This window comes from Melozone crissalis, unplaced genomic scaffold, assembly GCF_028551555.1.
Source record: "Melozone crissalis strain CALT ecotype California unplaced genomic scaffold, PUWL_Pcris_2 ptg000104l_1, whole genome shotgun sequence".
NCBI classification, from domain to species: domain Eukaryota; kingdom Metazoa; phylum Chordata; class Aves; order Passeriformes; family Passerellidae; genus Melozone; species Melozone crissalis.
The window spans coordinates 147,389-290,610 of record NW_026535881.1 but is presented as its reverse complement, the minus strand read 5'-3'; positions in this window follow the sequence as shown (position 1 = coordinate 290,610).

Genomic DNA, 143,222 nt, shown 5'->3' with positions numbered 1-143,222 from the left:
GCATTATAAAGGCACCACACTCAAAGATGAGTGTCAGATACCCGACCTGCCAGTAAATACAGCTGCATGTGCCCACAGATCCTACAGATAGCTGACAGACATTAGAAATCTCAGGTCTAAAACCAGAAATGAAGGCTGACCCTGAGCACACATGGAGATGAACAAGCACATACCTACTCTACACACTGTGTATGAAGTATGGGGGACAATTCCAAACAATGTTCTCACCTCGCTGGTAACTGCCAAGCAAACCTCACCAAGTCTACAAAGCAGGAGCTCTGAATGGGACCCAGCCAGGTGTTGGATGGTAAAGAGTCCCTTCTCCTTCAGCTCCCTGGAAGGCAGAAGATTGATTTTTCTTTCCACCAAGGCAGCACCCTCTGAAATGACCAGGCTGGCAGCTCAGTGAACAATGGGAGGTGCTTTTCAAGGAGTGCTTAATGAAATCGTGGAACGCGTTGCCCCAGGATGCTGTGGCTGTCAAAAGCATTCACAAACCCAAGAGGCAAAGAGAGGGGTTTCAGAGTGGCCATTTGAGAAGACAGCCTTTCTGAAATCTCTGGCACATGAGGCCCCTCTGTCACTGCTTCCTAGGAGCTGTGAGACCGGGCCATGCTGCTGTTTGTTGTCACCTCCCTGTACCTGTCCCTGAGACACAGTGCCACCGGGCTGTTATTGGGGCCTTTTCCTTCTTTGCCAGCCCCAGCAGGCATTCAGCAGGGAGAGTCTGCACTGGCTCTCTGGAGCTGAGTTTCCACTCTATGATCTCGGCCTCTCTGTCACCCCCTCCACTCCCCCTCACACATTCCCCAAAAAAGCAGCAGGATGTCTGCTGGGACCCTCTCAGCCTGCAGGAAGGCCAGGTGGGTCCTGGCCTCTCCTGACTCACAGCACAGCTTTCTTTCATCCCAGCATGGAAATATAAAAACTGTACTATCACATCACACAGAGGGCCACGAGCTTTTTATTTTGGCTGCAAGTGTCCACAGGGCATTGGGGAAGAGGAGAAAAAGAGTGTTTTGCAGCAAGCAACCCGGCTACTCAGGCAGGATGGTAGGGAAAGTGTCTGGAAGCTGCTTTTTAGGACTTTGGTTGTTCTGCTGCAGCTTCTGACAGAGCTGATGGGCAGATCCCAGAGCTGTGGAGAGTTCCTGGGAAATTTGTCCTTGGATATGCCTACGAATGCTCTCCCAGCCATGAACTGCCATCTGTGTCCTGTCCATATGTTACTGCCTTGACTGTTGAGTGTCTGAGGTGCCTCTTGAGGCTGCTATGGACCTCCTTCACCAAGGAATGGATTGTGATACAACATCCCTTCCTGCTTCTATTTGGGCACTGACAGAGCCTGGACCACTCTGGCTTGAGCTTGGGCTCTGGCCAAGCAAGATTGCAAATGAGAGCAGCTCATGGTCCTCAGCTCTTCCCTGCTGCTGGGACAGACAGACATGGCCATGGGGACAGAATGGAGCTGCCCCATCTACCAGGGCACTAAGAAGGATGTGAATTTTTCTCTGCCCTGTCACCACCAGTTCTGCCTGGGCTGCATCCTGCAGTGGGCAAAGAGAAATCCAGCATGCCCACTCTGCAGAAGAATGATAGAAGCTGTCAGGTTTTCTGAGTAGGATGAACAGGACTACATACAATGTGCCATCGGCTCCCCCAAACAATTGCTAGAGTCCAGCAGGGAGAAAGCCTGGCCCCCTTGCTGAAAGCAGCCCCCCAGACCCTGTGATGGCTGCTCCATCTTCCCCACAGGGAACACTGTCCCCAGCTGAGCAGGGGCTGCAGGACCAGAGCCTGTGGATGGCCTCCTGCCCAAGGAGTGGGCCGAATTTTTCAAATAACAATGTCATCTGCTGGACCAAAGGTGGCCCTGGCTGCAGCAGAAGCTGGAGGGAATATGCCAGCACCAGAGATGGCTGGTTAAGGAATTCATAGAGCAGCATCCTGCACGCCCTCTGTGCCTATGGTCAAGTTGCCAAAATCTTGGTGCCAGTACTGCAGCTTCTCCTCTGGAGCAGTCTGAATTGCTGCTAGCATAGTCCAGGGTAAAGAAGCTAAAAGGACCTTTGCTTAATCTCCACAGATGTTTTATTCAGCTGTGCAGGGAGATGTTCAGGTCCCAGCACCCACACACAGAGGGTCTCACTTTGTCTCCACGGGGCCTGGGGGCTGACCCTGATCTCGGGGCAGTACAAAGATAAGGGGGCCGATCAGGAATAGGGAAGGTGTGGCTCAGGAACACAGGAACAGACCCAGGAACAGGGGAAGGAGCCAGTGGGGTCTAACAGCTTTTTGAGGGAAACTTCTTGTGTCTCCCTTGACCAGGGAATGCCCCCCCCCCGCCAGGGTCTCCACAATTCCCCATGTATTATATTATTAGGAAAGCTTCTCTGAAGGATCAACTGAATCAACACAAAATGACAAAAACAATCAAAAGCACTCATAAGACAATTGTTCAAAATGGAAACAATTCTGAGTTCCCAATGTGCCAACAGATTTCTTGGAGTGTCTTAGATCTGGCAGGAGGGATGCAGGGTTTTCTTAGCACAGTTTATCAGGAAACTGAGTCACACATACTGAACCTCTGGTCCATGGCCTCCTCACTGCCCTCGTGCAGCAAGGAGGCCCAGAGGCTGCTGTGCTCTGCTCCTGTCAGGGATGAACACAGCGGCGCTGTGGCCAGTGCCAGCTCCAGCTCCAGCAGCTCACAAGAGGAGACTCCTTCCAGAAGCTCTGCTGGCTCCAGTGTGGCAGACCAGCAGAGCCCACTGGAAGCCACCCTCCATTGCAGCCACCCCCAGCTGCGCCCATCATCACTGCAGAGCAGGAGCTGCCCCAGAGGAGCCGCGGCAGGAGCTCATGGCAGTGGCAGGTCCCTGTGCCCAGGGCAGAGCCACAGAACCTCTGCTCCTGCCTGGGACAGGGGCTGCTCACCCTGGTGTCCCACCGAGAGGAGGGATCCTGGGCCCCAGACTCTGCCCAGCCCTGCAAAAGGCCACCCCGCCAGCAGTGCCAGCAAGGTTCCTGCAGCCATTCAGCCAAATCAGAGGGAAGAAATGTCTCTTTAGCTGACACAATCTCTGCACACAGCTTTCTCCCCCTTCTCCTGGTGCCTTTCCCTGACTCCAGCAAGAGCTGCAGGAAATGCTGTGTGAGCCATGATGATGGAAGAGCTACTGATAAACACACTGGGGTGATGCTTTCAGAGGAGTCATGAATGGAAGACTGACCAACCTTCCAGCCAATGGTGTGCCAAAAGTTTCCATTCTTTAAAAATTGACTGCAATAAATTAGTAAAAAGAAAGATACAGAAACAAATTAAATCTCCCACAGCTGCTGGCTTTCCTCAGGCCCCATGGTCTATGTATTGCTAGACTCACTTCATTTAGGCAGAATATTAACTGCCCAAACTTGTTGGAGACTGACCACAAGGTCTCATCTGTGGTGAGCAGTCACTAAAATTAGCTCAGCAGAGGCATCTTCAGCTGTTCAAATGTAGCAGAAATACATATTCTCTGCTTCATGGCTGTGTGGCAGCAGCTGCTGGTGTGGGTTTGTCAGCGTTGCTTCATGGATTACTCCTGAGAAGGAATTGTGTGCACAGGCACAGTGTGATGGCTTCGATCTCCTCTAATTACTCCAATCAGATGATGGCCAGAACTTGTAGGCAAAAAGCATCATGATAGAATAATTTACAATATTCTCCAAACTACTCCTGTGCTTTTGATTTTCTTACTGATTAGGTTCAGTGTCTGGCCCCAAGAAATCAGTCCAGAAAGAACAGGCAAACCTCAGCTTGCAAGTTAGTGTGCAAGTCTTTAATCTGCTGTTTTTGCAGCATTTATAAACTGCTTTTCAACATATTTGCAAAAAAATCTCTTAGTTCTTGCTATACCTATCCAGAACCTGACTCTCTCCTTGTTTTATTTTGATTTGAGATCTCAGCATGATTTTTGTCTGGACAGGGAAGTAAGAACCAGCTGCAAATACAGACTACAAGTGTGAATCTATACTGCAGGAACTGAGCTGTAGCTTGGAATTAAAGGCAAGAAGTGATGCCATGGTAAATGTGAACATTTAGTGCTGGCATAGGAGCCTTCTGCAATGCTCCACCAACCCATGGTTCACATTGCTACAAACTCTCTTTCTGATGTTACAAAGAGTGTTGAAGAGCTGACTGTAAGTAAACAAAATAGCCAGAATGGTAATTTTTGTTAATATGGCGAACAATGACCATCTAATAATTCAGAGCTCATAGAAGTGAGTATTCAGATTTCCACTTAGTACATGCTGGCAGTTTTAATTCGAAATCAACAGGTTAATCCAATACAAGTTATCCATAGGAATTAATTTGCTCTAGGATCTACCTAAAAATGCTTCATTGTCTGATAAGTTTAGTAGAAATTTGCAAAGTCAACAGTCCACAGATTTTCATTTCTTGTTTAGTGGCTATTCTGCAGGAAAGCTTTTACAGACGGATCAGTTTGGATGCAATTAAAATGCCAGTACATTTCATCTAGCCATTTTGGTATTAGAACAAAACCATATGACTGCACAGCCTTTTAAAAAATATTTTTAAATAAATTTTCAAATCAACAGTCTGAGTAGGACTCAGAATAAAAACTGTACCAAACTTCAACTCTGTTGGAAGATTCCCTTGTCACGCTGTCAATCAGCTCTACATTCAGAAGATTAAAAGTCCCCATTATGGTGGTTTTAGTATGGTTAGGAATTGGGGAAGGGTCTTCTTCCTTCTCAACTCCATGCTGCAGTGCCTTTGGGATGTGGCCTGCTGGCCGTTGTGTGTGCAGCCCTGGTATTTCTCCATGAGGCAGAAAGTGCAATTGCATTTCCAGCCCAGAGCCCATGAGGAGTGGGGCGTGCAGAGCTGTGCCAGACACAGGCCAGCAGCTGTGCCACCAGAGGGTTTTGGTTCCTGCCCAGGGCAGCTGGTGCATCTCTGCCGTGAGTGCCTCCCCTTCCAGGTGCCCATGGACAGCAGGTGCAGGGTTCTGCAAGGGGCATGGAACAGGGTGGGGATGTCTGCTGGCAACAGAGTGCAGCGGAGAGCAAACAGTCCAGGATGTTCCTGGAGTGTGTGACAGAGAACTCCTGACACAGCTGGTGACTGAGGCAGTGAGGGAAGGCACTGCTGGGCCTGCTGTTTGTGAGGAGAGAAGGGCTGCTGGGTGACAGGAGGGCTGGAGGCGGCCCTGGGCTCAGTGACCACAAAATGCTTGTGTTTGGTTCCCAGAGAAGGAATGAGAGACGTTGGGGAAGTGTTGACCTGCAACAAATTGTGAATTTGTTAAGCTTTACCAGGCAGTGCTTAGTCGTACCTTCCCTCACAGCACACAGGGTAATGTGTGCAAGTGGATATCTTAGCCTTGAGAATAAAGACAGTGGGCCTACTGAGGAGGTAGCTGCAATGCATTCAAGGAGAAGAAGGCTCCTAACCATGGGAGGAGAATTTGAGGAACGGGATGTTCACCACATGACCACCAGAGACCCTCAAGAGACCCCTACTCTAAATGTCAGTAATTGTGGGGAAGTGATTTAAACATGTCAAATACTTTGTGAGAATGTTTAGCTTGCGAGTTTGAGCAAAGTAATGAATAAAAGTAATGAAAGTAATGTCTTAGTTCCATGGATACTAACACATGGGTGTGCATGTTTCAGGGTAGGGATTCCTCACACACCCAGCACTGAAATAAAGTAATGCCTCTTTTCTCACACTGAGCTGGCAGTGTGGATCGGGCCCTGCTTGGTAACTTTCATTTTGAAGATTTCTGTTGAGCAGGTAAGATTGGTTGAAATGAAATCTTTTCCAGCTGTTTCCCTTTGGTTTACCTGTTTGAGGGTTAAAATTCTGTGCTGCAGGTGTGCTGGGTGTGTGCAGAGCAGTGCAGCCCCAGAAACGCCTTGGCTTGCCCACAAGTTGTCATGCCTTATTGCCAGCTGTGCCCAGCTGTGGCAGGGGAAGGAGCCCGCAGCGCAGTGGGCACCGTGCCCTGCCCAGCCGGGGCTCTCTGGCACAGAGCAGCAGCAGCGCCAGCACCGTTCAACCCGCTCCTGCCTTGGCTTCCCCTGGCACACAGAAGCCTCTGGAAATCAGCACCGCCAGTGGCGTTCCCAGCTTGGAGCAGCTGCTGCTGGCGGGCAGATGCTGCCAGTTCCACTGCTGCCAAAGGGGAAGAAAGAGCACAGGAAGAGATGTACATACACAGCAGCCGTGGGAACATCCTATAAACATGCAGATATATGGGGTGATTTGTTAGGAATTTCTTCAGCTGCTATGCCAATGGTGCTTTCTCTCCTGGTTCTGTACAATGCTTTGGGCCATTTTCTTGGTCTGGTTTCCTTTGCTTGTGTCCCATCTGAGGGCTCAGCTGGGGTACAGGCTGTAGGTGCTTGGGGCACTCTTGGAGTTCCTCTTGGATCCCTGAACAACAGGGTTTGGCCCATGGAGGGAGTTTGTGCTGCTTTGTGTCAGAGGAGAACTTCCGAGGCCATTTTGTGTTTGCTGTAGGAAAGGCTGGTTATTGCTTTGCATAAATTCACAGACTAATATGCTTTGTGATGCTTTGCTTTGTCATACTTTGCTTTGTGATATCAGGGCATGGTTGCCCCATCGTCGTGGTGACATCAGAAGGTTGCCTTGGTGCACGGAAGGCCTTAGTGCCAGAGCAGTCCTAGGGGTTGCTCAGATCAGGAGCATCCTCCTGATTGTGGCATTTGTCCGTGTGTAGCTGCACACTGACAGGAGTCTTGGTTGGAGTAAACTTGAAGCACAGTGCTACAATGATTGAGCAACTTGCTGCTGCAGTTTGCACCATGTATGGCACTGTTTATTCCGCCTACTTCATTACCAGCCTGGCAAGTAAGTAGAGGTTTCAACTCTATTTAGGCTAGGGTGTAACCTAACCTGGCTTTTGCATGTCTTCTTGCTCTTTCTTAGTGGCTGAGTTGATTTTGAAAGAGAAAGAACATTAGGATGCCTCTGGTTTGGTAAAGCTCCTGCCAAGAGGTTCAGCTAAAAGGGGGTGTCTGTAGCCACAGGGGCAGCATTTGCAGGGGAACCTGCAGGGCTTCCGTTCCCTCCACAGGAGAGTCTGTGGCAGCAGAGTCTGTCATTTCCTCAGCTTGCTGGGACAGGCAGGACAACTTCCAAAATGCAGACTGGGAGCCTTCTCAGAAGGCCTTCTAAAGACTTTGTAATTCTCCCCAGAACTCAGGGAAAGCTTCTTTTATTCTAAATTTTGTAATGAAAGGATTTGACTGTCCGTTTTGACCCTTGACTGAGTGCTAAAAGAGCGATTCCCTTTGCAGTGAAGTGCAACTGCCAAAGCAGTGAGTGTCTGCTCCTGAGCCCTGGAGCTGCTGCTGTGCTGTTTCACAATAGAACTGCCAGAGCTCAGGGGGATTTGGGGCAAGCTTTTCTGGGTGACTGTTTTCAGCAACTTAATGGGAATTAGTGCATGCAACTTCTTTTTTGAAAAAAGTACCTGAAAGACAAGAGAACAAAAGCTGCTTTATCTGTTGGACAGAACAGAAGCATTGAGTGTTGAAGAACAATTTGCATTTTCTTGATCATGTTTGTATTCATTTACTGACTAGACAGGCCAAAGTGTAGGCACAACCAAGATTATTGTCCTGATCTCTTGCTGGCTGTGTGAAAGAACTATGTCACGTGGAGGGATGTTGATAAAGAAAAATACTCTCTGTTTGAGCTGACTTCTACTTTTCTGTGGGATTCAGCAGCGCAGGCAGTTTTCTCACAGCACTTGTTCATTTTCCCTTGCCCGCTCCAGATCACATGATCCGTGTATTCAGAGGTGCTGATCCTGAGGTGAGTGAGAAAGGAACATTTCATGTTCCTGGTGTTTAAGAATTGTAGAGGAAGATGTGAGCTTGGCCAGTAGCAATAGACTGTACAGGGCCAGCTAGGAAGGCCAAAAGAAAATCCATATTCACGCCTGTAACAAAAATAATAAAGGCAGAGATAGACATTTTTAAATTTCCTTCTCAGAGTTTGAAGAACTAAAAACCTAGTTTTGAAAAGAGAACGATGATTGCTGATGGCAGATAGGGAAAATTTAATTAAGAGCAATTTCCTGTACAGTTGAATTAGATCATTTTAATTTAAACAGAGTGACTTAAAATCCTATTCCTATCAAACTTTATGGTATCTACTTGGAACATGAGGTGGTAGAAAAGGAAGGCCATCTTGAAACGGTACATGCAGTATCTGAAGTGCAATGGGCACCTTTGTGGCTGGGGAGCTGCGTGGGCCCAAAGGACGCAGGGCTGGCGGCCGTGAGCAGCTGAAGATGAGGCAGCGTGGGGCCAGGGGGCCAAGAAGGCCAAGGGCACGGTGGCTGTGCCAGCAGCAGTGGGGCAGCAGGAGCAGGGCAGGGAGCGTGGCCTGTGCTGGGCAGCGCTGCGGCCACAGCTGGAGTGCTGTGTGCAGCTGTGGGCCCTGGGAAGCAGAAAGTCATGGAGGGGCTGCAGCGTGTGCACAGAAGGACAGGGGAGCTGGGCAAGGGGGGGCAGCACAAGGCCAGGGAGGAGATGCTGAGGGAGCTTTAGCCTGGACAATGGGGGCTCATGAGGGACCTTCAGGCAGACTTCCATAGATCCCTGCCTTAGATCCAATGCTCAGCACAAGGGCTGCTTCCCTGCCAAACATCCCTTCACAGCATCCAAGTGCTTTAGACACTGGAGTAGGTAACACTTTCATATTTTGTTAATTTGTTTGTTTGCTAGAAGGAGAAGCCTTGTGTAATTTTTCCTTCTCCAGGGAGCAAGGGAGATTTTTCTCCATCTTTCCTGCTCTTTTCCAGCACTGGCAGAAATTCTGCTAGAATTTTAGTTTTCAAGGAGGCAGTTCTGGATAATGCAGTATTTTTGCACAAGAACACATAGTTTGGGGCAGGGATGTTGGTGCAGAACAAGCTGTTCTGGTGCCAGACCAGCCAGTAGGGCTTGCCCATCATTTTCAAGTTAACGGCTCCTGTGTCTTTTGGCAGCCCAGGGCATCAGTGTGTGTTGTGTTTGGGAATTGAGCAGGAAATCAATGCCCTTGCATTCCAGATGGCCCTCGGAGTTTAGAGGAGCTGGGAGGGGCTGGGCTGCATTTCTGACTCCAGCCACTTCAGCACCATCAGTGTGGTCAAGGGCAAGAGAAGAACTTGCCCGAGCACAGATGCACAAAGAGTGCAGTTCCCAGTGCAATGCTGTGGGTCTGGTTGCATTCCATAAGGACCCACACACTCCAGATTCCCCAACAGTGAGGGTTACTGAAGCAACAGGAGAGCAAGTTCAGGATGGCTGCTGATCAGGGCACTGCTACCGAGTCCTGATGTGTGTAGCAACAGAATGGACAGAATTGATTCAGGGTGAACCCCACGTGGCGAAAAATGTGCTTTGACTCTATGATTTAGAAGGTTAAACAAATGGTTTCTTAAGCTATGTTATATTACACTAGCACTATTTTAAAACTATACTAAAGAGATACTTTACTAAAAAGCTGCTAAAGAAACACTCGTGACTGTCTCCAGACAGTCACGACACAGCTTTTATCTAATTAGCTAATCAAGCTAAACAATTATCACTAAAATCCAATTAACAAATCACTTTCAGTAAACAATCACTATAACACATTCTTCATGTACTAAACAACAAGAACAGCAAGTAGAGATAATAATTGTTTTCTCTCCTTCTATGATTTTCTCACTACCTTCCCTTAAAAAAAACCTAGGAGAGAGAACTATATCTCTCTCCATTCAAAGAATATAAATACCACAGTACAGTAAAGAGAGATTATAAAAGTGAGATCTGTCTATCTATCTATCTATTTGAATCTTCCTGGCTCTGCTCCAAAGCAGTGGAAGATGCAAATCTCATCTAAAGGCATCCCTTCAGGAGAGGGGTAGAGACAAGTTCCATTGACTGATCCTGAGCAGGCAGAGATGTTTCCCCCTCCAGAGATGGTTGTTTGTTTCCCCTCAGTGCTGTTTTCCTTCTCCAGCTTCTTATGCCCTGAAGCCTTCTTTTTATCCTTTAAATTTTTGCATGTCCTAAGGGAGTGGAACTATCCCATGCTGTAGCTGGGGTCTGGTGACTTTGCTCATACATGCATTACATGACACATGGTTTCCTTCACTGGCATCCCCAGGGCTGTGTAAGTGCATTCGTTAATGGGGCCTTATGAGAAACTCTGTTACTGCTGGTCAGAATTCTCACTTGACAAAAAAGGGAGAAGAAACACCTTGATCCTCCTCCATATACTGAGATGGCCATAGAGGTTCTCTGGCTTCCATCAGAGATCTTTGCACACATCCTCATCTCCTGAATGACCCGGTTTTCTAACAAGAATGTGGATGTCGGGAAGTCACAAAGCTGGTGCAGGCCTGAAGAGAAGGTGAACTCCAGAAGTGTCTCTCACAAGAAGTGAGCTCACCCAGGAAGCCCCTGCAGAGCCAGGATGGAGCTGTGGGACAGGGCAAGGTGTCAGTCACTGCTGAGAGACAAACAGGACATGGCAGAAGCAGAGGGAGGCCCTCACCAGACCCTTGAGAAATGCCACCCCTTCCCTGTCAGCTGCCTGAGAGGCTGTTGGAGCTTCAGTCCCAGATGGCCCCTGAATGTAGGGCCAGGGTCACTTTGGAATCTGTGCCTCCCCTTGGGCAGAGAACGACCCAGGAGAGCAGCAGCACAGTGCTTTGGGAACGTGTGAGCCCAGCAGCCTTTGAGTCTTGACCCACAAAGGGCATATGGGAAGTTGAAACCCATCTTGTCTTGCTTTCTGTGCAGGTGCTTCTAGAGAAAGAGCAGGAGCACACTGCCTTATCTGAGATGCCATGCCAGACTCAGGGAGAGCTGTTCCCTGCCCGAGGGCAGGAAGAGCAGCTCAGGCAGCAGGTGGAAGAGCCACAGGAGAATGGCCAGGTGAGCCTGACTGGCCAGGGGACAGAGGGAAGGGCAGGAAGAGGGGCATAAACCAGAGCTCCTGGGACTGAGGAGGCCAGGAGTCCCACAGGCACTGGAAGGACAGAGCCTTGCAATCTGCAGAGATCAGCACCAGGACAGGAGGTTTGCAATGGAGGGTGATGTGGGTAGGGAAGCAGAAAGAAATGGCTGAATAAATGTGATTTTGAGGCTAAAAGAGGAAAAAAGCTTAGCCTGATGGCAGCTCCCAGTCACTTGCTCTGCTTTTGTGTGTACAGAACATCAATGCAGAGCCACAAGCAGAGCTGCCCGAAGCTCAGAGTGACATCATGGCAGTGAAGAGAAAGAACAAGGAAGACATGGGAAGAATTCAACAGGAGAATCTCCATCAGCAGAGGGGCGATCAACAAAACCAGGTGAATGAAAGAGTGGCAGCCACTCCACTCATGAAATTTTCTCTCCTTTGTTTGTTAGAGAACATGAAGGAACAGCTGGATGCAGAGCTTCAGATAGCTCACAGTATGACCAAGGCAAGGCATAAGCAGCTGGAGGAAGAAATGAAAATCATCAGAGAGAAACTTAATCGCTTCCATCAGTCTCTGCAAAACCTAGTGAGTGAAAGAGGGATGCAGCCACTGCAGTCACCAATCTGGTGGTTTCTGCCCTTCTTGCCTTTCCAGTGCAGAGCAGCAGGGAGTGAGGCCATGCCTCTGAGTGCCATGCTGCTGTAGTGTGTGTATCACAGTCACTCTGAAGGACATTTCCTGGTGTGCTGAATCGCAGCTGCTGCCCTGGACAGTGAAACTTGTCCTTTGGCCTTTTGGCCAGCAGTCATCCAAATTGATTCCTGCTGGCCTGTTCCTGCTCTCCTTTATTCTTGAGGTGTTTTTACAGTGGAACTTGGTGACCCAGATGAAGGATTGAAACAAGCTGTTGTATCTGCTGTCAATCTGTTCTTTGCCTTTCCTCACAGTCGATGACTCCTGGCTGACAGGGACAAGCTGTAGTGTCTGACTGCTTTGTTCTGTTTGACTTGAGGTGCAAGTGTTGACATCTCACCGGGCAGCCTGCGAAGACTTGCAGGGAATGTGTGGCAATGAAGGACCCCAAGCTAGGAGTGAGGGACAGGAACAGTGCCCACCAGAAATGCTCCAGGTCCAGCACATCCTGGGCTCTGAACCTGCTGCCGCAGCAGCATCACCTCGAGGAAACCCTTCTGTGAAACCTGGGAACTCAAGCTCAGGCAGATCCTGGGAACAGGAGATTGAGGAGGAGTACCTGGAGCTGCTGGGTACATCTGGGGTGTTTCTTATCTGAGGGACAGTGTGTTGTGTGCGGGTGTCATCAGAGGTGTACCAAATGCTCCTCCTGAGCTTGGTGTCACAGGGCCATTTAGGACTCCCCAGAGGAAGCGCTGTGCTCCGAGGCAGGGAGAGCGCTCTGGGTGTTCCTGCTGCCTCTGAGGGCACCTGGGACTGGCTTGGGTTTGCCTGAGCTTCCCTCTCTGCTAAAGGCTGAAGCAGGGATTGTTCTTGGATCAGCAGAAGGCTGTGACCTAGCAAATAATCTAGGCAAGTCCTGTGTGCTAGTGGCCAAACTGAACAGAATTTTTAGCTTCCTAAATTCTCCTTAGACTCCTGACTTCCAACCAGTCATCAGAGCAAAAAAACTTCACAGAAATGGACTGGCTTTGGAGTTTTGTCTTTTTGGTTGGGGATTCTTTTTTGGGGGGAGGGGGGGTGGGATTGCTTTTGTGTTGTTCATTTTTGGTGGGGGTTTTTTGTTGTGTTTATCTCCATCCTGAAGGAGCCCTTCTACCCCACGTCTTACTGATGTCATTTTTATGACTGTTACTGTTACCACTACTACATCTGCAGTTTATTTTCATGAGAATGCTATATTTTTGTCAATAAGAGAATGCTATCTTTTTGTCAATAAGAACTACTTTGAAAGAACATCAGGTTACAGGACAAATAGAGAGCACGAGGTATTTTCCATGTGCCCCCAAAGAAAAAACAGAGACTTTGATAACAACCTTTATTTAATCTTCTAGTTTTATGCTTATCAAGATGTGTCCAGGAGACACATCCAAGTGGCATGATCAGATAAAACTGTACTGCAGGCATTTCTCAGGAGAGAGCCTCCAGCTCAGCCATGGTATATCCCTCAGATCCATGGCACTTTTCCATACCTGATTCTCACTCTTTCCCATGACTGTTAGAATCCTACCCATTGGCCCAGGCCCTGCTCTAGGAAAACATATCAAGCCCTTTGTGATTCTGCAGCACAACCCAATGAATCTGCTTCTTGCCCGTAACAGCTGCCAGTGCTGTGCTCTCAGATAAGACCTGGTGGGGCTGAGACCAGAGCCCAGTGAATTCTGTGTCTGCCATCACCTGCTGGGACAAAAAGGGCACTGATCTGCGCCTCAGTGTGGCTGATCTCAAAGCCCATCCTGGTGTGTCCTGAATGGGGGCAACAGCTTATCTGGGGCCCAGGCTCACTCTGGCTTCTTCCCATCAGTGCCTGTCAGTGCTTATGCTGGGGCTTTGCCAGCCTTGTTGTGCTAGCTGCCCTGTCCCTGAGGGCTGGAGGGGCTGCAGAGGCTGGAGCCTTCCTTAGCTGGGAGAGGGGCATCTTGGAGCTCAGCCTGCTCATAAACAGGTCAGGGTCCTGATGCTGAAAGCCCCGTCAGGATCAGTTACAGCTTGAGCTGCTCTGGTTTACAAATGGGAAGGCATTCCTTTGGCAAACTGCTGAAAGGTGGGGAAGATGTCCTCCTCTCCTGGGATTGCAGGTCCCTGTGCTTTGTTTCCTGTCAAGAGAACTCTTCAAAAGACTGTACAAATCAGTCTCTGTGCTGGCCACTTGTGCTGCAGAGCTGTCTGCCTGGTTGTGGTCGTTGTTACCCTGCTGACCACAAAGGGCTCAGAGCCCCAGGCGCTGGGGCTGCCTTTTGTATCTCCTGGAAGCTGGGATCTCTGCTTTAAAGTCAGCATCTTGCATTTTGTTTCCCTCAGGGATAATAGTGAACCCTACTGAAAATCCCCATATGAAATACACGCATCTGAATTATATTGGCAGCGGGTGAGTCCAACAGCAGTTACTCCTGTACAGCCATGGGCCAGGTGTTTTTGGGGTGGAATGTCTATCCAGCGTGAAGTCAGGCCAGCTGCAAAGATATTCACACACTGGGGATAGATTGTCCCATCTCTCAATGCTGCTCAGAATTTGTGAGTGGGCTCAGAAGGCATTGTCAGAGATGCCTTGCTACCGAGGTCTTGCCTGCATCAAGGAACAGGACCTGGACGGTCTCCTTGTCTCTCAAGTGTGGGACAGCTCTGTGTCAATTTCTTTAGCATTTTTTGTATGTCTCAAAATCATACTGGCACACTAATGAAAAGAGAAGAAACTTGCTTGCCTGAAAGAGCAACCTATGCCCTATCAAAGCTGAGAGATAACAGTTCCCAGGAACAATTCTTTCCCCTGGTTTGAAGAAGGAAACACTGTGGTCAGGATAGGAATCACACCGTTTAGACAGTAAAACCCAAGAGGAAAGACTAACCTCCCTTTAGAAGTTGAACCCCAGTGCTTCAGGAACAGGCCCAGTGCCCATGCACTTGAGAGGAAAATGCATCATCTGCCTTCTGGCAGAGCCCTCCTGCATCCTGCAGGTTTTGACACTTCCAGCAGAGATTTCCTGTGTGGGCTGGCTTTCACTGCAAGGTCAAAATGGCTTCTCCTTTCTCTGCTTCTGTTTTGTATCTAGGGGGTATGGAGATGTTTACAGAGCACTCGACACTGCCACAGGAGGAGAGGTAAATGTCAACAGCCCCTGCAGGCTCTGCTGCACTCGAGGGCTTTCCCCTCTGGTGTGAGCTGTGGCTGGAGCTTTGGGCAGAGCTGTGCTGAAAAGGCACAAGAAGCACAGACTGGTGCCAGCCCACAGAACACATTTGGGACTTTGTCCTCCTCAGCTGCCAGAAGGAAGGCACGGAGGGCAGCGGTTCCTTTCAGAGAAGGACGCGCTCAATCGCTCTCCATTGCTAAAACAAAGGTGGTGCCTGCGAGCACCTCACTGCTCTTTGGGGCTACAGCTTCAGAGTCCTGAATTCTCATTTCTGCCTGCCAGCAAATCCAGCTCAAAGTTACTGGTAGTTCCTTGGCCACCTGCAGTGCTGCTCTTGGGAACTGCACGTAGGGAGAGATCTGCAAGGCGTCCCTGAAAGCCCTAAGCCCTGCCCATATCCCAAGATGTATGCACAGAGTATTAAGGCATGGATTACTTCTTCTGAGTGCCAAACAAAGCAGCAGAGAGTGCGGTCAGAGGTTTGTGGGTGATAACTGAGACACTGCTGTTACCAAGTGGTCAAGGCAAAATGTCAGTGCCCCCACGTGTCCTGTAACTGGCTCCCAAGGGAGCAGAGAAATGGGCTGTTGGAATGTCAGTTCCTAATTACTGCAGTGCCTAATCACAAGGCAGTTTGGCACAGCTCAGCTGTGTCGTTGCAAAATCACTCGCTCCACGTGCCTTGTGGTCTCGTGCCACCAACCTCCCAAGTTACTGATTTTCAATGTCATTTTAGGTGGCAATAAAAAAAATAAATCTTCAAGGAGTGAGGAGGAAGGAGCTAACCTTTAATGAAATATTGATCATGAAGAGGTATAGGAGTCCCAATGTTGTGAATTATTTAGACAGGTGAGAGGTCATGGTCTTATCCCATGGATGTGTGTTTACATAAAGCAAACATGAGAGGTTAAAAACCCACTTTGGTTCGTGGCAGCAAGTAAAGCTGTTAATTTTTATTTATTCATATTTCTCTACTCATCTCCAATGGATGAGAAGAGAGTGCATCTTGTCTGCATGAGTCTTCCCTGGCACACCTAGTTTGATAATTACTCCAAAATTATTCAAAACCTGGATCAGCTGTATCTTCCTAACTCAATACCCTCAAAGTTCACTGCCTCCACATTTATTTGGGATTGATTTTTTAAAGTTTCTTAAGTGCAGATGAAGCATCCTAAAGTGGATTACCCTTGGATTGTTGCCCCTCCCTGCCGTTGCTATGCATGCCAGGAAGACTAGGTGCTTATTTCCAGAAACACCATGCCTGACAGGTTTTTTATCTGGGCTGTTTCTAAACTGCACTTTTCATTTGCTGCCCATCTAAGACATCTCCTTTTTCACAGGTGTGTCTTTCTCTCTGAGACTGCACAGATTGCAAACAATGCACAGCCAAGAGGGAATATCTATTCCTTTGATTCTGTCCTGGTGACAAAGGCATCTGGAAATAAGAAACCTGGAAGCAAAAAATCAGTGTAGCCATGCATGTTCATCTCTACCCCCTTGTTTCCTTCTTTCAGCTACCTTCTAGGCGAGGAACTCTTGCTGGTTATAGAGTACATGGATGGAGGTGTCCTGAGCGATATCGTCAGCCAGACCTGCCTGTCTGAAGATGAGACAGCAGCCATCAGTCGGGAGGTCAGCAATCCCAGCTGTGTTTCCAAGGGCTTGGGCAGGATTGTCTGGGAAACAGGGGCTCAGAACAGGAGAGGTTTCCTGTGCCAAGCTTTGTTTCTGTGTTGCTGGTATGCTATGGGCAAGTAAAAGCCTCTCAAGTGAAAGGCCTGCCAGTGCCCCTGCACTCCCTGTACTCAGTGCCAGTACTCTTATCTCCTGCTGTTGTATTCTCGCTCTGTCTCTTGTATTTGTATTTGCTGCTCTCCACCTTGCCTCTCTAAATGTTTGCCTGGAGTCTGTCTTCACTGCATTCCTTGCCTGTAAAAGCAAAGGTGCTGGTGGCAGGATTTGAAACAAACAGCAAAGAAAAAAGAGAGAGACTTGTTTCTCTCAGTCCTCAGCTAAAAAGGATAGGAGTGCAGCCACAATGCTCTTTGCTTCTGAGCACATGCACTGCAGCAGGAGTCATCCTGGCTGGTTGGCAGGGGACAGCCTACAACAGCAGGTGCTGTTGCCCTTTCAAAAGCTGACGTGCCTTTCCTCAGAAAGGTCCTGCTCTGCAAGTTTTGGAGCAGCAAGCTCTTCCTCTCAGTGGCCATTACTGCTCTGCCATTACTCCCCATTCCCCTGGAGAGGGAATCTTTCAGATTCTTTGTTTCCTTTCTTGTGTGATGAAATCACATAACTCATTTTTGCCCTTCTGTTTCTGTTTTCTCGCTCAGTGCCTGCAAGGACTGGATTTTCTTCATTCAAACAATGTGATCCATCGAGACGTGAAGAGTGACAACATCCTTCTCAAAACCGACGGTTCTGTCAAACTGGGTCAGTATATTCTTGGTCAGGTGCAGCGTTCCAGGGATGTGGGTGTGGGGCTGCTTGGAGTGACTGCCAGCTCCCCAAAAATGGTGCTGGTGGCAGTGCAGGGACCCCTGCTGCGAGCTGAGGGCACAGTTGCAACATGCACAGAGGTATAAGGAGCCACAAGCAGTCAAGAGTGGCCTTGCTCTGTGTGTGTCCCTTCCAGAGGGAGGGAGTTAAAAGTCCAAAGTTTCCAAAGAACAAAAGCCACTGCTAGAGGCAGTGCAAAAAAATGGGGGGATTTTTAAAGTCACCAATGCCAGGAGATTCAACAGCACATTTTCAAACTTCCACTGGGGAATTCTTTTGCTTGCTTTCCTAATTGCACAGAATTCAGATAAAACCCGTATTTTGTTTTCTCCTCAGCTGATTTTGGCCTCGCTACTCAGCTCACGACTGAGCAGAGCAGACGGTGCTCGGTAACCGGGACTCCTTGGTGGATGGCGCCTGAAGTAGTGACAGGTCAACCATATGGCCCCAAAGTGGACATATGGTCTTTTGGAATTGTGGGAATTGAAATGATAGAACAAGAACCTCCTTACTTGAGTGAAAGTTCTGGCACGGTAAGGAGCAAATACTCACTGATCCCACTGTCTTTCTCACCTGTCCCATGTCCTGTGTGCCACTGGACAAAATCCCATTGCCATCTGCTGGAACTACTTCCACCAAGGTCCCCTCCTACAAATGTCCCTGCAACACATCAGCATCTGCTGGACTTTTGGTTGCATCAATGGGGGAATTCAAGCCTTACCACATGCAAACAAACTCCAAACAAACAAAGTGTTCTCAGGCAACACTTTCCTTTGGGTTAGTGGTTCCAGTTCTTTTGTCTGTGTAGATGGCCTTAATAACAGGAAAAGAGCATCTTAAGAGTGTTGTTATCTTTCCAGAAATGAAGGAAGGAAACCCAAACCCAAACCCAACAAAGTTTCTAAAACTGTGGTCTTTAGAGAGGAACCTAACCCTGTGTGCAGTTTCTTCTCATTGGGAAACATGGGCATGTGGCTGTAAAGGCCACAGAGTCTCTTCTGCTTCTTGTGCAGTGCTGCTGAAACACTCAGTGACCGTGTTTCCCTCCTAGCCCAAGCAACATTCTGCACGTCACCAAGCCAGAGCCTGGTGATGTAGAGAGCCTGCCAAAACCTCCCAGTGATTCCTGTCACTTTCTGGGATGGGCCTACCATTCATGCATTGACTTGAGTAGCCAAATGAGCAGAGGGTGGCCATAGGGATGGAGCCTCTCCTTCTTCTGACCTAGACAATTTTTCTTTTGCTGCAAAAATGGGAAGCTGAAATTTTCAGACTGCTGAGAGACAGAGCTGCAGGTGGCTCCTGTGTGCCCAAGCAGGCATTTTCATCCCAATACATTTGTGCAGGCATCCTAATGTGTCTGTGTTGAAGAGGAGATTGTAAATGTTTGTTTCCCTACCTGGGTATTAACTGATGGATTTCCTTTCTTTTCTTCCAATTACCATTGTTTTCAAGAACAGCACAAAAAGCCTGATGAGTTTTGTTCTAGGGCACTTGCGCTTAAAGGACCAAAAAGCACTGCAGAGATGCCTTTCATGTACTAACCCATGAAATTAGTTAGTATAGCAAAGTCCCTCTTCCAAAAAGCCTCTCAAGCTGGCATGAATCCTCAGAGATGCAAATGTCCTTTTGCTGATGTAGTTCCCACTAACTAGGTCAGGCAATGAAATCAGCTGCCAAGGCAAGATCTGAGGGATAGTGGAAAAGCTGTGGCTGCATCGGGGTTTGGGTTTTTGGTTGGTAAAGGAAAGTTATCTCTGGGTCTCTGCCAGGGCAGAAACTGCCACTGCAGAACAGAGGTTAAACAAAGGGATCTGGGAGAGTCTCAGAGATGTGAAAGCAGGAGGTGGAGCCTGGTGTCTCCTTTTTCTCCAGGCTACACACCTGATAGCCACAGTAGGGACTCCACAGCTGCGGCAGCCCAAGCTCCTCTCGGCTTTGCTGCGTGACTTCCTGAGCTGCTGCCTGCAGAGAGACGAGGCGCGGCGCTGGTCTGCCAAGGAGCTCCTGCAGGTAAAATGTGAAGGGGCTGCAGGTGAAACAGGCTCTGAGGGATGGGCTCCTCTTCCACTCAGTTCCAAGGCAGCAGATGAGCCCCCTTCCTCCTCACCTCCACTCTTGGTGCTCTTCAAATGAAAATGGTGAGGAATCCTAGACTGGGCTGGGCTGGCAGGCCCTATAAAGGTCCTGTGGTGCAAGTGTCCTGCAATGAGCAGGGACATCTTTAAAGAGATCAGGTTGCTCAGAGCCCTTTGCCACCAGAGCCAGAATGGTTGCAGGGATGGGGCACCTACAAGCTCTTGGGGCAAGCTGTGCCAGGGTTGCACCATACTCCGAGAAACAAGTTATTCCTTAGACCTACTCTGATTAGATGCCCTTTGTGTTTAAAAATATTTGTCCATATCCTATTGTAACTGGCCCTGTTAAAAAAGATGTCCCCCACTTTCTTCAAAGCCACTCTGAAGTCTTGGAAAGTGGCAATAAAGTCTCCCCGGGGCCTGTTCTTCACAAAACTGAATAACTCCAGCTCCCTCTGCATTTCTTGAGAGGAGAGATGCTCTGTCCTCTGACTGTTTCTGTTGCCCTCTTTTGTGATTTGGTGGGGTGTTCAGTTTTATCTAATGGCAAAAGAATTGAAGTAGAGCAATGCAGGGTACAGAGACATGAAATGGTGGTGGAGGAGCCCAAAGAAGCCAGTCCCAGCCTAGGGGTCAGAGATTTGGCTGTGGGCAGGAGGGGCTGTGGGGGGCTCACTGTGAGCCTCTGAGGGGCCCTGGTTTGTGCCCCCCAGCCCACCCTTAGAGGTTTCTGCCATGCAAACAGGGACAGCTGGGAGGGACTTGTCCCAGCCCCATCTGCTGCCTGGCACGCTCAAGCAGACGGGAACTGTGCCAGGGTTACTGCCAGGCTGTGTGGCAGAGAGGGAACTGCAGGGCCCAGTGCCACTGGGCTGGCCCTGCTGGGAAGGAAGGTGCCATCCAGCACACGAGGGGCAGGGCATGGAAAGGTAGACACTGCTCTCTGTCCCTGTGGGAATCAGCACAGTGCCTGTCTTTCAAAGGCAGGGGCCTGTGTGAGTCATTGGAGTTTCCTGAAAGGAAGAAAACCCAGGGACAGAAAGCGCCATTTCTAGAGCACTGGCAGGGCAAAAATCCCAGCATGATGAATACATCACAATAAACAGATGAGTGGGATTCTGGGCCAGGTTTGCCTGTGATGGCAAGGTCTTGCACACTGGAGATGACTGGGGAGCAGATGGTCCCATTGCTCCTCTTTCTGGGTCTTTCCAGGAACTTGATGTATCCTGATTGAGTCCCTGAAGCAATGAGCTTGGAAAGTAATGGTTCACTGTTCTTTGTTGTATTTTTTTTTCCGGTGGACAGCATCCATTTGTAACTTCAGCCAAGCCACCATTCATCCTGGCACAACTCATCAACTCAGTGAAGAAGACGAATAACCCTAACTCTAAACCCTAACCCTAAACCCTAACCCTAACCTTAAATGCTAACCCAAACCCAAACCCTAACCCTGTCCCTATCTGTAACCCTTACCCTAACCCCAACCCTAAGTCTAAGCCTAGGCCTAAACCTAAACCTAAGCCTAAGCCTAAGCCTAAGCCTAAGCCTAACCCTAACCCTAGGAGACGAGAACATAGCAATCATGTCAAGATGTAATCTCTGTTACCAATTTAGAGTAGGATTGTAGAGTAGGGCTGCTGAACAGATTTGTAGCATAGAATTACAGATTAGAGTTGAAATTAATAAAGTTTCTGAAACATCAACTCATTTGGAAGATTCTCCTCCTTCTGACCCCTTCAGAAAATTCAACATTTCCTTCTGAATTACCAATTGTTTTTTATGGGTGCTAAGTCACACATATGGCTTCTTTTGTATGGTTTCATAAGTGAGGAGGGCTCCTCTTCATTCATCCTCTCCAGACCACACTGCCTTTGGAATATGACCCACTGGCTGGTTATGGCACAGCTGTGATATTTCTAGTTGAGGCAGTAAGGGCAATGGCATTTGAAGGCAAAACCAAAGGAAGAATGAGGCAGCCCAAACATCTTGTGCAGATGCAGGCCTTCAGCTGTGACTGCAGAGCATTGGGGTTGCTGCCACTTGGATTTGTATCCCTAGGTGCAATGTCTTTGGCTGGAGGAGAGCCTTGCTCAAGTGAGAAAGCAGAAAGATCAGAGAGGGTGCTCGGGAAGGTCTCCTGTGGTGCAGAGCTGTCAGCGCCTGTGAGGTGAGAGCGGGCCCGGCCTTGCCCGGGCTGGAGCCCCAGCAGAGCCCCGGCAGAGGCCGGAGCAGCCTGAGCCCCGGCAGAGGCAGGCTGGAAGGAGGCCCTTGGAGCTGCAAGAGGCAGCAGCCGGGCCCTGGGTGCCTCTTGCTGGGAGCGGGCGAATCCTCCGCTCTCAGAGCCCAGGTGGCAGCTGGCTGCTGCCGAGGGGAAGCGCAGCCGTGCTGGGCACAGCCCGGCCTGGAGGCATTGGCTGTCTGGAGTGTGCCCAGGAGCAGGGAAAGGCCAAGGGCAGCCGCGGGCTGCTGGGCTGGCTGAGGATTCCTCCTCTTCTGCCGGCTGCCCTGCAACTCCTGGCAAAGGCCAGCAGTGTGTGCAGCACTCTGGGCACCGGGGCAGGGAGCCGGGCTGCTCGGCAGGCTGGAGCACAGGGCAGCTCCTTCAGGCCGGCACTTGTGCCAGGGAAGCGAGGCCAGCGTGAGGCAGGGACAGCTTGGCAGGGCACATCTGCAGGAGCCAGCGCCTCACGCAGCTCTGGGAGGAAGCACCTGCAATCCTGCAGTTCTGCACTGAGCCAGAGCAAAGGTGTGAGATGCAGAGTGATTGGCAGAAATATTCAGGCCCACCAGGCCAGCCTGCTTTGTGCTTTGTGGTGCACAGCATGCGCTGTGCAATGCAGCTCTGAGTTGCTGGGAGAGAGGCAGTCGGGGATGTGCCTGAGGTTTGTGCTTGAGGAGTGAACTGATTTGGAAGGGGGCAGAAGGGTTTGAGCAGGCAATTTGTGTTTTCTTCATTAATTTCTGAAACAAAGTCATAATGTGTTGCACACAGGTAGGGTTATTAAAAAAGAAAGGCCTTATAAAATCAGGCCTTGCTATAGTAAATTCCCAGATAGCCTGTTACATCTTCTACGTGCAGCCAGCAAACTTCCCATGGGAACAGTCATGAGTGCAGTTAGCACAACAAGCTATTGTGCTAAGAAAACTTTTTGCATCTGTAATAAACAAGAAATCTCTCCCATGAGCATCCACAAAAAAAAATGTAATCACCTGAGTAAGAGTGAGTCTTAAAAAGAGTGAGTCTTTGCATGTACACACTAATACACCTTCTAAGCAATAAATTGTGTGGCAAGGAAACTACCAGCCAGCTGGACTGAACATGAGATCTGTGAAAACCGTGTAAAAATGAGTTATGTGAATGAAGAATTGGCTTTCCCTGCATGAAGAAACTGAGTCCCAGCTGCTTTATTGACACAGCAATGTGGCTTCACTCAGCAAGAGCACTTGCAGGGTGTATTGATGAAACGCTTGTGTTTGATTCCCAGAATAGGAAGAAGAGGCGTGTAACAAACAGGGCTTAGTCTTTTGAATTCTTTTAGCTTTAACAGGAGTGCTGAAGCCTGTATTCCCCCACTGCAGTGCTTACTGTGTGCAACTGGCGATCTTGGCCTTGAGAATAAGGAGAGTGCCCCTGCTAAGAACATAGCTGGAATGCATTCAAAGGGAAGAAAGTGTTTTTAGGAGGCTCTTGACCACCAAAGGAGAATCTGAGGAATGGGAATATTTCCCAAACAACTGTGTCAGGAACCAGAGACGTGCCCGAAGCCCTGCCATATTTGATCCATGTTTGAGCAGGTTGACAAGACAGTGAAGGAAAGTGTCTTGTTTAACATGGGGGACCTTGACCCTTGAAAGAGAAACAATGTATTGGTCAATCGGTGGGCAGTCAAGCTGTGAAAGGGGAACAATGGAGCCGTCGGTGGCAGGGAGTCATGGAGTCATCCTGAGCCATCATCTCACACGCCAGCCATGTGTGAGCTGGTGCTGTAACTGGGAAAATTCCACATCCTTAGCAGGAGATACAAGGCCTGGTTCTGAGCTGGAAGGGTGAGAAGGATGAGATGCACAGCGTTTTGATCCAGAGGATGTCCTGGAAGTGCACTGCCTAACTGCCCCTGCTGCCGAGCACCACGCTCCATCTCCTTCTCCTGCTCAGCGGATTTTTGGGAATCCAGGGGTTGGTATGTATTATTTGCTACTGCAACTAATGGAATAAAGTTGCTTTGCAAGCTCAGTTGTGTCTTAGGTTCTTTTGTGCATGGATCGCCTCCTGAACCTGTGGCAACGACCAGCAGGGACCTACAGGACACTCCTATTCTCATGTCAGTAAATTCTGAGAAGTGATTGAAATATGTCAATAAATTTGAGGTAATGTTTAGCCTATGAGTTTCAGCAAATTATTGAATATGTCTTAGATCCATGGATACAAAACGGGTAGGTGAGATTGCTGGGTGTGCAGGGCTTAGGGAAGTGATTCCCTATGCACCCACCACTGAAACAAAGTAATGCCTCCTTTCTAGCCCAGAGCTGGCAACAGGGATCAGGCCCTGCTTGGAAACTTTCATTTTGGCAACTTCTGTTAGCAGGTAAGAAAGGTCAAAATGAAACATTTTCCAGCTGGTTTATCCTTTTAGGCACCAAAGCTCTGTGCCACGGGTGGCCTGGGTGTGTGCAGAGCAATGCAGCCCCCACAAAGCCCTTGGTTTCCCCTCAAGTTGCCAGTTTGACTGCTTCCAAAGGGAAAGAAAGGCAGAGATGTACATCCACAGGAGCCCTGGGCTGTGGACCATTTTCTTGGTCTGGTTTCCTTTGCTTGTATCCCATCTGAGTGCTCAGCTGGGGTACAGGCTGTAGGTGCTTGGGGCACTCTTGGAGTTCCTCTTGGATCCCCTGAACAACAGGGTTTGGCCCATGAGGGGAATTTGTGCTGCTTTGTGACAGAGGAAAACTTCCCAGGCTCTTCTGTGTTTGCTGTAGGGAAGGTTGGTTATTGCTTGGCATAAATTCACAGACCAACATGGAGCATTTGCTTTGTGATGTCAGGGCATGGTTGCCACATCGTCATAGTGGCATCAGAAGGTTGCCTTGGTGCACAGAAGGCCTGAGTGTCAGAGCAGCCCTAGTGCTGGCTCAGATTCAGGAGAACTTTCCTGATTGGCACCTTTGTCAGTGGGTAGCTGCCCACTGACAAGAGCATTGTTTCATCTATTTACCTAACTTTCAAAAATAACAATGTTTCACTATCTGGCCAGGGCAGCTTTTGCTGCTTATGGCATTTCTTTTTCCGCGTGTTATGTTACCCACTTTGCACGTAAGTAGAGTTTTCCATTCTACTTAGGTTAGGGTGTATCCTAACCTGGCTTTTCTATGTCTTCCTGCTCTTTCTTGGTGGCTGAGTTTCTGATTTTGTAGGAGAAAGAGCATTAGGATGCCAGTGGTTTGGTAAAGCTCCTGCCAAGAGGTTCAGCTAAAAAGGGGGTGTCTGTAGCCACAGGGGCAGCATTTGCAGGGGAACCTGCAGGGCTTCCGTTCCCTCCGCAGGGGAGTCTGTGGCAGCAGAGTCTGTCATTTCCTGAGGTTGCTGGGACAAGCAAGACAGCTTTGAAAATGCAGACTGGCAGACCTTCTTGGAATGCCTTTTAAAATCTCTGCAGTTATTCCCAGAACTCAGGGAAAGCTTATTTCTTTTTAAATTTTGTCATGAAAGGATTTACCTCTCTAACTTGACCCTTTACCAAGTGCTTAACTAGTGATTCTCTTTGCAAGGAAATGTAAACTCTAAAGCAGTGAGTGTCCGCCACAGCTCAGAGGGGATTTTGAGGAAGCATTTCTGGGCAAGCATTTCCAGCAAATTAAAGAGAATTAGTGCATGCAACTGATTAAAAAAAAAAAAAAAACCAAACAAAAAAAAACCAAAAAAAAGACCTGAAGGAGTGGATTTAAAAAGCCATTTATGTGTTTTCTAGAACAGGAGCATTGAGTGTTAAAGAACAATTTGGATTTTCTTGGTCATGTTTGTATTCATTTACTGGCTAAACAGGTTGAAGTGTAGGCACAAGCAAGAATATTGTCCTGACCCCTTGCTGGCTGTGTGAATGAAAGGTGTCTCCTGGAGGGATGTTACAAAATGGGAAATCTTCTCTGTTTGGGTTGACTTTTCTGTTGGATTCAGCAGCCCAAGCAGTTTTCTGACAGCATCTGGTTCATTTTCCCTTCCCACTACAGGTCACCTGAAGTGTGCATTCAGCAGTGCTGACCCTGAGGTGAGTGAGAAAGGAACATTTCATGTTCCTGGTGCTTAAGAGTTGTAGAGGAAGCTGAGAGCTTGGTCAGTAGCAATAGAGTGTAGAGGGCCAGCAAGGAAGGCTGAAAGAAAATCAGTTTTCACACCTGCAATGAAAATAACAAAGGCATAAGTGGATATTTTAAAATTTCCATCTCAGAGCTTTAAAGAACTACAAATCCAGTTTTGCAGAGAGAACCTTGCTTGCTGACGGCAGATAGGGTGGAATATTTACTTAAGAGCAATTTCCTGTACAGTTGAATTAGACCATTTTGATTTAGTCAGAGTGCCTTACAATTCTATTCTTATCACACTTTATGATATCTACTTAGAAGATGTCGTTGTAGAACAGGAAGACCGTCTTGCAATGGTGCCTGCTGTACCTGAAGTGAAATGGGCACCTTTGTGGCTGGGGAGCTGCGTGGGCCAAAAGGACGCAGGGCTGGCGGCCCTGAGCAGCTGAAGATGAGGCAGCGTGGGGCCAGGGGGCCAAGAAGGCCAAGGGCACGGTGGCTGTGCCGGCAGCAGTGGGGCAGCAGGAGCAGGGCAGTGAGCGTGGCCTGTGCTGGGCAGCGCTGCGGCCACAGCTGGAGTGCTGTGTGCAGCTGTGGGCCCTGGGAAGCAGAAAGTCATGGAGGGGCTGCAGCGCGTGCACAGAAGGACAGGGGAGCTGGGCAAGGGGGGGCAGCACAAGGCCAGGGAGGAGGTGCTGAGGGAGCTTTAGCCTGCACAATGGGGGCTCCTGAGGGACCTTCAGGCAGACTTCCATAGATCCCTGCCTTAGATCCATAGAGCCAATGTTCAGCACAAGGGCTGCTTCCCTGCCAAACATCTCTTCAGTGCATCCAAGTGCTTTAGACACTGGAGTAGGTAACACTTTCATATTTTGTTTATTTGTTTGTTTGCTCGAAGGAGAAGCCTTGTGTAATTTCTCTTTCTCCAGGGAGCTTTTTCTCAGTTTTTGCTGCCCTTTTCCAGCACTGGCAGAAACACATCACTTTCAAGGTTAATGGCTCCCGTGTCTTTTGGCAGCCCAGGGAATCAGTGCGTGTTGTGTTTGGGAATTGAGCAGGAAATCAATGCCCTTGCATTCCAGCTGGTGCTCAGGGATCAGAGGAGCTGGGGTGGACTGGGCTGCATTTCTGATTCCAGCCACTTCAGCACCATCAGTGTGGTCGAGTCCAAGAGAAGAACTTGCCTGAGCACAGATGCACAAAGAGTCCAGTTCCCAGTGCAATGCTCTGAGTGTCTGGTTGCATTCCATAAGGACCTACATGCTCCAGATTCCCCAAGAGTGTGCTTTTTTGAAGCAACAGGAGAGCAATCTCAGGATTGTAGTTGAGTGGGGCACTGGCTACCAAGTTCTGATGTGTGTAGCAACAGAGAGGACAGTAAAGAGAGATTTCAGTAATGAGATCTGTCTGTCCATCTATGTATCTATGCATGTATGTATGTATGTATGTATGTATGTATCTATCTATCTATCTATCTATCTATCTATCTATGTAACATTTACATAATTGAATCTTCCTGGCTCTGGTCCAAGGCAGTTGGAGATGCAAAGCTCACCTAAAGCATCCCTTTCAGGAGAGGATTAGAGGCATGCTCCCTCGACCAATTCTGAGCGGGCAGAGATGTTTCCCCCTTCAGATATGGTGGGTTTTTTTCCATCAGAGTTGTTTTCCTCCTCTGGCCTCTTCTGCCTTCAAGTCCCCAGTTAATTCTTTAAATTTCTGCCTGTCCTAGAGAGGTGCAACAATTCCATGTTTAGGTGGTGTTTGGTGACTCTGGTCACACATGCTTTATGTGACACATGGTTTCCTTCACTGGCATCCCCAGGGCTGCGTAAGTGCATTCGTTCATGGGGCCTTAGGAGAGTCTTCTCTTTCCCTCAGCAGCAGCAGCAGCAGGGAGCAGTGGCAGGGTCAGGACAAGGAGGAGGTGGCTGTCCTGGCCCTTTGCTCCCGGGCCCCAGGCCAGGAGGGCTCTGGCTGCAGCAGGGCGCTCTTCGGGCAGCCCCTGGCAGCCTCTGCACGGAGCACAGCACGCTGCCCCGTCCTGCTTGTGCCACTTTTCTTCAGCAATACCCGAGCTCCTCTTCACAAGGAAAAAACTCCAGCAATCTAAAAAGAGACCATTCAAGTACAGTTCTACCTGCCTTTGCATTGTAGTTCAGGGGATGTATTTTTTGGTCTATCATTTCATGATTTTTATGAAAACATGCATTCATATCTGCACATTTTTGTGGTTTTAATTATTCATATACCTAAACACTGCATTTTAAACTCTTGATTTATTGCAGTTGGTAATTTTCAGGTAGTATATTTTAAAATGCCACAAAACAACACCTTTTGGGTAGTTTTTCTCACTCTTAAAAAAAAAACCCATAACCCATTTTAGTCTCTGTCTCTCCAAATTGGTTCATATCGGCCTATTTTAAATCAGGGCTACAATACTTTTATAGGATTGAGAGAGCTCCAATGAAATGCACACCGGTGATTCCTCTTGTGGAATATCATGGCCCCACCGTAAAGCCTCTATTTACTTTTTTTTTCTCTCATTAGCTCAACTGCAAACACGTTTAGTTGCAAACTTACACAAGATGAGCAAAATCAAAATGATGTGATGGACCTTTGGGAGCTCCTTGCTGATCTTTCTGCTTCTTCAGCTGAGCAAGGCTCTGATCCAGGCAAAGAGATTGCACTTAGTGCTACACAACCATTTGGCTGGAACTCTGCTGATTTCTAGGAACAGCTGGAGGCCTCTCTCTCCCCAGGATGTTTTGGCTGAGCCAAGCTTTGCTGGGTTTTGGCTGCAAATACCATTGCCCTTGCTTTCTTCTATCCACAAGTACCATGGCTGGGCAAAAACTGCCACGTGGGCCATCTTCCAAAGGCACTTTGGTCTGGAGTTTGTGAATGAACGAGAGCCTCATCCACTTCCAAACCACATGAAAAAAATCAGGAAAGAAAACTTCCCATCCTTAACAAACAACTGACAATTCACAAGTGGATCTAGAGCTTCTTTACGCAATGAAAAGGAAGGCAATCTTCCAATGGAGTTGTGCTTTCGGGAGTTTTTCTTCTGACTCCCACTCCCAGCTGGCACTGGAAAAGCCACGTCTCTGCAAGTGTCAGTGTCTTCTGTCTGCCATCAGTTGTTTTGCTGCAACAATCAGAACAGGCATCAGGCTGGAGAGAGGCTCAGCTGATGCTAGGAACAGGAGCTGCCCCAGGGAGAAAAAAGACATGAACTTTTACCTCCCAAACCCATCTCCCCAGAGGCTCAAGCAGGATTCCTCTGGTTCCCAGAAATACAAAGAAATAGGGCTGAGAAGACCCTTTGCAGCTATGTGTTCATGCCCAAGACTTGACTGATGCCATTTGGGTTTTGCCTTTTTTCTTTTCTGTCTTTTCTGTATTCCTTGCACATCAATTTAGAGCTCTGTAGGCTACTCGATTAGTGACTACTTTTCCCAGTCCTTTTCCATGGCCTTTGCCTAAGCAGAAAGACAAACTTCCAGAGCTTCCAGAGCTCCAAGCGCCGGGGGTAGAAGGCCCCAGTGTTATCTTGGTTCTTCCTGGGACAGGGAGGACTCACCATCCCTGCAAGCCTTTGAAAGAAGACTGGAGTGGCACTCGGTGCTGTGCTTTAGTTGAGGTATTTTTTAGGTTGGACTCGATCATCTTGAAAGTCTCTTCCAAGCCAGGGATTCTGTGATTCTGTGACTGAGGCAGCTTTTCCTGCAGCCCTGCAGAGGGCGGCGGGGGCCCTTGGCCAACGATGGGGATCAGGGCTCATGGAAAAGAAGCAAAGGGCTCAAGGCGAAGACTGACAAGGCAGAGCTGCCCCAGCGCGGCCCAGAGTGAGCCTCATGTCCTCCTCCTCACCCTGCGCCCTCTGCACTGCCCTCTGCGGCGCCGGCGGCTCCTCTGGCTGCGGCGCTCCAGGGCGTGCTGGGGGCCGGGCCCCTCGCCTTCGGGAAGCGCCGGAGCCTCGGAGGCGAGCGGCTGCTGCTGTGGCCGGCACGGGAGAGCTGCGGCTGCGGCCCCGGGCGCGGCGAGCTGCCGCTATGGCCGGCTCCTGCCGCGGCTCCTGCCTCGTCTGCGGGCTCTGCTCCTGCCCTGTGCGCACAGACACGGCCGAGGGCTGCCCGGCAGCTCCATCCCGCTCCGCAGCGGGCCCGCCCGGGCTGCTGCTCTCTGCGGCCTCTGCCCGCCGCTGCCGGCCCCGCTGCGCTCCCGCCTGCCTCTGCCGCAGCCGGGCCCACACGGGAGGCAGCACATTGCGGCCGGCTCGGAAAAGCCCTGCCCGCAAACCGCCCGCCACGGCCTCGGCCTCAGGGCACAGGCTGCCGGCGTCCTCGCAGCTGCGAGCCGGCCCGGGCCGCCTGCCGGCATCGGCCACAGCTCCCGCCTGTGTCTCCATGGCCGCGGCTGCTCGGCACAGCGGGCTGAGCACAGCCAGCGCCAGCAGCACCTCCTCACGGGCCCAGGCCCTGGGCGCTCCGAGCCTGCCCTCCCCCGAATCCCAGCCATGAGGGGCTTGGCGTCCCAATGCATCCCCTCGGGACAGCAGAGTCGGCCGCTGAGCTCAGCCCATGGCGACACCACCAAGTGACCAATGGAAAATTCACCAAATCCTCATCAGAGACAAGAGAAAACTCCCATGGTGCCTGACAGCCTGAAGCAACTGCCAATTCCAGATCATTCCATCCATGTATGAAAAGAGGCTTTTGCATTAAAGCAGAAAAGACTTATCGAAAAAGAGGGCAGGAACAAACAACAAAGTTATTTGGACTCATGCTTCTTGTGTCTGTTAGAAAGGCCAAGAAAATGCACTCCTTGCTCTTCTGACACAGCTCTCTCTGTTCATGATGTGGGACAGCGAGTGCTGATGATGTGCAGGAGCTGATGCAAGGGACAGGGACGAGGATGCAGCAGGCACAGTGCCAAGCTGACAGAGGGATGATCTCTGGCAGTGGCACTGAAGGAGAAGAGTTTGCAGGCAGGACAGAAAATGGCTCTTTGTTTCACCTCTTCTTTCAGTGCTGCTAAGAATGTAGCCTGGAGCAAGCTGGGAACACCAGAGCCTGGAGCCCTTTCCAGGCAGGGCTGCATCAGACACAAACCAGCAGGGGACTGAGGAGCCCCTGGGGTGGCAGTGAGCAACCTCGGGCTCTGCTCACTGCTGCTGGCATTTTCTATTGAACCATCTCCAAGGACTTCTGTTGTGCTCTGTATTTCTAAGGGTTTCCCCCTTGTTTTTTTTTTTTGTTGTCTCCTGCACCTTTTTTTCTCCACGTTTTTCTATCCTGTCAGCACAGCCTTTGTCCAGAACTGGCTCTAAAATATCAGCAAAGTAGCTAGGAACAACAATGGGTGGAATCCTGCAGCTCAGGAATTCGTATGCCAGAGCCCTGCCTCTGCCTCATGCTTTGTCAGGACCTCCTTCTCTGTGCAAAACTAGGGATTACTGGAGTTGTTTTGCCGAAGAGCTCCTGAGAAGCAAAGGTTGTGCTAGGTTTCTCAGGAGTGTATCCGTTAAGTTCATTGCCGGCAAACAGAAAGTAAGGCCAAGGTAGCAGAGCAGCTGGGAGCTGGTCACTCTCTGCAAAGGGCTGGTGCAGGATGTGGGAACACCAGGTTCCAGGATGGGCGAGCAGGGTCAATGTGCTCAAGGTGCTGCCAATGAGGTTTGGGTTCACTTAGAGAGCAGTCAGGGCTGATGAGCACTGCAAGATCCAGCTGCAGTCCCCATCCATGTCCCTGTCAGTACTGGCTTTAAGGCGTCTGCAGCCTGGATCCAGAGCGCCCTGGGGTGCTCCTGAGGCTGCCTTTGCACTCAGGGTGAGGATGCCCAGGAGCCCCTGAGGCCGGCAGTGGGGACCAGGGCTGGGCTTGTGGCCTGGCAGGTGTGGCTCTGGGGGCTGTGAAATGCCAGGGCATGGGTCACTGTCACTGCCCTCCACAGCCCTGGCTAGCTCTGTGATGCTCCAGAGACAACGGCAAGAGGGGGGAATTGGCTAGGATAGGGTTTTGCCTGAGCCAGAACCTCTAGGCCAAATGCCAGCAGTTGAGACCCCTGGAGGACCGAGTGAAGGAAGCAAAGGAGGCTCTTCTGCGGTGTAAAGTGCAGCAAATTCATCAGGAGAGGCGGGGGAAGGTCGTGCAGGCAAGAATTCCCAAAGGGAACAGATGTTGAAAAAACCCCCAACATCCCTGTGACCGGATTTTTAAAATCTTTCAAAGCAGGGGGTGGACACCATATAGTAACCAATAAGTGACTCTTGGGGTGCGGTTTTGAGGGCTACAACAAATCAGAACAAGGGGAGGAGAGAGCGTTGGCATAGGGATTGGATCTTAGGGTGAGGGACAGGGAATGTTCTGGAGCAAAGGGTAGGGTTTTGACTGATTGATGGGGCAAAGGGGCCGGGTTGTCTTGACAGGGAAAAATGTGCTGAGGAGGGAGGGGATTCCTCGAGGGACACTTGGGTCGGAGGGCATAACATAGGGGAGAAGCTAACTGTAATAACTCGGGGAACACTTGAACATACCACTATATAACAGAACATTTGACTCAATAAACTAACACACTGCAACACAGAAATTCAGGCTTTCAGCAGCTGAGAGGTGGCAGTGTTAGAACCCGCAGCAGCTAGTGAAAGCCATCTCTCCCCTTCAGGTTCTTGCTATGTGGGAAGGTGCTGCGAGTTGTGGTGGCTGCACTGCCCCTATGCTGGGAGGATGATCTGTACCAGGGCAGAGCAGAAAGCTGCCATGGTGAGCAGAACATGCTCAGAGCATTACAGTTCAAAGAATGGCACTGCCCCTGAAGGGCAAAAAGCTTGAAAGCATAGAATTCTGTGCGGAACCATTGCACGAATTTTCTCTTCTAGAACATGCCCATTTTTGTATGCTGTAGATGAATGCTCTGGGTTTTATAGAGTACATGGGGTTTTTTCTTAAGGTTTTTGGGAGAACTCTCAATTTTATTTCTGTTTGTATTTTTTATCTAGCATGTATACAGTTTTTTATTACTAGTTTTCTTTAATAAATACTTAGGGAAAAAATACCTAAGCATTTTTTAATCCTTTGGGATATTGTGATTAATATTCTTAGAAAGAAAACCTTGTTGACCACATGTGAAAACACAGAGAGAGGGAAAATAGCATAAAAGTCTTTTAGAACAGGGTGTGTAATAAAGACTGCAGACCTGAGTAATTCCTCCAAGTGCAGAATTAGCAAGATATATTACTGTGATAAATAGGTATGATTTGTGCTGATAAAGATTGAAACAGTAATCAATAATGATACAGTAATTAATATTTGAGAATAATAAAATAGTTAAAAGTTGTGATGCCAAGGAGGAGAGGGAGAGGAGGGGCTCCACCTCCCCCAAAATGAGCCTTGCTTGGTCTTATCCTAGGCAAGCTATTACAGCTCCAGAGCTCAGTCTCCAAGGGGACTGGGCGCCAGAAGCCAGCTCGCTCTCAGACCAAGGCCGCGGGACAGCCCTAGCAAGCAGGGAATATTCAGCTCTTAGTGATTAGGCAGCTCTTGTGATTTCAGCATTGCTTGCTAGGTAGCTTTTCCCTTGGCCTAAGGCTCCAGCAGACGGTAGAGAGAGAAGAAGACGCCGGCTGTTCCACAAGTATGGCTTTATTGGAGGGGTTCGTGAAGGGTCTCAGCTCTTCTTCCGAGTTAGTAGGGGTACAGTATGCTACTTTTATACCCTTGGCCCAGATCCAATCCTGACCAATGGCAAAGGTGTTAGAGTGACCATAAGTGACCAATAGTAGGGTTAACAACATATTGCCTTCCATGGCTATAGGCATAAGGTACAAGGCGGATGTCCCTGGAGACAGGAAACTTCTTTGCCGCTGTGTCAGCTTTCTGTTCTCCAAGGGGCCCTGGCTAAAGCTGAGGGGTTTACTACACCCCCCCTTCCCAGCAGATGTTCTCAAGGACCACAGGAAACAAGCTGAAGATACAGTTGCTAAAAATGACCAAGAACCTGGTTGGGTACCAGAAAATGCTAATTATAAGGGATTTATTGCCTTGATATGTAGATGCAGTGATACGTTAGTCTTGGCTTACATTGTGCTGGCTTGATGCGCATGTGTAACCCAAAGGTGAATTAAAAGACAAAGAGGAAGAAGAGAGGTCTTCATCCAAAACGACCCCCAAAGACTTGTGTGAACACCAAACCGAGTGGTGGCGCATGCGTGATAAGGGTGGTAATGAGGGCGGAGATAGAGATATGATGAACCGAAAATGAGAAGAGATGGTATTGACACAGGACATATAAGGGGTGATTTTCATTTGGCAAGCTTGTACGTGAGGTGGCAAGAGTCCCAGAACTCTGCCCTCCGTACCCCGCGGTTATCGTTTGTTTATGCGCTATTATTGGAACCAAATTATCTCTTTTTTTTATCAAATTATATTGTATCAAATTTTAATTTTTTTTTATTTTAACTATTCAATTAAAATTGTTACTACTTTTAATATTGTTTGGCTTTTTTATGATGGGATAATTGAGCAAACGTAACAATTTTGGTGCCGATACCCGGGACTCTTTTAAATCTGGGGAGGCGGATAGCTTCTGGGAAGGAGCTCCCCACCAGACTTTTAAGTGGTCCCAAGGCTAGACCACTCTCCCTTGGGAAAAGAGAGTCTTTTTTACAATAATGCATAAGCAAATTAGTTTTTAAGAGCGCGCAAGAGAGGGTCCCATCAGAGTGCCGGCTTGTAGGAGAGAGAGTACCCATAGAAAACTGCCTTGTGCACGAAGACCCTTGTGAGAAAAGGAGGCTGTGAGTATCATGGGGTTTTGCGTCGGGGGGCGGCTGTATGCATGTGTGAGTGTGTGTGGAGTGTCTGAGATGGGGGCTGGGCAGTCCCGGACCCCCGAAGTGAGTGGGACCTCCCAGTACCGCGTTTTCGTGCTGTCCGAGAGGAGGCCGGCCGGGAAAGGAGGGAAATGAAAGAAAAGTGAATGAGTGGGGACCCCGGGAGGGTTTGACCCAGGGGGAAGGAGGGGATCCCTGGTCCAGGCACCTGTGGGAAGGTCCTTGGGCAGGAGGGATTGACTCAGTGGGGAGACTGAGAGAGTGAATGAAGAGGTTCAATTTCTTTGGATGGGTTGGTAGCAGGCAATTTAGTATGTGATTAGATGGTGAGAGGATGGGGCTAATAGATTGAGAAAGAGGAAAAGATAGGAGTGGAACAAGTAGATTGCAGAGGGAGAGATAGGAGTGGAACAGGTAGATTAAAAAGGCAGTGTGGCAGAGTAGTAAGTGAGGAAGTTGAGCCACGAGGTGAGTGTGGGAAACTAAGACTCTCCTGGTACCGGGAATTTCTTAGTTTGTTGCCGCCAGAAATGGGTCAGGGAACAAGTTCCTTGACCCAGGGGCTGCGAATTGTAGGAAAAATTTGCAGTGGTTTGAGGTATCTGGGAACCGTGAGGGGGGTTCTCGGGGGGGAGCATTCCTCAGGACAGCCCACTGGGGATGATGATACGGTTTTGGGATGAATGAGAATCCCAAAGGAGAAAAAGTAAACAGAAAATAGTTAAGTATTACATGTTTAAATGGACAAAAGAAATGATCCGGAAAGATAATTTATATTGGCCCAAGTTCAGATCATTTGAGGATTGGATTTGCCAGGCTCTAAATATGTATGTGAGTTCAAAAGACCCTGTTAATCAGGAAGAGAGTAAGTATGCTGCCTTTTAGAGTCCTGAGGGGCGACATCAGGCAGAAGCTGGAAAAATTAGAAGACTGGCAGGACAGGTGACTTCAGGAGTTACTGAGAGAAGCACAAAGCGTGTGTGTGAACAGAGATGAGAAAAAGCAGAAAGCAGATGCCAGAATTTTGGTGGTGGCAGTTAGAGAAATGCAGGCAGCTTTGAATACAGAAAAAAAGAAAAAAAAGAAAAAAAATCCGCAGGGAAAAACAAACTGCAGATGTCAGGATCTATTTTTAAGAACACAGGACCTGTGTGTTTTTTCCCGCCACAAGAAAGGGCACTTACGAAATCCTTGCCCTGCCTTGAAGGGTGCAGGACCCACCTGTTTTTACTATTATAAGAAGGAGCACCTACAAAAAAAGTTGCGGGAAGAAACAGCACGATGAGGAAACTTTTCAGGGAGGTCAGGGGCTCTGTTTAATGAAGGGGACAGAAACGCCACCAGAAGAGCCCTTGATAAGTTATATTTTTAGTAAATATAGGAGTTTCTCAGTCGACAGTGACAAAATTACCCCAGGGATGTGAGATAAGTCGTGAGCGAGTTTCAGTAATCGGAATTACGAGAGAAGCTTTCCCTGTTCCTGTAATAAAAGGAGTGCAAATTAAAACAGATGACAAATTTGGAGTAAATGATTTATTGTTGTTATCAGAGGCCAAGAATAATTTGTTAGGCAGAGATCTAATAATAGCCTTAAATTTACAGATAAAACCCTGTGAAGGAAAACTTAAAATTTATTCTTTAACTGAAGAAGATAATCTAGAAATTAATGACACGGGTTGGCATTCAGGTGAAGTGGGAAAAAGTTGAGGGTAAAGGAGTCTGGTCCCCTTAGTCCCTCCTGGTCAGCACAAGCCGTGAATTGTATGCATTACTCTGTGCACTATTAATACTAAAAGGGCAAGAAGGGACTATTTATACAGACTCCAAATATGCTTTTAGTGTAGTACATACTTTTAGAAAAATTTGGAAAGAAAGGGGACTTATAAACACTCAAGGGAAAGGGTTAGTACACGGGGAATTGATAATTCAGATACTTGAAGCTTTAAAAGGCTCAAAGAAAATAGCAGTAGTTCATGTAAAGGAACACCAGAGAGGGAGGGATATTAGGGTCAGAGAAATAATTTGGCCGATGAAGAAGCAAAAAGAGTGACCTTAAGAAAAAGAGATACTGAAATCATGATCTTACAAAAAATAGAAATTCAGCAGGAGACACTTTCCCTTCCGCTAGCAGAACTGGCAACTATAAAGAAATTAGGAGCAACATTTAAGGAGGGAAAGTGAGTTTTTCCTGATGGCAGGATTATGATGCCAAAACCAGTGGCACATTAGATCTTAGATAACTTGCATAGACAGACACACTGGGGAACAAGAGCCTTTTGTGATCACTTTTTAAAATTTTATGGGTGTATAAGGATATTTGAAATTGGAAAGCAAATTACCCAGGGGTGTCTCACCTGTCAAAAAGTAAAAAAGAAAGTGTTAAAAACCCCTCCCTCTGGAGGATGCAAAAGAGCCTACAAGCTATTTGAAAAGATCTAGGTTGATTTTATAGAATTGCCTAAAGTGGGTCGGTGGAAATATTTGTTAGTTATAATAGATGAATTACCTCAGTGGGTTAAAGCATTTCCAGCAGCTCGGGCTACAGTTCAAACTGTAGCTAAAATATTGTTGGAACATGAAATTCCAAGAATGTGATAATATGGTGGGATTTAAGTTGATTTATATTAACCCTGATTTATTAAGAATGAACTAGGCATCCTGGATGGCTGCTAACCGCAATTCCCTTGAGCTCGGAGGCAGAAGAACGCCGGTGGAAAAAGAACAAAAGACTTTCTGAATCAGTGGGAACGGCCTAAAAAGATTGAAGATCTCCTCCAGGGTCATGCACCAGCAACATTATTAGAATTGATTACAAAACTGCAATTCCAGAAACTGCGATTGATAACAGCTGTTGTTGAAAGAGAGCAGAGACAAGTAAAACATTGGGAGTGCAGTAAACATGGTTTAAAGTGTCATCCCTGAATATGTATTGTTTGCACACTTTGCTTTAACTCATGGTGGAAAGTAAGAGAGAAGAAAAGAAGAGACAATTTATTTGCTTGCTTTGCTATGGTTATGTATTTAGCCAGCTAACTATAGAACGTATTGTTAATAATTTTTTTTGGGATACCTTTGAGACTGGGAGATGAGACCCTTCCAGCAGCAATTAGATTAATACAAAACTTAGATCAATTGGTTCTTGCTATATTTGCTATAGCACAAATAAGAGAACGAGCAACTCATAATATTATAGACCAGTGTCTCAAAATTGATAGTTGTGGTGGAGAAGAAGTCTATACACCACATCATAGGTGCATTCCAGGGGCACATTGGCGCCGCGAGTGTGCCTATTGGAGATGGTGACTTAATGCACTCCCCGCCCCTGAAGCACAAAATAATTAGAAAAATCTTCTTGTAGTTGGCACATCCCTGAAATTTTGGAAAATACAGGTTTATGGTATTCCGGCCTAATCTTTTCCCTGTTCTTTTTGTTTTAATTATTGCTTCTTAACCAGCTAGAACTGGGAAACGGCATTTAAAAAGAGACAAGCAAACTCTGTGGGGCTATGGGTACCAAAAATACTAAAAGCACCGGTGACTAGATGCCGGGATATTACCTTTGCTACCAAGAAGACTGGCATCTCGGCCCTTGGCTGCAACCCAAGGGGCCTTGAGAAAGGAAAAATGGTAGATTTCCTGAGGATTATTTTCACTGTGATCATTCTGGTACCCTGGGCAGTTGGCCAAAGCCAGAAAGCCACACTGGACAGAGTTTCAGCAATGAAAAAGCAAACAAGGCAAAAACCAAGTCCCAGCAATTTCAACATTTGTGACTATTGTAATCAACCTGTGTGGATTAAGGACAAGGTGGAATCTGTGTTTGTAACACACCCATATGCTAGTTCTGCCTGCTACAATCGCAGCAGTGTTATAGATGTTTGTATTAAGGAAGGAAAGATGTATTGGGTAGGGAAAAATTTGGGATATAACGGACAAGCTCCTTATCCCCATAGTAATCAGATTGGCCCTCAATATGAAAGGTTTTTTTTGTTTTGAAAGAAATCATAATAAAGATGATCCCAGTATAAGAATAGGGGGCCAGGCACTAAAAGAAAAATTGAAAAAGAAAAAAAAAGAAAAAAAAGAAACAAAGGGGAATAGAAGAAAGAACAAGAGAAAAGAGTCAAGAGAATTAGCTGAATTGTATAAACAGGTAAAACAGTGCTACAAAGATTGGAATTTGCCAGCCTTGAATAAGAACCAGTTTGTCGGATTGATGCAAAGGATTGCTACAGAATTGGAATTATCCAAATGTGAGATTTGTAGAGGTCTAAAAAATGGCTAAAAGATGGCCATGGAAAGGTGAGAGCTTAGCTCCAGAGCAATTTTTAAAGTAGAACCACACCCAAATTTCTGGAACATTGAAGAGACCTGAAGGATGGATTTTAAGCCATCAAGTAATTGGAATCATTTGTATAACTCGAGAAGGAAGGAAATTTAATAAAATAGTAGGGCATACTCCTTGTAAATCCACGTTGGTGGTTAATATGGATAATTGTTCAAAAATTTGGCGACCTGAAAACCCCATTGGATATTGGGGACCAATAAAAGAAATAAATTGTGAATAAGATGAACAGATTAATGTATGCTGGTACAGAAGTCCTGGAACTAACCCCTACCAATCCATCGACAGCCTGAGGTCTGATTGGGAACAACCGGAGAAAACTGATAAGAAATGGAAAGCCCCAGATGGGATATATTAAATTTGTGGGCAACGAGCATACAGTGAGTTATCTCAAAAATGGGGAGGAACTTATACTTTGGGAGTAATACAACCCTCCTTCTTTGTTTTACTGAGATCTAGGAGCAATGTGCTAGGAACTCCACTGTATGAAACCCTGCAGTGGAATAAAGGAGACTTGAATTTAAATTTTCCAACAGCAGGAGGGAATCAAAACTGGGGGGAGGACAAATAGCCTGCAGAACGAATTATAGCATATTATGACCCAGCAACATGAGCTCAGGATGGGTCATGGAGATATAGGACCCCAGTTTATCTGTTGAATCGATTAATAAGGCTCCAAGCAGTAGTAGAGGTGGTGTCAAATCGCACCTCCAATGCTTTAAAAATGTTGGCCAGGCAATATACACGAATGTGGGTGTTTGTGTACCAAAACAGGATCACCCCAGACTATCTGTTAGCAAAAGAAGGAGGAGTTTGTAGGAGATTTAATGAATCTGAGTGCTATGTAGAAATTGATAATTATGGAGAAGCTATCACAGAACTTGCAAAAAAGATTAAAAGAGTAGCTCATGTGCCGGTACAAAAGTGGAATTCAATCTTGAAAACAGATTGGTGGGGTAACCTCTTTAGAAGTGTTTGGAGGAAAATGTTAGAGTTCATGTTGTTATGCTCAATTCTAGGACTTATGTTTCTGCCTTGTATGATTTTGTATTTTATTAGGCTAATTCACTCAGTGATTCAAAAGATGCAAATTTCAACAATGTCTCTAGATTCAGAATCAGCAGAAAAAGTAAAACCAAGATCTATAATGGTATTAAAAGCTAAATCGCCCCCTGTTAAAGACAAAAAGGACTTAAAAAGATTGAAATAGACCAGGACATGCTAACTAAACTTGAAAGTGTGAAAGACTAGAAGCAGTAATAGAAATGCTAGAAAAGTTTGAAGCTGAAAAGAGACAACAAGAAAACCAAAATTCTGAAAAATATAAAAGACATCAGGGCACAGCTTTTTAAATGCACCATGAATCATAATGATCAAAAAGAGAAATGAGAGATTTGTGATAAATAGGTATGATTCGTGCTGATAAAGATTGAAACAGTAATCAATAATGATACAGTAATTAATATTTGAGAATAATAAAATAGTTAAATGCCAAAGAAGAGAGGGAGAGGAGGGGTTCCACCCCCCCCCCCCCCCAGCAGATGTTCTCAAGGACCACAGGAAACAAGCTGAAGATACAGTTGCTAAAAATGACCAAGAACCTGGTTGGGTACCAGAAAATGCTAATTATAAGGGATTTATTGCCTTGATATGTAGATGCAGTGATACGTTAGTCTTGGCTTACATTGTACTGGCTTGATGCGCATGTGTAACCCAAAGGTGAATTAAAAGACAAAGAGGAAGAGGAGAGGTCTTCATCCAAAACGACCCCCAAAGACTTGTGTGAACACCAAACCAAGTGGTAGCGCATGCGTGATAAGGGTGGTAATGAGGGCGGAGATAGAGACATGATGAACCGAAAATGAGAAGAGATGGTATTGACACATGACATATAAGGGGTGATTTTCACTTGGCAAGCTTGTAGGTGAGGTGGCAAGGATCCCAGAACTCTGCCCTCCGTACCCCGTGGTTATCGTTTGCTTATGCGCTATTATTGGAACCAAATTATCTCTTATTTTAATCAAATTATATTGTATCCAATTTTAATTTTTTTTTTATTTTAACTATTCAATTAAAATTGCTACTACTTTTGATATTATTGGGGTTTTTTTATGATGAGATAATTGGACAAACATAACACTTTCCATTTTCATTTCACCTGTGGAAAGCTGTTTCACTTCCCCAGGAATCTTCTCCACACTCCTGTCTGCCCTTTTCAAGAACCTTTCCTGGAGAACAAGGTGCAGCTTCTGTCACAAGATGTGCCCCCAACTGCAGCTTCTCTTGGCTTTCCACACCGTGAGCAGCACGACTTCTGCAGCAAAGCAAGACAAATGTTTGGATTCCTTGACAACTTGTCCTTTCTTTTCTTTGTGGGCTGGGCAGTTGTGCCATTGCTGAGTTTTTCATTGTGCCTGTTCTAACCCAAGAAAACAGGAGGTTTTGTTGGGGACTTGCTGGGGAATGCAAGCCTGATCGAATGCAGAAAGAATTTCCAGGACACTCTGGGAGCTCCCTGGGCTGGGCTCAGGTTCCCGCTGGGACTCTGCAGAGGGCAGGGCTCCAACTGGGATCAGCAGCAGTGCAAAATACCTCTGGGCATCTCCATTTTCTGCTGCTCCGAGGAAGCAATGAAGCCAGCCAACTTCAGTATTTTCGTTCTCCTGGTGGATTTTTTCATTTGATTTGCCACTCCAGAGGCAATTTCTGTGATGGTCTCTGTAGGTTGATTCTATTTCAACAGCACCAGCAGCAGGGCTGTGTTTGAGTGCTGCAAAAGTGGTCTGTGATGCTTTCATTCCCCTCGACTTGGTGCTCAAGGACTTGTGAGCATTTCAGTCTCTGCTAATCATGATGCCTGTGACAAAAACACTGAGTTCACCATCACAAAAGCACAGTGGGCAGCAGTGATTGAAAGAGGCAAGTGCAGTTGTACTGATAAAATTCAGGTGGCAAGCAGAAGAGGGCCAAGAGCAGCCATGATCTCCAATTGCCAAGGCAAAGGGCACCAGCAGCCTCCTGCTGTCAGCTCAGGGTGAGTAAAAGAGCCTTGAAAACAGCGCTGGAGCCCGATCCTTTCTTCCTCTGAGGGCTGGCTCAGGGCAGCACAGGCGGGCCCTGAGCAGTCAGGGCTGTGTGTGGGTGCTGGCTGCTCTGCTCCAGAATTGAGCTGTTAAAAGCCCTTGGGAGCCGAGGCAGGAGCAGGCGGGAAGGGGCCGGCGCTGCTGCTGCTCCTGGCCGGGAGCCCCGGCTGGGCCGGGCCGGTGCCCCCTGCGCTGCAGCTGCTGCTGCTGCCAGAGCCGGGCGGGACTCGGGGACAGGGAACGGACACGGGGGGACAGCAAAGGCCTGGCGGCTGCAGGGATGGTGGCGCTGGGGCCAGCGCCAGCACAGAGCTTCAGCCCGCAGTTAACCCCGAGGGAAATGCTGGGGAAACGCTCCATTTCAGCTTTCTTTGCTTGTTGCTGTAATGAAGGCACTGAAATGAAAGGGGAACAAGCAGGGCCCGACCCCTCCTCTGGGAGGAGCCCCAGGACTGGGCCTGTGAGGGGCCGTGAGGGGCTGTGGGGGGCCGTGAGGGTGTTATGAATCAGAAGCTTGACTAGTCCAATATTCAAGCAGCAATCAATTTATTATTTAATGTGATAAAGTATGAGCAATACAGCGCCAGGTACAGTGGGGGAAGTTTTCCCTCCAACTGCATACCGATAATTGATGGTTACAGGTATTTACAGGGGTACCCATCAGTTTTTTTCAGCAGTTTCTATTTCCAATCTTTTACTCATCAGCAATTTTTATTCCAAATTATTACATCACAATTCTATAAACTATTGTGATTTTAATTTCTCAGGATCTATCTCAAAGGAGAATTCCCAGATAGTGACGGTCCAGTTTCCAAAAGAAGAAAGATTAATTCCATCTGGTGGAGTCCAGCTCCCCAGATATGGGTCCACCTTTTAATTGCAGAGACTCCAAATCTCATAACAGTGATGTCCAGCTTCCCTTTGGTTAAAACCATAAACCCTTGAGGTGATGTTCATCTTCCTTTTTCAAGCTGTTTTTCTCTGCTTCAATAAGGCGTGAGATAAGCATATTTCCTTTATATATATTCCAAAGCTACAGTTTCAATAATACAAGTAATATTCTAAAATTATACTTCAAAAGGTTATTATTGCAGAACTCTTTATGGATTAAATGCAAACAAAAAGCAACATCTATAACACTTTAATTCAAATGCTCCTAAATCAACTAGGGTTAATTTGCAAACAAAAGATAGGTTCAAAAGTCTTTTTCCATGCTTTATTTTCCTCAGTTATTACTAGAATTCACAACTATCCCATTGTCGGTATCCACACATTTCTCATTCACAAGTACACACGTTGCCTGTTTGTACCTGACACGAAACACAGCTTTGCATCTCACAAGGGGTTGTGAGGGGCCGTGAGGGGCTGTGAGGGGCCATGTGGGGCTGTGAGGGACCATGAGCAGCTGTGAGGGGCCCTTGCCCCTCTATGGAGAACTGTCATTCCTGTCCAGGAGCCCATGGCTGAAATGGAATTCCACCCCAAAACTCCCCATATATCCAAGGGTTGCTTTCAGACAAAAGCTGCAAGGACAGACAGGTCTGGCTTGCCTTGGCCTCTGGGGACTGCTTCTCATGTGCCTTCAAAACCCTGGAGTTCTGTGATTTCCTTCCTATAGGAAAGAACTGTCCCCATTGTCCAGGTGCTCCTGGCCTCAAGCACTTGACCACTATACAGGGATGCAGTTTGACAAGAAAGTCTAACAGATATGTATGCTTGGCTGAAAGATTTTTGAATGTAATGTCTGAAGACGAATATAAATGAAAGCAAGTTTTGATATAAAAGAAAAGAATTGATGAGCCAGTCTTTTTGGATAGCTAAGAAGGCAAAGTGTATGTTAGTTAGAAGGGGTTTTTATGACTTAGAGCAAAGGATAAGCCCACCTCAAACAAGAAGATTTTACCAAGCAGAAAGATAGCACAGGCAAACAAGTCAGCAAATTTTGCAAGTAGAAAAAAGGTCTCAGAATTTTCCACTGCAAGAAAACTGGAAAACAACTTTTAGCTTAAACTGTAATGTACTAACTTTTAGTGATTGGAGAATAGTAACATGAATATGGTAATGATAGTAGTTATGATTGGCTATAGGTAAAAGTTAAGGTATAGATTGGTTCTATTGTGTGAAGATGCTCAGCAAAGAAAAGTATATAATGCATTTGTAACCTAAACTAAGGGTCTCCAGGCCTGCAGCTGGAGCTGACAGCTGTAGCACAGCTCTGTCACCCATGACTCTGGACTGCTGTATCACCTTGGATACAATAAACTGCACTTTGAAGAGCCGCCTGGCGTCCCACATCCCTCATTTTGGCTCTCACAAACTGGTGTTGCCCGGAACTGCCAGTGCCCAGATCCAGAAATTTCCTGGTGCTGGTGCAGCCCAAGTGCAGCAATTTGCAGGCAAAAACCCCCAAAATCTGGCAATTTTCCACTGCTGGCTCTGTTGCTGCCCAGACCTGGAGTTTCCCAGCACTGCCATTGCCCAGATGCAGAAATTTCCCAGTGCTGGCAAAGCCCAAGTGCAGCAATTTGCTGGCACAGAAATACAAAACCTGGCAAATACCTGGGGCCAGCACCACCCAGATCTGGTGTTTTCCAGCACTGCTAGTGTCCAAACATGGCATGGCAATTTCCTGATGCTGGCACAGCCCAATTCCAGCAATTTGCTGGCAATGAAAGCCTAAATCAAGCAAATACCTGGATTTAAAAGGTATTTAAAGCAACCCAATCTCATGTTTGCTGACACCGCCAGTGCCCAGATCCGGAATTTTTCAGATGCCTGCACAGCATAATTCCAGCAATTTGCTGGCAGAGAAGGTTCGCATTTGGCAATTTCCCGGTGCCAGCACATTCCCCACCCAGATCTGGTGTGCACTGGCACTGCCAGTGCCCACATCTGGCAATTTCCCGATGCCAGCAAAACCCAAAGGCAGCAATTTTCTGGCAAAGAAAGCCCAAACTTGGCAGCGCCCAGATCTGATGTGTTTGGGTTGGTTTAAAAGAAGGAGACCTCGGCTTAAGGCTGTGGGAAAACCCTCTTTAGGGTGAGCAGGAGCTCCCACCCATAATCCTCTTGTTCAGTTATGCAGATTGTTACTAGAAAGTTCTGAGTTCTCTTTGCTACCATGGGTTACTTTTTGCCGCAAAATTGTGATATTCCTAATCATTCCTTCCTCTTGGATCCTTCCCTCAGATCCCACCTTAACCCTTCCCCATAAATAAATGTATAAATATCCCTGCTAGATCCTGGACCCAGGCTTTTTTCTGCTTCACTCTCTGTACTGTGCACGCCATGCTGTTTGTTGTGTTTGCCTTCAGTAAAGTTCTGTTTCCACACAACCAGATGAAAGCAGTCTCTGTCTGTAAAGTGGCCAGAGCTGGTTCTCAGGGAAACCACTGGTCAACGGACCGGACGAGGACCAGAAGGTTTCACTGGTGTTTGCTGGCACTGCCAGTGCCCCGATCTGGAAATTTCCCTGTTCCAGCACCACCCATGTCCAGCAATTTGCTGGCACAGAAAGCTAAAACCTGTGGCAGCTTCCTGCTGCTGGGTCTGGCACCACCCACATCTTGCGTTTGCTGCACCAGTGCCCAGACTTGGAAATTTCCCGGTGCCAGCAGAGCCCAAATCTGGCAGATTTCTGTCACTGGCAATGACACCACCCAGATCTGGTGTTTGCTGGCAGCGCCAGCACCCAGATCTGAAAACTTCCTGGTGCTGGCACAGCCCAAGTCCAGGGATTTGCTGGCACAGAAAGCTAAAACCTGTGGCAGCTTCCTGCTGCTGGGTCTGGCACCACCCACATCTTGCGTTTGCTGCACCAGTGCCCAGACTTGGAAATTTCCCGGTGCCAGCAGAGCCCAAATCTGGCAGATTTCTGTCACTGGCAATGACACCACGCAGATCTGGTGTTTGCTGGCAGCGCCAGCACCCAGATCTGAAAACTTCCTGGTGCTGGCACAGAAAGCCAAAGTTTGGATATTTCCAGGTTCTGGCACCAGCATCATCCAGCTCTGGTGTTTGCTGGGACCGCCAGTGCCCAGACTTGGAAATTTCCTGATGCCTTCACAGCCCAGGTCTAGCAATTTGGTTTTAGCTAGCTGGGGCAGAGAAGTTCCTCGGACTGTGACTTTCCTTTTTCTTGGAATTGTTTAAACCCGCTCTGGAGGGAAGTCTTTTCCTCAGCTAGTAGGGGGAGGGGCCGCTGGAACTTGCTTTCTAGACTGACCCCTTTTGGAGGTTTCCTCCCAAAATTTGCCTGAAACCAGCACAAACAGTCACAATGAAAACTTCACCAGTGGCACAACTCCCCAGCCCAGCAGGAAAAGAACGGACATGTAAAGTTCTCCTAACATTTGTCCTGCTTTGCTGCAAAAGTCCTGCTGCACACACTGTGCACTGTGGAAAGCTAAGAGAAGCTGCAGCTGGTGGCAAATCTTGTGACAGAGGCTCAACCTTGTTCTCCATGAGAGATTCTTGAGAAGAGCAGACAGCAGATGATTCCTGGAAAACTGAAACAGCTTTCCAGAAGGGAAATGAAAATGAAAGAAACAATCCAAGATGTTTTCCTCTATTTATTTCTATGCTCCTCTTTTCCACGTTGCACTGCTTCTCCATCCCATTCATTCCAAATGCACCTCACCTCTAAAATCTGTGACTTGGCAAGTTTTAGACACTCTAAAATACCATGAGCTACACACAGTTTTCCTTTCCACACAGGAAAGCAACACTGGAGGTGTAAGTGCAGTGCTTGGGTCAGGTAGGAATCCTACCCCAAGGGAAGGTGGCCCGGCAGTGTCTGACCCTCAGCAAGGACAATGCACAGCAGCGAGGAAGGAGATCGCTGTGCCAGTGCGCAGGAGTCAGGGCTCTGCATCCGGGCTCAGCGCTGCAAAGTTCCCGTGTTTGGGCAGACGGAGGGGCTGTCCCCGGGGCGCGCGGGGCTCGAACGTGGGGCTCGTGGGGCGAACGGGGAACGGACACGGGGACGAACGGCCCCGGTGCTTCAGTTGCAGCAGCGGCAGCAGCAGTAGCGGCAGCAGCAGCAAAACAGATAGTTTTGAATAGTCTTTCTCTCTCTCTCTCTTTCTCTTTCTCTCCCTTTCCCGCTGTCGGGCACCCTTCTCTCGGGGTTCCTTGCCCGGCGTCCCTCTTCTCTCCCCGCCTCCCTCTCCCCTGCCGGGCTGGGCCATGCCCCCGGCCCGCCCCCGGCCCCGGGCGGGGCTGCCCCGTGCCCGGCCCCGGCCGTCCCGCCGCGGTCTCGCCTCCGCCTGGCTCTGGCTGTACTGGCGGTGGCGCTGCCGGGCGGGAATCAGTGCTAGGGGCGGGGGCGTCATCGCCGCCCTTTGCCTCCGCCTGGCCCGAGCCCGGCCCCGGACCCGACGCAGGGTCCAGTCCCGAGCCCGGCCCCGGCCCCGGCCCCCGCTCCTCCCGCGGCCCGCGGAGGACACAGGCGGCGCTGCCGCTCCCGCCGCCTCCGCTGCGGCTTCCCCGGCCCGAGCTCCGCCGCTCGGCAGCGCGGCCGCCGGCCCCGAGCCTCCCGTGCCGCGTTCCCGGAAGCGAACGCCTGGGCATGGCCGGCCCGGGGCGGGTGAGGGGCGCTCGGGGGCCGTTGCTGGCCCCGGGCCGAGCGCTGACCGCCGCGTCCCGCCCGCAGGGACGGCGCAGGAGGCCCTGCAGGAGCGGTACAGGCTGGGATCGCTGCTGGGGCGCGGCGGCTTCGGCAGAGTCTTCGCGGCCACGAGGCTCTCGGACGGCGCCCCGGTGAGCGGCGGGGCCGGCGGCGGGCGCAGGAGGAGGGGATGGAGGAGGAGGAGGGCGGAGGGCGGAGGATGGGGCTCGCAGTGCGGGCGGCGAGCTCACCCCGCTGCTGCCCTTGGCTTGCAGGTGGCCATCAAAAGGGTGCCACGGAACCGCGTCCGGCACTGGGGCGAGCTGGTGAGTGAGCGGGGCCAGCAGCCGGGGCTGCTGGCCGGGGATGAGCCGGCGCCCGGCACGGTGGGAGCCGCCAGGACGCTCCAAGGGAGAGCGGGCGTGGGGCCAGCGCAGGGCGCAGAGCATCCCGGCCTGGCTGAGGGCTTCCCCAGGCCTGGCACGGCATCGGCCCCACTGACGGCATCATGCTCCTCCCGCAGCCCGACGGCACCAGCGCACCCCTGGAGATCGTGCTGCTGGCCAGGGTGTCCACTGGCTTCCCCGGTGTGGTCCAGCTGCTGGAGTGGCTCGAGCTCCCCAACTGCATTGTGATGGTGCTGGAGCGGCCAGAGCGGTGTCAGGACCTGCATCATTTCATTCGGGCACGGCGGTTCCTGCCTGAGGAGGTGGCACGGGAGCTGTTCCGCCAGGTGCTGGAGGCCGTGCGGCACTGCACCAGCTGCGGGGTCCTGCACCGCGACATCAAACCAGAGAACATCCTGGTTGACCTGGACACCGGGCAGGCCAAACTCATTGACTTTGACTGTGGCACCTACCTGCAGGACACAGTCTACACTCACTTTGCAGGTGAGCCTGCAGAGGGCTGTGCTCCCGCTGCTGACATCTCATGGCCCAACATTTCCCAGCCCAAGCTGGCTGTGGCAGCAGGGATTCTCCCTTTTGCTGCCAGTCAGGGCACTAAATCTTCAGCTGAGTTGCTTTAGAGCAGGGCTGGGTGGGCAGCCATCTTCCAGCCCTGCTGGCAACCTTTGCCAGCGACTCTGCCCAGGACTAGGGCTGGGCTGGGGCAGCCAGCCCAACCAAAAGCCCCGTGGGTTGGGGTAGCAGAGAGGGAGGGCGGAACCTTTGCCCCAGCCACTTTGGTATGCAGATGACAGGAAGGGCTTGGGCTGCTTCACTCGCCCTGTTTCCCTTGGCTTCATAATATTTTTGGGGAAATGCAGGCAGGGAGGATAAGGGCATGTTTTTTCCCCAGCATGGAGTGGGTTTTTCCTTTGCATGTCATGGTCGGGCCTAGCCAGGCCTGCCCTCTTCCAAAACCAGAGGCTTCTTTTCCAACCCTAACTTTGTGCACAAGTCCCAGATGCTGGCGAGAGGGCAGTGGTCACCCTGAGTGCCCCTGATGCAGCCCCCGCACACCCAGGGATGCTGGGGCCAGGCTCTGGGAGCAGCAGCATCTCCCTGATGAACTCCATCTGTATTCCATAGGAACACTGTCCTACAGCCCCCCGGAATGGAACGACTTTGGCTGGTACCATGGCGAGGCAGCAACAGTCTGGTCCCTGGGCATCCTGCTGCACCAGATGGTCTGCGGGGAGCACCCTTTCAGAAGGGGCCAGAACCTCAGCTGGGGCCAGCTCCCGCTGCCACAAGGGCTCTCTCAAGGTGGATCCTCTTCTCTGGGCACGGGGGGAATCCCAGTACTGAGAGCCAGCAGCGGGCTAGTGGGCATCCCGCTCTGGCAGCTGCTGAGGAGGTGGCACATGTCCTGCTCTCCTCCAAAACAGGGAATTGATGGGAAAGTTTAGGCCCAGCTCTGAGCACATCCAGCATGGCCTGGGCGTGGGAATAGTGGGGCAAAGCAGACAGGAGCCTTCTCTAGCTGACCATCAGTTTCTGCTTTCTCTTCCCAGAGTGCAAAGACCTGATCAGGTGGTGTTTATCCGTGAACTCCTTGGACAGACCCGCACTGGAAGACCTGTTCTGTGATCCTTGGATGTGGGATATTCCTCTGCCATAGAAGAAGGGAGAGAGCCACAGGCACACTTTGATCCAGGGCCCTGGTAAGTTCCTGCTCCAGATATGCCTTGGCAATGAGAAGCAAAGGAACCCAGAGCTTTTTGTGCTGCCTATGTCACTGCACCGGGGTCATGGGATGGGAACACACAGCCCTTGTGCTGGGGCTGAGCTGCTCTGCCCAGCACTGGTGGCTGCCATCCAAGCTGGTTTTGCTTGTCCTGGTTCCCTGACAGCTGGGGCCCTGGGCAGAGCCCTGAGAGCCTGGTCTGCCCCCAGTGAAGGAGAAGGAGCCCCTGGAGAAGCTGTACCGGGTGGGGATGCTGCTGCTGCTGCTGCTGCTGCTGCTGGAGACAGCGAGGGTGACATCAAGGATGACAAGCTCTTCCTCAGCCTGGCCACTGGAGGCTGAAGGTGGTGCACTTTGATTCTGGCACCTTCTTCAAAGCCAAACTCCACAGGGAATTTGCAGATGAGTCCCACCCGGGAAATTCTGCCAGATCTGGGCATAACCCAGCGTGGCGGGGAACCAAAGACTCCCCCTTTGCTGGGGCAGATGCAAGTAATTCTTCAGTGGCTGCCCAGCTGCTTTTGGCAGGGTGGGGTATGGGCTGGGGTGGGTACGAAATGGGAATGGGCTCCTGGCCCTGCCAACAGCCCCCAGCACTCACCGTGCCCCGGGCTGGGGCTGGGGCTGGGGCAGCCAGCCCGACGCAAACAAAGCCTCATGGTGGGAGCAGAGGTGGGACTCCAGAACCTGTGCAGAGCTGCTTTGCTGTGCAGGCAAGGAAGGGCTTGGGCTGCTCCACTGCCCTTGTTTGCTTTGGGGTCACCGTGATTTTGGAGGGCAGTGCAGGGGGGAAGAGAGAAAGTGTGCGTTTCCCACAGCCATGGCTGGGTTTTTCCCTGGCATGCAGGGGTTGGGCCTTCCTCAAGACCCTGACAGAGATAAGACTTTTTACCAATTTTCTTTTTTTCCCATTTTGTCTCTAAATTCTTTTCAATAATGTGTTGTTTGTTATTCCAGAGGAAGCGTTCCAGGTGGTCCAGTGTGGATGGGGAATTGCTTGGGAGCAGCTGTGGTGTGGATGGGCCGTGCCCTTGGAGAAGGCTGAGGCCGTGGTTTGGGAGCAGCTTTTCTTGCAGCCGTGGTTGGCGTGAGGTGGGTCCCTGTGTGCTTGGCAGGATGGGATCAGAGCTTTTGGGAGCTGGCAGCAAGCACAGGAGCATCCTGTTCCGGGCAGCTGCTGAGGGCTGGATGTGCCGTGGCTGGCTGCAGGCTGGGCACATGTGCTGCCCTCCTGCTCTGTGCCTTTGGCAGCAGGGATGGGCAGCTCTGGGCACAGCTCTGGGCACAGCCAGCATGGCCTGGGCACCGCATGCCTTGGCACAAGGGCACAGGAGCCCTCAGCTGACGGGCACTTTCTGCTTTCTCTCCTTGCAGCCAGGCTCTGCGGGTGCTGAGGCTGCTCTGGGCTCTGCCAGGGCTCTGCTGGGCTCAGCCCTGGGCCCAGCTGGGCTGGCTCTGCCCTCACATTGCTCTGACAGCTCTGCATCAGATGAGCCCGTTGCGAGCACAGCGCCTGAGCTTTCTGCTTTGGCCGGTGAGTGAGACTCTGCTGCAGGCCCAGAGATTGCAGCTGGGGACACACATCCAACTGGCAAGGACCCAAACTCTCCACAGTCCCAGCTGAACGCCTGGATCTGTACAGGGTGTTTTGTCTGTCCCATTCTTCCTTCTTGATTGGCTGGAATTGTGCAATTGCACTTTCTTCCTCCTCTAGAAGTGCCACGAGTGGGCCAAAGCTGGCGAGTGGGCGATGTTCCTGAGGTACTGCAGTCTGGAGCTGATGGATGGAGAATTGCCCTTCTGCACTGCCAAACCAGAGCAAAAAGCTGTCAGTGGGACTTCGTGTCTCTAAGAAACTCCTGGCAGTTACAACAGGAATGTGCAGCTCATTTGCAGGGTGAGAAGGAAGGTCATCTTCTAAAGGATTTGGGGTTTGACAGTTTCCATTCCCAGTCCTGCTTGGAGCTGGAAGGGCACAAAGCAATTTCCTCTTGCTTCAACCACAATTTCAAATACCAGTGTTGGTAACAAAGCCGAAAATCTTTTAAGAGGCTGCTGAGGTCAGTAAGATGGATCCATGCCATCAGCACATTTACAATGTAAAGAACTGAGTTCTCTTTTGAAAAAGATCATTTACCTCTTAATGCAAAGAATGTGTCTTTGCATTTATGTTTTTTTTTTTCACTAACATTGTGTTATGTTTTTTCACTAACACTTGGATTTTATTCTTATCTTTTACAATTTACCTAGATTTTTCCTTTTTCCTTTTTTTCCTTCTAAATAGAAAACATGTCCTACAGAAGAAATGTCCTTTGCTCCTGGTTCCCGCGTGGAGCAGCTCCCTTCCTGCTGGCTGAGCTGCTCAGGCAGAGCCCGGCAGCTCCTGGCCCTGCAGGGCTGAGGCTTTTCCCCGTTGCTGGGCACAGACTGATGGAGCAGCACTGCTGAACACGGGCACACAGAGGGAGCAGCAGCAGCTGCCTTTGGCCACCTGAGGCTCCAAGGCTCAAACTCTGAGCAGCCAGGGCTGGAAGAGACTGGCAGGATCTGATCCCTGACTCTGGGCCAGGGCTGCACAAATGACCCCACAGCAGCAGCAGCAGCAGCAGCAGCAGCAGCAGCAGATGGAGCTGACTTTGAGCACATCCCCTGCCCCTCTTCCCTCCCGTGTGCAGCGGTGTCACAGCAGCCTGAGGCACCTGGGAGACCCCAGTGCCAGCAGGGACTGGAGATGGCAGCCCTGGGCTCCTGGAAGCTGTGCAGGGAACGAAGCTTGGCACTCCCTGTCCATGGGGAGCTTCCAGATGGAAAAGGCTGCTGTGCCCACGCAGCTCCAAGGGCACAGAAAGGAGGCTCTGGAGCACTGGATCTGTGCCAGTGCCACAGTCCTGGGCAGCAGCCAGCGAGCCCTGGGGGAACAGAGGGCACAGCAAGAGGGACAGAACCAGGCAAGGGCAGAGACTGGAGAGAGCCAGGCCTGGGAGCAGGAGCAGCTGCTCCATTGCACTCTTGGAGAAAGCTCTTGGCTGGTTCAAAGCGCTGAAAGGCGTGAAGGGCAGAGAGGAGGCCACAGCAAACAATGCTCCTGTTTGCACAGCCTCCCCTCTCCGTGTCCCAGAAAGAATTGCATGGACTGTGTTCTTCTCTCCGAGGCGTCTCGTTCAGCATGAGCAGCTCAGCACCAGGAGCTGAAGGAGCTGAAGCCTCAGGCCACAGGAGCTGGGCAAGAGGAGACTTTCTGAGCAAAGTAATGCTGCTAAAATAGCCCCAGCTGAATGCAGTGGATATTAGCATGGAGCCACAGAATCCTTTCTGTTGGAAAAGCCCTCTGAGCTCACCCAGTGCAGCCACTCAGCCAGCAGTGCCAAGCCCAGCACTAAACCACGTCCCTGAAGTGCCAAGGCCTGGACACCAGCCCTGAGTGAGGCCTGGACAGCGTGCCCTGAGCCAAAGGTGGCCTCTGGATGAACCTTCCAAGCAAAGGTTATCTTTGTATCTGCTCCCTGATGAAATATGCATGGTCATTAGCACTGAGATAGATGTAGCCACTCATTAGTGAAACATGTCTTGACCTTTGTGTATTTAGAAGCCAGACAAGGCCATGAAATCTGACATCTGGCCTTGTTTGGGGCTGTATGGTCAAAGTCAGCTCCCTTGGTTCCTCCTTGAGCCCTGGCCAGGCTTTGGGAGGGACCCAAGAGGAGGATGAAAGCAGATGTTGCCACACTAGCAGTGCTGTCAGTTTGTTCCTTCAGCACTGTCAGAGCTGGGCCCTCTCCCAGCGGGGTTGGAGCCTCACCTGGGGCTGGAGGCACCTGCAGGAATTCCCAGTGCCCAGGAGTGTCTCTGCAGCCCTTGGCTGTGACAACTTCCCCAGCTGCTGTGTGGGTCTGGGGGATGGTAAAGGCTGAGGGTAAATGCTGCTGGATCTTTCTTAATCACTGCTGCAATCTTTGGTGGGGATGGTTGGGTGCATTGCTGAGCTGCTCCTTTTGTGATTCTTTGCTGCTCTGAACTGCAGGAAATGACACTGATTCCTTCAGCTGGAGCCTGTGGCTTTGGTGCTGACCCTGCCCACTGGTAAAACAAAACTGGCACAGTCTGGCCAGATCCCAAAAAAATGTCACTTGTTCAGTGTAAATGTGAGGAATCAGTCCCATCAGAAATTCCCAGCTGGGAAGCCCTTTCCTGGAGTTCCCTGGCTCTGGAGTGGGCTGAGGTTGGAGCCCCGTGGGAGCAGTGGGGCAGTTGGGTAAAAGAGGCTGCACCCCTGGATGTCTTCAAATGCATCCAAAAATTGCACATGGAAAAGGAAAAGACCGTGTGGGTTTGGGCAGACAAAGATGAATTTTTTGAGAGTACATAGGAAACAGCACCTTCAGAAGGAACAATGATTGTTGGAATGCTCCCACATGGAGCAACAGAAGAAGGTTTTAATCTTGAACTGATATGCATTTGTGCAAGTGAAATATCTATATACATAATAATTATATATGTATTTATAGTATAATAAGACCTCAATATATCTATTTATACAAATTTATTTATGTCTGTATCTATCTATATTTCTATATCACTATCTATCTATGAAATTATATAATAACGTGAAATAGTGCTGACAATACTAATTTGGTAGCTTTGGCTGCTCAGGGATGTAACACTAAATACCCTACAGAACAGGACTGGCCAGGACCCTCATGTCAGTGGTCAACTTTTTGAGATTGTATACAATGAAAAAGGGAGAAAGGGAGAAAATTGGCTATTTTTGACGGGTTGCTGATACTGTGGTGCAGGGTGCTTTGTCTGTTCCTGTGAAAAATACAGTGATTTTGCCTGCAGGGTTTTTCATGTACCAGATTATGCACAAGCTGCAGGATTGGGTGCACGGGTGAAGGGGTTGTTAAAAGAGCAGTTGGAAAAATAAGGAGATGGGAACCTTTGTCCATGGAGAACCCATCTCCCAGATGTGCTCCATGCCCTTCACAATGGCCCACTGAGGAAATGGAAACCCCTGGCTGTGCACGGCTGCCCCCAATTTGCAAATCCAACCATGGGCAGTGAGACTTGGACTGCCTGGGAAATTGTTCTGGCTGTGATGGCCCCTGGCAGGGCCAGCCCAGAGGCTGCAGGGCTGGGCCTTCATGCACTGGAATTAATTAGGAGAAATTCAAAGCCAATGACAGCTATCAATTCTGAAACAGGAATTCAGATTCCTCCAGGACACTTTGCTTTGGTAACTGCTCCCTTGGAACTTGGCCTTGCCAAGTGTTCCTGTCATGGCAGGAGGAAATGATGCAGAATATCAAGGAGAAATTACAGTAATTCTGTAAACAATAGTGACCAGGATTGGATTAGTCAACCCTGTGACAGGGTAGTACAATTATTGATACTGCATTTTTAGAAATGATTGTGAAAAAAAGAAGATCCACCTCCAATCACCACTGTTTGTGCAAATAAAGGGTTTGGGTGCAGCAGTCCTAATAATGGAGCCAGAGTGTGGGTCCCGAGGCCAAAAGGCCCTCCCAAGGCAGCTGAAGGAGCAACTCCTGGGAAAGACAACTCTGAGTCCTGAAACCTGGGCAGGAACAATGGGAATGTGTCCCTGCAGCCAAGAATTCTGTGTGAGAACAAGGAGATCTGACAGGATATGGTTTTACACATCCTGCCAGACCAGATCTCCCTGTTTGCCCCAAGGGCCCCTGTGGAAAATGCTCTGATCCACAGGGCTCCATGTGAAGGCTGCTGTGACACTGAGGGACTTGCACAGGAATTCCATCCAGGAGCCTGGGTGCCCCTCAGGGACTGGGACCCAGCCCCTTCCAGCCAGAGGGGAAAGGGCCCCCCCAAGCCTTGTTAGCCACAGACAGCATGGTAAAGCTGAACAGCAAAGGGCCTCGGGGCATTATTCTGGAATTAAAAAGGTGCCAGCTCCATGCAAAAAAAAATTCTTGCTCCTAATTGGAATGAGTTTGAGAAAAAAGAATGAAGAACGGTGTCACAAAAGTACTGCTGATGTCTGTAAGGTGTACCTTGATAGTCAGCCAGAATCTTTGTCTGCCACAAACACCTCTGGTGTTTCACCAAGGGATTGGTCATCAAAATGTAATGATGGGTTATGATGGATTGCTGAGCTTCTTTTGTAATTCATTGCTAATGATGATGTGCTTTGCTGAGCTTATCCTTTTGTAAATCTTTGCAGCTGTGCATGATATAAATGACACAATTCCTTCAGTTGGTGTCTGTGTCTTTGGTAGTGACCCTGCCCACTGGTGAAACAGGGTCCCCTCTTGCCTAAGTGTTACCTGGGAAGGCAAAAGCCCTCCCTCCAAAATTCCCCCCTTCCTCCCTGTTCCCCCCTTCATACCCTGAGCATGATGTTCTCTGGTCTGGGGTACCCCGGGGTCAGTTGGGGTCCCCTGTCCTGGCTGTGTCCCTGCCCAGCTCCCCCACAGCCCCAGCCCCTCCCCAGCGTGGCTGGACGAGGGGCAGGACAGGCCTTGGCTGTGCTGCAGCTCAGCAAGAACAAAACCATCTCTGCGTGCTCAGCGCTGTGCTCAGCACCCGGCCCAGCAGTGTCTCAGTGCCAGGGGCTGTGCCCTCAGTCCCTACCAGGGGTTTCCATGGCAACTGCCAGGCCAGGTGATGTGGGATTTCTGGGCTGTTCAGATGGTCTGGGGAAAAGCCCAAAGATGGCCTTGGGCCCCCGGGTTCGAAAGGACGAGAGGAAGCTTCAGATTTGTTCTTGGTCTTGGTGTTTATTAATTGCTTATCTAAAAGATTTTCTCTTGGCCTGACAGAGTTCTGCTCAGCAGTCAGCCATGGGCACACACTGAAAGCCCCTGGGGCGGTCACCTATCTTTATACCCGGAGTTACGTATACAATATTTATCATTTTTCTCCAATACCCTCTACCCTTATTAACCAGTGTTCCCCTAGTAAGGTCCAATCCCGGAGTGCCAACATCACCACAGAAGATGGAGGTCTAGAGGAAGAAGAAGAAGGAGAAGGGCACGCCCCAATTCCTCCATCTTACTTCTCTAGACCCCCCTGTACAGAAATCTTAAGCCCTGTATCTCACACCCCAATTAACTTGTCCCTTCACCATTCACCCCAGTGAAATCCTCCCGTCCTCATACTGATGTCATCTCCCATGTGGGATCAAAGTCCAGCCACCAGACATTTCTGGCAGCATTCCAGGACTCCCGAGCCCCCCAGGGGGGGTCTTGTTCACCCTGCACCCCAGTTCTGAGAGACTGAGATCCCACATCTCCCCCTTCTGTTTGCACCAAAAGACCCCTTTTTTTTTTTTTGCTTTTATGTGAAAACCCCCCAAAGTCCTTAGTTTCTTTTCATTTCTCTTCTGGGTCGTTTTTCGCAGCCCGAGTCTCGACTTCTGTCTGAGTACTCGTCTCTCTGCTTCTTGGATCAGCATTCTCGTGTTCTCGCGTTCGGAATGGTTTCACGTGCCGCGCTGACACCCACTTCAGACCTCGATCTGTGGAGATACAAGCAAAACCCTTTCCCCAAATGATTAGTTTGAAAGGACCCTCTATTTAACCTGTTTCTGGGTTTCTGATCAAAACCAAAGGATTTTCCCTTAGCTTTGCCTATGTGTTGTTTGAACATTTTTGAGCCTCCCAAAAGATGGGTATTTCGTGACATCAGCTTGCCACAACTGAAGACTTTGCAGCCCCAGCGGATTGATGGCCCCGGTAGAAGAAGGTGGCTGCACAAGCTGACAGTCTGGATAAGCACTAATGATCTCCCTCGCATCTGTAGCACTGTCCTCCTTGGGGGTTATTCTCTTCCTGCATTGCCGCGAGAATTTTGTTGATGTTTTCGTCCTGTTGATGGAGTAATTTCTCGAACATCTTCTCCAATGTCTTGTCCTCTGATTGCCCTTCTGAGCGTCCCTTTAGCTGTTTCTCCCATTCCTCTTTTAGTTCATCCTTTACAATCGCTGCGACGTGCTGAGGCGTCCCCACCTTGCTGCATGCCTCCACCATCTCTGCCAAGGATGGCCGTCCTGGCATGGTGCTAATCACCCGTTGACAATCCGGGTTGGCATTGCCGAAAGCTAAATTCTCCAAGAGAGGCCTCTTCACTTCTTCTGTTGTCACCTGTCGATCCACGGCTTGCGTGAGTCGGTCGATGAATGACATGAATGGTTCTGTGGGACCTTGCCTGATGCAAGAGAACGGGACATCCGGAGCTCCTGTCGGCGTAATTTGCATGATTGCCAATCGCGCTGCTTCTTTGATGTCGCTTAACACTCTCCGTGGAAGCCGCGCTGCTTGTTCCCCTGGATTGTCATCTGGAGGATCCCCTGCTAATTGCCCTTCTGTGAGGTTCGCATTCGGCCCACCTTGGTATCTGTTCCGCCGCGGCGGCCCTCCGGGGCTGCGCGTTTTCCCTCAGCCCGCCTTGCGCGCTCGCCGCCCCCGCGCTGGTATGTGAGTCTATCCCCCGGTTTTTGCGAGTTTCGCCCTCCGCGGGCGTGTCCTCATCCTCACCGGCGCTGCTCGCGCCCGCCGCCGCCGCCGCGTCGCCGCTTTCGCCGCGAGCAGGCCCCCCCCCCGATCCCTTATCTTCCTGCTCCCCCCCTTCTGCTCCTGACTCCTCCACACTCTCTGGAGTTTCAGGACGCCCTTGGGGTTTGTTGCATTTTTTGATCGGGGGTTTTAATATTTTTTCCTGCTCTCTTTTTTCGAGAGCCTTTTCCCCCTGGCCTTTCAAAGCCAGAGCAATTTTTTTCCCGGAGCTCTGCCGCTCCGCCCCCTGCTCTGAGGGTGCCGCAGCTTCTCGCTGCTTCTCCAGTTTTTTAGACTGGACTGCAATACCTTGTAACATGATTCTTGCCGGCGAGAGTAGCTTTAACGCTGTCTCATCTTTTTTTGTTGCTAAAATATATAAATGCCTATTAATCTCTTGCCAAAACCCGACTTCGAACAAAAGATATGTCTCTGCAAGTGGGTAATTGAGCCTTGCCCATAATAACAGCTGTTTTAATTCTTTCTTTGGGATCCCTTCTGTATATAATTCTGCTACACTTTGTAAGGTGGATAAGATTTCCCGTTGTTCTTGGGAGAGTGTTGCCCCCATAATATTATTTTGGCCTTCTTACCGAATTTGTCGCCAGCGTGGTCTGGAGGCCCTTGTTCTCCGTCCAGCAGATTACGAGGGATGGATCAGAGGCGCCTTTCTGGTCCCAGTCCAGGCCGCTCTGCTACGAGCTGTCTTCAGCAGAAGCTGAGAGATGGGATTTCTCAGTGACTGCTGATTTTTGCAGCTTCTCCCGGCCGGTTTTTTCTTTTTCTTCTTTCTTTCTTCAGGCTTCCCTCCTCTGGAGTTATCAGTGCTGTTCTCTTGGCTCTTCAGCTCTTCAGGGCTTTCCCCCCCCCGAAAGGTTTGGTGGGAGATAGCCCGCACAGCGGACGCCAGTTGTGGGATTTCTGGGCTGTTCAGATGGTCTGGGGAAAAGCCCAAAGATGGCCTTGGGCCCCCGGGTTCGAAAGGACGAGAGGAAGCTTCAGATTTGTTCTTGGTCTTGGTGTTTATTAATTGCTTATCTAAAAGATTTTCTCTTGGCCTGACAGAGTTCTGCTCAGCAGTCAGCCATGGGCACACACTGAAAGCCCCTGGGGCGGTCACCTATCTTTATACCCGGAGTTACGTATACAATATTTATCATTTTTCTCCAATACCCTCTACCCTTATTAACCAGTGTTCCCCTAGTAAGGTCCAATCCCGGAGTGCCAACATCACCACAGAAGATGGAGGTCTAGAGGAAGAAGAAGAAGGAGAAGGGCACGCCCCAATTCCTCCATCTTACTTCTCTAGACCCCCCTGTACAGAAATCTTAAGCCCTGTATCTCACACCCCAATTAACTTGTCCCTTCACCATTCACCCCAGTGAAATCCTCCCGTCCTCATACTGATGTCATCTCCCATGTGGGATCAAAGTCCAGCCACCAGACATTTCTGGCAGCATTCCAGGACTCCCGAGCCCCCCAGGGGGGGTCTTGTTCACCCTGCACCCCAGTTCTGAGAGACTGAGATCCCACAAGGTGACCCAGGTGTCCCCCCAGTGCTGGTTGCCATGGAAACAGTGCCCAGCCCTGCCCCTTTCTGTCTGGCTGACCTGGCCTTTGGCCCTGGCAGTGCCGTTGGCTGCTGGTTCCTGGTGCCTGAGCGGCCAGTGCGGCACAGGGCAGGTGGCCATGGCACAGCCCCCAGCAAGGGATCCCCTCTGGCTCTGGGCACTGGCACTAGCCCTGAGCAAGGGGCTAGGGCAGCTTTCCATGGCCACCAACCATCACAAGGGGGCCGGGCATTGGTTGCCATGGCACCAAACCAAGGAACGGGTCCCCGTGGCCGTTGCCATGGCACCTGGTGGCACCAACGAGTGTCACTGCAATTGTACCTGGAACAGCCCTGGCACCGCTTTGTCCCAGGGTTGCCATGGCCGCTGAGGACAGCAACAGCTCTGCAGGCAAGTGGCCATGGAACCTGGCTGCAGAAATGGCTCCTTGGGCTGGTTTCCAAGGAAACCTGAACTGATGGGTGTTTCCATGGCACCCAAACCCAGCAGTGGGGTCATTGCAGTGTCCATGGCAACAGTCCCTTGCAATGGCACCACTGCATGTTGGGATGATGATCCACCCTCACAGCTGGCCCAGGGCAGGTCTGGAGTGCTCCTGGTGGCAGCTTGGGCTTGGCACACACTTGAGGAGGATGTCTGTTTGCAATGGGGAAACTCAGGAGTTTTAGATTGCTTCAAAAATCAAAGAAGGAAAATCCCTCTTTGGCTGTGTGCAGCCAGCTCTTCAAGCAAAGCAGGTTCCAGGTGAGTGAGGAGAGACACAATGGGCTTGGGGAATGTGGAGCAAGTTTGTCTACACTGGCTCAGAGCTCAAGGCACAGCTTCTCTGAGCAGGCCAGGGCTCCTTAGGAGAGTCCCTGGATCAATATCAGTCACTGAATGCTGCAATCACCTCTTGTGTAATAGGAACAGCAATAAAAGACACCCTTTAAAATAGGACTACATATTTCCTGGAAGCTCTTTGAACTATTTCTCCATAACTGTCAAAGGAAACCGTCCTAATGAACTGCACTGGAGCAGAGGGAAATCAAGGCAGAGCCAGGGTTTGTCAGGACTTGCTTGATCCTCATGAGCCTCACTGTGCATTTGGAGCTGAGCCCTTGAACATCAGGGCCTGGGAGGAGATTGCACAAACCTTGCCAGGAGTCAAAGGCAGAAGAAACACCCCAAGTTTCTCCAGGCATTCATGGCTCCCATGAGGTCCCTCTCCAACACAGGCTCCTCATGCACTCCTTGCAGGAGAGAACTGGTGGCCAGGATGGCACAAAAACCTCTCAGACACTCAGTGTGGAAAGGAAAATCCAAAGCACCTTCAGCACCTTGAGTGTCTCAAAGCATTAATGAGCCCCACTGAGTGTCAGTACAAAGCTCTCCAGGGACTAATTAACGCAGATAATTGGGGCCATGATTGGACAAATATCTCCCAGAGTCTATCCAAAGGGAAACACCAAGTACCTTGAAAGAACTGAAGTACCTTGCAGCATTAATGAGCCCCACTGAGTGGTGTTACTGACAAAGCCTCTCTAAGAACTAACTACAACACATAATTGGAGGCCATGACTGCACAAAGCTCTCAGAGACTCCAAAGCAAAAGCAAAACTCCAAGTCCTTTGAAAAACCTGCAGTCCCTGCAGGGAGCATTCAGGAGCCCCCAGGGCCATTGCTGAGCAAGGCTCCCCAGGGACTCCTTCCAGCAGATCCTTGAGGCCATAGGGATGTGGGCTAGGGGGAGATGCTGAGGACAGGACAAGGGGGTGACAGTGCCCAGCCTGGCTGGGGCTGTGCCAGGAGGCCCCAGTGCCTCAGGACAAGTTGTCTCCTCCCAGCCCTTGGTGACACAGACCCTGCTGCTGTGCCCCAGGGCACCAAGACTTGGCTTATCTTTGTCCGTAGCTGCCATCAAGTGCCTGCAGTTCTCTGCTCTGCCTGGGGCCTGGGGACACTTTCCCTGTCGTGTCCCTTACAGGGATCTCTTCAAAGTACAAGAAACTTCAGTGTTTCAATAGAACTGAGTTCTTGAGGGTTCTTGAAGGTTCTGTGACATCCCAGAGCTGGCTGTGACATCACAGAGTAGGGTCTGAGGCCATAGAACACAGTCTGCCATCATAGAGGGTGGCTCTGTGGCAGCAGAGAGTTGGTTGTGACATCACCTGGTGGCTGTGGAACATCATAGAGCAGGCTGTGACATCACAGAACAGATTGTGACATCAGAGGGTGACTTTGTGACATCAGTCTTCTGTGATGTCACAGCACTGCTGTATGACATCGCAAGGTGACATCGAGTTGGCTCTGTGACATCAAAGGGGCAGTGTCACATCACAGAGAAGGCTGTGTGACATAACAGGGGCTCTGTGACATCACAGGGGCAGTGTGACATCACGGGGGCTGTGTGACATCACGGGAGCTGTGTGAGGTCACTGGGAAGGTCACTCTGCCCCGGCTCCCCTCACAGCTCCCCCCAGAGCAGTCCAATCCTGCTCGTGCACAGCAGGGTCCCCTGTCCCCCCGGGTCCCCCTGCCCCTGGCCCCGCAGCCTCCCCAGAGGATGTTCCAAGGGATCGACCCCAGAGCCTGACACGGGGACGGGGGGCCGGGGCCCTGGGAGTGGCACAGGGGGACAGGGACCTCCCGGCAGGGTCCCTGTGTCCCCCAGAGCCAGAGCCTGGGCCAGGGCTCCTTCACCCTGTTACGAATGAGGGCTTGAGAGCGCTGAAAAAATCCCCAGCAAGGGAGCAGCAAAAATCAGATTTAATATTAACCAACAGCAGCACAAAGTTCCTTGGCAAGAGTCGCTCTGCTCCTGACTGGACTCTTCAGGCACACCAGGGAAACAAAGCAACAACAAAACCAAACAGAACCCAGGCAATCAAACCAGAAATTAACTGAGAACTGTCCCTCTGTGTGTGTGTGTGTGACACAAGGACAGCAAGGGCAAGGATAAAAGGAACACGGCCTGAAAGCTTAACAGAGCTCAAACTTAACCAGACATTACTTATACATTAACCTTAACTGATACTTTCAACCTCACAATTTAGCAAAAGAGCAGAGCGTAACAGCATGTAACCTAACTTAAACCTATGACTTCGCAATTTAACAGAGGTTAAATTTAACAACATTTAACAATATTGAACTTAACATAAAACTTATATTAAAGGTAACCACTTAGCAAAAGAAAAACTCTCAGCAGCATTTAATTTAACTTAGGCCTTGTGATTTAACCTTCCTTACAGGCCTGACTGACTCAGCTATCCAAGGCACAACAACCCCTCAGAAAGCAGCATTTCTGCCACATTTCCCCAGCACAGGCACTCGTGTGTGCACACAGACACCAAGAGTCAGTGCAAGGCACCTGTGAGAAATTCCCCTGAGGGCAGGAAATGCTCCCTGTGGATCCTTTGGCATCTCCCCAGTGGGTGAAGGGTTGAGCCTGGAGGAGCTGGGGGATCGGCCCAGGCTCTGTGGTTGTTCAGGATCCTCGAGTGCAGCAAACGGGAGAGTTCCCGGCTGGGAGAGGCCTCGCCCAGAGGGAGTCGCTGGCCCAGGAGAGCTCCAAGGGCTCCTTTTGGAGCGCTGTGTACAGGGCCCCAAGAGAGGGGCTTCAGTCCCAGCAATGGTTCATCCTGGCCGCACTTGGCACCAACAGCTTTCTTTGGCAGTGTGAGAACAGGGATGTTGTGTCACGGAGGGAACAAAAACAGTTCCCAGGGCTGCTCCTACAGAAACCAGGAGCTGGTTGGGCAGCAGCAGTGGCTGGAGCAGTGTTTGTGATGAGCTGCAGAGGAGCTGAGCCCAGGGGCTGTTGGCCAAGGCCGAGGCCCAAGGAGCATTTCTCAGCTGGCAGGGCGGCCTGAGAAGGGGAGGGGGGAATGCAGCAGCACAGGGCCATGGAACCAAGGGACCATTGTGACACTGTGGGGCCCTGTGAGACCAAGGGACCATTGTGACACTGTGAGGCCCTGTGAGACCAAGGGACCATTTTGGCAATGTGATGGCTCATGGTGTCATGGAGACCACTTTGACATTGCTGGGCCTCATGGAACCAAAGGGACTGTACTGACGCTGTGTGACTCCATGGAATGTAGGGATCATCGTGACATTGAGAGGCCGCATCGGACCAAGGGTCCGTTGTGACACCACCGGGCCTCATGGAACCATGGAGACCATTATGACACTTTGTGGTGTCATGGAACCAGGCAGCCATTGTGACACTGTGGGACTCCATGGAACCAAAGGTTCACTGTGACATTGCAAGGCCTCGTGGAACCATGAAAAGACAATTAAGACACTTTACAGCCTCATGGAACCAAAGGGCTATTGTGACACTGAGGGGCCCATGGAATCACAGAGACCATTGTGACACTCAGGGGACTCATGGAGACCATTGTGACACTATGAGGCCCCATGGAATAAGCAAAGCATTGTGAGACTGTGAAGCCTCATGGAACCAGTGAGACCATTGTGACCCTGAGAGGAGCATTGTGATATTGTGGGGCCGCGTGAAACCAAGACCCCTTTGTGACACTGCAGGGCTGCATGGAACCAAAGGTCCATTGTGACACTGCAGGGCCTCCTGCCATCAGTGGTCCATTGTGACACTGGGCAACCAAAGGAGACCATTGTGACACTGCAGGGCTGCATGGAACCAAAGCTCCAGGGTGACACAGAGCGGCCTCCTGTCATCAATGGTCCATTGTGACACTGTGGAGCCAGAGGAGACCATTGTGACACAGCAAAGCCCCAGGGTCCAAAGGTCCATTGAGACATTGCAGACTTCATGGAACAGAGGAGTCACATGACATTGTGGGGCCTGGGGAACCACGGAGACCATTGTGACACTGCAAGGGCTCATGGAATCCTTGGGACCATTGTGACACTGCAAGGGCTCATGGAATCCTTGGGACCATTGTGACACTGCGGGGCCTTATGACACCTGGGGGCCACTGTGACATTTTGGGACCCCATTGAACCTGGGGGCCAGTGACACTGCAGGTCTTCTTGCAATCAAGGGGCCATTGTGACACTGCTGGAACCCATGGAATCAAGTCACCATTATGACACTGCGGGGCCCCATGGATCCAAGGAACCATTGTGACAATATGGAGCCCCATAAAACCAAGGGAAAACAGAACAGGTCTGGCTGCTTTGGCTTCCTATGGACTGCCTGACGGGTCCAAGTGACCTTTGCATGTTGAAGGTCACTTCTCATCTGCTGCTGAAACACTGGGGCTCTGTGCTTTCCTTCCCAATGGAAAAGAACTATCCTTCTGCTCCAGGCACCCATGGCCAGAATTGGGATTTCACCTCCAAAGTTCCTTATATCCAGAGATTGTTCCCATAGGCATATTGCCAGGATAAGTCTAGCTGGCAGTGGTTTCACAAGGGTCACCTCTCATCCGTCCCCAAAACATTGGGAAAGGCTCCATGCTCTCCTTCCCATGGGAAAGAACTGTCCTGCTTCTCCAGGTGCCCATGGTCGAGACTGGGTTTCCACCTGCAAATTCCCTAAATCCAAAATCTGCAATTACTGACAAGTCTAGCTGGCCTTGGCCTACTGCGGCTCTCACCTGCCTTCCAAATCTTGGGGCTCTGTGCTTTCCTTCCTATGGAAAGAACTATCCTTCTCAGCCAGGTGCCCATGGGCACAATTGGGATTTCACCTCCAGCATTGCCTGTTGTGATAGACTGGAGGAGATTGTTGGCTCTAAACATTTTGTATGTGGGGGAGGAAGGGGCAGGTCCAGCCTTGCCCTGCCCTGTAAGCCCAGCCCTGCCCTGCCCTGCGACCTCAATCCCCCCAGGGACCTCCAGTGGGTTTACGGTTTCTACCTGACCTGCGGCACACTGAATCCCCAGCACTGCCATCCCACCCTGGGCACTGGGGCCCTCTTGGCTCTACTCAGTGCTGCTGCTGTACTCGGGGCACCCTAAACCCCGCTAGGGACCCGTGTCCCCGCACTCCAGGGATTGTGTGCGACTCACACTGCCCCGATCCTCCTGGCACCTGGAGCTCCGTTTGGGGTTTGCGTGCTAACTCACAAATTCACCTGCCACCTTTACTCGAGTTTGGTGCACAGGGAAAACACCAGCCAGATATCTGCAAGAGGTCAGGAATTACACAAATTTTTACAGGCAAAGTACAAAAAACCAAGAAACTTTGGAAGAGGATTTCATGCAACATCCAATTACAAAGAAAACACTTATCATAGCAATAACTTCATTAACTTAGTTCATTTGACGTAGAAATCAATGAACACGTAAGCTGTTGAGGTACCCAAAAATGTTCCATATAAAGAGCATTAGAAGGAGAAGAAAGAGAGAGAGACAGACAGAAGCTCTATAGAAAGACACACATATGACTAACAGCTCCTAGGGTTCCAGCGTGTGTGAGACACAAACCCCAGGAGAAGGCAGAGTCCATACCAGGGGCTGACCTTGCACTCCATGTTTTTAAGCCTCCAGGCCTTTGTGGGCCTCCCCCCAGGTGGGATTTCTGATCACACAGGCAATCAGGGCTGGGTTAGCACTGTACCCACTGTGTGACTGATTGACAGCTCATCCCAGGGTGTCTCAGGACATTGATCTCATCCATCCTCTGATAGTGACTATGGTGACACTGGGGAACCTCATGGAACCATGGGTCAGTTGTGACCAGGTGTGTCCAAGGACACCATGGTGACATCAGGGAGTCTCGTGGGAACAAGTGGCCATTGTGATGCTGTGGATCCCCATGGAACCAAGGGAACATGGAACAGGCTGATGCCTTCAGTTTTAGCTGTCATATTTCCAGATTCTCTACTGCATTAGTCTGTAACTCTGGACTTCATACACAGTGTTAGCAAGTTCTCTTCACAGTGTAGTCAGACAAAACAATCCTTTTCCAGCCCCAGAACCGGACACTGTTGCAGCTTCAGGCACAAAAAGTGCAAATAACAGCGAATTGAGGAAAGCAAACCGGGAGGATGGGACTGCATAATCTGAGGCTGTAACTGGACAACTAACCCCAATATTTAAATGGACCAAACCTTATAAAAGTGTGAAAACTCCTGACCAGTCATCCATTTTGAGTGTAGCCTCAACTGGGCTCTTGTCCTGCTCAAGGTGAATCCTTTGAAGGCCTTTTAATAAATCCCAGCAAGAGGAAGAAGCCATGAGAAAGCTGACAACTCTTTGTGAGAACCGAGTTGTGGAGCAGTGAAAAACAACTTGTTTTTCCTGAGAAAGAGCTCTAGGACTGTGGAAAACAACCTACTTTCCCTGAAAAAGAGCTGTAAGACTGTGATAAACACCAGCCACCCGTATAAACTGTATTTTCCCTCTTAGACGGAAAAATGAAAACTATCTCTCACAAACAACTTTTCCTGCACATACACACCAGGGGTTTGAGTGACCAATCAATACTGGGTAACAACTTGTTGCTGACCAACTGGGGATAGACAGGGGATGTTTTTAAAAAACCCTACAAAAAGGCCTATAAAAAGACTGTATAAAAATAGCACAAGATCGATCCTTTCTTTTTGCACCATAAAACATGTCCTGCATCCCTCTATATCGGGCGCTGTTGCAGTGCCGTTTTATTTCATAGCTTTTTGGATGGTCTGTTCCATACCCCCTGTATGTTGTCTTTCCCCAAAGTGGATTATTCCCAGGTTATATCCCTCCCCTTTTACCCTTCAATCATTATAATCCCCACCTTGTAGTCCACTGCCTTCCCTATCCATCCCTGTAAACTCTGCCCCTGTTCTGGACCCTTCCCTGTCAGTCTCCTGTAAACCCCTCCCCTGCAGGTTCCGCCCCTTGGGAATTCCCCTCATGGATGATGCCCCATTGGCCCATGTGACCTGCCCTCTCCACCCCCTTATCCCATTGGTCCCTGAGATGCATTCCCCTCCTTTTGCTCCTCCCTCCCTGATTCCCTATTGGCTCAGCGATCATGCCCACCCACAGTTCTAGTGCTCTATAAAATCCTGAGCACACTGGTGCTTGAGGCTCTTTGGTGCCTGTTCCCTCTGATGAGTAAAGCTTCCTCAGAATCTCACACCAAAGGCCTCCCTCTACTCTTTAGTCTGCTCCCTGACGCTGACACCATTCCAGCTGTGGAGCAGGTGGCTCCAAGGTTCAGCTCTCCCTGTTTCAGCGGAAGCTGTTCCCCACTCATGGCACGCAGCACCCCTGAGCCAGCTGTGTAGTCCATCGCGGTGTCAGTCCGGGGCTCCTGCTGGGCTGAGTCTGCCCTCAGGCAGGGCTCAGCTCCCCCACAGCATTTTGGTGTCACCTGTGAGCCCCGAGGAGAAGACACCTTTGTGCCCTCTGCTCAGAATTTCACTGCCAGGACAGCAGGAATGCAACCCAAACCTGCCTTCAATCTGCTGGGGTGGGCAACTCCTGCACCAGCGGCTTTCCGGCCATTCTGCTGCTCATGGCCAAGACATTTTCCCTGCCCCTCTGCCAGGGGAATGCCCTGTGCCAGTTCTGCTGTGAGGCTTCCTTGGGGCGATGCTGGCACCAGTGGTTCCTTCAGTATTGGAACTGGAGTCAGCGAACATGACTGGTGAGCTCTCAGGATGGCCGGGGACAACTGATCCACCTGGCCCACCCTAAAATTCACCCAAGTCCTGCTGGAGCCGATGGACCCAGCGGCCAAGAACGACCCAAGAGCCAGGTAGAACCACTCACCCTTTTCCAGGACACTGCGGTGGCTCTACCCCACCGTGGCCAGGCATTACAGGTGACCGTGTAGGGCCCCTCACCCAGGAAACCCCAGAGCCCCACAGTGCCCCATAGACAGGTAGACCCAGCAGCCCCATCCCGCCAGGAAACCAAATTTCAAGACCAATAAATAATTTCAACATACTTTTGACATAGGAAGATTTTTTTGGCATTTAAATTCTTTTGAGTAAATCAAGAATTTTGGGGGTGTAATATTCTATTTGCAGGGTTGCCCAACGAAGGCAGGAATGATGCATTTAACTCCATGTTCTCAGAAGGCTAATTTATTACTTTATAATACTATCTTATAATAAAGTATGCTATACTATACTATACTATACTATATTATAATATACTATACTATACTATACTGAAGAACAGAGAAAGGATTCTTAGTGAATGTTCAAAAGATAATAATGAAAACTCGTGACTCTTTCCAGAGTCTCGACACAGCTTGGCCATAATTGGCCAATGAGTCAAAATAACTCACACCAGAATCCAATCAAACAATCACCTGTGGGTAAACAATCTCCAAACACATTCTGCACATGAGCACAACACAGGAAAAGCAAATGAGATAAGAATTGTTTTCCTTTTTCTCTGAGGCTTCTCAGCTTCCCAGGAGAAAAGTCCTGGGCAAAGGGATTTTTTCAGAGAATGTGAATGCCACAGTGTTAGAGATGAGTAATGAGATGGTTGGCTCTCCCAATTAAAGGGTGAACATGATAAGTATGTTAAGAGAAGTTGTACAGATGTATAGTTATGTTACTGCAATGTGTCCCCCCCACCCAGCATTGTTATCTTGGGCTGATATTGGTAGTCCGGGCATTTGGGGAGGGGCAGATTGTTCCTAAGAGGCACGGCCTAGCAACACCTGCCCTCCAATGCAGTTCCATGAAAGCAGTCTACACCAATGGACAGTGACCAAGAGTCAACAGACAGCCTTTGGAAGGAGCTAGGGCTGCCTGTTGCAACAGCAAGGATATAAAAGGGAGAGCAGCCATTGTGTGGATGAGCCAGCCACGTGGTTACCAGCCACCAAGTGGGGGAGGCTCCCAGCGCTGTAACTTTTTCCTTATTTAGTCCTTTTGTTGTAAGTTTTATTAAGTTTTTAATAGACCTTTCAAAATATTGAGAAGTAAATGGTGATTTCTCACGGGGAGAAAAAGTTGTAAAAGAAAGTTTCTTTGAAATTACTTCTTTTTCTTTTAAACCCAGGTCATTCCTACCATGCTGACAGTGAACCACTGCCTTTCTCACCACTTGGACATCCACCCCCCCCATCAACCCACTCCCCCTGGACTCTGCACAACTCCCAACACACCATTTGTCTGGGGGAAGGCACAGACTGTGTAAAGGTAGCAAAGCCCAGACCTGGCCTGACTTCCCTGGACCACTGGAAAGGAGGAAATCCAGTTCCATGGACACACATGGACACAGAGCAAAGCTTTGCTCAAAGGATTTATTGATTCTTGATGATTGATTCTTCAGGGGAAATGGCCCAGGGCTCAAAGAGTTCAGGGGTTTTGTCCAGTGATGATCATCTCCTCATGCCACTGGAGAGGAAAAAGTACACTGGTCCTTCACACCCTAAAAGACAAACCCCAGAACGTGACCTCTGGAGCCCACTGGGACATGGATGGGCTTTGTCTCCAGCCCTGTCCCTGCAGGCACGGCTCACCTAGGCATCAAGAGAGGCAGCCAGGCGCTTCTGTTGCAGGAGAGCCCGCAGCTCTTCAGCCACAGGGGGCTGGGGAAAAGGCAGCGTTAGAGACACAATGGGGGCAGCGGGCTGCACTGGGAGGCAGGGGAGAGCAGGGGGGACTTGGGGAGGGGGCTGTGGCAACAATGGGGTGCAGGAGCTGCTGTGCTGCTGCCCAGAAGCACTGGGCTCCTGGCCAAGAGGCACAGTTGGGGCAGGGGCTGCGTCCTGGCTCATCCAGGGGGTCCTGGGGTGACAGGGGTGGAATGCAGCAGGGCCCTGGGCAAAGGCTTCCCTGGGGAGGAGCCCTGGGGCAGGGCATTGTCTGGGCTGTCAGGAGGGGTGCACTGGGCTGTGCTGGGACACACTGGGATGGCCTGGGCTGTGGTGGCCATGCAATGGGAGGGTCTGGCACCGGCAGAACTCGTGGTACCCACCAGAGGTGTCTCCAGGACTGCGACATTGTCTAAATCCAACTGCAGAGAGACCAGTAGACCTTGCTGGTCACTGGGATGTCCCCGGTGCCAGCAAGGGATGGGGGGACAGCACTGCCCCCCAATTCCCTGAGGGGATGTCCTCCAATGCCAGCAGCCCACTCACCTCCCGCAGATCATCTTGGGTTCCTTCCAGGAGTGCCTGGAAAGGAGAACAAAGGCTGGGTCCGGACTGGAGCTTGTGGGGCTGGGGTGACACACGGGTGCAGGGAGCAGGGTGCAGGCAGAGGGATGGGAATTCAGGGCCTCCAAAAAGATCTGTTTGAGGTGGGGGGAGACCCAAAAACATTGAGAGTCCAAGAGACAGGGCTGGGGGTGTGGAAGGAGCAGCGTGTGAGGTACAGGGGAGGAGAAAGGAATTGAGGTGTAGGGACATGGGAGTGCAAGGGAGGGGTTGGTGGGGACAGGAGAATGAGGACAGGTCAGGACAAAACCAACAGGACTGGGAGATGATGTGGGATTGGGGGGTGAGTCAGGGAATTGTACAAGGGGACCCCTCTGCAGTGGCCAGGAAGAAAGGCGAAGGATTGAGGGGGGACATGAAAGGAAAGGCCTCAGGAATGGTCAGTGGGAGGGCAGCTGGGGACCCTGAATGGGACACAGAGGAGGGACCAAAAGGGTGGGATGGGAGGCCAGAAAGGGCAGGATGTGGGGACAGCGTTTGGCTGGTGCCTTACCTTGGCCTGTGGATGGAGGAGAATGGAGAAGAGCAGGGCCAAGCTGAGTACAGCCACCTTCATCTTCCTCTCGCTCTGGGCAGCGCTGCCTGAGGCTGCAGCAGGTGAGGAGCACCTTTATCCCTGCCGGGACTCCTCCCCGCACCCTCCCTGCCAGCCCCCAGGCCAAAGCCCAGCTTGGCACAGCCCCCAGCCCTGCCCACAAGCCCAGCCCTGGCACAGAGTCCATCCCACCCCACCTGTGGCACAGATCCAGCCCCCTTGCTCGGCATCCCTCCAGCTTCCTGCACGGGGCAGCTGCCCCTGGAAGGGCCCAGGCACCTGGGGGGCCAAGGGGGGCAGGCAGGGAGCCAAAGGCACCTGGGGACCCTGTGGGGACAACCCCCAGTCCAACACAATCCATCCTCCAACAGCCCCCAGTGCCAGATCCCCCATCTCCTGCTGCCCCTCCCCTCCCAGAGCTTTCCCTGGGGGACACCCCAGAGCTGAGCCCGGCCGCAAACCCAACACGTGGGAGAACAAGGGGAACAAGGGACATGTGATCAGATGGCTGATTGGCATCTCAGGCACTGCAGACACTGGGGAGCACTGGGCAATGCTGATCACCTGCAGACAAGGCTGAGGGCTGGGGAATGGCTCAGCAGTGACAATTCCCACATCCACACAACCCGACACCCCTTTCCCCGCAGATGCCAAACCCGACCAAGCTCCATGCCCAGAGCACTGTCCAGAGGAGAATATGCCCTTCCCTGCCCCTCATCCTGTCACACCCGCAGCCACGGAGCCCTTCAGAGCACCTGGGTCATGGCCCTGGCTCTGGGCCCAGGCCAGCACTGGCCCCGAGCAGGATGTGCCCATCCCAGGCACATGGGGAAGTGGGCGCCTGTCCCCAGGCAGCCACTCGGAGCTAATTGGGGTAACAGAGGTGCCCTGTGAGGAGGAGGGGTGTTGGTGCCCTGCCAGCATCTCTGACAAGCCCTGTTTACCCAGGGCCTGAGGCACCAGGAGGACATTCAGACATCTTGGGCTTCCAGGAAGGAAAATCCAGGGTGAAGTGGTTCTGAAGAGCTGTCTATGGCTGTGATTCCTGTTTGACATTCCAGGGCATTAGTGAAGGGTTCTGCACATCTCTTTCCCCAGGGACAATGTGGATCCATCAGAGAAGTCTTATGACTCAGCTGGGAAAACATTTCAGGCCACTGCCCTGACTGTTTGCTCTGGAACTCACCCAAGGAGGCGCAGGGCCCAAGGGGGAAGATTTTCCATGGGGGTTTTGCTGCTTTGTGCCCTTGGAGAAGACACCAGAGTGTCCCTCATGGGGGATTCTTGACTAGATGGACAAGAGCTGTGACATCATTGGTGGGTGGGGTCACCTTGGAGAGAAATTGAGGAAGTGTCTGCAGGGCCCTAAATAGTGAATGAATGGATGAAGGAGATTCTCACTGTCCTGACCCACTATCCAGCAAACCACATCCAAGGGAAGAGGCCTGGTGGAATCAGGGGGAAGCAGACCTTGTTGAGCCTGGTGCACACTGGGCAGTGTGGGGTGATCCCCTGCTGGTGTCCCAGCTCTCAGTGCAATACCACCGCTCTGATGGACTGGATCCTTAAGAAACAAAAGAAGTGATCAAGCTCAGGGGAGGAGGGGATCTGTTCGCACTTCTCTTGTCTGGGAGTTTCTCTCCGAGGGGGGACATTCCATGAGAATTGGGATGCGGTAAAGGACAGGGCTGAGGGCAGCTGCTCCCTCTCTCTCTGGGCTTCGGAGGAGGACGCTGGGAGCTGCTGCTTGGAAAAAGGAATTGGTTGCTGCGGGTGGCCAGAGCAGCTTCCCCAGGCAGGTGCTGTCAGGTGCCTGCAGCACCGAAAGCGTCTCCACTTGGGGCTGCCTTGACAACTCCCCCAGCCCAGCAGACCCTGAGCCCGGATGGTGCAATCAAAGCCTCAGCAGAGGGACGAGAGGACTCCTCGCAGAGCAGATCCAGCTGGGTTTATTAAGGGAAAATCCAAGGGTCCAGGGGAAGTGAGGGTGCAGAGGGAAACAGGAGCAAGCAGGAGCACAACATCTGCTGAAGGGAACCAGAGGCGAAGAGCCAGGAGCAGGACTGGGACCAGGGTATATAACTGGAGGAAGGCAGGAGGGGTCAGGGTACAAATGATCCAATGGAGAAGGGAGCCAGAGCTGGAGATAAGGTGGGGTGCCACAGGATGCACCAATAGGGGAGCAGCAATTTTTTGGAAAAAGAAGACAAAACACAGCAATTTCCAAGTCTGTCACCACCCAGACCTTGTATTTGATGGCACCGCCCATGCCCAGATCTGGACATTTCCCTGTGCCACCACAGCCCAAGTGCAGCAATTTGCTGGCAATGAAAGCCAAACCAGGCAAATACCTGGTGCCTACACCAGCCCAATCTTGTGTTTGCTGACACCACCAGTGCCCAGATCTGGATTTTTTCAGATGCCTGCACAGCATAATTCCAGCAGTTTGCTGGCACAGAAACATTTGACAATTTCTCAGTGTCAGCACATTCCCTTCCAAGATCTGGTGTGCACTGGTGTTGAAGATTGCAATGCAAGATGTTTTCCATTACCATCTGTATGGCAGATTACCTTTGTCAAGTAGGCAGTTTGCTTTATCTCTCTCTTTGAGTGACCACATTCACACCTCCCTCGAGAGGGGACATCTGCTGATAACAGACTATTGAATGTCACTGCATGACTGATAAGAACTATACCATCCCATTGTGAGATGTTCCGCCCAGAGGGAGGAGCCAAGCATTGCTACCCAGATATAATCCAGAGGTTTTTGAGACACCGGCACGGCTTTCTCCACGGGATTCCCCAGAGGAACAGCAGTTGTCTCTTCTCCCACTGGGTTTTCAGAGGAAGAACACATCCTTCTCTACAGATCCCCCCCCGCTCCAGCAGAAGCACATCTGACGCTTCAGGAGGGCGTCAGCCACATTTCCAATTGGACTGCCACCAACACCCTGACCCACAGGGCGTCAGGTTGGGTTCTGACTCTGTCAGTGTTGTTCTAGTGTACTGCATTGTTAATTTTATATTTTTTTTTTCCTATTAAAGAACTGTTATTTCCTGCTCCCATATTTTTGCCTGAGAGCCCCTTAATTTAAAATTGATAGCAATTCGGAGTTGTGGGGAGGGTTTACATTCTCCATTTCAGGGGAAGCTCTTGCCTTCCTTAGCAGGCTCCTGTCTTTCCAAACCAAGACAGATTTTGGCGCCTAACGTGCGGCTGGAGGGCACAGAAACAAAAAAGGAATAACAGTTCTTGAGTAATCTAATTTTTGTGTGTAGCTATAGAAACCTCATTATGCGACGCCATGTGGTCCAGCTGGCCCTGGTTTGGGTGGCACGTGATCATGGCTGTATTTCTCCCATTTATAGGCCCTTATCTAAACATTGGTCCTATAACCAAGGCTGCTGTGTCTGTTATCCGGTTTGTTTTATGGGTGAAAAAGGTGAGGAATTAATGGATTTTTAACTTCCTCTGGAAAGCAGGCATACAGATTCACAGCTATCAAACACTAACAGTATGTTTTTGAGGTTACTTTAATAATGGCACCTGCTATAAGGAAATGACACCAGGTGAAATCTTCTCCCAACCCTTTAGCCATCTCTTTGGGTCCGCCCCACCAATTTTTGAAGGGTTCAGATCCACTCTAAATATTAATGATATCATACAGTGGCTGGTGTTGCTGATAGGCCTGCTCTATTTAGCATTTAGAGAGAAGGGGTGACTAACCTGGATAACCACACTGACACCAACCCCAGAATCTAATACGCCACCAGAGTCTAGGGATGCTGCTGCCCCAGAGCCTGACCCTGCCCCACATCCCACCCCAGATGTGAACTACCCAGATTGGCGGGGGGTCTGGTGAAGGAGATACGTGAGATGGGCCGGATGCTGAAGGAATACACTTCCCCAGCTGGTGAGAAGCCCTTCCTCTGCCTTGAAGAGGGAAAGTCTAATAGTGTGGCAGCAGAACCCACAGATGTTACAACTGTCCAGGTTCCAGCTGAATTGCAAAGGCAGACACAGCCAGCAGCAGTTGCCCCTCTAGAAACAAAGAGATCTAAGACAAAATCAGAGCACCCAGATAAAAGAAGGCCCTCACAACCCACAGGGGAGCCAGAGGTTGCGATCATCACCGAGTCCCTGACGTACAAAAGTCTCTGTAATCTGCGCAAAGACATTGTATGACAGGGACGTGAGGCTTATACAACCTGGCTACTTCGCATCTGAGATCTTATGAGTACAAGCGTCCAGCTGGATGATGGTGAGGCAAGGAATTTGGGACCCTTGACCCACGACTCAGGTATCAATCAGATTGTTGTAAAGGAGCCAGGGTCTCTTTCCCTCTGGGAGTGGCTTTTAATGAGTGTCAGAGAGAGGTTTGTTCACAGGGAGAGAATGCAGGACCAGCACCATAGAATGTGCTGGAAGACCCTTGAGGAAGGGATTCAACAGCTGAGAGAAGTGGCAGTATTGGAGGGACTCTTTGGGAAGGATGGACAGCATGATAATGACCCCAACAAAGTCAGGTGCACAGGGCAAATGTTGTGGAGACTGGCAAACCTGGGACCATCCCAATACACCACCTTTATTGCAACAATTAATGCTGATAACAACCAAGAGACAGTGGGTTCTGTAGCTAACAAGCTTAAGAATTATGAAAGTATGATCAATGGACTGATGCAGGCTCATATCTCTGCTGTGATTAAGGATATCAAAGAGGAGATGAGGGAGGTGGTGAGGGAAGAGGTGAGGAGGAGCAATTCCCACATTGCACCGCTGTGAGTCACAGGCCCCAGAGTCAGAGCCCAACGTTCCCCAGCTAGAGAGACGGGGGGTACACCCCACGGGCTGACCTGTGGTTTTTTCTGCGTGACCTAGGGGAAGACATGGGAAGGTGGGATGGAAAACGCACTTCTGTCCTGGCAGCACGGGTGCGTCAGCTCAAGGAGGGGAACACAAATCAAGGGAACTCCAGTAAAGCGAAGGTAGCCTCAACCTCCCATGACCGAGCTGCTGAGTATGATCTGTCAGATCCCCTGGAAGGTACCTCTACCATGAATACCCAGGGTTAGAGGGATCCTGCCTCCAGCCAGTGAGAGGCACGGGAAAACTGGATTTTCTGGATGGTGTGGATCCGATGGCCGGGCACATCAGAACCACAAAAGTACAATGGTTTAGTTGATACTGGTGCACAGTGTACCCTAATACCATTGGGACATGTGGCGGCAGAACCTATTTCCATTGCCAGGGTGACGGGGGGATCACAGCAATTGACCCTGTTAGAAGCTGAGGTGAGCCTGACTGGGAAAGAGTGGATAAAACATCCTATTGTGACTGGCCCAGAGGCCCCGTGTATTCAGGGCATAGGTTTCCTCCTGAACGGCTATTACAAAGACCAAAGGGACTCAGATGGGCTTTTGGCATAGCTGCTGTGGAGGCAGAAAACACCAAGAAGTTGAACACTTTGCCTAGACTTTCAGAAAACCCGTCTGCAGTAGGACTCCTGAAGGTGGAAGAGCAAAGACCACCAATTGCCACCTAGACAGTGCATCGCCGGCAGTATCAGATGAATCAAGATGCCATGATCCCCATCCACAAAATGATCCGTGAGCTGGAGAGCCAAGGGGTGGTCAGCAAGACCCACTCACCCTTCAACAGCGCCACTTGGCCTGTGCACAAGTCTGACAAAGAATGGAGATTGACAGTGGACTATCGTGGCTTGAATGAAGTGACTCCACCACTGAGCGCTGCTGTGCCGGACATGCTGGAACTCCAGTACAAGCTTGAGTCCAAGGCAGCAAAGTGCTTTGCCACCATTGACATTGCTAACACATTTTTCTCCATTCCTTTGGCAGCAGAATGCAGGCCTCAGTTTGCTTTCACCGTGAGGGGAGTGCAGTATACCTGGAACCGACTGCCCCAGGGGTGGAAGCACAGCCCCACCATCTGCCATGGACTGATCCAGGCTGCACTGGAAAAGGGTGAGGCTCCAGAGCACCTGCAGTACATCGATGACATCATTGTGTGGGGGAACACGGCAATGGAAGTATTTGAGAAAGGAGAGAGGATCATCAGGATTCTGCTAGAAGCCAGCTTTGCTATCAAGAAGAACAAAGTCAAGGGATGGGCCTGAGAGACCCAGTTCCTGGGAGTAAAGTGCCAAGACGGACTGCATCAGATTCCCACTGAGGTCATCAACAAAATCACCGCGATGTCTCCACCAACTAGCAAGATGGAAACACAAGCTTTCCTGGGTGCCATAGGTTTTGGAGAATGCACATTCCTGAATACAGTCAGATTGTGAGCCCTCTTTACCTGCAAGAGGAACGAGTTCCACTGGGGTCCTGAACAGCAACAAGCCTTTGCCCAGATCAAGCAGGAGATCGCTCATGTGATTGCCCTTGGCCCAGTCAGGACAGGAGCAGAGGTGAAGAACGTGCTCTACTCTGCAGCTGGGAACCATGGCTTGTCCTGGAGCCTTTGGCAGAAGGTGCCTGGGGAGACTCGAGGCCAACCACTGGGATTTTGGAGTCAAAGATACAGAGGGTCTGAAGCCAACTCCACTCCCACAGAGAAGGAAATCTTGGCTGCCTATGAAGGAGTCCAGGCTGCCTCAGAGGTGACTGGTACAGAAGCACAACTCCTCCTGGCACCCTGACTACTGGGGCTGGGGTGGATGTTCAAAGGCGAGGTTCCTTCCACCCACCACGCCACTGACACGACATGGAGTAAATGAATTGCTGTTATCACACAGTGCTCCTGTGTTGGAAACCTGAATCGCCCTGGGATTCTGGAAATAATTACAAACTAGCCCAAAGGTGAGAACTTTTGTCTGACTGATGAAGAGGAACAAGGACCAGTGACACGTGCTGAAGAAGCTCCTCCCTAAAACCAACTGCCACAAGAGGAAACACGCTACGCTCTTTTCACTGATGGTTCCTGTCTCATCACAGGCATGAACCAGAAGTGGAAAGCAGCCGTATGGAGCCCCACCCGACAGGTTGCACAAGCTACCAAAGGAGAGGGTGGATCAAGTCAACTTGCAGAACTCAAAGCTCTTCAGCTGGCCCTGGACATTGCTGAGAGAGAGAAATGGCCAAAGCTCTACCTTTATACTGATCCATGGATGGTAGCCAATGCTCTTTGGGGCTGGTTGGAAAGGTGAAAAAAAGCCAACTGGCAGCCTAGGGGAAAACCCATCTGAGCTGCTGATGAGTGGAGAGACGTTGCCGCTCGGTTAGAGAAGCTACCTGTGAAAGTCCACCATGTGGATGCTCATGTTCCCAAGAGTCGGGCTAATGAGGAACACCGAAACAACGAGCAGGTAAATCAGGCAGCAAAGATAGAGGTGTCAAAGATAGACTTAGATTGGCAACATAAGGGGGAGTTGTTCTTAGCTCAATGGGCCCATGATGCCTCAGGTCATCAGGGTAGAGATGCCACCTATATGTGGGCACGAGACCAAGGGGTGGATCTAACCATGGACAGTATTTCTCAGGTTATCCATGACTGAGACGTGTGCTGCCATCAAGCAGGCCAAGCGAGTGAAGCTGCTCTGGTAAGGTGGGCGGTGGTCCAAGTACAAGTATGGGGAGGCCTGGCAGATTGACTCCATCACACTGCCCCAGACACGCCAGGGCAAGCGCTACGTGCTGACCATGATGCAAGCCACCACTGGATGGTTGGAAACCTACCCTGTGCTTCACGCCACTGCATGGAACACCATCCTGGGCCTGGAAAAGCAAATCCTGTTGAGACATGTCACCCCTGAGTGAATTGAGTCAGAAAATGAGACCCATTTCAAGAATGGCCTTATCAATGCTTGGGCCAGGGTACATGGTATTGAATATATCATATTCCTTATCATGCACCAGCTGCCAGGAAAGTTGAACAGTGTAACAGACTACTTCAAACAACCCTGAAGGCACTCGGGGGGGGACTTTTAGAAATTGGGAAATGAACTCAGCAAAAGCCAGCTGGACGGTCAACACCAGAAGCTCCATAAATCAAGCTGGTCCTGCCCAGTCTGAACCCCTGCACACAGTGGATGGAAATAAAGTCCCTGTTGTACACATGAAAGGTATTTTAGGAAGGACTGTTTGGATTGATCCCATCTCAGGCAAAGACAAAACCATCCATGGAATTGTTTTTGCTCAATGACCTGTTTACACATGGTGGGTAATGCAGAAAGATGGAGAAAGCCATTGTGTACAACATGGAGACCTAGTCTTAAGTGAGAACTGTGTGAAATTTTTTTGTTGTTGTTGTTTTTGTTTTTGTTTTTGTTTTTGCTTTTGTTTTTGTTTTTGTGGTGCAGATGGAAATAGAAAAAGGGGTGGATAATGTTGAAGATTGCATGCAAGATGTTTTCCATTAACATCTGTATGGCAGATTACCTTTGTCAAGTAGGCAGTTTGCTTTATCTCTCTCTTTGAGTGACCACATTCACACCTCCCTCGGGAGGGGACATCTGCTGATAACAGACTATTGAATGTCACTGCATGACTAATAAGAACTATAACATCCCATTGTGAGATGTTGCGCCCAGAGCGAGGAGCCAAGCATTGCTACCCAGATATAATCCAGAGGTTTTTGAGACACCGGCATGGCTTTCTCCATGGGATTCCCCAGAGGAACAGCAGTTGTCTCTTCTCCCACTGGGTCTTCAGAGGAAGAACACATCCTTCTCTACAGATCCCCCCTGCTCCAGCAGAACCACAAATGATACTTCAGGAAGTCTGCGGTCACATTTTCAATTGGACTGTCACCAACACTGTGACCCACAGGGCGTCAGGTTGGGTTCTGACTCTGTCAGTGTTGTTCTGGTGTACTGCATTGTTTTATTTCATCCTTTAATTTTTTTCTTTTCCCCCTTAAAGAACTGTTATTTCCTGCTCCCATTTTTTTGCCTGAGAGCCCCTTAATTTAAAATTGATAGCAATTCGGAGGGGTGGGTAGGATTTACATTCTCCATTTCAGGGGAGGCTCCTGCCTTCCTTAGCAGACTCCTGTCTTTCCAAACCAAGTCACCAATGAACTCCTACCAAATTTGGTGAAACAAATTCCTTGGTAAATGCCGCCTGGCTTATTGCTTGAAACCTGGCTCCCCGGTTGCAGACGGGGCAAAGAGCTCCGGAGTGGAGTGACCACCCACTCCGTTCTCGCCGTAAATGTGGCCCCAATTCGATGGCTCAAAATCCGGATTTTGTCCTTAGGGGGGCGGGGGTGGGTGGTCTGGGGGCTGCCAGTACGCCTGTCCAGGGTATCGGTGGGCACTCAGACTCAGATCCTAGCCTCCCACGAGACACTGAACCGTTTGTGCTTGGTGAGGGAAGCGGCAAAAAGGTGAGTGAAGGCACACCAGAGGCATTGCCTCTAGTGCCTGGGGAACACGGAGGGCAGTCACCGGATAACATGGTGAAGGTGACTGTTCCTGACAAAAATCCACCTTGTCCCTGTTGTGTGGTACCCGGGTAAACTCTGTGTTAAGCCTGATTGAACATCTAAAGGAGTCGCACTGGAAAAGGAGGGTTTGCTTTCGGTGTGCCAAGTGTGTAAAGGAAAATATTAACTATCATAGTGTTATTTGTCATTTTGCAAAATGCAGAGGTCCAGAAACTGAAAGGGTTCCAGCTGCAGAGTGGATCTGTGAAGTATGCGTCAGAGACTTCAGAACCAAAATTGGCCTGGGACAACACAAAAGATTGGCACATCCATTGATAAGAAACCAAGAAAGGATCATTGCTTCCCAACTGAAAGAAACATCAAATCCAGGAGCCCACAAAAGATGCTGGACAAAAGAGGAGGAAGAACTGCTGATAAGACTGGAGGCACAGTTCGAGGGAAACAAAAACATTAATAAACCTATCGCCGAACACGTAACAACAGAAACAGCTAAGCAAATTAGTTACAAAAGAAGATTGCTGCCTAGGAAACCAACAGATGGAGCTGACAGAGGAACTGAGGTGAGTCATCACACCAGGAGAGCAGCTGAGGGCATGGGAATGGAACCTGGGTTGAGTCAGCAATCCCAGGCAAGAACCGTGGACAATGGACCTGGGGAGAACCATCCGCCAGGGAGGCCAGCTGCCAGAGAGAAAACAATGGATAAATTAAGACGACGCCCTGATAAGGACAACCACCGCCAGAAACCAGCAGAGGGACGGGCAGCTGCAGGCTCATTACCAAAAGACAGTCAAGGAACGCTTATCAGCTGGAGCAATTAACCACTTCCCCAGAGCATTCAAGCAATTGATGGACGGCCAGGAGATGCTGACAATGATTAATCAGGCAGTGCAGGACTGCTTTGGATGCCTAGAATCAATAAGCCAGATAAGAACTGCTACACGTGGTAAAATGGGAAGGAGACCCAGGAGAAGCAACCAAGAAAGCCATTTCAGAAGTGGATGAAGGACAGAGCGATCAAAAAAGGTAATTACCTTTGCTTTCAGCATTTATTCCATCTTGACAGGGGGAAACTAGCAAAAATTATTTTGGATGACGTAGAGTGTTTGTCCTGGGATATATCATCCAGTGAAATTTACTCCGTATTTAAAGCCAGATGGGAAACACCTGGTACTTTTGCTGGCATCAGGGACTTTGAAATTAATGGGAAGGCAGACAACAGCGCCTTCAGAGACTTAATCACGGCCAAAGAAATTGAAAGATATGTGCAGGAAATGAGCAAGGGCTCAGCTCCAGGTCCAGATAGGGTTACTCTTGGGGACATCAAAAGATGGATCCCAGGTATTCCTGGACGGCTGAGCTCTTCAACTTATGGTTAACATCTGGGGAGATCCCAGACATGGTGAGGGGGTGCAGAACTGTTTTGATTCCCAAATCTACAAAACCGGAACATTTAAAGGACATTAATAACTGGAGGCCTATCACAATCAATTCCATCTTGTTGAGACTATTCTCCAGGATTGTAAAAGCAAGGCTGAGCAAAGCGTGCCCCCTCAACCCAAGGCAAAGAGGCTTTATTAGAGCAGCAGGATGCTCTGAAAACCTGAAACTCCTGCAAACTATACTTCAGACTGCCTAAAGTGAACACAGACCACTGGGTGTTGTATTTGTGGATATCGCCAAGGCTTTTGACACCATAAGCCATCATCACATCATACATGCTTTGCAGCTGAGGGGAGTGGATCCCCACATCATTGGCCTGATGAACAATATGTACAAAGACGTCAATATGTATGTCACCACAAAAATGAACACACACACAGACAAAATCCAGATCCGGGTTGGAGTAAAGCAGGGTGACCCGCTGTCACCCCTTTTATTTAACCTGGCAATGGACCCCCTGTTGTGCAAGCTGGAAGAGAGTGGTAAAGGATTCCACCGAGGACAGAGTAGTATAACAGCAGTGGCATTCGCTGACGATCTGGTCTTGTTGAGCGACTCCTGGGAAAACATGAAAACAAATATCAAGATATTAGAGACCTTCTGCGATTTCACCGTTCTCAAAACACAAGGGGAAAAGTGCCACGGCTTCTACATCAAGCCCACAAAAGACTCTTACACCTTCAATAACTGCGCTGCATGGACCATCAACAGCGCACCCCTGAACATGATCAACCCCAGGGAATATGAGAAATACCTTGGCCTACACTTTGACCCCTGGACTGGGATAGCAAAAGCCAACCTCCCCACAAAACTAGAATTCTGGCTTGAATGAATTGATCAAGCTCCACTTAAACCTCTGCAAATACTTGATATCCTCAAAACATACACCATCCCTCGACTGACCTACCTGGCTGACCATTCACAAATGAAACAGGGGCCCTTGAAGCCCTTGACCAGAAGATCCGAACAGAGGTCAAGGACTGGCTGCAACTACCTCCGTGCACCTGCAGTGCCATCTTGTACTCGAGCACGAAGGACGGCGGTTTGGGCGTCACCAAGTTGGCGGGATTGATCCCCAGTGTACAGGCCCGGAGACTGCACTGGATTGCACAGTCCTCGGATGAAACAATGAAGGAGTTCCTAGAGAAAGATCAAATGGAACAACTGTATAAGAAATTGTGGATTCAAGCTGGAGGGGAAAGCGAGAAGATACCCTCAATTTGGGAAGCACTACTGGCGAATGAACCATCCAACAGTGCAGACACAACCTCGGAGTGGGAAGCACCGACCCTTAAAACTAAATTTCCTAAACCTTGTGATTGACGGAGAAAAGAATTCAAGAAATGGACCAAATTAGTATCCCAAGGCCGTGGAATTAAAAGCTTTGAAGGTGATAAAATTAGTAGTGATTGGCTCCAATACTATAGATGCATTCCTCACAGGAAACTCCTCACTACACTACAACTTAGGGCCAACTTCTACCCCACAAGAGAATTTCTCTCCTGGGGTAGAGAGGAAAATTACATCAAGGCCTGTAGGCACTGTGATGCGGACAACGAAACCTGCGCCCTAATCCTCGGCTACTGCCCAGTGATTCAGGACGCTCGAATCAAGAGGCACAATCATATCTGTGAAAGGCTTATTGAGGAGGCGACGAAGAGGGACTGGGTAATGTTCAAAGAACCACCCATAAGGGAAACCATCAAGAAGCTGTACAAACCAGATCTGATATCTGTTAAGGACGGACGTGCATTCATCGTGAAAGTGACAGTACGATACGAAGCCTCCAGAACATCTCTGGAAGAAGTGGCTGCAGAGAAAGTTAACAAGTGCAAACATTTGGAAACCAAGGTGCAAAGCCTCACCAACGCAAAGGACGTTGTTTCTATGGGCTTTCCCCTTGGAGCGCGGGGGAAATGGTACAAGGGGAACTTTGAACTTTTAGGTACACTTGGCCTCTCCAAATCGAGGCAAGCGATGGTTGCAAAGACTTTATCCACAGAAGCACTCCTATCGTCTGTGGAGATTGTACATATGTTCACCAGTAGGGCCAGAAGATTACACGATTCAGGGTAGTGAATTTTTGCATTTTTTGTACTTTGTAATGTTTTGTAGATTTTTATTGCTGTTTTAATATGTTGATTTTTGTATGCAATTTTTTTTTTGTATCACTTTTACATTTTAATAAACTAGAGAGTAGCTAGGTTCGTAAGGAAGCCACAAGCCAGTTAGGTAGCTCATAGTGAGTAGGGACAAAGACTTTAATTCATAACGCATCAATTACCACCCGATTCAGACCAATTTACTGTATTTGAAACAATTTACCGGATTTGTCCAAGGTGGACGGGCCACCTTTATTTAACCCGGAAAAGGAACATATATTATTTATATGTGTTTGAAAAATAGCCAAATGCCTCGTCATCTAATTAGTGACGTGCATGAATGGATGCACGGATTCCCACTGTCCCTACCTACTATCCAGCGAAACCACAGCAAAGGGAACGGGCTTGGCAGGATCAGCGGGGAAAGAAGACCCTGTTGAGCTTGACTCTAGTCTGGCACTGTGAAGAGACATGAGAGGTGTAGAATAAGTGGGAGGCCGGGCATGCGCACGGCAGTGCGGGGTGACCTGCCCGCTGGCGTCCCAGCCGTTGGTGAAATACCACTACTCTGATTGTTTTTTCACTTACCCGGTGAGGCGGGGGGGCAAACCCTGAGGGGGGCTCTCGCTTCTGGCGCCCACCCCCAGGGTGGCTAACAGCCACTCTATTGGATAGTGAACCCCCATCTCCCAGTCGCTCTATCGACTGATCTGCCTGCAGGCACAGGAATGAGGCTGAGCACTCAGACATCTCTTAGTGGGCAGCAGAGGGCACAGCCGCACAGCAGCCAGTCCTTTCAGGAGTCTTGGCAGCCACGGCAGGGCACGGAGGGGCTGCAGGGTGCTCATTTAACACAGCCAGGCTGCTCCGGGCACGTCCACCACCGACTCCAGGGACGGCACACTCAGCTGACGGCGCCCTCCCGCCGGGGGCAGCGGCACGGCCCCAGGTGACCAGGGGACATTCTGCTGGGAAAACACCTCTGCCAAGGGTGGCAGCACAGTCCTGAGGGCAGCAGGGCACTCCCTGGGCAGGTCACTCTCACCTGGGGAGGCTCCACGGCTCTGCCTGGTGGCCTCCTGGTGGGCTGTGCCTTCTGCACTCATCCTCTTCCCTTGCTCATCCAGCACAGCGTCTGCTCTCCCTGCTGCCTTCCCCAGTGCCCTGCTTTCTCCGTTAGCCTTGGTGGAGAGCCAGTGAATGCCCCATCCTTGGAAATATTCCAGCTCGGATGGGCTCTGAGCAACATAATGGAGTGAAAGATGCCTCTGCCCCCACCCCACAGGAGGCCCTGTGGTGTCAGCTACTGGAGTGGTCAGTGTCTCTTGCAGGATGCAATTCCCCCAGAGAGCAGAGAGAACACAAACACCACAGCTGGCAGGAACACCCTCCATGGAGATAGGAATATTCTGGATCAACAGGCTCAGGCTGCTGAGTTTTGCCCCCTTGTAGATGGACACAAGTGTCTGAAGTTACTGAGAGCCAGGAGGCCCCACAGTGTCTCTGAGTCCCCTTGGTTCCCTGCGATCACACAGTGTCCCAGTGTCCCTTTGGTTCCATGAGGCCCCACAATGTCACAAGAATCCAGGGACACAACAAGGTTCTGGGGGATCCCAATGGATTGTTGGTTCCAACTGGCCTCACTGAGTCACAAGGGCCTCAGGATTCCTTGAGACTCCACAGTGCTACCGTGTCCCTTTGGTTCCACAAGCGACAGCTTCACAATGGTTCCTGAGCATCTTTAGGCACCAGTGTCTCAGAGCATCCCCTCAGTTCCATGAACTCCACAGTGTCACAATGTCCCCTTTGTTCCATTTAGTTCTGCAGTGTCACAAGGATTCCTGGAAAGAATGAGGCCCTGAGGTATCACAATGGATGGTTCCATGAAGTCCCAGAGTTTCACAGTCTCCTCTTGCTTCCATGGATTCTACAAGACCCTGGAGTGTCACAGGGCCCCTACAGTCCTATGAGTCTTCACAGTGTGACAATGTCCCCAGGAGGCAGTGCAGTGTCACAGAGGAGCAGCACTGGAGTGGGCACAGCACCAGGGGAGGTTTGGCAGTGCTTCCATATCTGTGACACAACAGTGGTGGCAACACCAACGTTCCCATCTCTAAGATAACACAGATGTTCAAGACCGAGCATTCCCCTGTCAGTGACACCCCAGTGGTGGCAACCTCAAAGTTCCCCTGTCTATGACATGACAGCAGTGGCAATACCAATGTGCCCCTGTATATGACACCAAAGCAATTGCAAGCCCAGTGTTCCCCTCTCTGTGACACCACAGAGGTGGCACCCGCAGCATTCTCCTCTTTATGACAGCACCACAGTGGCAAGCCCAACATTGCCCTCTCAGTGACACTGCAGGGGTGGCAGCCCCAAATGCTCCCCTGTGACACCACAGCAGTGACTCCCCCAACATTCCCCTCTCTGTGATACCACTGAGTTGGCAGTTCCAGCATTGACTTCTGCAGGACATCACAGGGGCAGCAGCCCCAAGATTACCCTGTCTTTGAGCCCACAAGGATGGCAGCCCCAACATTCCTCTCTCTATGATACCACAACAGTGGGAGCCCCAGAATTCCCCTGTCTGTGGAACCCTAGCAGTGTCAGCCCCAACATTTCCCTCTCTGTGACATCATAGTTGTGGCAGCCCCAAGTCCCCCTCTCTGTGACACCAGAGCAGTGGAAGGCCCAGAGTTCCCTGTCTGTGACACCACAGCTTTGGCAGCCCCAACATTCTCCTCTCTATGACTCCACAGCAGAGGCAGCCCCAATGTTCTCCTCTCTATGACTCCACAGCAGAGGCAGCCCCCAGCCCCCAGCATTCTCATGTGTATGATACCATTGTGGGGGCAGCCACAACGTTCCTCTCTCTGTGACGCCTCAGTGGTGGCAGCCCCAGTTGTCCCTTCTATGACACTACAGCAGCAGCCACCCCAACATTCCCCTCTCCATGACACCTGAGCTGTGGCAGCCCCAGTGTTCCCCTCTCTGTGACACCACAGCTGTGGCAGTCCCGTTGTCCCGGTTTCTGCGACACCACAGCGGTTGCTGCCCGAACGTTCCCCTCTCTGTGACACTGCAGCTGTGGCAGCAGAACTAAAACAGAAGCAGCAGCCGTGGAAGAACAGGGGAGCAGGGGAGGAGCAGAGAAGGAGCAGTGGAACAGTGGTAAATGAGCAGTGTTGGAGCAGCAGTGGAGCAGTGGTGGAGGAGCTGAGGAACCGTGCTGAAACTGCACCACACAGCTTTTGAACAGCAGTGGAGTGAGCATGGAAAAGGAGGAACAGTGGTGGCACAGGAACTACAGCCATGGAACAGTGGTTACACAGGAACTACAGCCATGGAACAGTGGTGGCACAGGAACTGCAGCCGTGGAAAAGTGGTGGCACAGCCCCACAGCTGTGGAGCGGTGCCTGAGATGCTGAAGCTGTGGGACACAGAGCGGCTCCCAGCGCTGTGTCCTGCAGGAGCCGGTCCCGCACACACCAGAGCGATGCCCCTCTGGCTGAGCCAGAGCTGGGGACACAGGTAGGAATTGCTGCTGGGCTGTGCAAGGCGTGGATCGAGTGCAATTAATGGTGACCTGGGCATTTGATCCTGCTCATTGTGGCTGCTTTTGTGCAGTCGGGGCCTTTCCAGTTCATCTGAAGTCATGAGTCATGAACTCAGGAGAAACTTGGGACATAAGGAATCAAAGTGCCTTCTGTCCTGCTGTCTTGGTTTGAAAGACAGGTGCCTGCTAAGGAAGGCAGGAGCCTCCCATGAAATGGAGAATGTGAACCCTCCCCCTCTGAATTGCTATAATTTTAAATTAAGGGGCTCTCAGGCAAAAAATAAAAAGTATAGGAGCCGGAAATAACAGTTATTAAATAGGGAAGAAAATAAAAGGATAAAATCAACAATGCAGTACAGTCAAACAACACTGACAGAGTCAGAACACAACCTGACACCCTGTTGGTCAGGCTGTTGGTAGCAATCCAATTGGAAATGTGGCTGCAGTCCTCCTGGAGTGGCAGGTGTGGTTCTGTTGGTGCAGGGGCTCCCGTAGAAAAGGGTGTAGTCTTTCTCTGAGGATCCAGTGGAGGAACAGGCAGCTGCTATTCCACTGGGAAATCCAGTGGAGAAGTTGTGCTGCTATTCCAGAATCTCCAGATTCTATCCAGTTAGGAATGCTTGGCTCTTCCCTCTGGGCGGAGAATCTCCCAATGGGATGCTGTAATTCTTATCAGCCATGCAGTGACATCCAATAGGCTGTTATCAGCAGATGCCTTCACCCCTGGAGGGAGGAGTGGTTGTGGAAGAGATAAGGAAAACTGCCATACAGATGGCAAATAAAATCCATTTTGCCTTGCAATCTGGGACACCTCCAGAGGAAGACATCTTGGTAGAAGTTGAATGATTTCTGATTTGGGAACCAAAGTGGGTCAATTATTGGCCTGTGGTTTGTTCTCATCCAGAAAGATAATCCAAAGTACTGCAATTTGGAAATAAAACCAGGAACGTGCTTCTTCATCTGGATATTGCATATGGACTATAGAGCTATTTGTGGTCAATATGATAAGAAAACAACTGGAAATCTTTTCTTGATTTCACTCTTTCTTCCAGTCTCTGGGATTAGGCCTCCAACACTCCCTGCAGGTCTTCTTTCCATAATCTGCTCCTCCGGAGTTGGGATGTGACAAATCAGCAGTGGGAAGAGGGAGGACAATGGACCATTACAACTGCAAACTCCGGTTTTTATAGTCTTTGGATTTCCAGTGCTTAGAAATTGTCATATTTTCAACTGTCTGAACAAATCCCACATTTCTCACTTTTTCCGTGGCAGAAAACCTTCCTTTGGCCTTATTTAGGAACCGACCCTGGGAAACACCTCAGTGCAGATGCTTTTTTGTTGGTTTTGCTAAGAGATGACAAGAAAATGAGCACACAGGGCACGGATGAAAGAAAGGGAAGAAACAGTTCCTTTCTTTTCTCTTCCTTGTGGAAACTCTCCTTAAGAGGTTGTGCTCCAGCCGGAGACTTCCTGGGCCAAGGGCTGAGGGAAGCAATTCAGCTGAGGCAGTTGAGGCATCTCCTCCCTAGTCTGTAGCCCTGGGGCTGTGAGGGGACATGGGTGCCCCCCTTGCAGCCCTTGCAGCCCCTGGAATGGGGGATTCCTCCTGCCTCTGCCAGGTGCTCCTGGTCCTGGCGTTAGCCCTGGCCTGGGTGCTCCTGCTCTGAGCTCCCTGCCATGGTCATTGCTGGTGCTGGAGGGCAGGAGGGAGGGATTCAGTGCAAACCTTGGAGGCGCCAGTGGGCTCAGAGATGGCTGGAGGTGACAGTGACAGAGTGACGGGAGGTGCAGATGGACACAGGGGCAAGACAACACCCCAAAGAAAACCTCTTGGAAATTTGGGGGACTTTGAGTGTAAAATACACATGAACACAGACACACAGACAAAGAATACTGCAAAGCATTTCCCAGCTATCTTAAGTTGGACAGTGGGGGTGTATTCTATTCCTATCTGATGGGGCAGTTATCTTATGTTAATTGGGCAGTTTTCTTTATCTCTTTCACAACCCAACCTCCCTCCCAGGAGATATCTTTTGTTAATGGGCCATTGAGTGCCACTGCATGACTGATAAAATTCCATCATCCCATTGTGAGAAGCTCCCCCCAGAGGGAGGAGCCAAGCATTCCTACCTGGATATAATCAGAGGGCTGGAAGACCAGAGTCAGCCTTTTCCACTGGATTGCCAGAGGAAGACCAGGCCAAACACCACCACCACTGGATCTTCAGAGGAAAACCCCACTGTTCTGCAGGATCCCTGCCACTGCCACTGTGACCCACAGGGTGTCAGGTCGTATTCTGAATCTGTCAGTGTTTTTTCTTTGTACTATTGTGTTTATATTTTAATTTTCCTGCTAAATAGCTGTTATTCCTATTCCTATATCTGTTTCCTTAGAGCCCCATAATTTCAAAATTATAACTGTTCGGAAGGAGGTTGTTTACATTTTCCATTTCAAGGGAGGCTCTTGCCTTCCTTAGCAGACACCTGTCTATTCAAACCGAGACAATGCCCCAGGACACCCAGGCGGGTGAGGAGGAAGTCAGTGCCCCTTTCCCCCTTTCTCCTGCTCCATCTCCCAGCCCAGCACAGCCCCCAGCTGCAGGACAACCTCACTGCCAATGCCGTCCTGCCAGGGAAGCACTGGGGAGATCTCCTTCCCCTTCCTTTTGTCACAGAGGCACATCTCATCCTCTCTTTGTCCTTCCTGCCCCAGACAAGGAGCTGAGGATGGAAACCAGGGCGGACAAATCCCCACAGCAGAACCTCGTGGAAGAGGCTGTTTTGCGCAGCTCCATGGCACAAGAATCCAATGGAGAGGAAAAGCCCTGGAGATCCCACAGGAAGAGGGGCTGCAAACCCAGCCCAGTGTGCTCTGAGGAGGAAAGACCCACCCTGGGCCAGGAAGGTGGACGGAACTTCAGCCAGAGCTCGGAGCTGGTGGTGCATGAGCAGCTTCACAATGGGGAGAATCCCTACAAGTGCTTGGAGTGTGGGAAGAGCTTCAGGCAGAGCAGCACCCTGATCCGCCACCAGGTGATCCACACCGGGCAATGGCCCTACAAGTGTGAGGAATGTAAGAAGGGCTTCAGCTGCAGCTCAGAACTCATCAGGAACCAACGCATCCACACTGGGGAGAGGCCCTACGAGTGTTCCCATTGTGGGAAGAGGTTTCGGATCAGCTCCCATCTCCTCCTGCATGAGCGGATTCACACTGAGGAGAGGCCCTTCCACTGCCCTGAGTGCGGGGAGGGATTCCAACACAACTCCCACCTCAGCATCCACCAGCGCACCCACACCGGGGAGAGGCCCTACAAATGTCCCCAGCGTGGGAAGAGCTTCTCAAACAGCTCTACCTTGTCCCGACACCAACAGAGGCACCGGTAAGGGAAGCCCTGCGTGTGCTCCAACTACAGGAGGAGCTTTGTGCACTGGCGCAGCTTCATCCCCCATGGGAGGACCCACATTGGTCAGAACACTGGTGACCCACATTCCCAGTGATCCATGTTGGGAGGAGACCTGGCTGGTTATCCTTTTGGCCCTAATTTTCTTCTGATTTGTCTTTATCACTTAAAAACACCTGAAACAGGACTAAAATGAAAGTAATTGATCAAGGATGTCTGAAGTCCCACCATTTAACAGGTATTTGAGGTGGAATTTATGGTTTGTGAACATTTGTTCTGTAGGATTTGTGGGTTCTTGGGGGATTTCAGCAAGTGTTCTCCATATCTTTGCACTCCAGAATTCCAGATAGATTGGTCTGTCACCTCAAAATTATTCAATCCCATTGAAAACACCTCAATTTTACCCCAAAATTGACCAATCCATGTCAAAATGCCTTATTCCCACCTAGGAAAAATTCAGTCCCATGACAAATCTACTTGATTCCACAGTGTCCAGGGTGAGAGGGGATTGGAAGGAGATTGGGAGAAGTGGCATCCAAATTTGAGGGTGTGGGATTGGAATTGTGTGGGGCTGGGTGTGTGACCTGTATTTTGATAGTAAATAAAACTTCCAGAATGACTGATTTCTGTCCCATTCATTTTTTGTCGGTTCCAGTTTGTTTTTCAGAGTGCCACCTTCGCAGCTGTTTGTGTTTGTGCCCTTCTTTCTCTCCTGCCTTTCTTTGCCTGCTCTGTTTCTCTCTCAGTGTCTCTCTTGACCCAGGGCAGCTCCCACCAAAGACCCTGCCCTGATTTATTTCCCACTCCCGGAGCTACAACAACCACAGGTGAAGCTATGAAGGCTGGCAGTGAAATGTCACTGTAAGATCGTGCTCCACTTGGAGCATCTTTTCCTGCCTGGGAATGGGAATTCCAGCCCCTGGCAGTGTGTGCCATGGATCCCAGAGGGGCATTCCCGAGGCTCCCAGGGTGCTGCTCCTGCCGTGCCTCCCAAGGAGCTCTGCAGGGCCAGTGGACAAGGTCCAGCAGCTCTGTTGGTTCTGCAGTGCCACAAGGGCCCCTGGGTCCATGAGTGTCCTTACTGCCAACAGCGGTTCCTTGGTTCCCATGATGCCCTGCTGTGTCACCATGGATATTTGGTGCCATGAAGTTCTTCAGTGTCACAATGGCCTCCCTCGGTCCATGAGCTTCCGCAGTGTTACAATGTCTTCCTTGGATGGGCAGTGTTACCATGGGCCATTGGCTCCATGCAGCCCCGCTGGGTCACCATGGACTCCTTGGTTCCACGAGGTTCTGGGGGTGTCTCCATTGTCTCCTGGGATCCACAGTGTCACCATGGACCACTGGATCCACGTGGCCCTGCTGTGTCACCATGGCCCCTTGGTTCCATGGGACCCCAGGGTCATAATTGACTCCTTGCTTCCACGTCACCTCCTCAGTGCCAAAATGGCCCCTTGGTTCCATGAGGAACAAAAAAGTTTTGTAGAAACTTTGAAAAATCAATACACCTGGGAACATCTGTTTGCATTCAAGAGAGAGGTAAAAGGTGAGGATGGCAGGAGCAGCTTCATCTGCAACAGAGATCCAGGGAAACGACAGGGACAGAGAATTCAGGTGCAAGACTCAGAGAATTCTGCTCCCAGAGATCATTTCTGCTCACACTGTCCCTCCTAGAAAGGTGACATCATTCCAGGCAGTCTGGACTGAGCAGGTTGTTTCTGAGGTGGGTTTGTTTTTCAGGAAACCCACTCAGGGTTTTCCATTTGTTCTGGTTTGAAAGCAAAACCAGAGAGAGACTCGATGTCAGAAATACAATTTATTAGGAAAAAAAAATCAAAAATCATGCAATAATACATAAGAAAAAACACTGATAAAGTCAGAATATAACCTGTCACTCTCTTGGTCAGGGTGCTGATAGCAGTCCAGTTGGAATGGTGGCTGCAGTCCTCCTGGAGTGGCAGATGTGGTTATGTTGGAGCAGTGATCCTGTAGCAGGGTGTAGCCTACCTCTGAAGTTCCAGTGGAAATGGCAGCTGTTGCTCTGGGGAATCCAGTGGAAAGGCAGCTTGTTTTGTCCCAAAGCCCAGATAATATCCAGGGGGGCATGCTTAGCTCTTCCCCCCTGGGTGGAGCATCTCACAATGGGCTGATATCATTCTATGAGTCATGAGGTGGGTCCATTAAACAGAAATGGCTCCTGGAGGGCATTATCTCTGAGTCATGCAGAAAGGCATTGATAGGCCTATTAACAGGAGATAAGGAATAAAACAATACCCCTCCTGTTTCAACAGCTCTTGAGGATGGGAATAGAGTACATCTTTATATTGTAACCTAGGTCATCTCTCACCAATGGAAGGGTGGGACCGAATAACTTCATATTTGGTGTCATTTTGTGCTCTGCTGGGAGTTTCCCGAGGGCTGGTAGTGCTGTTGGCTTCAGGAACAGTTTGGGTAATGGCTGTAGGACTGAGGGTTGGGTAAAAAACCAGAACAGTATTCTTGTATTTATAGTCTTTTGTTACATGTCCAGTTTTCCTGCAGTTATAACAGTTTCCACTGCCTTTATTACATTCTGTATTGTGGGGAAGCACATTTGCTGCAACCAGCATTTCAATTGCACCCTGGCTGGCGGCCTTGGCTAGGCTGGAGTCACGGTCTGAGACCGCTTGGAATATGCAAGCATCAACCATCTGAGCAATGGTAGGCTCAGGGTCAAGGGGGAGGCTGTGAAGAACCTTTCTGCAGTCAATACTGGCATTATAGAAAGCTAATTTGCTAATAAGATCATCCTGGACCTTTTGATCATCTACCTGTTTTTCCAGGGCTTTCATAAGGTGCTTTATGAACTTGATATAGTTCTCATCCGGGCCCTGGTGAATGTCAGTGAAGTCAGTGTGGGGTGTAGAATTATCAGGTGTTTGGAGGAGGGTGGACCATGCAGCGCCTTTGAGATCTTCCAGTATTGACTGGGGGAAGACTTCAGCCTGATACTGCAGTCTAGTATAGTCTCCTTCCCTGGTAATGCGGTCCATTGTGAGGTGTTGTCGCCCTTCTTCCTCAACATAACCTTTTGGTGACTCATGAACTTTTTTTATCCAAACTCCTTTCCAGAAAATAAATTCATCGGGTGACAATATAATTTTCATACACCATTTTAAATTTTGTGATACCATTGTGTGGGCAGTAAATGGCACGTCCAGCAAATTGTTAAAATAGGGAGAACCCCTCCCATAATCCTTGGCAGCCTTTACTAAGTCATTCATTTCCCTATGGAGGTAGGGAATCCACGATTCAGGTGGCACCTGTGCAGTATAAGCAGGGGCCAAAACCTAAATGGGAATCTATTCCCTATGGATTCCCAGGGGCCAAAGCCTAAATGGGAATCTATTCCCTATGGATTCCCATTTAGGTTTTGGCCCCTGCTTATACTGCACACCACCTGAATCTTGGATATCACCTCCCGGTCCCCCTCCTTTGCAGCTTTTCTCCGCATCCTCTGCCAAGAATCCTTGGGCTCATCCTCACTCTCAGATAAGCTATCACTCTTTTCCTCTGTAGAGGAGGCAGGTCTGCTGGCAGAGGCGCAGGCCTTTCTGCCAACCAGCAATGCCTGGCATTGAAGGCCTTTGGTAGCCCAAATGGCTTCCTTCCAGTTGGCCCCATGTCCGGTTCCAGTGATGTGGGAACTGGAAGAAGCTGGACTGGAGAAGGGGTCTGGAAGTGGAGAGGTGGAGCCTGCGCCGGGGAGGAGCTTTCTGATGACAGGGGAGGGACCCAATGCAGCGGTGGAATTCAACATTAAGGTGAGACCCGTCACAGAGGAGGCACCTGAAGCAAAGGTGGGAAATGGGGATGAAGGTGGGAGGGAATCTAAAATGGCGGTCGCTCTAACAGGAGTATTGCCGTCTTGTGATTTATAGGAAGGAGGATTAGAACTAGGGAATGAAGGAATGTGGGTGAGGGAATATCTCAAGGCAGTATGGCCACTACCACCCTGAGGAGAGGACAGAAAAGGAGGGGAGATGGCAGACAGCAGATGGCTTGTCTGTGCCAAAGGGCGGGCGCCATCTCCCATCCTGTTCTCAGGGAACCTGGGTTCAGGAACGTGAAGGGCGGGTTGAATAAACCAGGGAAAAGGGTTGGAACCATGAACTCTTTAAATGATCCTATAAATTGAATGAAACAACAGATAAAATTTCCCAACTTTTAAAACCCCTTGTGTTTGTAAAATATAAAACTTTTCCCCGACAGCATCCCAAAACAATAACTGATAGACAGAATCAACAGAGATATCAGGAAGCTCCTCAAATAACCATGAACAATCCCTTTTAAACTCCCTTCAGAAATATAACTCCCCTCTAAATTTAAAACTCTCCAAAACTTAACAAAAACATCCTTTTCAGCTTGGGAATGAGTATTTCCCGTAGCTGCCCCCAATGGAAGAGGGAATGCACACCCACAGGAACAGAAAATCAGACGCCCAAACCCCTGGGAGCTCACTGCCACTCAGTCACTCACTCTCAGTCTCACAGGCACAATCTCCAGCCAATGTGGGGCTTGTGGGGAACACCAGAGACAGCGTTCCCTTGCTTGTCCCCACCTGGCATCACTGCCTGCAGGGTTCTGTTCTAGCTGGAACCTGGGGACACTTTCTCAGTTGTGTCCCTGACAGGGATCTCTTCAAAGTACAAGAAACTTCAGGGTTTCAACAGAACTGAGTTCTTGAGGGTTCTGTGACATCACTGAGGGGATGGTGACATCACAGAGCTGGCTGTAACATCCCAGAGCTGGCTGTGACATCCCAGAGTAGGATGTGAAGCCATAGAGCAGAGTCTGCCATGAGAGAGGGTGGCTCTGTGGCATCAGGGAGTGGGTTGTGACATCACCGGGTAGCTGTGTAACATCACAGAGAAGGCTGTGACATCACAGAACAGATTGTGACATCACAGGGTGACTTTGTGACATCAGACTTCTGTGGCATCACAGCACTGCTGTATGACATCACAAGGGGACATAGAGTTGGTTCTGTGACATCACAGGGTCAGTGTGACATCACAGGGTCAGTGTGACATCACAAGGGCTGTGTGACATCACAGGGGCTGTGTGACATCACAGGGCCTGTGTGAGGTCACTGGGAAGGTCACTCTGCCCCGGCTCCCCTCACAGTTCCCCCCAGAGCAGTCCAACTCTGCTCGTGCACAGCGGGGTCCCCTGTCCCCCCGGGTCCCCCTGCCCCCGGCCCCGCAGCCTCCCCCAGAGGATGTTCCACGAGATCGACCCCCGAGCCTGACACGGGGACGGGGGGCCGGGGCCCTGGGGGTGGCACAGGGGGACAGGGACCTCCCGGCAGTGTCCCTGTGTCGTCCAGGGCCAGAGCCTGGGCCAGGGCTCCTTCACCCTGTTACGAATGAGGCCTTGAGAGCGCTGAAAAAATCCCCAGCAAGGGAGCAGCAAAAACCAGATTTAATATTAACCAACAGCAGCACAAAGTTCCTTGGCAAGAGTCGCTCTGCTCCTGACTGGACTCTTCAGGCACACCAGGGAAACAAAGCAACAACAAAACCAAACAGAATCCAGGCAATCAAACCAGAAATTAACCCAGAACTGTCCTTCTGTGTGTGTGTGTGACACAAGGACAGTGAGGGCAAGGATCAAAGGAATATGGCCTAAAAGCTTAACAGAGCTCAAACTTAACAGGACTTAACTTATATCTTAACCTTAACTGATACTTTCAACTTCACAATTTAGCAAAAGAGCAGAGCGTAACAGCATTCAACCTAAATAAAACCTTTTGACTTTGCAATTTTACAAAGGAATAAAACTTTACAATATTTTGCTTAGTTTATAACTTACACTAAAGGTAGCAACTTAGCAAAAGAACAACTCTTAGCAGCAATTAACTTCACTTAGGCCTTGTGATTTAACCTTCCCTACAGGCCTGACTGACTCAGCTATCCAAGGCGCTCAAACTCCTCAGAGAGCAGCATTTCTGCCACATTTCCCCAGCACAGGCACTCCTGTGTGCACACTGACACAAAGAGTCAGTGCAAGGCACCTGGGAGGAATTCCCCTGAGGGCACGGAATGCTCACGGAGGATGCTTTGGCATCTTCCCAGTGGGCAGAGTGCTGAGCCTGGAGGAGTGGGGGGATCGGCCCAGGCTCTGTCATTGTTCAGGATCCCCGAGTGCAGCAAACGGGAGAGCTCCCGGCTGGGAAAGGCCCCACCCAGAGGGAGTCGCTGGCCCAGGAGAGCTCCAAGGGCTCCTTTTGGAGCACTGTGTGCAGGGCCCCAAGAGAGGGGCTTCAGTCCCAGCAATGGTTCATCCTGGCCGCACTTGGCATCAACAGCTTTCTTTGGCAGTATGAGAACAGGGATGTTTTGCCACTGAGGGAACAAAAACAGTTCCCAGGGCTGCTGCTAAAGGAACCAGGAGCTGGTTGGGCAGCAGCAGTGGCTGGAGCAGTGTTTGTGATGAGCTGCAGAGGAGCTGAGCCCAGGGGCTGTTGGCCAAGGCCCAGGCCCAAGGAGCATTTCTCAGCTGGCAGGGCGGCCTGAGAAGGGGAGGGGGGAATGCAGCAGCACAGGGCCATGGAACCAAGGGAGCATTGTGACCCTGTGGAGCCTTGTGAGACCAAGGGACCATTGTGACACTGTGGGACCCTGTGACACCAAGGGACCATTGTGACACTGTGGGGCCTCATGGAATCATGGAGAGCACTGTGACATTGCTGGGCCTCATGGATCCAAGGGGACTGTACTGACGCTGTGTGGCTCCATGGAATGTAGGGATCATTGTGACACTGAGAGGCCTCATCAAAACAAGGGGCCATTGTGACAGCGTGGGGCTGCATGGAACCATGGAGACCATTTGGACACTTTGGGGTGTTATGGAACCAAGGGGCCATGGTGACACTGAGGGGCACCATGGAAACACAGAGACCATTGTGACACTCAGGGGACTCATGGAAATATGGAGACCATTGTGATGCTGTGAGGCCTCATGGAATCAGTGAGACCATTGTGATCCTGGGAGGACCATTGTGATATTGTGGAGCCTCATGAAACCAAGAGGCCTTTGTGACACTGCAGGGCTGCATGGAACCAAAGGTCCATTGTGACACTGCATGGTCTCATGTCATCAGTGGTCCTTTGTGACACTGGGCAACCAAAGGAGACCATTGTGACACTGCAGGGCTGCATGGAACCAAAGCTCCAGGGTGACACAGAGTAGCCTCCTGTCATCAGTGGTCCATAGTGACACTGTGGAGCCAAAGGAGACCATTGTGACACAGCAAAACCCCAGGGTCCAAAGGTCCATTGTGACATTCCAGACCTCATGGAACAGAGGAGTCCTGTGACATTGTGGGGCCTGGGGAGCCACAGAGACCATTGTGACACTGCAAGGGCTCATGGAATCCTTGGGACCATTGTGACACTGCAGGGCCTTATGACACCTAGGGGCCACTGTGACATTGTGGGACCCAATGGAACCTAGGGGCCAGTGTGACACTGCAAGTCTTCTTTTAATCAAGGAGACATTGTGACACTGCTGGAACCCATGGAATCAAGTCACCATTATGACACTGCGGGGCCCCATGGATCCAAGGAACCATTGTGACAATATGGAGCCCCATAAAACCAAGGGAAAACAGAACAGGTCTGGCTGCTTTGGCCTCCCATAGACTGCCTGACTGGTCCAACTGACCTTTGCATGTTGAGTGTCACTTCTCATCTGCTGCTGAAACACTGAGGCTCTGTGTTTTCCTTCCCAATGGAAAAGAACTGTCCTTCTGCTCCAGGCGCCCATGGCCAGAATTGGGATTTCACCTCCAAAGGTCCTTATATCCAGGGATTCTTCCAATAGGAATATTGCCAGGACAAGTCTGGCAGGCAGTGGTTTCACAAGGGTCACCTCTCATCCGTCCCCAAAACATTGGGAAAGGCTCCATGCTCTCCTTCCCATGGGAAAGAACTGTCCTGCTTCTCCAGGTGCCCATGGCTGAGATTGGGTTTCCACCTCCAAAATTCCCTAAATCCAAACCCTGCAATTACTGACAAGTCTAGCTGGCCTTGGCCTGCTGAGGCTCTCACTTGCCTTCCAAACCTTGAGGCTCTGTGCTTTCCTTCCCATGGAAAAGAACTGTCCTTCTCAGCCAGGTGCCCATGGCCACAATTGGGATTTCACCTCCAACACTGCCTGTTGTGACAGACTGGAGGAGATCGTCTGCTCTAAACATTTTGTGTGGGGGGGGGGAGGAAGGGGCAGGTCCAGCCTTACCCTGCCCTGTAAGCACAGCCCTTCCCTGCCCTGTGACCCCAAGGGGCCTCCAGTGGGTTTATGGTTTCTACCTGAACCGCGGCACACTGAACCCCCAGCACCGCCGTTCCACCCTGGGCACTGGGGCCCTCTTGGCTCTACTCAGTGCTGCTGCTGTACTCGGGGCACCCCAAACCCTGGTAGGGACCCGTGTCCCCGCACTCCAGGGATTGTGTGCGACTCACACTGCCCCGATCCTCCACGCACCCAGAGCTGCGTTTGGGGTTTGCGTGCCAACTCACCAATTCATCTGCCACCTTTACTCGAGTTTGGTGCACAGGAAAAACACCAAGCAGATATTCGTAAGAGGTCAAAATGACACAAAATTCTACTGGCAAAGTGCAAAAAATCAAGAACTTTGGAAGAGGATTTAACGCAACATCAAATCACACATAAAACACTTATCATAGCAGTAACTTCATTAACTTAGCCCATTTATCCTGGAAACATTAAAACACGCAAGCTGTTAGGGTATCCAAAAATGTTCCATATAAAGAGCATTAGAAGGAGAAGAAAGAGAGAGAGACAGAAAGACAGAAGCTCTATAGAAAGACACACATATGACTAACAGCTCCTAGGGTTCCAGTGTGGGTGAGACACAAACCCCAGGAGAAGGCAGAGTCCATACCAGGGGCTCACCTTGTGCTCTATGTTTTTAAGCCCCCGGGCCCTTGTGAGCCTCTCCCAGGTGGGATTTCTGATCACACAGGCAATCAGGGCTGGGTTAGCACTGTACCCACTGTGTGACTGATTGACAGCTCATCCCAGGGTGTCTCAGGACATTGATCTCATCCAGCCTCTGACAGTGACCATGGTGACACAGGGGAACCTCATGGAACCATGGGTCAGTTCTGACAATGTGGGTCCAAGGACACCACGGGAGATGTCATAGACAGGTAGAATAATGATAAAAAAAAAGCCTTTTGAAATGCAGCCTTGTTCAGCCATATCAATAGCTGGCCTATCATCTCTTCTGTGTGCAACTAAGCAGTTACAAGTTCTCATGTGAAGCTATTTTGAGAATGAGACTTTGTGACCATTCTGTTCTGAGGGTGAAAAACAAATGCACCTGCAATAACAAGTAATTTGTCCCATGAGAATCAGTGAAGAGGTAAACAATACAATAGAGAGATTTGATGCACAAGTAAAATCTATTTTATTAACCAATAATCAACTAACTGATAAGAAATCTTTGAACGAACTAAAGGTGCACACAAGGTCAGTTAAACTTTGTAAAATGAGTTGTATGAATAAAGAATAAAGAGTTCTTCTCCATCTTAGCTTAGTCCTTTGGGATTTCAGTTCCCCCCTTCTTGACGGCTTTGGGTTCTCCCTTCTTTGGAGCTTTGGGCTCCACCTTCTTTGGGTCTTTGTCTTCCTTCTTCTCTGAGATTTTGGTTTCCTTCCTCTCTGATGCTTTGGTGTCCTTCTTCTCTGATGCTTTGACTTTCTTCCCTTCTGATGCTTTGCTTTCCTTCTCCTCTGGGATTTTCATTTCCTTCCTCTCTGGGATTTTGGTTTCCTTTTTTGGGATTTTGGTTTCCTTATTCTCTCGGGTCTTGGTTTTCCCCTTTGCTGGTATTGGAGGTTGCTTGCCAACAGAGACACTCTTCTTTCCCTTCTTCTGCCTCTCTTCCTCCTTCCTCCTCTCTTCCTTCTCTAAGGCTTTTGCCTCCTCCTGCTCAAGCTTTTGAGCTGGCTGCTTCAGCTCCCTTCTGCAGACAAAACAGAAAACGTGGCTGAGAGTCCCACCAGAACCTTGGGCTCCCTAGTCCTGACTGGCCCTGCACTTCATTCCTTGACCCTGAGGCCATTTCCGTGAATTCTCCTCAACCCACAGAGGTTGGGAACATCCCAAGTGAGGGCATGGGTGGAAGGGGACCTCCAGGACCAGCCAAACCTGAGATTTGCCATCATAAGGTGTTGACTATGCCAGCTCCCTCTGAAGGCACAGCCAGACCCCTCCAGCCCCTGCCAAAGGCTGATCCAACAGCTCTCTGCGCTGGTGCCTGGAAATGCCCTTTGTCTCTTGGCTTCCCAGTTTAAAGCAGAGCACAGATTGCTGACATCTGCTTAGCTCTCCTACAGTTCTTACTCAGCTCATTCAGCTCCCTTCTCCCTGGGCATAGCTGAAGCATGATTTTAAAGAGTTCAGATTTCAGCTGAGGGTTAGAAGCAATTCCCATTGATCAGGATGTAGGTTAGATAGGCAGACCATAGGTTAATGATTATGAGATGCTTAAGCTGGAGCTGATTGTTCTATTGTTTACCATTAGGAGCTTCTTTCTAGAAGGAAGTGGAGGAAGTGAACTGTTATAAGAACATCTTGAAACCAGTAGAACAATGGTTAGCACCTGGGCTTGATGTCAATCAATCACTAAGCAGGGGACCTTGGATGGTGCCAGAGGGTCACAGAGACCTGATGAAGACATTCCTGACTTCATCCCTTAAGACCACTGACCCAATTCGAGACCACCAACCCAATTCAAGGGAAGAATTGCACAGGAGTGAAGGACCAATGACCTCATTTGAATACAGAGCAGGGATGGGAGGTGCTGGGGTTGTGCAGATGTATTTTATGTAAGATCTTGGGAAATAAAGAGACGGCAAAGAACCTTGGACAACGCGGGCACGCCTTTTAGGGACGGCTCTGGTGCCGCCTGCCGGTGTTAATAAACATCCCACTGTCTAACTTTAATAAGTTAGAGAGTCTCTGTCCGTGATCTTTGGTTTTAACGACTCCTAGCCTGCTCCTTCATGAGAACAATCCTATCAGTCAGAAAGCAAAGGCTGCAGGAACTCCTCTCCTGCAAGACAGGCTCTTGTCAGGCAGATTTCCTGCTGGAACCCAGCTGGGACCAAGCAAACCAGTGCTGGCTGCCATGGAAACCATTGGAAGCAGCCTCGTCCGTCTCCTCCCCATGAAACCAACTTCAGCCTGGCCTGAAGAAGTCCTGCTGCACAGGCTTGCTTTAAGCACCTCCACTCCCAGCTCCACACTTGTGCCTGTGTGTCCTGAGCTGGGCTGCCTTGCTGGAGCTGAGCTTCTCCTGTGCTTGCCTACGGCTGCAGCTGCAGGGGAGCCTAAAGGACAGGAGCTTTTCTGGCTGCTCTGCCACCATAAGGAGAACCCTGGCAGATCAGCAGTGCAAGGACTTCATCTGTGGCAGGAGCAGGACCCAAAGCAAGGTTTGCTCTGTGCCCCACGCCTGCCCATACCACAATCCCACTGTTCTGGTGAAGAAGGCAGATGATGAAGAAGATGCCACTCAACACCATGGACTTCAAGACACCTCTAGATGCGGTGCCAAGGCAAGCCCAGAGCCCAGCTCCCTGCAGGCAGCAGCTAAGCCAGGAGGGCTCAGAACTCAAATAGAGAACAAGAGGTACTGTCTCAACAGAAGAAGGTCCTTCCTCTCTTGGCAGCCAGGGAGCTCAGAGTGGCCATCCCTGTGTTGCTGCTGGCCTTTGCTCTGCAGCTCCTCTGAGCTCAGAGGCCTTGGAGCAGGGAAGCCCTGCAGGGACAATAACCCATGGCAGAGCAGGAACCCATGGAAGGCTGACTCACCTGTCCCTGAGAGGGGCCTGTGAGCCACAGTTGATCTCCTGGGGGCTCAGGGAGGAGCTGACACGTGAGGCCGCCCTGGGCACCAGCACCTCGGAGGTGGAGCCTCCCTCCATGTGGCACAGCTCCGGGACATTGCAGGTGGTGTTGAGGTTGCCAGAGAAGGTGGAGGAGACCTGCTGGCTCTCTCCTGGCTGCAGCACACCTGGCAGTGGCAGGATATTGAAAGCCTGGATGGAAGACAGGAGAGATTGAGGTGTTGAGCATGGAAATGGATCCAATGGAGCATCTTGGAGCAAAGTGCAGCTGTAGCCAGAGGGGCCTATTCCCCAAACACTGCCAGAATCACCCTCACCTCATCCTGCATCCATGCCACTGACCAGTGCAGGGACTATGGGGAAAATCTTCTCCCATACTCATGGGTCAATGCATTAATTAGTACATGACATGAAAGTGAACTGGGATGGCTCCTGGCAGTAGAAATTCTCTCTGATGCCCAACTTGCCTTTAAAAAGTTTCAAAACTTCCTGCTTTTAGAAAAGGAGGAGACTCAGAGTGAGAGCTCTTGGAGCTGAGGGAAGGAGTCCAGCCCAGCTCATCTGACTCCTGAGGCTCTTCCCCTCTCTCTCTGATTTAAATGCTTCTTTCTCAAGGTGCTACAGCAAAAGCTCCTGCAAAAATTTCCTATGGAGCACCTGAGGAGTTCCAGGGGGAGCAGTGCCCTCCACAGGTGCCGCACAGCGTCCTTGGGCAGCCCTGCAACGTGTCCTGCACGGCCTCTCCAACAAGCAGCTGCTCCGGCAGCACTTTGTGATGGGCCTGCAGGGATGGGAGGCCCCTCTGTGGCCAATGCTGAGGGCCCCCAGTGGCACTGGCAGCTCCAGCCCTGCTTGCCACACTGACAATAGGCAAGGGAGACAGATTCCCTCTTGCCTTCTCTGCTCCCAGGGCAGTGTGTGCCACATCCAGGGAGCACCTGAATCCCTCCAAGCCTCGAGGCAGGTGAGGGTGCTCAGCAGTTGGTGCTGGCACCCAAAAAACAAGCCACTTTCTATGCTGGGAGGAAGAGACAGCCCCTCTGCAAAGTCTCCCTTTGTCAGACAGCTCCAGGGCCAGCAGTGCAATAGCAGCTCTGGGTGAAAGCAGAGCCCTGCAAACAGGGAGTCTGGCTGCCTTGGGAAGAGGCTCCATGGAGATCAGGATCACCCCAGCTTGCTCTGGGAGGGAAGCTGGAGGTGTTACCATGATGATGCAGAGAAAAGCCTCATCTTACATTGGGAAGGAAACAAGGCAAAAAATCCCACACTCAGCACAGGCCTGTAGGATCTCAGTCAGCTTCTCCAAGGAAAACTCTCCTATTTCTCCCTCCCCCTCAGCCCATGTCCAGCCACTGGCCCTGCTGCCCAGCCCACTGTCAGGGCACAGCACAGCAGGGCAGCAAAAAGGGAGCTCAGCATGAGCAGGACTTGGTGCTGGCAGGCTGGGGAGGCAAAGCAAGCAGTAGGTGCACAAGAAAATCTACCTCTGCTCCTGAAGATTGGCTAAAATCCTGCACTTCTTTCAGGGCTCTGGCTGCCTCCTCCTTTCCAGTCCTGAAGTGCCTCCATCGAGTTGCTGCACAATCCAGACTGGTTCTCCTCTCCTTCGGTGGCTGGGGTTTGAATTTAGGTGGGTGGAGCTCATCTCTGGAAAACAAATAACTATGACCAGGGACCTGCAGTGGGAGGGAGGGAGGGACACCTGCACGAGCAGCTCCTGGCCAGGATGCAGCCCCTGGCTGAGTGCTCGCACGTCGAACTGAGAAATGGTTTGATCCAGCCCTTCCCAATCCAGGCTGGGGCAGGTCTGTTCTAAAGGCAGCCCAGGGATGACACTGAGGTGCTGCAGCAGCTGCAACTGCTTGCATTGAGCAACTACAGAGGACAGGCATTTATACCTGGTGGGGATGCAAAAAGCACAGTGGGAGAGGAAAAGACAGAGAAGGCAGCAAAAAGGTGAGATTTGAGACACCGAGGGGCAGACCCAGCCAGTGCCAAGCCAGCACAGCCCACCCAGTGCCCAAGGCCAGAAACTCTGCAGCTCCACCTGGGATTTATCAGGAATGTTCCCCTGACACCGCTGGGGGATTGGTTGACATTTTCCAACACTCCAAGGTGACTCAGGTCGCATTCCCCATCCATCCATCCATCCTTCCATCCATACATACACAGGCTGTGGTGCTGGGATCCTGCCAAGCTCTGCCAGCCTTGGGCTTGGGGAGATTTCTGCCAGCTGTCCTGAGCTCCATAATTGTGCCCTCTGTTCCAGGAAGCAAGCAAGAAAGATTTTAAAAAACCCAAAACAAACCACAACAGACAAACCTAAAAAGCCTTCAACAGCTCAACCCTGCTCAAGGTTTTTCTTTAGGGACAGCTACCACTCTCCAGCTGAAATGCTGGGCTTTTGGGGAAAAAGAAAATTACATGTTCACCTCCAAATTGAAAAGGATTAAGGTAAGAGAACCTTTCCAACTAAAAATTATTGGCCCAAAGCTTTTATCTTTCCAAGAAATCTCTAGGTAAGACCACCCTGACAGTTAAACAACTGGTTCTTCTGGTGGGGAGAAACCCTCCTCTTTAAGGAAAGCAGCCTGATAGTTGAAAGCAACTGTTTGGTCAAACTTCAGGCTCCCTGGCACAGCCTGCATTGCCTTTCCTTCCTGTTCACTGATTTACAGGCAGTGCCATGATGGCCCGGGTTCAGATGTTTGGTGCCATCCAGGGAATTTGGCATTGCCATTTCCATATGTTTTAATCGAAGTTTCAGTCCTTGCAAACACTCTTCAAATGCCAGCTTTCCTTTCTTTTACAGAAAGCTCAAGGCTCCCACAAGTCTTCTGACATCCTCTTTTGAGCTCAGAGAGATGACATTTTCAAACAGATGTTTCCAAAGTTAACAGCATTTGAAAGAATAATGAACTCAAATCCCCCTGGATTCCAGCTTCGCCCAACTCCATTCTGTGTCAGACACTGAGATTCCCACCTCTAAGGCAGGAGCTGTTTGTGCCCCCATCCCTCCTGTCCTTCTCCCCAGCAGCCTGTGCCTGTTTTCCCCAGCACAATCCCTGTCCCTGTGCACCCTGCCAGGAGCAGCTGCACACAGGCTCACATCTCCCCTTGCCCTCACCAGGGGGTTTCTCTCATCCCCGAACACGCCGATGAGAACGTTGGTGCGATGAGTGCCCAGGGCCTGCACTGCCACCACAATTGGGATCTCTGCTGTGCTCTGGGGCTGCACAATCCCACAGGGCTTGGGGCTGGAGTAGAGCACAGCAGAGTCCTCCTTGCGTTTCTGGAAGGGACACAATGAAACGCAGATTCAGAGGGACCTCTCAAGAAACTTTAGGCTCCTTAACATCCACCACAACAGACACTTACACACACCTTTAAAACTCCCCAGGACAAAGGTCAAAGGCACAAACAAGATGCCAGAATTGTAGGTTTACCGCTCCCAGGGCATCCTGCAAGGAGGCTGCCAGCACAGGCACTGGTGTCTGTGGGTGCAGCAGCTTTTCACAACCCTCTAAGATCTCCCACAGGAAAACGCCCTGAGGACTGGAACATCAACTGTTTCCTCAGGAGCTTAAACTGCCTCCTAAAGTTTACAGTAGGGTAGGATCCTGTTCTCAGCAGATCTTTAGGACTGATTAGAAACCAGCAAGGTCTTATCCAAACCCTTTTTTCCCTTAACAATCTCCTCAGGATTATTTGACAGGAGGAGGTGGATGTGATGCCAAACCTGGGGAATAAGCCCGTAGCAGCCAGGAAGGTGGCTGGGATTCCTAATGAAGATCTTCCTCTCATAGGGCACCTTCAGGTGGCACTCATCACACAGCAGCACTTGGGGGGACACTTGGAGCTCAGGAACGAGACATCTGGGCAAAGAGATGACCCCAGGACAATCAGAGATACTGAGAGAATGGAGAATGCCTACCCCCAAAGATTGTGAAATGGAGCAGAACACATTGGTCACTGTCAAATGCACATTGAAGAGCCCTACAGGGATAAATTGCCTTCTACCTCTTCCCACTCCAACATGTCTTGTCAAGGAGGGGCAAACCCTGAGAGGCAGCACCCAGAGGCTGCCAAGTGCCCCAGGCAGAGCACTTTGCCCCACAGCTGCCTCAGCCCCTCCTTTACACAAGAAGGCTTGCAAGGACTCCTGGAAGAGTCCCAGTGACCCACGAGCTCTGGGGGAGCCTTGCCAACAAGGATCAGTGCTCCCTAAGGCTCAAGGAACACACAGCTCCAGGGTCTCAGTAAAAATGACTCCCTTCTCTGCCATGGTGCTGTTGCCCTGCCTGAGAACTCAGCTCTTTGCCCCAGCCCTGGAGGGCACGAGACAGCAGCTGCCCCACAGAGGGGCTGATCAGCCCCTGCCAGGCCCTGCAGCTCCCTGGCTCCTTCACTGCACAGCTCCAGGCACTGCCTGGCCCCAGCTCCACCTGCTGTACACAATGGCAGCCCAGGCACTGCCTGGATGGCTCTGCCTGGCACAGGGAACAGCACCAGGGAGCTGCATCCCTCTGGGCATCACACTGACACCCACAGCAGCACAGCAGCATGGAATTCTGCTGCAGCAACGACGACTTTTGCTCTCAACTCTGACAACATTAAAGCTCAAAATGGGAAGCAGAGGGAAGGACAAAAACTGGAGCTGACCTGCCACATCAAGGGCTGCTTTCCCCTTGTCAGACCTTGCCCTCCCCACTCTTGCTGGGAGCCACTTCCCCCCTGCCATGTGCCCTCACGGACAGAGCCAGAGCCTGACTCTCAGCAGCTGCTTGGTGTGGCCCAAACCAGTGCACAGTGCTCACAACCAGCACAACCCCACGTCTTGCAGCCTGAAGGAGAGGAGGCCCTCGGGAAATTTGTTCCACCTCAAGCACCAAAAACAAGGCCAATCAATGATATCATTCCTGGTGCCTTTAGAAGAGGGCCCAGGACCATGCTGAGCTGTGAGCAAACGTGCTTTTCACCATGGGCTGCGGCCCAAGCACTGCTGTTCTCGTGTCCAGCTGGCACAACATGAGGGCATTCAGCAGCACTTCTCCTTGGCAGCTGCAGCCAGCACAGCCTGGGCAAGGCAGAGCCTGCGGGAGGCCAGGCAAGGGCTGGTACCTGGCTGTGATGATCAGGGCTGCCACTCCCTTGCCAATACCCTCCAGGTCCACCAGCAATCTCCGGTAGAACTCCATCACCGTGTTGGAGCACAGGGTCACCTGGTGGAAGAGAAGAACAGTCAATTCTTCCTTCCAAAAGCTCATTACCCACGGGTGATATCCTCCAGTTCCTGAGGGAGGATTTGCCCTTCATTCTTCTGCTGCTCCATATGTAGAGCACAGTCTCAGAGTAACAAAAGCCTTCTGGCAATACCAGATTTGTTTAACACACCTTGCTATCAGGGAGCAGGTCAGCTACATTAAAACATTAGACTACAGCTCCATGCACCACTGCATTCAAATTAAGGGGCCAATTGCTCATCTGACTACAAAGACATCCATGCAGAGGAAATCTGACTTGACCACAATGAGTTCAGCTTTACAGCAGGAGGCTGAGGGCAAAGTGTGGCCCAGCAGGTGCTGGGCAGTTCATGGCTGCCCTGGGACCCCGAGCCCAGGCTGGCTCTAAGAACCCCAGCCCCAAGCCAGGAGTGGGGAACTGTGCTGGGGTGGGCATTGACCAGAGGCAGAACCCTCAGAACTGCCCCAGGGTGGGCACTGACCACAGGCAGAACCCTCAGAGCCTCTTGCTCAACACCGCAAGAGACAAGCCACCAACGGGACCAGGCAGAGAAGAAAGGAGAAGGATCTCTATCTTGAAGTTCCACAAGGAAGGGTTTATTCCAAGCAAAAGGATCAGAGCCAAAAGAGCCCTGCACACTCCGGTGCAAGGAATTTTGTAGAGATACAAATCAGGGGGTGGATACAAACAGCAAACCAAAAGAGAATCCTCAGCAGAGCACTGAGGGGATTACATCAAGTGTCTGGGGCCACTTTGGATAGGAGAGTGGGGAGGATGGCTCACATGGGCCAATGGGGCCTCCAGGAATAGGGGAATTCCAAAGGGGTGTTGCAGACAGGGATTGGCTCCAGGTTAAATTGGCAAAGAAGGTTGGGGAACAAAAGGGGCTGGGTTTGACAGGAAGGAAGAGAGCTGGAACAAGGGGCAGGGAATGGCATGAGGGACAGCTTTGTGGGAGGGTAAAACCCAGGGGTAAACCAACTCGGGGAGAACACGGGGTACAACAGAACAAACCACTTAACAAGGAATCAATACAATAAATTTGAACCGCTACACATGGCTGCAGATTTTTTTGTCTCCACTGGAGCTTCCTGCAGTGAACACAAATCATTCTGCTCCCCAGGAGGAGGGAAATGACACCACGAAGAAAAGCTAACTGCTTTATACAATGACATCGCTCTAACAGCCACCTTCTGCCCTCATCCTTGCTCTGCCCCGTTGCAATCAAATCAGTCGCTCTCAAAAACACAAGAATGGCTTCAGGCCTTGGCCATAAGGTCTGTGAGCTCAGCATATGATTTTGGAAAGCAAACAGTGCTCCCTGAGGAACATCCCGAGTAAGCCAGCTAGCAGAGGCCTCCCAGCAGTGCAGATCTCTCAGTGCCAGGATGCTCCAAGCTGGCACCAGAGCTAAAGCCCTCCCACCCTGCAGTGCAGCTCCAGCCCTGGTGCTGCAGCGGCTGTGGCTGGGCTCTTGCTGTACCTCGATGTCCTGGTGTCCCTGGGGGAGGATGGTGCCTTGGCTGGGATTCATGGTGAACTCCCTGGGCTCCACATGGAAATGGATTCCCTTCCTCCAGGCCGGGTCGGTGTCCCTGCGGATCTGATCCACGCTGTCCACAGCCGGCTGCGTGCCATCGTCCGACATGCGGAGCTGGAACGCCAGGGGCACCGCGGAGCTGTTGGTGAGGCGGCAGCGCTGCGTGTAGGGAAAGCCTGGGCAAGGACACAAATATCCATTCAGGCACCCAGCAGGGCATGATCCTGGGGGCAAGATACTACAGCTCACCTAGAAGCTGCATAAGGAACTAATCGTCACTTAGTTCCCTTTGACACAGATTCCAGACTGCAGCCTTGAAAATGCCCACTCCTAGCCCTGCTGAACACTGCAAGCTTCTCTCTTTGGGATGGGAACCAGCTCCCTCACCTGCCCCAAACCAGCACCAGTTCTCTCTCAGTGATGAGTGTGCACCCAGACCCAGCATTTACTCTGAGAATTCAAGCTGTCCAATTCCGTGCTCAGCCTGCCAACACTCCCACCTTTTTCAAGACATATAAACAGTGAGTTGTCAGTGAGAAGAAGCTACAGCGAAAGAAAGTGAGGATGGAATCAGGAACTACAACGTGATGCAAAGCACCCTAATGCAGCTTCTCTCTGCAGGACCCTTAAGGCATCTCTTGCTTTGGGCCAAACAGACTGAGCACATGACAGCTCAGAGCCCACTCAACTGGGGACACAGCCAAGCCTTGCTTTGAGATTAGCAATTAGGAACCAGGTCCCACCTCAGCCCACAAACAGGGACATCACAGCCATGCTGCTCACTGAGAGTGCTGCCTGCAAGGCTTCACCCCACTTTGGCTCTGAGATTTGCTTTCCATCCTGCAAAGCCAGAGATACAGCCACTCATGGTGGGGATGTCCTGCAGAGCGCGCAGAGCAGCCACACCCTGCTCTGCACTGCACATCTGGCTGGGCTGACCAGCTCTGTGGGGAGGAGACTTCTCCCCAGGCCTGCTCACCAAGAGTCACTGGGACACAGATGGGGAGAAAAAACAACTGCAGCTGCAGCCCAGAGCTTCTCTGTGCCCATCCAAGTGACCACTGCCAGCTCCAGCAGGGACTCCAGCAGGGAGGCAAGAGAGGCACAAAAAGGACAAACCCAGATGTCAAAACCTCCAATGAGACTGAAGCCAGCACATGCAGACAACAGTCAACAGTTACAAAGAAGCAAAGATACAACAGCTGCCTTCAGCCAAAGAGCCCTTAGGAATGAAATTGGATTCAGCAGGATCTGAATCTCCTGCTTCAGACCCATATTTCCATCTCTTGCCTTTCGTGTTTCATTCCTTCCAAAGGCAACTTGACAAGCGCCTCCGTGGTGATGCAGGCTGGGGAAGAAGCAGCTCAAAAAAGGCAATGAGTTTCCTTCAGAAGTTCATGAACTTCATTGTTCTGGGTTTAGGCTTGGCAGTGAATGTTGCCCTTGGTCTGGGAAGGGGGATAGCAGTTCTGGGGGGTTCTGGGGGGGTTTGGCCCTGGGCTGGGCTTTTCCCTTGGGGTTTTTTGGGAGTTGTGGCGTGATGCCGTGGGCGGCTGTGCAGTGGGAGCTGAGGCTGGGCAGGGAGCGGAGCTTCCCTTCCTCCCACTCGGGGGTCGCAGCTCGGCCGCTGCTGCTGCGGGAGGTTTGTGCTTGGCCCGGGGCTGCCCTGGCTGCAGCTCAGCGCTGGCACCGACCCTGCCTGCCTGCCCCGCAGCTACTGCTGCTGCTGGGCACTGCCCACATCCCCCTGCCCTCTGGGGCTGTGCAAAAGGAGCATTTCCTCCTTCCCTTCCCTTCCCTTCCCTTACCGGCTGGGGGGGGATCACTGCCCTGCCAGAGCCCACAGCTCCTCCTGCTGTGACCACAACTCCACCAAAGGGGAAAAACAGGACTTGGCATCTGGGAAATGTCTGTTCTTGTCTTGTCTGTGCTCTCCTGAGATAGTCTAGCAAAGAACTGTTATTCCTTTTCCCACAGTTTTGCCTGGGAGCCCTGTCATTTCAAAGGGATAATCATTTGGGGGGAGGGGCTCATCTTTCCATTGCAGCAAGATTCCCACCTTCCTTGGCAGACATCTGTCTTTTAAAGCAGCACAGAGACACCAGAAAATACTGCCTTTCTATTCCTTGCTTCCATGGGATCTCACAATGGCAAAATGCCCCCTGAGGCAGCAGCAGCAGCAGCAGCCCTGCAGTTCACAGCCTGAAGAGGCTGCTGGGGCAGAGCAGGAGTGAGGGATGCTTTTCTGTTGGAAGGCACAGAGCCCTGAGGCTGTGTCCCAGCCCAGGGAACACTCACCAAAGGAGATGTCCCCGAAGTCGAGCTCAGCCAGGTCGAAGTGTAAACTCGGTGCAGTGACGCTGCCCCTGGAGGCCGAGGACAGAGCAGGCAATGGCTCGGTTAAAGGCACAAGACTCTGTGCTTTGATGCTCAGGGACAGCTCAGGGGAAATGTGCTTCTGCCCAGCAGCTGCTGGGCTTTGTGCCCTTCTACAGCCCCAGTGAGGAAACAAAAGTTCCTGGCCCTGGTGCTTTGTTGCTGGTCAATCTGTCACTTCAAATGTGTTCTGGGGACTTTGCTGATGAATGCATCACACACAAAAACAAAGAGAACATCTGCCAAGCTGAACTTTGTTCATGTCAGTAGTAACAGCTGATGAACTCGCTTCAGGTTCTGCTCATTAGGGACCTCTTGCTGTAATTATGGGCTGACCTGTTCCCATTGCCACTGGTGAAGAACATCACTGCTGGCTGATGGAGAAGCCTTGGGCCAGCAATGTTCATGTGCTGGACGTGAGACTTTGGAGGCAGGGGAGGAAAGACAAGGCCCCAGCAGCCCCACAGCCAGATCAGTGCTCGTGCTCCTGCATCTGCCCCGGGGCTGATGCCAGCACGGCTGCAGCTCTGCTGGGGCTGGGGGGATCAGGGCCTGCTGGGGGCAAGGCACAGCATTCTGTTCTTAGTCTTTGGCCAGAAATTTCACCACAATAGAGAAGCTGCCAGTTAGGGGAATCCCTGGCCACGCTTCAGCACTACCTTCCATTCCATTCCCTTCCCACTCCTGCCCCATGTTACATGCTCCTGCCTTCAGGTGGCAGGATGGGAATAACATTTCCAATAACGACTTCAGGGCTTGCCTGAGAAAGAAGGTGTCTTCTTCTTTTCAAATTATCAGGAGAAGAGGATCCAGCCAAGTTCAGGACTCAGCTGTCAGCACTGAAAAACTGAGTGCAAATCAGCCTGCACATCTCTTCAATCCCTGGGCGGTACCCACCAGACTCCTCTGTTCCTGCTGTAGCAGTCATCTCTCACACACACCTGGCTCCCCAAGACCCAAAGACACAAGCTCTACAAGTCTACAGCTAAACGTAACTCCTCTGAATTTCAGCCAACACCACTAAACTGTTCCATGAGCCCACAGCTAGAAGAGCTGTGAAGGAGATATCCCTGACACTGTAAGAACCAAATGAAAATCACTGCCAAGAGATAGGCCTGGAAAGCTAAACTTTGGGCTTTTCTCTGTTAATTGTGAGCTGCTCCTTAAGACACTTCTCATCCTGTTAGATCCATCCTCTCAATGAAACACTGCTGCACCTGACAGGCAGAAAAGATAAGGTATGGAGGGGTTTTAAAAGGTTGTTTTCTTCTGCTTTTATAACTAGGTCCATTGACATGTTTGTTTTCTTGTATGGCATCTAAAGACAGGTCCATGTCTCCCAATGGCACCTTGCAACCCCCAGACACTGCTCTTGCTTTGAGCAGTGTGTTTGCTCAGATGATTTCCAGAGGCCCCCTCCAGGACCATGCAAAGCCACGTGCCTGTGGCCTCCCAGAGAATGGCTCTGTTTGGCTGACAGTGCTGAGGAAGCATTTCAGAAGCTGCTTGTGCTCAGCAGGGTGCAAGCCAGCTCCCAACATGTTCCAGCAGCCTCCAGGGAATCTGGGACACAGAAAGCTCCAAGGCCACTGAAAGCAAGAGCAGATGCCTTCCATCCTGCTCACTTCCAGCCAGGCTGCAGGGCAGCAGATCCGATGCTTGGTTCCGTCTGTAGCTCTTTCCCAACTCCGCTCTCACCCAAAGGTGTTTGCACAGGGACAGATGAACTGCCTCACCTCTGGGTGCTCAGCTGGTACCGAGCTGCCCGGGCACTGACATTGCGCACCAGCCGAGTCTGCTGGGCGCTGACCTTGACTGGACACTTGGAGAAGTCCAGCTGGGCAGGGAAGTCCAGCACAGCTCGGGCACCAATGGCCCGAATTGGCACAACGATCCTTTCCCTTGCAGTGAGGATCACAAGCTCGTGGCAATAATCCTGCAGGAAAAGAAACTGGCTCAGCACAGGACATTTAGTGCCATCCCCATGGCAGAAGAAAAACCATTTCCTATACCCCTTCAAGGGCATCCATTTACCTATTGCACCCTCAAATGAACACTAAGTTCTACTACTATGTCACATTTTAAAGGCACCAGTGCACTTTGCAAAATCTGTCTCAGTGGCATTCAGCTCTTGTGTCACTTGGGTCATACAGATAACAGCCCTAGGCCACCATCATTCCTACTCTAAACTTTAATGATGTTAAAGAATTCCTAAGCCCCTTCTAAGCAACATGGAGCTGGGGAACACAGGACATTGCTCTTTAGGCTTCTATATTCCCACTGTCTGAGAATAGGACAAAGTGTTCAACTGACTCTAAGCAGCAAAAGGAAGAGGAGAAAACAGCTGCACCCAAAGACATCCTGCACCTCTGGCCTGGTGCAGAAACATCAGTTGGCTCACAACTCCCCTCTAACTTTGCCTGTCCAACCAAGTCAGGAGAAGAACAGTGCTAAGAGGTAGCAGGATGCTGTTGGAAAGGGCCTCTCTTTGTTTCCCTGCCAGGCTTCCTCCCTTCCATGCCATGCCCTCAACCCTTCTGTATGAACAAGCCTCCAGATCAGAACATGAACCCTCCAGATCCCAGCACTGAGATCAGACTTGCCAGGGCCTCAGCACTGCCGTTCAAACCTCCCCACAAAAGCACCTTCGGCACAGAATGGGTGCCAGCTGACAGAGCAAGCACAGCGACAGGCATGAAGACAGAGCCCCAGCAGTGTCACTGCCACGGGCTCTGGGCTCACAGCTCTGCCTGCAGCTTGTACCTGCCCTACACCAGCTCCTTCAGGCAGGTGTCCAAGTCCCCTGCAGCTCAGCAACCTCCTGCTGACCAAGGGCACCCAGAGCCCAGTGTGCCTGTGCCAGGCCGGGCTCACAGGCACAGCACATCCTCTGCCCTGGCCCTGCAGCTGTGCCATGCTCACTTGTGCTCTGGGACAGCACAGCTGCAAGGCTGCACAACAGAGGGAGTGAAAAAGCACCGGCTTTGCTCCAGCCCAGGGGCAGGCAGGGAAGCTGTTGGCAGTCCAGGAAGGAGGAAAGCTCTCTGACCTCTTTGTTCCTCTGGTGTTTTCCATCAGAATGAAACCCCTTCCACTGCACCTAGAGATGGCCCAACATCTATCAGCAGCCCTCTGTCATTTTCATCCTGTTTCCTGTGCATCTTCCCTTGGCAATGCTCAGCAATGTGCAGGGAGGGGAAGCAGAGCCTCTCAGGCCTGGCTGCAGTGCCTGCCAGCAGTGCCAAGGTGTGACTGGCTGCAGGCTGCCTGCCCACGCCTGGAGCCCAGCTCACAGCATGCAATGGGCTGGAGCCAGAGTGCAGGGAAAACAATGGCTGTGGAGATCATTGTGTGCTGTGGCTCCTCCAGCCTCACCTTGTTCTTGCTGGGGGTGAAGCGGATGCGCACAGGGGCAGAGGCGCCCGGCGGCACGGCACGGTACGCATCGCTGGAGCTCACCAGCTGGAAGTAAGGTGAGCTCTCCATGGAGAGCTTCACCACGTGAAGAAACTGCAGCAAAGACATGAAATTTGATTTTGCCACTTGTGGAAACAGGACGAGAGGAGACCTGTCCATGCCCTGCTACCATCCCTCCCTTGCCCCTTTTCCAAAGCACTTTCAGCTGAGCAGGCACAGGCACATCATTCACAAGGCTGAACTTGAATCCCTTCTCTCTGGCTCCAGCGTTTTGGCCAGGGGCAGTAGGGCAGTGCCTGCTGGGAAGGAAGGGCCGAGCAGGTCAGCACCAGCAGGATGGAGACACAGCACCTGAACCAAGTCACCTGCGTATTCAACAAGGCCAAAAACCTGTTGGCTTCTGCCTGCACACAGCCATGAAGTTGTCATGTTCCAGAGGGGGAATGTGCTACCTAAAAGCAAACCAGCACATTACTGTGGGGCAAGGAAGAAATTCCCTTCCAGCAGATCAGGTTTGGGTAGGGACCTTCTGGGGATACAGTCAGGCAGGCAGAGCAGCAAGACAGGAGACCAAACACTGGGGTCTTACTGGGAATAAAAGCAAACCTGAAAAGCAAAAGAAGGAATGAACACAGCAAGACAATCCCTAAAACAAGGAGATGGCAAAGAGAACTTAAATGGGCAGTAAAGCAGCAAGGAAGAATCATAAAACCATGAGAGCAACCAGCTTGCCAAAAGTAACAGAAACACAGACAGGCGGTGTCTATTGACCATGGGGCTTCAGAGGCATTTTCTGCCTGCAGAAACAGGACCAGCGCTGACTGACAGTGTGGTTCCAGTATGCAAAGCCAATCTTGGCTCTCCAGGGCTTCCTGCTGCCTGTGAAGGCAAGCTGGGCTGCTGGGCATTCCTGCCTGCAGCCAGGAGGCCAGGTTCTGCCCTCTGGGGTACCCATGCACAGCACACATGCATTTTCTAACACACTGATATCATAACCCCTGAGCACCAAAATGCTCTCCAAAAGTCTAAACCAGATGATTTGGACTCCCTCCTGTCTCCTCCCACCAGCCCACTCTTGGCACAAGCCTCACTTGAGAAAATGTTTCCCTGACTGAAATTCAAATGGTCTCAAGTTTTCCTCTTTACAGTGGAACACAACTGACATTTTTCAACTTTTTCCCTCTCAGCTCTCTTGGGAAACTGCAAAACAATCCCAATTTCTTCAGGTGAAGGTGGAAACCTCCAGGAGCACATGGCTTTGGATGTGCTGTGCTTCTGCAAAGGGAAAGCAGAGCACCGTGTTGCTTTTGGAAAAGCTGAGCAGAGCTGGATGAAGCTGAGCAGGAGCCTCAAGTGGCACCTAAAGGCCTCTCACTGCTTCTGCTCCATCACTCTGATTGCAGGGCTCTTGCAGAACACGGTTCCTGCAGGGCCAATGCCATTAATGAGAAGTGATTCCAGCATAAAGTGCAGGAGGCTCAGCCCCTGAGCTTTGCCTGTGAGCTGCATCAAGGGAGCCAAACTGGTTGAGAGAGGCAGAGATTCCTACCAGGAGCCAAGATTAACCAAGGACACACAGGGTGTGCTATAGACCCAAGGCAAAGCATGAGAGCAGGTAAGAACTGTACAGCACTCAACATTCCTGTCAATCCAGAGCTTTCGAGAGAAGGAAACTCCTTTGGGATAGACACCATCATCGCCTGGCAAAAATCTGGGCACAATTCCCAGCACAGGAAGATTTCCACCATCTTGTAGAAGAAGGTGCTGAGACATTTTCTTCTGCATGTGCTGCAGCAGATAACTTGCTTTGCTGTCCACTGAGGGAATGACAGCACTCTCCTCTTCCAGCACAGTGTTAAAGCTCTGGGTGCCAGCACTTACCTTGTCCTTATTCATGAGAGACAGCACCATTTCAGAGACCTCCCGAGCGACGAAGTTCTGAAATACCAGCTCTGGTGGGGAAACCCCAAACCAGCTCTGTTTCGGGGCAGCTGACGGCAGCTGGAGAGGAGAGAGAGCAGGGAGAGCTTCAGCTGCTGGGAGGAAGGTTCATGCAGGAGAATCTTCCACTGATCCCCAGTGAAGTACAGACTCTGGGGGAGCACGTCTGCCCAGCCCACACTGGGCAAACAGGGGCTCACCCACCTCTGCTCTGAGCTGATCCACAGCTGCTGGGCCACACAGAGCAGGCTCAAGCCAAGCTGCTCTTCTGGCATGGATTTCTCCAGGTCTCTTTCTCCAGAATGCCAGGCAGCACTTTCCTAAAATACAGCCCTGTGCCCACGTCGTCACAGAGCTCTGGGGCACTGACTGAGCACTCATGGAGTAAGTAAAACCCATGAATTTACAGGAGACTCCATGGGAAAGGATTTGGGATGTCTTTTACTCTGAGACAGGGAAACCGAGGCCCACACAACTGCAAATATCTTTTCTGCTCTAGAACTTAGAAATCAGTAAGAAGAGCACAGGACCAGAGAAGGTTTGAGAGATGAGGTGACATTTGGCTGAAGCCAAAAGGTTATTAAGCAAAAGAATGGAATTTGTTGGTTCTGTGTGTTATTTCTGGTTTGCATTTGTTCAGGTTGGTTTGTTGAGTGTCACAGTGAGAGGGACAGGGTTGAAGACCTGACCAAAAGGAAGGAGGACGAGAAGGGAGGGCACAGAAAAGTTGGTGCTCAGTAGAGAATGGAAGCTCCTGAGTAGCCATCCAATGGCAAAGGGCACAGGGACCGCCCCAGCCGGGTACAAAGGGGATACAAAGATTGCCATTTTCTCAGAGGGTGTGTGTGTGCGCTTGGCTCTCAGGGAGGGAGACAGCCCCAGCTCAGCTGAATCCTTACTAAGAAACACTTTTCCTTTGCTTTGATGATTTTGTTCCTTTTCATTGTATTTAAAAATTAGTGTGTTCCAAAGAGAGGAAAAGGCAAAAATAAAAAGACAAATGAGCTGAAAATAAAAAGACAAGTGAGGTGAATGCTGAATGAGGATAAGTTTCAGTTATTTTCTCAGCAACTCGGGTAAAAGTAGAGTTGGTATCTCCTTTTTCAGTGGCCTTTAAATGGGTGCTTTCTTGTCATTACTGCGATCTTATTTCATGCCATTGCAGAGGCACGTCTGGAATGACACAACAACAGCAAATGCTTCTGGAGCAGAGACATTGCTTGGAGAAAACTCTGCCCTGCTTTGTCTGCCTTCTCCAGCCACACTGCTGTCACTGCAGAGACACAAGCAGGTCTCGTCTGTGACTTCACAGCAGACACATTCTGCTGAAGGGAGTGGCTGCAGCACACTGTCCCTTAGCTGTGCCCTTCCCTGAGGTGTTCCCAAGGCCCCTCTCCAGGACAATCCTTTACCTGGATTGTGTTCCATGTCTCTTGCTTCCAATTTCCTACTCAACAGCCCACCTCAGTCACCTACCCGTTTGGACTGTGCTTTATACCAAACTAGTCCTGCCAGAAAAGCAGCTTTAAACACACCTCTGAGAAGGCACTGATCCAGACAAAGCACATCCATTCCCCTCTGCCCAGAGCCAGTTCCCTGTACATCTGGCAGCCTGCAAAATCTAACACCCCGTCAGGGTCCAACACATTGTTCCAGCCCAAAGCAGAAATGCAATTTGTTGTGTTCAATCTGAAGTAATTCCTGCAGATCCTTGGCCTTCAAAGGCCCATGCTGCCACTCTGCAGCGAATCCTGTGACCCCGAGCATTTGATGGTGACCACACCAAAGCAAGAGGTGGCTCCTTCAGCAGGAGAATGGCAAGGGGCAATTTTGGGCCTCTGTGTCCCCAGCCTTCCTCCCATTGTTTTAGCAATGGCAGCTGCGCTCCAGCACACCCCAGCAGCTTCAGCAGAGGGTATTTGTGTTGGCTTAGTGCAGATCAGGACTCCCAGTCCACCACTCCCAGCACTTTGCAATGACAGCAGGACCTGGACACTGAGGTATTTTGCTGGAGGCAAGCCTGTCACAAACACACACCCTCTTCAAACTTCATGTGAAACAGAAAGGAAAAGAGCAGGAAAAGGCTACCTTTGGGCGAGTCTCACTCCTGTCTAGAAATGGGCCAATTCTGGGCAGAATACTCCCCCCAGTGCTGGCCTCCTTCTTCCTGCTGAGAAACTTCTCCCTCTGGAACTTAGAGGGAAGCAGCTGAAAGGCAAAAGTAAACCAGCTAGAGCCTCAGAGTTGTGCTTGTTCAGAAAGGCTTTTCTTGAACAAGTGGCACTGGTGAATAACTTGTGATCACAGCCACTAGGACATTCCTGGAAGCCCTGGGGATTTCCTGCTGAAATACTTAGCATCAGTGAATTAATACAATTAATAATACAGAGTGGAACACACATACTCCAGCCATATGGCTCTGTCCCATTGGCTTCTCCATGATTGGATGGGACATGGTTGGGGATTTCTGCTCTTTGGGCATTTGTTTCCTCTTACGTGCCATTGGACTGAGGCAGTGACCTTTCCAGAGAATGGGGAGGAGCTCTCAGAACTGCCTGAACTCCATCCCTGCACAACGCTCAGAACTCACAGCAAGGAGATATCGCTGCTGGATGAGTCCAAGAGATGCAAGAAGGGAACACTGTACCAAGAGTGAGGTGCACAGGAATGTGTCCAGGTTTTAGTTCTCCCTGTTAATTGTTTTCTCTGTTTGGGCTGACAGAGCCCTCCACAGAAGAAAACAGAGGCATCTCCTTGACAGAGCCTCAGCAGTGGGGCATCTTCAGCCAAGTGAGCTTTGTGGCCCTGGCTCCAGCGCTGCCTGCAGGGCTGCATCTGTGCCCACACAGGAGCTGGGAGAGAACAGCTGCTTTGGAAGCTCTTCCAGCTGGGACCAGCCGTGGCTCTCAAGGCTTTGGGCAGAGTTTGAGCTTCCCCCCGCAACATGCCCAAGTGCCCAAGGGCAGGATGGTCAGAGCAGCACAGGTGAGTGCCCAGCCTGACAGAAGGAATTCCTGTGGCAAAGGGAAAGGGACAGAACACATGCTCAGGCCTTCAGCTGTGCATTGGTTTCACTTGGCTCTGCTGGCACAGCCAGGCAAGACACAGCTGAAGCATCCCACAGTGTTCCCTATTGCACCAGGACAGCCCCAGCAACAGCAGCACAGCACAAAGGGCTGGGCAGGGGCTCTGCAGCTTCACAGCACTGCTGGACAACAGGGGCAGGGAGAGCAGGGACACCAGGGCAGTGCCAGCCTTAACACAGCCACAGTGGGTACTCACAGTATGAGGCTTCAGCCCTTCCCTGGACAAAAGACGAGGTGTTGGTGTCTTCTTTGGCAATCCAGACGCCATTTCCAAGGGACGATGTCGCAGGTGAGCGACAATGCCTCAACAAAACTGGAAGGAGCAACAATGGAACTCTGAAAATCCACAACCCAATTCATGGCAGCTTCAAGGCATATTTTGGTGCTAAAAATGGTACATTACTTGAAAGTAGCTAAGTGCTTGTTTGGTGTAAGTAGCTAGTATAGTTAGGCCACTAGTTGGACTTTATTTGAACTATATGGCTACCTTGTGCAATTCAAAGTTAGATCATACTGAAACCTGGAGCTAAAAATCTGAACATTAATAACAGTTCGAAGAGACAAAACTGTAGCCTAAATATTACTCAAAAATAGCTAGAGTGGGCCTCCTCTTCTTTAGGCTAAAGCACCCTTGCTCTATCAGCTGCTCCTCACAGCTGAGAGACTAATGAGAGACTGGAATGTTATGGCTAATGGCTTAAATATCATTATAAAGGACTTTCTGTCCATTGTGACAAAACTGTATAAAGAAGCTGCGACCACCCAAGCCCACCCCTGCTGACTGGAACTTGGCACTGTGAGTTAAGCTGCCTAAGGGAACTTGAGACAAGATCAAGGTGACACTATTGTCCCATTACCTCAGGTCTGGGGAGAAGTAAACAAGGCTGAGGAGAAAAACCTATCCACAACAAAGCCAAACCCAGCAGCTGTCCTGAAAATCAGCTCTGTCTGGGTTCAGGCTGGGGAAGTCATAGCCACAGACTCTTCTGCTGAGGCCAGGTTTGCACACAAACCTCCCAGCTAAGACCTCCACAGTGCCTCCAGACCCATTCCTGAGGCCTTGCACCAGACGACTGCAGGGCATGCAAAGCAACACAACAAATCTGAAAATCCAGAACCCAACTCATGGCAGACTCAAAGGATATATGGGTGCTAAAGATTTTATATTATTTGAAAGTAGCAAGAGACAGATTCCAACTTGCCCCACCCCTGGGAGGTACCTGGGCAAGGTATCACCTTGCCCAAATCTGCATTAACCCAGTGGAGTCTTACATTTTGCCAGACCTCACCACAGAGAAGACCAGAAGAGGATTTAATGGTAGGCCAATGGGATCCATGGAATGGTGATATTTTCTACTAAATCTCTCTCTGTCACTCTCTTTCTCCTCCCCCCCTTCCCAACCTCCATTCCACTCCCACTTTTTCTTTTCTTTCTCTCTCTTTCTCCCTCACATTTACTGTTCCATAAAATCCAGACCATTGGCTTTGGCATATGGTCTCGTCTGCACCTCAATACAGAGGCATCTCCCTAAAAATTTTAAAACCCAGATGATACAAACCCACTGAAACTTGAACAGAACTCATTCACCTTTAAGCAGTTTAAGCAGTTACTATAGGGAAAAAATGTATAGACTACTATCTTTAGAAAATGTTGCACTTCTTCAGTAAAAAAAGCACAATCAGTAGTCCATTTATTGTTCATCCTCTCAGGTGTACATGTCACTGAACTACTGCGCCAGAAGACTGGCATGATCACATTCTCTGTATCCCTTTGGCACTCTCTTTCAGAGCACAGATGAAACAAAACCAAAAAGTTCAACTTTAGTCGGTCTTTACCTTCAAATGAAATTCAGGACTCCCTAGCAGACACCAGTGTTCTGCACGCTGAGGAGCTTTTCGCAGAGGCCAATGCTCTGCACCTTTAGCAATTCTCTACGCCGACAGTTCCCCTGGCGAATGGCCCGGTGCAGCCGCCTGCAGGAGCCCAGGCTGCGCACACCCAGCCAGGGCCGCGCTCTCAGGCAACTGAGGCCGCGCCGCTGTCACAGACGCTGAGGGCCCGGGCGCGGTTACCGGGCAACCGCGGCACCGAGTGCGGGGCCGGGTGGGGCCGGGCCGGGCCGCAGGGATTTGCAAAGGAGATTGGCACTGCAGCGACCGACTGCAGTTTGGGGCTTCCCAAGAGTCTTTCTGTAACTAATGAAAGGTTAAAATGTGGTGACGAAGGCACCTATGCCAGGTCTGTACATTGCTCTTTGCAGCACTAGTATCCGACTCTGGCTGGAACAGCAGGAGGGGCTGAGGCAGCAGGGAAGGGGGCTCAGCCTGGAGGAAAGGAGGCTCAGGGGGGACCTTCTGGCTTTGCGCAACTCCCTGACAGGAGGGGACAAGAGGCTGCTGCAAGTTCAGGCAGCGCCGGAGCCGCCTGGCTCCCCCTCTCCTCCCCCGCTCCGCCTCTTCCTCCCTCCCTCCTCCTCCTCCTCCGCTCCCGCAGCCCTCGCAGCCCCCGGGAGGGGCGGGGATGGAGCCGGGACAGGTCGGAAAGCAGAGAGGCCTGGGGAGATGCCAGGACTGGGAGTGACTGGGCTGTACTGGGATCATCCTGGGAGCAGCTCCTGGGTGACTGAGTTCTACTGGGATCATCCTGGGATCACACTGGCAGTGAGGAGGAGCAGCGCGATGGCTCCAGCCCTGGGGCTGAGGGCGCTCCTGGGGGGAGTATTTTCTTGTTGGGAAAATTAATCCAGAAACACCAGAGGTTTATGTTCACAAAGGAGACAGAGGAGTCCTTTCTGGCTTTATTCCAATAAAGGGAGAGGCCATGGGGCATTCCCCTGGGATCTCTTGAAATTTTGGAGGATGCAACCTTCTTTTTATCCTAATTTCCTGGCCACATTTCCCTTCTCTCTTTCCCCTTGGCTGAGGTGCTTGAGAGGTACAGATGCCCTGATACGCCTGACACCGAAGATTTCCCAAAGATTTCCCTCTAATGTATAACCCTCCCTTTTAGTTTTTAATTCTTACGGAGTTTAGGGGTTTTTCTTCCCCATTGTTTCTTTCATTTCTGTCGTGGTTTGACCGGAAATGGGACATCTGGGATATTTTGTTTTGCTGTGATTACCAATGGGTAATTGGAATTTAAGATGGGCACCTAGTTTGACCAGTGGGACATTTGGATCCGCCTCTTGAGACTACGAACTCAAGGGGTTAAAAGCAGGGCTCTTGGCCTTCGGAGCCCTCTTGGGATTTCCGGCGTGAAGAAGTCTCTCCCCCGGCCCAGTTGCTGGCTGGGCTGGGGGAGGGGAAAGCCACGTGGGCCATCTATGGTAGGCCCGGGTTCGGAGGAAGGGTGGCAGACCCTTGAGCGACCTGTTTATTCCCCCCCCAGAGAATGCAGCCCGTGCTCGAACTGTATATCTTGAAACTTGATATCATGTGCCGGCAGGCAGCACGGCTGGGAGGAGAAAGGGGGGGGGCAGCGGGCAGTCCGGCCGCCTGGGAGAACTTTTAACCCTTTGGGGAATGAAGGCTTCGCAGAACATTGCCTTTCCTGGGAAAGGGACAGGAGTGGAAGATGAAGGAAGAAAATTAGGCCAGTAAGGAGGGTCTGGCAAAGGGAGAAGAGAGATGTTGAAGGAATGGAGGAAGATGGAGTGGCAGTTTTTGCTGGACTCTTTTTTGTTGTATTTCCATGGACTGTTTCCTGGTGATACAGAGGCTGCATTGCAGGGGGAAGCGGAGGCTCGGCATCAAGAGAGTTTGGTTTTGAGACCCCTCGGCCCCAGGGGGTATAGAAGACATGGGGGGGGACAGAGGTCCCAGGATTGTGACTGTACTCTGCTTGGAACGAGACGAGGCATTCTTAAAAGGCCCTGAAGGCAGGCCCCTGCCCCATCCCATGCCAGGTGGTGAGAGCACCTCGGCATGGAAAGGAGATGTCACGAGATAGCAAGATACCGGGCGGATTGCTGATTGTGACAAGAAGTCCGTGGCACAAGGAAGGACTCCGTCTATCCCTTATGAGCTGAAGATTTGATTTTTTTTCCAAAGGGTGGTGCCAGACCGAGTGTGGATAATTTTTTGGGAAATGTAAATGTGTTTGGGAATTTGGTGGGAGGAGGATAAGGAAGTGTTTCTGTGTAGTTTCCATTCTCCTTGTTTTTTTCCCTGTGTGTGTGTAGGTTAGTAATTGTGTGTGTAGTTTAGTAATTGTGTGTGTAGTTTAGTTAATAAACTTCTCTTTATGTTTAAGTTGGAGCCTGCTTTGCTTATTTCCTGGCCACATCTCACAGCAGATATCAGGTAAAAGGTATATTTATGGGGGCCTTGGCTTTGCCAGGCCTAAACCATAACAATTTCTCAATGGCTTATTTTGTTTATCTGCAAACCTAAAGTGTATTTGTAAAAGCAAATATCTTTTCCCAATCATCAATCAGTGGAATCCTTCCCATTGTTTCTTTTATCTTCCAGAGCTGGTTTTATCTACGAGCAGACCCACAGATTGTTAGTAAAAACAAATCCACTATTCCTCTCCTTTACAGCTTACAAGAAGATTTCAGCTCTAAAAACAAAGCATCTTCTCAGCCCTCTCATCTAAGACTTAACTTCTTCTTTATTGACTTTAGTGTCTTCATGTTGTTTTTTATATACTTGCATTTTGTTCTTTTCTCTCACTCAGAAGAAGACTGAAGTACTGAAAAACTTAACATCACGCATGAGGCCTACCTAACCCACCAATTACTACTAACAGAAAGCTGTGGCTCAGTTGTGTTCAGATCAGCTTTATAGTTAGTGTTTAGTTTTCTACACCAGCCACAGAAGTCTCTGGTCTCAGCCACGCTAAGAAGAAGAAGAAGCAGCCTGACAGCGAGATCTTCACAGCCACAGCCAGCCCTGCTCTGGCTAAAGCTCCGCAGCCTCCCCTGTCTCCTTGCCCAGCAGCTGCTGAGGCCCAGCGTGGCCAAACCAGAGCCCATGGAGAGAGAAGCCAGCAAGCAGCCCAGAAAATAGAAAAGAAGCTCAGCCTGCAGCAAGACTGCCCAGCCCAGCCCAGACACAGAGCAGAAGCCAAAACCCAGCAGCTCCCTGCTGACCAACAAAGAAAAAAAGTTTCTGAATTTTTTCATCTTTACCATGTGTGTTTCACAAAAGCACATCTAGCTTTTCAGTAGCTCAACAGACTGTCAGATACACAAAAAACTTTGCATCACTTCCCTAAATTTCCTCCCACTCCAAAGCATAACACAGGGCCGCTGGGAGCAACTGGGATCGGACTGGGAGCAACTGGGAGCAACCAGGACCATACTAGGAGCAACTGGGATCATCATGGCATCAGAGAAGGATCATATTGAGAGGGACTGGGTCTGTGCTAGAGGCAACTGGGATCACACTGGGAGGAAATGGGGACATGCTGGGGACCAATGGGATCATACTGGGAGCAACTGGCACCACACTGAGGGTGACTGGGATCCTTCTGGAATCATACTGGAAGTGATTGGGAACAGGCTGAGGGCAACTGGGACCATGCTGGGGCAACTGGGATATACAGGAAGTGACAGGAATCATGTTGGAGGTTACTGGGAGTGGTTATGAGCAATTGGAATAATGCTAGAAACTACTGGGAGCAACTGGGAGTGAGTGGAAACACATTAAGGACAACTGGGATATACTGGGGGAGACCAGGAGTGACTGGGATCACAGAGGAAGCTTAAAGTTACTGGAATAATACTGGGAGTATCTGGGAGTGACTGGAATCATACTGGAGGCAAATGGCACTGTACTGAGAGTGACTGGGTTCATATTGGAATCATACTGGGAAGGACTGGAACCATACTGGGAGTGCCTGGAGCTATGGTAGGGGTGAATGGGAACAGCTGGGACTGTGCTGGGACCATGCTGGGATCATACTGGGATCATACTGGGAGTGACTGGGATGATACTGGGATCACACTGAGTGTAACTGGAAGTGACTGGGAGCCACAGGGCCCATGCTGGGAGTGACCTGGGGGGAACTGGGGGAACTGGCCCAGCTGGGGCTCAGGGTTGTTCTCCCCCATGGGCTGCCCTGCGTCCTGCTGCTGTCCCTGGCCTCACAGAGCCGAGGGACAGGGGACAGCTGAGGGACAGGAGACAGGGGCAGGGACGTGGAGAGGTAGAAGGGAATTCCAGGGGGTCCTTGAGCCCAGGAAATGGGAGTCCAGGGTTTCCCAAAAAGGGGGGACCAGGGTGGGAACACTCGGGATGGGATGTTCGGGAAGGGGGAGTTTAGAGGGTCTCTGTTTTTGCAGAAAGGTGGGGCTGGGGGCTGGGAAAGGCAGGAATGGGGATCCAAGGTGCTCCAGGGCATCCTAGGGTGACGCCCATGGCAAGTCTGGAGGTTGGGAGCCATGGGATGGCCAGGAAAAGGGGAGCAGGGGGTCCTGATGTCCAGAATGGGGGATTCAGGGGGTCCCTGTGCAGGATAAGAGGAGCAGGGGGGTCCCGGTGCCGGGGGTCCCACTCCCCCCTGGGGCCCAAGGAGCGCCCCCAGCCCCAGCGCTGGAGCCATCGCGCTGCTCCTCCTCACTGCCAGGATGATCCCAGTAGAACTCAGTCACCCAGGAGCTGCTCCTAGTATGATCCCAGTTGCTCCCAGTCATTCTTTATTATGATGCAATTTGCCCCTGGCACAGTTCCAGTTGGTCTCAGTTGCTCCCTCTTTGATCCAGTGTGTTCCCAGTTCTCCCAGTTGCCCCTAGTGTAGCCCCAAGTAACTCCCAGTATGATGCCAGTCTCTCCCAGCAGGGCCGCAGTCATTCACACTTGCCCCCAGTTGCCCCCAGCATGGTCCCAGTTCCCCGCAGCACGCTCCCAGTGGCTCCCAGTCGCTCCTAGTCCAGTCCCAGTCATTGCCTGCATGGTCTCAGGCACTCCCAGTATATCCCAGCTGCCCTGAACATTCTCGTAGTCATTGCCAGGCACTCCCAGTTACCTCACCATGGTTCAGCTGCCCCCAGTTTTATCCCAGTCACTGCCAGGACATCCCAGTTGTCACTAGCATGCATCCTGTCATTCCCAGTTGCTCCCAGTTCCTCCCACTGTGTGCACAGAGAGCTCCCAGCATGGGCCTGGTAGCTCCCAGTAACCCCAGTGTCACAATCCATCCTTATGAACGGGTTTCGTGATTGTTCATGGATTGATCTCAGGGTGCAAAAAGCCGACACAGTACAGGGGGATTTGCAGTAATAATCAAAACAAATGCACCTTTATTGAATGACCACAGCAAAATGCGATAGAGGGATTAAGGGAGAGAAAAATACAGAGAAAGAGAGAGAAAAGAGAGAGAGAGAGGGAGGTATAGCTACCAAACGTAAAGATGAAGTCCTTTGGTCCAGTCCAGTTGAGGATCCGCCTGTTACGTCAGGGAGATCTCAGAGGCACAGTTCATCTGGACCCCAATTATACTCTTTTTCAATGGGGGAAGGGAGAATGAATTTTGCAACTGAATCAAAGGTAGTTTTGGGGAAAGAATGGTGTTTCGAAAGGGTACACACAGTCCATGTTCGGCAGTGGGCGTGAGCCATTGTTTTTGTGGTCCAATGCTCACACCTGCAACATCCATCTTGCTTTGGTCAGCTTGCCTCTCCCCACACACCTCCCCCGGGTTGGGGGTCTCAGTCCCAGTCCTTGGAAAGTATAAGAGGGGGCTTTCTCACATGGGGGTTTGATGTCTTGGTCTCTTGATGAAGAGGCTTCTTACATCTCAGTCTGTGTGTCACGGTGGTTGCAAATGAGTGAGAGGGGTCTTCGGCAGGGTTCCACCACTCAGGAGAAGTCCAGCCAGACCGAGAGGTGGGGCAGCTTCCAAGGCTGTTGATGCAAAAAGAGCACGGTGCCCCCTTCTTGTCATTGGGCTCAGTGTAGCATACAGCAAACAACACCTGTGGAAACAGTAGCTTAGCAATGCTCTCAGGTCTCAGGGCCTTGTGGCATATGACTTTCTCCTACAGAGGAGACGGGGGGATCTTCTCTTCAGTGGTCCTCAAATGATGATCGTGAGGCAGATGAGGGAAAATTTGGACAGACTCTTACACCTGCTTAAGGGGAGGTCTCTGTCCCTGTCACTCCCTTGCTCTCCTCCCCTTTTCTCTTTTTTTCCATCTCTCTCTCTACCTCACATTTACTGTTCAATGAAATCCACTTTGGATTTGGTCTCGTTAGTGCCTTAATTGGGGCTGAGGCATCTCTCTAACAATTTTCTTAACCAGATTGCGACATGATTTTGGCCCAGTGAGTTCAGGGCACTGTTGTCTGTCCCCAAGTGCCTTTGACAACAGCACGGTTCCCGTCCTCTGAGGAGGTTGTGGTTCTCTCTGGAGGAACTCTTGGAAACTTGGATGCAGCTTCCTCTGAGCAACTTACGGGAGAACTGATGAGGAAAATGGCTGTTGTGGGTGGCCAGTGAAAAGAAAATATTTTGTTGTCCTTCCTTGAAAAGTGTGTTAAAATCATTGGAGGAAAGGGAGCAAATGTTACCAGCGAGACTGACAAGGTTCATTCACCCCACGGTGAGGAACACAAGGCTGCTGAAAGTCCTACAAGAAGCCCAGCTCAAGTACCTAAATTCCCGAATATCTCCTGAATTCCCAGGCTTGGGTTCTTTGCCAAATGTGAGAATGAATCATTTTTCTCTTGATCCCTGTTACCTTTGTGGCAGCTACACAGAACTTCCCCTTCCTTTTAATAATCTGTATTGGGCCAAATTTTCTCTTTTCTTCTATCAGAAGCTGCCAGCAGCTGAGCTGGAGCTGTGCAGGAACCAATGAAACTTGGAATTGCCACATCAATGCTTGGATTGTCGGTTTATTCATATTTGGGATTTGTTTGCATTTCCATCACAAGTTACTTGTGGGAAGAGCAAATATTCTTCAAAGTGATTTATGCAGAGTTCAGTTTGATTTCTGCCAAGTTTATTTTGTCCAGTTCCCAGGAGATGCTCAAGGGGTCTCTGTGCCTCTCGCCCTGGGAGATGCTTGGGAGGGGCTTGGGAGGGTTGTCCCTGTCCCTGTCACCCCAGGCCATTCCCCAGGGGACAATGAAACCTCACTGAAACTGTAGCAAATTTTGCAAAAGTGGCAGTTAATGGAACAGTCAGCGCTACCTTGAGAGCTCAGTAACAAATCAAGGCGGCCCAAGGTAATTATGGGGCTCTGTGGACACCTAAAGTAGAACATATAGTAAATGGCAGGTATTGAAGGGAAGAACTTGATCTGTCTTCCCCAACAGTCTTGGGGACATTGGCAGGAGCAATTATGTCATTGTCTTCTTTATGGACTGTCAAGCTGACATAAAACCTGACTTGGAGGAAAATGTCCAAAGGCTTCACCCACAGAGACTTTTTGCCCTGAACTCCTGAGAAGAAAGGATTCTGTGCCCCAACAACCCCATAGCTCAGCCAGGGGCTCATGCACAGCCCCCCTGGCAAAGGCTGATCCCAATGGATGCTCCAAACCAGGCTGAGGGTTTGCAGCAGTGGGGGAACTGGCTCAGATGTGATGCACATCTTAAACTGATCAAAAGAAAAACAATGCGGCTGTACTCTCCTGGGAGAACTTTGAGCACTTTATGGGAATTAAAAGGACTATAAAAGGGCTGGAGGTGGACTTTGTACAAGGGCTTGGCATGGAAATGGCGTCACAATGACAGAGGGGAGAGATAGGTGGGATATTGGGAAGAAATTCTTCCCTGTGAGCATGGTGATGCCTTAACAGAGCCTGCCCCATTCCTGGAAGTGTCCAAGAGCAGCTTAGATGGGATCTTGTCGCAACCAGGTCTAGTGGAAAATGTTCCTTTACCTGTCCCTGACAGGGGGTGAAACGAGATGATTTTTTAGGTCCCTTCCAGCCCATGCCATTCCAAGACTCCATTATCTATGACTTAATGGGACCCACTGGCTCCCAGGAGTGGAGTGGGGTGTGTTGCCTGGCAACAGGAGTTGTGTTGAGGAGGGCCTCAGTCCTGCAAGGGATTTGGAAGGAGAAGGAGCCTGCTGGCTGCTCGTCCTTTTTATCATTGCTTTGCTTATTGCTTCTATCAACCCTTTTGTTCACCCTGTTTGTCGTCCATTTTGCTCGTCTCTGACAGACCCAACTGGGCAGAAGGCTTGTGACAAATCAGGGACAGAGTGTGTGCAGACAGGGGGAGAGGAGTGTGCTCCTACATCCTGGGGTGTGCCCCAACCTTGCTGTGGTGTCATGGGTTCCTTTCTGTGCTGAAAGATGCTGTCCCAGCCTCTGGAGAAGCTGCAGAAGGAGAAAGCAGATCAGCAGGACATGATGGCTGCAATGGACATGGTACAGTCTAAGGGGCCTCTGTGCCAGCCCAGGGCTTCCCAGGCAGGGTGACAAATGCCCCTTGTCCCTTGGGGGCTGGGTGGCAGAAATTGTCCCCTTGAGAGGGGGAATTTCCTGAGTTCATGGGGTCTCTCACCCTTCACATGGTGGGACCAAGCTCACCAGGGTGATGGGGCAAATGGGGCCACAGCAGCCTGAAAGGGGCGTGATGGCCTGGAGGAAGCACTCCTCCCTCTGCCCCTCACATGCTGGCCCTGCCTGGCATTCCTCATCCCTTTCCCCGCCGCTCTCCTGCCGTTCCCCTCTGCTAGAAGGCGGACAAAGCTGCCTTGGACAGCAAAGTCGATTGCAGCCAGTTTGAAGAGAACATAGAGGAGCTGGATGGGAGAATGCAGGAGTTGCAGAGCCAGATTTCAGGCCAGGAGCAGCACTGGAACAATATGCAGCAGCAGTTCAGCAATGCAATTGAAGACAAGGTGAGGGGTATTTCGTCCCCACCGTGAGGAACTGGCACCTTTGGGACTTGACAGCCTGCGGCAGCATCCCTCTGAGGATCCCCCTCCAGGCTTTTCCCTGGAGAGCTCCATGTCACATCCTGGAGCAGCTGGCTGAGGCTGTGCACCTGTTCACAGCTGGATCGCCTGGAGCTGAAGACTTTCCGTAAACACCTGGAAGACTCCTGGAACAGGAGCATGGAGGAACTCGAGGATAGGCTGTTGCGTGAAAACGCCGCTGGGATTAAGAAATGAGTGCAATGGAGATTCTGATGGCTTTGGGAACAGAGATGGCAACTGCTCCTCCCAGGCAGGGCTGTCACACACCATGCCCCTGAGCTGGGCCGTGTCCTGCCCTCCTGGCCATGCACACGGGGGGACTTTGGTGCCAGAGAGGGGCTGAAAGCGCTGCAGGGGCTGCTTGAGATGGTGGCATGGGTGCCTGTGCCCTTCACCTGGCATCAGCCAGCACCTTGGGGATGGGGAGAAACAGGCTCAACAGGCCACGGTTCACCCTGCAATGGCTGTGAGCCTGTGCAGTGACCTGCCCAGCAGCTGGCTGCTGCAGGGAGCTGCTGCCTGTGTGCTGCAGGCCTGTGGCCTCAGGAGCTCAGCCGGCCCTCTTCCCTCACCCTCCTTAGGCAGCTGCCAGTCCCTTTCATGTGTCTGTCGTGTGACCGCATGCTCAGCGTGCAGGTTCCTGGCCAGTGAGTAGCACCAGTGCATCGAGGGCAGCAGGGCTGGCATGGGGGAAGATGGGTGCCAGCAGTGACCCACTGTGCTGGGCACAGGGGTGACAGTGTCTGCTTGGGAGGGGCTGATGTGGGGAGCCCCCTCTGCAGCCCTGCCCTTCAGCAGGGCCTGTGGGGGCTCATCCCAAGGGCTACAGGCAGCGAGATGCCATGGGCTACAATCCCATGGCCTTGGGGGTGCTGCCTCCAACAGGAACAGGTTCGTTGTCCCCTGCCACACACCTGTGACCCCTGCCCTCCCCAGGTACCCCGAAAAACTCCTGTATTTGCAGCCAATGCCCCCTAGCAAGGAGCCACCGCCCAGCCAAAGGTAAGGGCTCTGAGGACACATTCCCCGTGCCTGGGGTGCAGGGTAGCCCTGACACAGCAAGGAGGGCTCTGCACCTGGGCTGGGGCAGAGGAGCCTGGGGGGACGGGGCAGGGTAGGGGAGCAGAAGGCAGCTGTGGAGGGCCAGTGCTTGCCCCAGGGCTGGGGGCTTTTGCATTCTTTGCCTTGCACTGCCCTGTCCGGCCCACCTCTCTGTCCCAAGGTTGCTGAAAGCACATCTGATGAGCTGTGTCTGTTTTCAGTCTGAGCTCAGGCTTGGTGGGGAGTTGTGTGCCTCCTGTGAAAGGAGTTCCCAAAACCAATCCCTGCAGCTGGGACAGCGCAGCTCCTGCCAGCTGGTGTCCTGTGCACAGGGACCTGCCATGGCCATGGCCAGCACACCTTGTTGTGGGGACAGAGCCAGCAGATCAAGCCTGGTGGGATGGGCTTGGGGCTCCTGCAGCAGGTGGACAGGAGCTGGCAGGGACATGCCCCTGCAAGCAGCACTGCTAGTGCCCTCCCTGGCACAGCAGGGTGAGGCCCTGCATGCCACAGGGCTGGGCACTGAGCCTCCTCTGTCCCATCCCACAGGAGGCCGCTGGTCTGTGCCAGTGTCCCCCGTATGCCTCAGATCTCTGGGGACCATCAAAGCAGCAGTTTCACGATGCAGAACATCAAGACTTCCCCACATACAAGTACACAGCTGCAGCGTCTCCTGGTACACCACAACAAGGTAGGTGTGATGAAGGTAGAGACACAGAATGGTGACTGAGGCTTTAAGCATTGCTGACTATCCAGGAGGAATCTGTGCCTTCAGTCCCCAGGGAGACCTGGGTTGGGAGGATTATTGGGGGGTGCTGGATTGGGCCCTGCATTGCAGCCAGCTGCCCTCTCCTCCTCAGCCTAGTGTGACCCTGCTGCACGGTGATGGACACATCTCGAGGGGCCGTAATGACTAGCATCGCACAGCAATCAGGACACAGGATGCGTCAGATATGGCCCTGTCAGGGCAAGGGGGTCAGTGACGACAGGGGCCTGATTATCTGCAGGGTGCTAGCTGGGGGATGAGTAGGGCTCTGTGTACAGAGCTGGGTAATGTGGCATGGGTATTTTGCGTCTGGGGTAAGAAGGAAGGGGCAGAATGGAGCAGGAGGACTGGCACATGGGGCAACTGAGCTTGGAGCTGGAGTTACGTGAGAGAATGGCCATGCCCAGTGTGGGACAAGACCTTGAGTCCTGGTGCGCTGGGGCCAGCACCTGTGGCGGCTCACCCTTGTCCTTCACCACCCAGGCCCTGCCGCCTCAGGAGAGCACCGGCCAGGCACAGCTCCTTGACAGGTCTCATGGGCCCCAGGGCTCGAGCAGCCTCTCCAGCCCCGCCAGACATCAACAGGCCCCGGTCAGCTGGAAAGGACTCAGCACCCAATGCTCGGCCTGGGACATCTTGTCCGAAGCGAGAAACACCTGTGACAACTGTCATAAGGAACTTGACTTTTTACTTGTATATAATAACTAAGTTAGTTGTATATAGTTATTAGGTTAATAAAAACTGTTAAAATTACGGGCAGAGCCTTGTCTCAAAGCCTGTCTCTCCCCGGGCTCCCTGGTGCTCCTTCAGCTCCTTCCCTCCTGCTGTGGCTCTGCCCCCGGGCTGAGCAGATCGAGCCCCGGGCCAGGCCCTGAGGCCGCTGCTGCTCCCGCGCAGCCTGCGGGGCAGCCCTGAGGCTCCAGGCCGGCTGTGGGAGCAGGAGCCGCGCTGCAGAGCCCGCGGCCCTCACGAGCTGCGAAGGCACGGGCAGATGGCCATGGGGCCCGGCTGGCACTGCCGGCGCTGCTGCTCTTGGCTGCCGCCTGCAATCCTTACAGGCAGCCCTCATGCCGGCTCAGGAGACGCTCAGAGCCGTGCCCGAGGGCTGGCCCCGACCCGCGGCCCCCAAGGGCACTTGTCCCTTCATCTCTGCACTGCCACATTCCGAGCTCATTTGTCAGCTCCCTCCTCCCCTTCCTTTCTGCGGGGCAGCGTTAGGGGCCGGCCCAGCGGCTTTCCTCCCGCACATCCGGCAGCCCCTTGCCCACAGCTCCCTGGCAGGAGCCAGAGCTGCTTTCCAGCTGGGCAGCCCCGCCGTGTCCCGCAGCCCGGGCCGGCTCCTGCCCGCTGCCGGCGAGGCCCGGCGGCTGGGCCCGGCCATCCCGGGCCAGAGCAGCTACCTGGCCGGGGGAACACAGCCGGACATGGGGGGACACAAAGCAACACAAAGGGGACACACGACGGGCACCGTTTCCCGTGTCCCCATTGCCGCAGAGCAGCGCCGTGTGCAGGACTGGCAGGGACCCGGGCACAGAGGAATGTCTGTGCTGTCACCAGAGAAAGGACACGGCAGGGGTGCTGCTCACAGATGAGGGTGCTTGGGGCTGGGAGGGCTCTCCAACCTTCTCACACCTGGGGAGGTCGGGGCAGTCTCTGTCCCTCTCAGCCTTGGTGTGACCCCACCCAAACATCATCGGGGTCAGAGGGACAGAGACACCCGCAAACCCCCAGAAAGGCAGAACCTGGGATTTGGTTTGGGGCTGAGGATTTAGGAAGGGGCTGGAATTGGGGCTGGGTTGGAGTTGGGGCTGAGATTTGGATTAGAGCTGGGATTGGGGTTAAGGCTAGACATGGGATTGGCTTTGGGCTGGGGTTGGGTTGTGGTCTGGGGCTACACAAGTTTGGAATTGGGATGTGATTAAATACAGAACTGTGTGTGTGTGTGTGTAAACGTGGAGTGAGATTGAGACCAGAATCAGGGTCAGGTTTGGGACTGAGCTCATCCAGAGCGGGACAGAGGGGATGTCACTGCAGGATGTCCCTGGCATCCTCCTAGCCCTCCTCAGGCACCTCCAAACATGAGGGGCAGCTGGGTGCCCCAAGATCCAGGTGCTCGCACACTGCCCCTCCATACCAGGCAAGCATTCCCTGAGGGCAGCCCTGACTGTGACCCTTAGGGCTCTGGGATCAGCCCTCATATCCCTGTGGGAGAAGATGCAGACAGGATGAGAGATTTTCCCCCCCTCTTCCCTGTGGAAAGAGGAAGCCCAGCTGCCCTTTCCTTCCGGTGACTCCTCCTCTCCTCAGCTGAGGATGTCAAACTTCCCAGGAGCAGGAAAATCCCCATTCTCTGTATTCTTGTGGCTGCAGCTTGGAACACCCACTCAGAATTAAGGACTTTCTGACAGCCCTGCTGAATGACACAGAGAGGAGATTTGTGAAAAAGGGAGGAAATTGTATTTCAATAGTAAATAAAAGGTGCAAAATTATTCCTTTCTGTCACATTTGTTTTCAGTCAATTGCACTTGTGGGAAGAGAGAAGGGTGGGGCTGGGGGCTGGGAGAGGTGGGGGTGAGGACAACGTTGCGTTGGTGCTCGATGAAGAGATGCAGGGGGGTCTGGGTTCTCAGGAATGGGGGTGCCAGGGGGGTCTCAGGGTCATGGGAATGGGGGGTGGGGTGGGCAGGGACGTGGAGAGGTAGAAGGGAGTACCAGGGGGTCCTTGAGCCCAGGAAAGGGGAGTCCAGGGTTTCCCTAAAGGTGGGGACCAGAGTGAGGACACCCGGGATGTTCGGAAAGGGGGAGTTCAGGGGGTCTCTGTTTTTGCAGAAAGGTGTGCCTGGGAAAGGCAGGAATGGGAGACCAAGGCGCTCCAGGTTGTCCCAGAGTCAAGCCTACGCCAAGTCTGGAGCCTGGGAGCCATGGGATGCCCGGGAAAAGGGGAGCAGAGGGTCCTGATGTCCACAACAGGGGGATTCAGGGGGTCCCTGTGCAGGCTAAGGGGAGCAGGGGGGTCCCGGTGCTGGCAGTGGCGGTTCAGGGTCCCGGTGCCGGGGGTCCCACTCGCCCCTGGCCCCCCAGGAGCGCCCTCAGCCCCAGGGCTGGAGCCATCGCGCTGCTCCTCCTCACTGCCAGTGTGATCCCAGGATGATCCCAGTAGAACTCAGTCACCCAGGAGCTGCTCCCAGGATGATCCCAGTACAGCCCAGTCACTCCCAGTCCTGGCATCTCCCCAGGCCTCTCTGCGTTCCGACCTGTCCCGGCTCCATCCCCGCCCCTCCCGGGGGCTGCGAGGGCTGCGGGAGAGGAGGAGGAGGAGGAGGGAGGGAGGAAGAGGCGGAGCGGGGGAGGAGAGGGGGAGCCAGGCGGCTCCGGCGCTGCCTGAACTTGCAGCAGCCTCTTGTCCCCTCCTTTCAGGGAGTTGTGCAGAGCCAGAAGGTCCCCCCTGAGCCTCCTTTCCTCCAGGCTGAGCCCCCTTCCCTGCTGCCTCAGCCCCTCCTGCTGTTCCAGCCAGAGTCGGATACTAGTGCTGCAAAGAGCAATGTACAGACCTGGCATAGGTGCCTTCGTCACCACATTTTAACCTTTCATTAGTTACAGAAAGACTCTTGGGAAGCCCCAAACTGCAGTCGGTCGCTGCAGTGCCAATCTCCTTTGCAAATCCCTGCGGCCCCGGCCCGGCCCCACCCGGCCCCGCACTCGGTGCCGCGGTTGCCCGGTAACCGCGCCCGGGCCCTCAGCGTCTGTGACAGCGGCGCGGCCTCAGTTGCCTGAGAGCGCGGCCCTGGCTGGGTGTGCGCAGCCTGGGCTCCTGCAGGCGGCTGCACCGGGCCATTCGCCAGGGGAACTGTCGGCGTAGAGAATTGCTAAAGGTGCAGAGCATTGGCCTCTGCGAAAAGCTCCTCAGCGTGCAGAACACTGGTGTCTGCTAGGGAGTCCTGAATTTCATTTGAAGGTAAAGACCGACTAAAGTTGAACTTTTTGGTTTTGTTTCATCTGTGCTCTGAAAGAGAATGCCAAAGGGATACAGAGAATGTGATCATGCCAGTCTTCTGGCGCAGTAGTTCAGTGACATGTACACCTGAGAGGATGAACAATAAATGGACTACTGATTGTGCTTTTTTTACTGAAGAAGTGCAACATTTTCTAAAGATAGTAGTCTATACATTTTTTCCCTATAGTAACTGCTTAAACTGCTTAAAGGTGAATGAGTTCTGTTCAAGTTTCAGTGGGTTTTCATCATCTGGGTTTTAAAATTTTTAGGGAGATGCCTCTGTATTGAGGTGCAGACGAGACCATATGCCAAAGCCAATGGTCTGGATTTTATGGAACAGTAAATGTGAGGGAGAAAGAGAGAGAAAGAAAAGAAAAAGTGGGAGTGGAATGGAGGTTGGGAAGGGGGGGAGGAGAAAGAGAGTGACAGAGAGAGATTTAGCAGAAAATATCACCATTCCATGGATCCCATTGGCCTACCATTAAATCCTCTTCTGGTCTTCTCTGTGGTGAGGTCTGGCAAAATGTAAGACTCCACTGGGTTAATGCAGATTTGGGCAAGGTGATACCTTGCCCAGGTACCTCCCAGGGGTGGGGCAAGTTGGAATCTGTCTCTTGCTACTTTCAAATAATATAAAATCTTTAGCACCCATATATCCTTTGAGTCTGCCATGAGTTGGGTTCTGGATTTTCAGATTTGTTGTGTTGCTTTGCATGCCCTGCAGTCGTCTGGTGCAAGGCCTCAGGAATGGGTCTGGAGGCACTGTGGAGGTCTTAGCTGGGAGGTTTGTGTGCAAACCTGGCCTCAGCAGAAGAGTCTGTGGCTATGACTTCCCCAGCCTGAACCCAGACAGAGCTGATTTTCAGGACAGCTGCTGGGTTTGGCTTTGTTGTGGATAGGTTTTTCTCCTCAGCCTTGTTTACTTCTCCCCAGACCTGAGGTAATGGGACAATAGTGTCACCTTGATCTTGTCTCAAGTTCCCTTAGGCAGCTTAACTCACAGTGCCAAGTTCCAGTCAGCAGGGGTGGGCTTGGGTGGTCGCAGCTTCTTTATACAGTTTTGTCACAATGGACAGAAAGTCCTTTATAATGATATTTAAGCCATTAGCCATAACATTCCAGTCTCTCATTAGTCTCTCAGCTGTGAGGAGCAGCTGATAGAGCAAGGGTGCTTTAGCCTAAAGAAGAGGAGGCCCACTCTAGCTATTTTTGAGTAATATTTAGGCTACAGTTTTGTCTCTTCGAACTGTTATTAATGTTCAGATTTTTAGCTCCAGGTTTCAGTATGATCTAACTTTGAATTGCACAAGGTAGCCATATAGTTCAAATAAAGTCCAACTAGTGGCCTAACTATACTAGCTACTTACACCAAACAAGCACTTAGCTACTTTCAAGTAATGTACCATTTTTAGCACCAAAATATGCCTTGAAGCTGCCATGAATTGGGTTGTGGATTTTCAGAGTTCCATTGTTGCTCCTTCCAGTTTTGTTGAGGCATTGTCGCTCACCTGCGACATCGTCCCTTGGAAATGGCGTCTGGATTGCCAAAGAAGACACCAACACCTCGTCTTTTGTCCAGGGAAGGGCTGAAGCCTAATACTGTGAGTACCCACTGGGGCTGTGTTAAGGCTGGCACTGCCCTGGTGTCCCTGCTCTCCCTGCCCCTGTTGTCCAGCAGTGCTGTGAAGCTGCAGAGCCCCTCCCCAGCCCTTTGTGCTGTGCTGCTGTTGCTGGGGCTGTCCTGGTGCAATAGGGAACACTGTGGGATGCTTCAGCTGTGTCTTGCCTGGCTGTGCCAGCAGAGCCAAGTGAAACCAATGCACAGCTGAAGGCCTGAGCATGTGTTCTGTCCCTTTCCCTTTGCCACAGGAATTCCTTCTGTCAGGCTGGGCACTCACCTGTGCTGCTCTGACCATCCTGCCCTTGGGCACTTGGGCATGTTGCGGGGGGAAGCTCAAACTCTGCCCAAAGCCTTGAGAGCCACGGCTGGTCCCAGCTGGAAGAGCTTCCAAAGCAGCTGTTCTCTCCCAGCTCCTGTGTGGGCACAGATGCAGCCCTGCAGGCAGCGCTGGAGCCAGGGCCACAAAGCTCACTTGGCTGAAGATGCCCCACTGCTGAGGCTCTGTCAAGGAGATGCCTCTGTTTTCTTCTGTGGAGGGCTCTGTCAGCCCAGACAGAGAAAACAATTAACAGGGAGAACTAAAACCTAGACACATTCCTGTGCACCTCACTCTTGGTACAGTGTTCCCTTCTTGCATCTCTTGGACTCATCCAGCAGCGATATCTCCTTGCTGTGAGTTCTGAGCGTTGTGCAGGGATGGAGTTCAGGCAGTTCTGAGAGCTCCTCCCCATTCTCTGGAAAGGTCACTGCCTCAGTCCAATGGCACGTAAGAGGAAACAAATGCCCAAAGAGCAGAAATCCCCAACCATGTCCCATCCAGTCATGGAGAAGGCAATGGGACAGAGCCATATGGCTGGAGTATGTGTGTTCCACTCTGTATTATTAATTGTATTAATTCACTGATGCTAAGTATTCCAGCAGGAAACCCCCAGGGCTTCCAGGAATGTCCTAGTGGCTGTGATCACAAGTTATTCACCAGTGCCACTTGTTCAAGAAAAGCCTTTCTGAACAAGCACAACTCTGAGGCTCTAGCTGGTTTACTTTTGCCTTTCAGCTGCTTCCCTCTAAGTTCCAGAGGGAGAAGTTTCTCAGCAGGAAGAAGGAGGCCAGCACTGGGGGGAGTATTCTGCCCAGAATTGGCCCATTTCTAGACAGGAGTGAGACTCGCCCAAAGGTAGCCTTTTCCTGCTCTTTTCCTTTCTGTTTCACATGAAGTTTGAAGAGGGTGTGTGTTTGTGACAGGCTTGCCTCCAGCAAAATACCTCAGTGTCCAGGTCCTGCTGTCATTGCAAAGTGCTGGGAGTGGTGGACTGGGAGTCCTGATCTGCACTAAGCCAACACAAATACCCTCTGCTGAAGCTGCTGGGGTGTGCTGGAGCGCAGCTGCCATTGCTAAAACAATGGGAGGAAGGCTGGGGACACAGAGGCCCAAAATTGCCCTTTGCCATTCTCCTGCTGAAGGAGCCACCTCTTGCTTTGGTGTGGTCACCATCAAATGCTCGGGGTCACAGGATTCGCTGCAGAGTGGCAGCATGGGCCTTTGAAGGCCAAGGATCTGCAGGAATTACTTCAGATTGAACACAACAAATTGCATTACTGCTTTGGGCTGGAACAATGTGTTGGACCCTGACGGGGTGTTAGATTTTGCAGGCTGCCAGATGTACAGGGGACTGGCTCTGGGCAGAGGGGAATGGATGTGCTTTGTCTGGATCAGTGCCTTCTCAGAGGTGTGTTTAAAGCTGCTTTTCTGGCAGGACTAGTTTGGTATAAAGCACAGTCCAAACGGGTAGGTGACTGAGGTGGGCTGTTGAGTAGGAAATTGGAAGCAAGAGACATGGAACACAATCCAGGTAAAGGATTGTCCTGGAGAGGGGCCTTGGGAACACCTCAGGGAAGGGCACAGCTAAGGGACAGTGTGCTGCAGCCACTCCCTTCAGCAGAATGTGTCTGCTGTGAAGTCACAGACGAGACCTGCTTGTGTCTCTGCAGTGACAGCAGTGTGGCTGGAGAAGGCAGAGAAAGCAGGGCAGAGTTTTCTCCAAGCAATGTCTCTGCTCCAGAAGCATTATCTGTTGTTGTGTCATTCCAGATGTGCCTCTAGAATGGCATGAAATAAGATCGCAGTAATGACAAGAAAGCACCCATTTAAAGGCCACTGAAAAAGGAGATACCAACTCTACTTTTACCCGAGTTGCTGAGAAAATAACTGAAACTTATCCTCATTCAGCATTCACCTCATTTGTCTTTTTATTTTCAGCTCATTTGTCTTTTTATTTTTGCCTTTTCCTCTCTTTGGAACACACTAACTTTTAAATACAATGAAAAGGAACAAAATCATCAAAGCAAAAGAAAAGTGTTTCTTAGTAAGGATTCAGCTGAGCCGGGGATGTCTCCCTCCCTGAGAGCCAAGCGCACACACACACCCTCTGAGAAAATGGCAATCTTTGTATCCCCTTTGTACCCGGCTGGGGCGGTCCCTGTGCCCTTTGCCATTGGATGGGTACTCAGGAGCTTCCATTCTCTACTGAGCACCAACTTTTCTGTGCCCTCCCTTCTCATCCTCCTTCCTTTTGGTCAGGTCTTCAACCCTGTCCCTCTCGCTGTGACACTCAACAAACCAACCTGAACAAATGCAAACCAGAAATAACACACAGAACCAACAAATTCCATTCTTTTGCTTAATAACCTTTTGGCTTCAGCCAAGTGTCACCTCATCTCTCAAACCTTCTCTGGTCCTGTGCTCTTCTTACTGATTTCTAAGTTCTAGAGCAGAAAAGATATTTGCAGTTGTGTGGGCCTTGGTTTCCCTGTCTCAGAGTAAAAGACATCCCAAATCCTTTCCCATGGAGTCTCCTGTAAATTCATGGGTTTTACTTACTCCATGAGTGCTCAGTCAGTGCCCCAGAGCTCTGCGACCGCATGGGCACAGGGCTGTGTTTTAGGAAAGTGCTGCCTGGCATTCTGGAGAAAGAAACCTGGAGAAATCCATGCCAGAAGAGCAGCTTGGCTTGAGCCTGCTCTGTGTGGCCCAGCAGCTGTGGATCAGCTCAGAGCAGAGGTGGGTGAGCCACTGTTTGCCCAGTTGTGGGCTGGGCAGACGTGCTCCCCCAGAGTCTGTACTTCACTGGGGATCAGTGGAAGATTCTCCTGCATGAACCTTCCTCCCAGCAGCTGAAGCTCTCCCTGCTCTCTCTCCTCTCCAGCTGCCGTCAGCTGCTCCAAAACAGAGCTGGTTTGGGGTTTCCCCACCAGAGCTGGTATTTCAGAACTTCGTCGCTCGGGAGGTCTCTGAAATGGTGCTGTCTCTCATGAATAAGGACAAGGTAAGTGCTGGCACCCAGAGCTTTAACACTGTGCTGGAAGAGGAGAGTGCTGTCATTCCCTCAGTGTAGAGCAAAGCAAGTTATCTGCTGCAGCACATGCAGAAGAAAATGTCTCAGCACCTTGTTCTGCAAGATGGTGGAAATCTTCCTGTGCTGGGAATTGTCCCCAGATTTTGGCCAGGCATTGATGGTGTCTATCCCAAAGGAGTTTCCTTCTCTCGAAAGCTCTGGATTGACAGGAATGTTGAGTGCTGTACAGTTCTTACCTGCTCTCATGCTTTGCCTTGGGTCTATAGCACACCCTGTGTGTCCTTGGTTAATCTTGGCTCCTGGTAGGAATCTCTGCCTCTCTCAACCAGTTTGGCTCCCTTTATGCAGTTCACAGGCAAAGCTCAGGGGCTGAGCCTCCTGCACTTTATGCTGGAATCACTTCTCATTAATGGCATTGGCCCTGCAGGAACCGTGTTCTGCAAGAGCCCTGCAATCAGAGTGATGGAGCAGAAGCAGTGAGAGGCCTTTAGGTGCCACTTGAGGCTCCTGCTCAGCTTCATCCAGCTCTGCTCAGCTTTTCCAAAAGCAACACGGTGCTCTGCTTTCCCTTTGCAGAAGCACAGCACATCCAAAGCCATGTGCTCCTGGAGGTTTCCACCTTCAGCTGAAGAAATTGGGATTGTTTTGCAGTTTCCCAAGAGAGCTGAGAGGGGAAAAGTTGAAAAATGTCAGTTGTGTTCCACTGTAAAGAGGAAAACTTGA